At 31.9% G+C, this 121,896-nt stretch overlaps 13 protein-coding genes, 3 long non-coding RNA genes and 1 other non-coding gene across 28 annotated transcripts; 10 read left to right on the plus strand and 7 right to left on the minus strand.

Moving 5' to 3' along the window:
- Positions 1-7,990: 7,990 nt before the first annotated feature.
- On the minus strand, positions 7,991-9,322 carry LOC108850853 (aspartic proteinase CDR1-like). The gene has a single exon (XM_018624318.2). The coding sequence runs from the start codon at positions 9,287-9,289 to the stop codon at positions 7,991-7,993; it is 1,299 nt and encodes a 432-aa protein (XP_018479820.2). The 5' UTR covers positions 9,290-9,322.
- A 2,924-nt stretch (positions 9,323-12,246) lies between these two features.
- LOC108848858 (dof zinc finger protein DOF2.1) lies at positions 12,247-14,000 on the minus strand. Its single transcript, XM_018622312.2, is given in 3 exon segments — positions 12,247-12,800; positions 12,803-13,376; positions 13,834-14,000. Coding segments are annotated over 3 exon segments (858 nt in total). The 5' UTR covers positions 13,849-14,000; the 3' UTR covers positions 12,247-12,531.
- A 20,629-nt stretch (positions 14,001-34,629) lies between these two features.
- Positions 34,630-38,096, minus strand: LOC108854249 (probable LRR receptor-like serine/threonine-protein kinase At3g47570). The gene is made up of 2 exons (XM_018627775.2): positions 35,358-38,096; positions 34,630-35,187 (listed from the first exon to the last, which is right to left on the minus strand). The coding sequence occupies exons 1-2, from the start codon at positions 38,017-38,019 to the stop codon at positions 34,826-34,828; spliced, it is 3,024 nt and encodes a 1,007-aa protein (XP_018483277.2). The 5' UTR covers positions 38,020-38,096; the 3' UTR covers positions 34,630-34,825.
- Positions 38,097-42,722: 4,626 nt separating this feature from the next.
- On the plus strand, positions 42,723-48,585 carry LOC108855556 (V-type proton ATPase subunit a1). The gene is made up of 18 exons (XM_018629404.2): positions 42,723-43,002; positions 43,317-43,361; positions 43,994-44,116; positions 44,258-44,365; positions 44,590-44,703; positions 44,790-44,963; positions 45,071-45,208; positions 45,334-45,441; positions 45,561-45,668; positions 45,756-45,904; positions 46,120-46,273; positions 46,676-46,836; positions 46,928-47,134; positions 47,220-47,403; positions 47,492-47,575; positions 47,648-47,844; positions 47,930-47,989; positions 48,080-48,585. The coding sequence occupies exons 1-18, from the start codon at positions 42,859-42,861 to the stop codon at positions 48,282-48,284; spliced, it is 2,463 nt and encodes an 820-aa protein (XP_018484906.2). The 5' UTR covers positions 42,723-42,858; the 3' UTR covers positions 48,285-48,585.
- A 1,264-nt stretch (positions 48,586-49,849) lies between these two features.
- LOC108855773 (general negative regulator of transcription subunit 4) lies at positions 49,850-54,428 on the plus strand. 5 transcript variants are annotated; one of them, XM_057009084.1, is made up of 13 exons: positions 49,850-50,035; positions 50,308-50,412; positions 50,602-50,729; positions 50,808-50,976; positions 51,062-51,174; positions 51,315-51,398; positions 51,480-51,528; positions 51,615-51,706; positions 51,874-51,991; positions 52,116-52,195; positions 52,284-53,443; positions 53,562-53,678; positions 53,756-54,428. In XM_057009084.1, exons 2-13 carry the CDS (start codon positions 50,317-50,319, stop codon positions 54,211-54,213), a joined length of 2,664 nt encoding a protein of 887 aa, XP_056865064.1. In that variant the 5' UTR covers positions 49,850-50,035; positions 50,308-50,316; the 3' UTR covers positions 54,214-54,428. The 5 variants fall into 5 exon arrangements, with proteins under 5 accessions (XP_056865064.1, XP_056865062.1, XP_056865063.1 ...); XM_057009082.1 differs by having other exon boundaries at positions 49,864-50,213; XM_057009083.1 differs by having other exon boundaries at positions 49,864-50,184; positions 50,306-50,412.
- A 3,263-nt stretch (positions 54,429-57,691) lies between these two features.
- Positions 57,692-59,015, plus strand: LOC130510938 (uncharacterized). Its single transcript, XR_008944721.1, has 2 exons — positions 57,692-58,620; positions 58,710-59,015. It is a non-coding gene; the product is annotated as an uncharacterized LOC130510938 (long non-coding RNA).
- Positions 59,016-59,910: 895 nt separating this feature from the next.
- Positions 59,911-61,870, minus strand: LOC108851986 (uncharacterized). Of its 4 annotated transcripts, none has more exons than XR_008945001.1 (5): positions 61,454-61,870; positions 61,193-61,350; positions 60,575-60,863; positions 60,225-60,507; positions 59,911-60,134 (listed from the first exon to the last, which is right to left on the minus strand). It is a non-coding gene; the product is annotated as an uncharacterized LOC108851986 (long non-coding RNA). The 4 variants fall into 4 exon arrangements; XR_001949421.2 differs by having other exon boundaries at positions 60,575-60,667; positions 61,454-61,868; XR_008945000.1 differs by having other exon boundaries at positions 60,225-60,863.
- Positions 61,871-63,418: 1,548 nt separating this feature from the next.
- LOC108851615 (DNA repair protein RAD51 homolog 2) lies at positions 63,419-65,852 on the minus strand. 2 transcript variants are annotated; one of them, XM_018625071.2, is made up of 12 exons: positions 65,705-65,852; positions 65,514-65,627; positions 65,283-65,435; positions 65,094-65,197; positions 64,952-65,015; positions 64,811-64,866; positions 64,665-64,745; positions 64,517-64,582; positions 64,339-64,430; positions 64,151-64,270; positions 63,926-64,069; positions 63,419-63,841 (listed from the first exon to the last, which is right to left on the minus strand). In XM_018625071.2, exons 1-12 carry the CDS (start codon positions 65,786-65,788, stop codon positions 63,801-63,803), a joined length of 1,119 nt encoding a protein of 372 aa, XP_018480573.1. In that variant the 5' UTR covers positions 65,789-65,852; the 3' UTR covers positions 63,419-63,800. The 2 variants fall into 2 exon arrangements, with proteins under 2 accessions (XP_018480573.1, XP_018480572.1); XM_018625070.2 differs by having other exon boundaries at positions 64,665-64,748.
- A 4,039-nt stretch (positions 65,853-69,891) lies between these two features.
- On the plus strand, positions 69,892-70,906 carry LOC108851563 (uncharacterized). Of its 2 annotated transcripts, none has more exons than XM_018625010.2 (2): positions 69,892-69,914; positions 70,222-70,906. In XM_018625010.2, exon 2 carries the CDS (start codon positions 70,234-70,236, stop codon positions 70,462-70,464), a length of 231 nt encoding a protein of 76 aa, XP_018480512.1. In that variant the 5' UTR covers positions 69,892-69,914; positions 70,222-70,233; the 3' UTR covers positions 70,465-70,906. The 2 variants fall into 2 exon arrangements, with proteins under 2 accessions (XP_018480512.1, XP_018480511.1); XM_018625009.2 differs by having other exon boundaries at positions 69,899-70,043.
- A 4,660-nt stretch (positions 70,907-75,566) lies between these two features.
- LOC108851614 (psbP domain-containing protein 2, chloroplastic) lies at positions 75,567-76,644 on the plus strand. The gene is made up of 3 exons (XM_018625069.2): positions 75,567-75,918; positions 76,004-76,159; positions 76,236-76,644. Exons 1-3 carry the CDS (start codon positions 75,616-75,618, stop codon positions 76,488-76,490), a joined length of 714 nt encoding a protein of 237 aa, XP_018480571.1. The 5' UTR covers positions 75,567-75,615; the 3' UTR covers positions 76,491-76,644.
- Positions 76,645-79,958: 3,314 nt separating this feature from the next.
- On the minus strand, positions 79,959-80,063 carry LOC130512062 (U6 spliceosomal RNA). The gene has a single exon (XR_008945623.1). It is a non-coding gene; the product is annotated as a U6 spliceosomal RNA (small nuclear RNA).
- An 8,022-nt stretch (positions 80,064-88,085) lies between these two features.
- On the plus strand, positions 88,086-89,690 carry LOC108853017 (WUSCHEL-related homeobox 3). The gene is made up of 2 exons (XM_018626486.2): positions 88,086-88,541; positions 88,991-89,690. The coding sequence occupies exons 1-2, from the start codon at positions 88,146-88,148 to the stop codon at positions 89,276-89,278; spliced, it is 684 nt and encodes a 227-aa protein (XP_018481988.1). The 5' UTR covers positions 88,086-88,145; the 3' UTR covers positions 89,279-89,690.
- A 383-nt stretch (positions 89,691-90,073) lies between these two features.
- Positions 90,074-92,271, plus strand: LOC130510872 (uncharacterized). Of its 2 annotated transcripts, XR_008944659.1 has the most exons (6): positions 90,075-90,815; positions 90,983-91,115; positions 91,241-91,346; positions 91,423-91,568; positions 91,641-91,883; positions 91,976-92,271. It is a non-coding gene; the product is annotated as an uncharacterized LOC130510872 (long non-coding RNA). The 2 variants fall into 2 exon arrangements; XR_008944660.1 differs by lacking the exon at positions 91,976-92,271 and having other exon boundaries at positions 90,074-90,815; positions 91,260-91,346; positions 91,641-91,821.
- Positions 92,272-94,556: 2,285 nt separating this feature from the next.
- Positions 94,557-100,235, minus strand: LOC108855467 (kinesin-like protein KIN-5A). 2 transcript variants are annotated; one of them, XM_018629303.2, is made up of 21 exons: positions 100,114-100,235; positions 99,566-99,802; positions 99,341-99,470; positions 99,101-99,256; positions 98,541-99,017; positions 98,326-98,423; positions 98,073-98,229; positions 97,933-98,002; positions 97,780-97,856; positions 97,638-97,691; positions 97,477-97,557; positions 97,262-97,373; positions 97,061-97,147; positions 96,805-96,980; positions 96,572-96,733; positions 96,223-96,489; positions 95,850-96,139; positions 95,647-95,748; positions 95,454-95,563; positions 95,217-95,368; positions 94,557-94,949 (listed from the first exon to the last, which is right to left on the minus strand). In XM_018629303.2, the coding sequence occupies exons 2-21, from the start codon at positions 99,742-99,744 to the stop codon at positions 94,737-94,739; spliced, it is 3,150 nt and encodes a 1,049-aa protein (XP_018484805.1). In that variant the 5' UTR covers positions 99,745-99,802; positions 100,114-100,235; the 3' UTR covers positions 94,557-94,736. The 2 variants fall into 2 exon arrangements, with proteins under 2 accessions (XP_018484805.1, XP_018484806.1); XM_018629304.2 differs by lacking the exon at positions 100,114-100,235 and adding an exon at positions 99,878-99,896.
- A 2,556-nt stretch (positions 100,236-102,791) lies between these two features.
- LOC108853697 (agamous-like MADS-box protein AGL62) lies at positions 102,792-103,938 on the plus strand. Its single transcript, XM_018627114.2, has 2 exons — positions 102,792-103,094; positions 103,562-103,938. Exons 1-2 carry the CDS (start codon positions 102,792-102,794, stop codon positions 103,931-103,933), a joined length of 675 nt encoding a protein of 224 aa, XP_018482616.1. The 3' UTR covers positions 103,934-103,938.
- Positions 103,939-106,240: 2,302 nt separating this feature from the next.
- LOC108852891 (uncharacterized) lies at positions 106,241-107,619 on the plus strand. The gene is made up of 2 exons (XM_018626367.2): positions 106,241-106,687; positions 106,775-107,619. Exons 1-2 carry the CDS (start codon positions 106,449-106,451, stop codon positions 106,815-106,817), a joined length of 282 nt encoding a protein of 93 aa, XP_018481869.1. The 5' UTR covers positions 106,241-106,448; the 3' UTR covers positions 106,818-107,619.
- Positions 107,620-112,229: 4,610 nt separating this feature from the next.
- On the plus strand, positions 112,230-116,459 carry LOC108853052 (uncharacterized). The gene is made up of 12 exons (XM_018626515.2): positions 112,230-113,138; positions 113,360-113,873; positions 113,956-114,090; positions 114,169-114,314; positions 114,437-114,508; positions 114,618-114,677; positions 114,798-114,878; positions 115,005-115,103; positions 115,177-115,538; positions 115,605-115,689; positions 115,753-116,218; positions 116,305-116,459. Exons 1-12 carry the CDS (start codon positions 112,230-112,232, stop codon positions 116,457-116,459), a joined length of 3,084 nt encoding a protein of 1,027 aa, XP_018482017.2.
- The last annotated feature ends 5,437 nt before the right edge of the window (positions 116,460-121,896 follow it).

Raw genomic sequence — 121,896 nt, forward strand, 5'->3', positions numbered from 1 at the left:
ATGTTGAAAGTAAATGGAATAGAATTTTTTACTATATCATTTGTCACATTTTCTATTCTATATGCTCATGTAAAATTTAAATGCATCTTACTGATAATTTGAAATTTGGGTTTTTAATTTATAAAAGATTGTTGTTGATATTGGATTAGGGTTTATAATTCCATGTAGGGTGTAGTGGCTAGGATTTAGTTTATGAAGATTTAGGTTAACCGCAGATTAGAATTTATATTTTCGTGTAGGGTTTAGTGATAGTTAATAGGGTTTAGTTTATGTACGATTGGGGTTGACATTAGAGCAAACATTACCACCTTTCATAAAGGCATAACCATATCAACATATCTGTTAAGATGATATATAAAGTTCAACTACGTTTTCACATTTTCTATTCTATATGCCTTATGTAGAATTGTAATGTATCTTACTAATGTTATGGAAGATTAGGGTTAACATTGGACTAGTGTTTATAATTCCGTGTAGACTTTAATGTTTAGTTGATAGGGTTTAGTTTAAAGTTCACTTTTCAAATGTTGGGATAGGGTTTAGTGATTAGTTGATAGGAGCTACATTTGTATCTTTCAATTGGAACTATATTTATATTTATACTATTCTATCTAATATATATAGTATGGAATTATAATCTTGGTTTCTCCGTTTGTTCGCTGTTTTTTTACACTTACAATTGTTATCTACTCCTTTTCCTGCATTTTTTCTTCTTTTGATTTTGAATAAAATTTTATGAAGCACTTCCTAAATTATATCATTGTTATTATGGGACAGAAATTCACCACGTTGTTTACTTTATGTGTTGAAACCAGTAACCTTTTGTTTAGAGGAATATAACCGGATGAAAGGGAGCCAAAAAGACAGAGAATGAATTATGTCAAAATCATGTCTACTTCCCTAATTTATCACCAAAATATGGCTATTACGCCAATTAGCCCTAAAAAGAACTGTTTGTCATGAGCATATCAAAGATAAAACTATACATTTTGAACATAATATAAGTAGATACAGCTGTTATTAAGAGGAAAAAACCTGGATGGTGCTATGGAGTGCATCCAGAGAAGGACCATATTGACTAGCAATTAATAAACATACTGATAGACTTAGAGACGACCGGATTTCTTCTTTGATTCTTAATTCCCAATTCCCAAATTCTAACTGATGATGGTAGTCTAAATAAATTTGTTGATGTAACACATGAGCACACTAGAAGATCAAATAATTGATGGCTAAAACGTATTTATAATTTTATACTATTACATCAAGGATTGCTTAGCGTGAAACAATGAGTCTATATTAAAACATTTTAAAAGCTTTCAAAAAAAAAAGAGAGTCTATTAAATGTCATTCGTAAATGATCATGCGGCTAAAATAACTGTCCCTATAATTGAACTAACAACACATTGTAGATTTTTTCGCTCTCACACAATATGGCTTATTGTAAACAATTTTTGAAGCCTAAAGCTGATTTTGTGAACATTCATAACATTGTATACAAGTTAGTGGTTTTTAATTTGTTATAGCGCCAAGCGGCCAACTAATGTTTTTTCTACTTTGAAGATCAATAGTTGGATTTTTAGTGGCCTCAATGGTATTATCGTGTTTACAAATACTATCATCTTATGCTATTATGATGTCATTACCACTTTTAATAATAATGTTATCACCTTAAAAATATGTTTTTGGCACTAAATTTCTTATAATAAAATGTTAATATCATACCAAAAGGAGCAAGACTACGAACGCTTCAAAAGCAAGAGGTTACATATGGCCGAAGAAAAAAAGAATCAAGAAGGACCTTGTGAAACTATAGATAGGCACTAACTTTGTTACTACTATTAACTCATTGTTTTACTATAACTTACAATGTTACTAGTCCAATCCTACTCCATTCCTTATCTTATTTTATAGTAATATAAAATGAGTTTTCATTAGAAGATATAATTAATTGCTTTGAATTGTCGACTGAAAAAGGAATTTATTAAGAGACCACATGAAATAAAGCAGCAGCAATGTTAACATTCAGTTTCCCACACAAACGAACCTTTTTAACATTAAACTAGATTATGATCCGCGCTTTGGAATCGCGGAATATTTAACGATGAAAATTTTCACTAATAACTTAACAAATATTTTGGTAACTTTAAAGAGTGTATTTAAAATATTTTTGTATTTAAATCAGTGTTTCTAAATTCAACCCGATTGTGATTTTACCGGTTAATCCGGAGATCTGACAATTCAATTTAGGTTTTTAAAATATTCATATCAACAAAAATCACTAAAATCCGAGACTAACCGATTGAACTGATGGATGACCAATATATAATCTAATTTGATTTAAATTGTAATAGTTTCATAATTTGTAATCTTATAATCCAAATTTTAAAGTTCATTATTTTGCAATTTATGAAATTATGATGTTTCTACAAAATTTTAAAGAGAAAATGATAGATATAAAATATTAAGATTAATTATTGTATTGTTTGGAAACATTGATAGTAGTATAAAAATATATTGTTTGGAAACATTGATAGTAGTATAAAGAAATAAATATATTGTTTGGAAACATGGATAGTAGTATAAAGAAAGGAACATTAGTGATTTAATGTAAGTTTAACTATAAAGTATAAATGTGTATTTAATTTAAAATTTTACAAAATAAATGTTAGGTCCAATAAAATGTTTCTATTTTAATAAGATAGACGTGTCAATGGGAAACACACAAGTCAAAAAACCTCTTCTTTTGTTTTTTCTCCCAGTTATAGCCAGCAAAACTCATATATTAGTAATTGTTAGTTGATGGATTCAAGTACGTTGGGATTCAGTGAGCTTAAGTTCAATTATTTATTGTTTATTAATACGATATTGTCTACTTTAATTTTAAGAGGCAAGTCTGCATAGATTTATTTTTGGTTTTCTTCCCAAAAAGTCCCATACTAATATAATTAGAACTTCTCTTTATATATTAGATATTCTTTGTCTAATTATCCGATGTGAACTTAATTTGATATTTCACATTCCCTTCCTCAAACTAAGGATCATATTCATTTCGTATCCCACAACTGACTTCCAGAATTTTCTAATTTGATCTCTATCACACACACCTCTTATTCCTAACTCATAGGATATACCATTCATCACTCGAAAGATATTTAGGTATTCTTGCAGATTTCTCGTCAACCGCTCAGATACCAATTATTGGGATTTAGTGAATCCATTTCCAACTCTTATTGACTATTAGTATAATATTGTCCATTTTAAACTTAAGAGATAAGTCCGCATGGATTTACTTTTGGTTTCCTTCCCAAAAAACCTCATACTAATATAGTTGGACTTCTTTTTATATATTAGACATTCATTGTCTAATTATATGATGTGAGACTTAGTTTGATATTTCACAAAATTCATTTTTTTACAGTATTTGATTTAGTTTTTTTTTCAATAATATATACATATAGCCTAATTTTTTTGAAATAGCTAATAAATTAAAGACTAGCCCCCAAAGAGATTAATTAAAACAACCGAAAACATATATTTTAAATTTTAAAAAACATCCATAACAAGCTTTGTTTTACTTTCAGCCGCGCAATTTTACCTTCGCTAATATCTCTGGTGACAGGTGTTTTCACTACCACCGTGAGAGAGATCACATTCTATATAACGAATTTCTTTTTGTTATTATTTCTTTTGCTTAACATGTGGTGGGTGTTCAGTGCGTGGAGGGAGCGTTGAGAGCGGATACTTTTATTTTATGTTGTGGTTTGTCTATATATAAGGGTGGACTTACCACCGTAATTTCTAGTACTGAGAGTTGCTTTCTATTCTATGAATATCTAATTTTTTAATTTATTTTGTTTCAAAAAAATACTGATATCTGGTATTTCAGATATCCAAAAAAAATTACAAATATTAAAAAATATTAAAAAATATCTATGGATATCTTATCCACTTTTTAATGCAAATAAATTTAGAAAAACATATTTTAAAAATAATATAAAATTAAAATAAATATTAGTGAGACTATATGTTTCATTAATTGATAAATTAATTAAATGTTTATATAAAATAATAAAATTATAGATTTTATATTCATTTCTTAATTTAATACTTCTATAAGTAATTTTATTAATAAAATTATATGTTAAAATATATAAAATTATTCATTTACACTTCTATATTTTATTGTATTTATACATATATTTTTATAAAAGCAAGAACGGATTGAATATCTGACACTGAAATTTTTAGTATTTGTGATTTTATTTTTTAACGGATATTGATTTTTTAATATTTACTTCGAAGAGTTACGGATATCTAATTTTTTAGATCGAATCGAAATAAATAACTAATTGAATCAAAATTAACAGATAAAATGTCCAATCTTATGGTTAAATGTTTTGATATTCCTGTTAACACATGTCCATTAATATTTTTCTTTGATAACGATCCATTAAAATTTAATGTGTATACTATCATAATCTTATAGTCTATTAATATAATATTTTAGGACTAAATATAACGAACCAAAAATTTATGACATTTTAAATGCACAAATATCACTAATCTAAGTGACTAGAAGATGAGATTTAAAGTAAATTAACAAAATAAAATAAAAATCAACAAAAGTTAAAAAAAAAAATTAATCAACAAAAACTGGAATGAGAGACAAATGGGTTAAGAAGTTATGTGATCAAATACTAACATGCGATGCTAACACGATCAATCATTGCTAATTTATAGGCGTGTGTTTACTAATTTAAGCTAATCGACATCCATAATACCAATTATATCCTAGTCTTGCAGTTAACATAAACTTCTATTGGCCTATCACAAGTTGGAATGCCATTCCAGTTAGATATAATGGCCACTAAACACGTTAGACATCAACTTCTATGGACTAAACATGCAAAACACTTAATTAATCTATTCAAATATTTCATCAAACATCTTCCGGCCATAAATTGCATAACATCTATGTTTCTTTTTCAAGTTCATGTCCGACTTTTGAAGGTCTATTAGTATGATATTATTCATTTTGGGATATTGTTCATTTTGGGTTCAATAAACAAAGCTTTTGCGGATTTAATTTTAATTTTTTTCCTAAAAAATTTCGTATTAATTAGAGTTGGATATTTTTTTATATATTAACATTATCTGTCTAGACTTTCATTGTAAAGTTTATATTCACAACAATCTAGATCAAGAGATCATTTTTAATACTATTAGATGGCAAAAAAAACCTAGCAATAAACACACTAATTAAATAAAAGTTGAAAGAACATGTATTATCATGTGTGTTAATGGGAGCTACAAGAGGTGCATGAAACACACAAACAGTTGTAGAATAGTTAATGCCACGAGTTGTCATGAAGTGTTGACGTGGAATTGGGTTCTTATTAAGAGAAATAGTCATGTGGGCTTCAAGAATATAAGAGGAGCCATGTAGATCTTGTTTAAAATATAAGCCTAACTAATAAGAAGACCATAGTGGGCCTAATGAGCTTAGGATTTTAATCTCGAGGATCATAAATAGGATGAGACGGTGATAGAAAGATTTATGCGCCTAGAGTTCTTTAGTGAGATGCATATGGATGTAAGTGGTGTCGTCCCACTAGTCAAACAAAGTATTTGATGCTTTCACAAGTGTGTTAGTTTATTTGTAATTGACGTGTGAAAGTTGTTCTTTCAACTTAATTGTGCGAAGATGTTACCATCAAAGTTGTGGAACTGATAAGATGAAAATTCACAATGGAGAATCTCGTTGATGATTTCAGGATCCAAAATAACAACATACATAATTAAATGCATCTTTACTAATATAGCTTAGATCTACAATGAAATCTTTTTGCTCAGTTCAGGAGGAAGTTGAGAGAAGTTTCAGATTTTATGTTATCATTGATAAAAGGATCCAACTTATGGAATAAGATGCTTTACAAAATGAAGAAGTCATGAGGTGATTTTGAATATCTTTATGGAAGGTGAGAATTCTGGTGGATACACGGTCCAAAAATCTGAATCATCATGAGCAAGGAAGGTGAAGATTTGAGAAAACAGACCAATCAACAAGACGGAAAAGAATTTGAAAAAAAAAAAGAGTTTTCATAAAAAAAAGTTATAGTCTAACTGGTGTGAGATCTTGTCATCACTAAAAAAATACTACTGTGTGAAGATTTACCTCTATTGGTCGATGTGAAAGAGGAGAATGACGCTATGATGTGGGATGAATAGTGGAAAAGAATAATGAAGCAAAAGATAGAGACTCTTCATATAGAGTCAAATTTTATGTGGGAGTAATAAAGGGTGAATATTGGCCTAAACGAATGAGGATGAAACATTTGGACAAGTCTTTGGGTAAGCAGCCTCTAGAGTCAGGAATCAACAGTTGCTTCAGGATGTTCAAATGCAGCAAAAAATATACCAGAAATGCGTTTTGCCTCAGAGCAGTCTTTGTAAAAAGCAAAGAAGCTTCATGGTAGAAGGAAATATTAGTACTGATCGCTGGTGAAAGGGGTCTATGGTTGCCAGAAAGAATTCTCATATGATGTGTGACAGTGAGACAGTATTGCGATACATGCAATCAATGTAATTCAATCAGCAAGAGAGTTATGATTTAGTCTCACGAGTGAGGAAGATTTATCCTGAGATCAGAAAGTACTTATCTTAGTCTTCGAGCATGGTTGATTACATTCTTTGAATTCAAGATAGAGCTATGACTTCTGAAAATTTGTCTTAAGAAGAGGTTGCATTGCAGGGAAAGTCCATGAGGAAGCTTGTTGAGTCGTCTCTTACATTGTCTCTTGTTAGTCAATTTGGTGAAAAACGGAACCGGGTAAAGTTATTAGAAAAGGGTTCCAAAGGCTTGGAGTATGATGATGTCCTGATGTGTGTTGTAAATGTATATTTATAGGCTTCCACAGTTTTGGTTTGTATATTCATAAGATCTGTAAATTATATTATCTTGGCTGATGTAAAGCTGCAATTACAGAGTGATATTGTGATATTGTATGGTCTGATATCTGAAACGCATCAAGTTGTAGTATAGAACACAAAGGAAGGTTGATAGAAACAAGATATATTCTATACTCTTTCTGTGTGTAAAACGAGAAGCAATCACCACCAATAAGCAATCAGCCCATCCAACTACTCAACAATCCAAATGTAAAACGATTACTCTTATATAGTCAAGGCCCATTAGCAAACTCTTAACAAACTCCTAACTTCCTTGCCAAGTTATCAATCCTCTTTTTTCTCTTTTCGATAGTTCTTCCACCTCATCTCCTTGTTTCTTCTTTCTTCTCACATAAACCCTTGATAGCATATCAAAAGCATACTGAATTTATCAGAGAGAAAATCCCTGAATCTATGTTGGATCTCAGATTTAACGGTCTTGGTTGGATTTTATTGCTTGAAATATGCAGGAATTTAGTGTTCAAGATTAGTTTGGATCTCTGCACTACGGTTACTATTTTATCTGGTGAAAGCCTATGTGATGACTCACACTCTAGATGAGAAGTTGGTCGGGATCAATCTGTGATATGAGTTGTCTCAGAGTAGCTTCCGCTGAAAATATATGGAACACATGAAATTCTTGCAAGTGTTCACTAAAGAACTATTCATGGTTCAATGTTAGTTTACATACTCCACATGAGAAAGTGTTTTTTTTTTTTGCGGCTGGCTCGGATCATGTTCCTACTGGCTAAAGCGGTACCATTCTGTTGACGAAACAATCTTTTTCTGAGCTCTTTCATGTGGTTTTCACTGTATCCACAAGGATTGAGTTGAAGCTCTTTGATTGTTGGAAACGAGTCTTTAAATATAGAAGGGGAGAAAAAGTGATGAAGGAATTATTGGTCATGAAGAAGCGGTCAAATTATTATCCGTTTATGAGTGCAACTAAAAAATTCATTCGCATATTGATGATTAAAACAAATCCATTCTCTATCGTTTTATTAATGAAAGGGACATATAAATAATAAAAAACCATTCTCTATAGTCTCATTAACGAAAGGACAAATATAAAAAAAACAAACTTAACGTTAAACTGTAAAACCAATGCTGCAGAAATTGAGTCTCTTGGTATGTCTTGTGTAACTCCACAATCGGTGGGTTTAAAAGAAACCAGTCGTGAAGAATGATCATAACCAACCAAGAAGTTATTCTGCGCTCTATTACCAAAAACGGCTTCTTCAGCACCACACAGAATAACCAGACAAATGTCTTGTCCAAAAGACATATACGTATTGTTTTTATCCAAAACAAGATCTGCACCTCCACTGAAATGCATTGTGATCACTGGAAAGACATCCAAGGTGTTCGTTTTGTAGCAAAGCGAGTTGTCCCCGTAAGTTACTCTTTCCGCTGTAACAAACTTCTCCACTGCCTCCCTCACTAGGCTGCAGTAGCTCGTGGGCAAGTAGGTTACAGCTGCTCCAGAATCTATGACTGTGTTCCCGTCTACGGCGTGAAACGGTGTCCCCAGTGTTTCAATGCGAGTTTCCTCAACGCTGACAGCGTCTAGGTTTAGGTAATAGGTACCAGGTTCCTCCTTCTTCGTAAACATAGGTGTTGATACAGTCCCATTCCCCGACACAATAGCGTTACGTCCAAAGTTGATCTTACTAGTTCCCTCAGGGGAGAAGCAGTAAGAAATAGCACCTAGCATGTTTTTGCCCATCTGAGAGATGAGTGATAAAGGCCCCCAGTTTAGGCCAACAATGCCAGAACCGGTTGTTTTAAACCCTGAGCTGTTGTGCGAACATCCAATAACTGTTTTAGGCATTACATAGGATTGGCCGGAAGTGGATTTGAGGGTGACAGTCTCTGATGCGAAGCTTCCTTTGGAGTAGCTTTTGTCTCCGTATATCAACTCATAATCACAAGAGGGGTCATTAGGGGTATTGCATTGTTTCTGTTTGTAGGTCGAGGACTTGGAAGGGTCGAATATGGGATTGCGTTGTTTGTAGCAGTTAAGACAAGGCAAACATTGTGTCCATACGTGCTCGCTTCCCGTGTCTAAGACTGCTTCGATCTCGACAGGAGGTGTACCGATTTGGAGTTTCATAAGATACTCGTAGGTATCAAAGACGAGGTCGGAGTAAGGTGATGATCGGAGTTGATCATCAGTATTAGAGCGTTGAGAAGAAGATGAATTAGTGCGACGGTGGATTAGGTCCATGGTGAAGCCGCTGGGAGATGTTGATGATGAGGCTGTGGCAGTAATAAAGAGAAGAGCTGCAATGATTTGAAAAGAGAGTGTCATGCTCATCATTCTGGTTGCAAAAGACATGTTGATCGAGTAATATTTTTTTAGGTTTTGAGACACAATGCAACTTGCTGATTATTCATCATGCACATGTTTATACAGTATGGACTTCAGTCGTAATTGTTAATTCTCTTGATTTGTCATTTTCCCAATTTTTTTAGTTTTCTTTTTTGAATATTTTACATTTTGTTTCTAAGAGTTTACTTTGCTTTTCTGTCAGTGACAAAAGAAACTTTGCTTTTCTGGTTTTTCATTTTTACGTTCTATTAGTGGAATTATCACCTTTATAGTTTTACGTAATTGTTAACTGTCCTGACTTGACAACTTTTCCAATTTTGCTGATTTGATTCCATTTCCGAATATGTTACATTTCCGAGTATGAACTTTATTCGTAATTGTTATGTTCCAAATGTTGTTATTTCCACTTTTGAATATTTTACAATTTCGTTTCTAAGAGTTTACTATGGTTTTCTGGTTTTTCATTTTTTACATTCTGTTAATGGAATTATCACTAATTTTTCGTAATTGTTAACTGTCCTGACTGGACGACATTTGCAATTTTTCTGATTTGATTCCATTTCCGAATATGTTATAATTTTTCTTTTAAAGTTCACATTGATTTTTCTGGTTTTCCATTTTTTACATTAGGTATATTGGATATTATATCACTTTATTGTAGTGAAATGTTATTTAAGTAATTGTTCATAAACCCTTCTAAAAATTACAACGCTTTTAGGTAATTTAAAAAGGTAAGTTTACTAATAGATTTTTTTTTCTTTTTACTAATAGAATTTACAAGCAGAGAAAGAAAAAGGAATCAAGCTGCAAATAAATTATCTAAGAAGTCTCATGAAATGCATTCGTTATCACATAGTAACTAGGATAACATTAAAAAAAAAAATTAAAATGATTTTGTTTTAAGAATTTTAAAAATGATATGTTGGTCGATTTGTTATATAAATATATATAGAAGTTTAACTTGTTTATAATTTTTTTTACAAAAATAAAACCGCATTCCATTTATTTACTAACTAATCATGTAAATAGATTTATATTTGGTTATCTTAAGTTAACTTAATCAAATTTAGAATTAAAAAATGTTTTTAATACATATAACTAAATTATTAAATTTATAGATATAACTACATAATATCTTAGTATAATACGTTGGTATTATTTATAATGGGCCTAAATATGATGTAAATTAATTCAGCAGCCCAATTATATTAGTGTCAATTAAAAGGGAAAATATATGAAGCCCAAAAAGAGATGATGGACTTACAGATTCTACATTTTTTTTTAATTAGGGGATACTTCAATGACGTTGTGTATAATTAGGTTAGGCGATGAATTTATAGTCATATGTTTTATTACAATTTTGTAGGACTTTTTTAATACTATGCTCACTTTAAATGGTCTATAATAATGTCACGTCGGCTTATTCTAACCACAAATCATTGCCAATGAATACATACTAACTATAGGTTACAACTATTTAAAAGATCTCCAATTAATATATATGGGATATTACTCTACGTCTGCGCGGATGCTATGCTCCTAGTTTGTTAATCTATATGGGCTTCTAACCTAAAACCAATTGGTGATAAGAAAATTGATCCATATATTTTATATATTGTTAAGGATCATTTCTAATACCCGATGTGAGACTTTTGTCCCTAATACGCTCTCTCGAGATGATGGTTCTTTGAACGTCAATCTCGAAATATTTGAGTAAGGATTGATGGATCGACTTTGGATTAGATCGATAATGGATCGGATTAGACTGCATAGATCGAGCTCTGATACCATGTTAATCTAGATGGACTTCAAACCTAAAATCAATTGGTAATAAAAAGAGTAATTCATCTATCTATATATTGCTAAGGATCCTTTCTAATATTCGATGTGAGATCTTTATCCTTAATATAGTTAATATTAAACTGAAAATTATACTGATATTCTAAAGTGATATTCTTTTTGTGACAAAAAAACAAAAAAAATAACATAAGGAGTACTAAAGTTTAAAATGAAATACGGCTCCTGCCTCGTACCAATTTTATTCTTTTGTCGGGAGGCAACAACCTATAAATCCCAAATTTCACGACTTTTCCACCGTACAAAATCTAAACTCATGGATTTCTTACAATTGTTTTATTTTATTTTATTTTATTTGGACCCTACAGAGAATGTATATAATTCAAACTAAGAAAATATAGTTTACTGCATCCATGTAGACTTGTTGAATATAAGTGCCCTAGGGCGTCACGCTCAAATCTCTGTGTAGATTTGATTCTATACAAGAAATTCGTGAAAGGATTATAAAAACCCTCCAGTATGGCCTATCATCAACCAATTATATTCAAATCAGTTCCTAATAATAATTAACGTATACTCGTACAAATTTGCATAGAAAGTATAATTGGTTAGTGTCCAATTTTCTACCTGGAAACTAGGCGACGCAATCATGACAAGAATATCTTGAAACTCACCACTCAAATTTCAAAATCCAATGCTTTTTTCACTGACATCAACCAGTGGAATGTCGATGGACATGTTAACCTAACAAACTATCGAATTTTAGTACGACCTTTTGATCGTCTGTGCTATTAATAAAAATTCCTTAAACTGCATATATGCCAACGTAGGTGCATATCCAACACTTAATCATATTAGTATATGTGTATAACAAGAGTTGGTATTAACATGCAGTACAAGGAATTTTTAAGTGTATAAGTGTATTAGTATTAACATATTATTATTAGTATATAAGTGTATAACAAGAGTTGGTATTAATGATACTTATTAGAAATTGTGGTCGATTGTGAGCCATTACTAGCGAACCGTGACCCATCATCATAGAAAACAATTTATTTTTTGAAACTTGCTAACAAGCTATTATCATAATAAAATGAGAGTATAAGAAATAAAAAAATGTATCCCTCGTTAAATAATAAATAACTAACGAAATTATCAAAAGAAAATGGAGTAAAAGATAACAACTAATGAAAACAAGCCAAACCACCGTTAAATCACAAATTAAAACTTCTACCAAAGAAAAAAATTACAAACATGAAAGAAGAAACCATTTTCTTAAAAAGAACTCTTTGGTCTTTTGTCTCAAAGAAAAGTGGGAAACTAAAAAAGATAGAAACGCTCGAAATTGAAAAACCAAACATCCCCTATATAGTGACAGTGGAGTACAAACATGCGATGACATAAACTTCAATATATAGTAGTAATACTATCTCTTTATTAGATATCTTAATCTAGACCAAAGGAGTGTTAAATAAACCATTGTTCCAAGATGAAACCAACCCATTCCAGCTTTCCCTTCCCAGATCAATCTCCGGTACACCTCCAGCAGAATTCCCGGTCATTTGCCATGGAAACCCCAATAAAACCTTGCTTGGATTCTCTAAGATATTGTTGTTGTTGTTCACATTCTCTTGCTTTCTCTCGTTTCCCTCCAGAGAAATCCCCAAAGACGAAGTTGTCTTGCTTTCATTTTCATTTCCGGACATGAAACCATACCAAAACTACCACTGTTGAAATTACCGTTTCGCCCTCCAAAGTTCAACCCGTTTCCTAACACACCAGAGTGTGTGTTTGTCGAGTTTCCATAAATAGAAACATCACCTCCAAACCCAAAAGAAGGTGTAGCCTGAGAAGGGGATTGTTTATGAAGAGCTGCGAAAGCAAGGTTGAGATCAATGGAGTCATATCCAAAGGAAGATGGCATTCCCGTAATTAAAGGATTGTGAAGTGGATCGTTGTGAAAATTGATAGGCTTATTGATGTTCTTGGAGAAAGATGAAGATCGTTTGTTTCGACGGCAGCCACCACCCACGGGGACGTTACGGAGAGTACCACCTTTAGTCCAATATCTCCGACAAGATTTGCAGAAGTAACGAGGTTGAGAAAGACTATAGTTGTTGTAGTAACAAAACTTTGTGTTTGGAGATTCACATCTTGGACATTTTTGCGCTTCACCTCCTAGTTCTCCTTTTCCTTGCTTCTTCTTCATTTCCTCTTCCATTTTTTTAATGTTTTTGTAATTGGTTCCTTTTGTTGAGCTTGCCAATATAGTTTCCAATGTCTCATTTGACATTTCCTGCAAGTTCAAACAAATTTAATTAAATTTTGCTAAAGAATGAGTAACGATAGTTTTCTTTGTATAACCGATTATGTGATGACCTGCAGCCGGTTCTTATATCGTCAAACTTTTTTTATCAAACCGACAATCTGTTTAGAGCTTTTCTTCTATATCAATTGCTAATATATATATATATATATATATATATATATATATATATGTATATATATATTTTTTTTCAATGGGGTCAGAGATAAGTTTAGGGTAGTCATTAAATTAGCAAAGATATAGGTCTTGTCGAACTTTTATTTTCCGTCTTGGCGAATATTTTGAGTTGCTATGGGCAGGAGCTGAAAAAAAATTCTGTTGTTTTGAACTGTGTGATTTTTGGGGATTGAAGAACAAAGGCAGGTAAAAATTATATTCAAAAAGAGAGAAGTTTCATTAAAATTTAGATGATAGTACAATAAATTACCTGTTGAGGATCCATCCATGCAACAAAAGGTTGGAGAAACAATAAGTTAGTTTCCTAGTAATAATTAACAATTATGAACGTTATTTCTCAGATTCTAAAAGAGCAAGGGAACCGGAGAGGGAGAGAAAGAGAGTTTGCAGAAAAGTGGTGAGTAAGATATGAATAGACGAGAAGAGCACGGTTCTTGATATATAAAGCAAAACTGATAATGTGGGTCCGTTTTTTATATATATGGTTTTTTGAAAGGGAAAATTCCTTAAAAATACACAAACCGAATTTCTTTTGCTGAAAAAATACACAAACTTTTTTGGTTTCCCAAAAAATACACAAACTAATTTTGATTGTCCATAAAATACACGAACTTTTGAATTTTGAAGGTTTCACACCTCGATTTTAACGGTGTAAACAGTGACTAACAGAATAGTAAGACGCCGTTAACTCTGAATAAAAAATTCATGTATTTTATGGACAACCAAAATTAATTCGTGTATTTTTTGGGAAGCCTAAAAAGTTCGTGTATTTTTTCAGCAAAGGAATTTAGTATGTGTATTTTTAAGGAATTTTCAAATAGAATTTGGATATTTCATATCCTATTCAGATGCTAAATATCTGGACCCAATACAGATCCAAAATTTTATATTTGTAAACTTTCGGTTTGGTTTTGGACCGAATATTTTCGGATCAGTTTCGATCCAAGTTTTTGAATCGGGCTAAAATATCTAGACCTAATCTTGACATTTTAGCCGGATTCAAAAACTTGGATTGGAACTGACCCGAAAATATTCGGTCCAAAACCAAACCGAAAGTTTACAAATATTTGTTGGATCCAAAACTCTTCTACTTGAAAGAACTGAAACCAAAAAGAACTGATCCGAATAGACCTGGGCCTAATAAAATCGACACGAATAGATTCAATCCGACAAGATCTTTCTGCTAACAATTTTGTTATTATTTTTGCAATATTTTTTAGTTTTGTTTTTGTAACAGAAACATTTTAATTAATACGAAACTTTCAATGTAAAATTTAGAGTTGTTTGTGAATTTTTAGATATATATGATAGATTTCGACTAAATTGGACTCAACAAATATTTGTAAACTTTTGGTTTGGTTTTGGACAGAATATTTTTGGGTCAGTTCCGATTCAAGTTTTTGAATCCGGCTAAAATGTCTAGCCGGATTCAAAAACTTGAATCAGAACTGACCTGAAAATATTCGGTCCAAAATCAAACCGAAAGTTTACAAATATAAAATTTCGGACCTATATCATATGATAGAGAATGTGTTTTTTTCAGGTCTTTGGGTCGGGTTTGAGCCGTTTTTTTCCGGATCTGGATTTTTCAGATCGAAAATATCTGGTCCAAAACCAAACCGAAAGTTTACAAATATAAAATTTTGGATATGTATTGGGTCCATATATTTAGCCTCTGAATAGTATATGAAATATCCAAACTTCATTTGAAAATTCCTTAAAAATACACATACTAAATTTCTTTTGCTGAAAAAATACATGAACTTTTTAGGCTTCCCGAAAAATACACAAACTAATTTTGGTTGTTCATAAAATACATGAACTTTTTAATCAGAGTTAACGGCGTCTAACGGCATCTTACTATTCTGTTAGTCACTGTTTACACCGTTAAAATCGAGGTGTGAAACCTTCAAAATTCAAAAGTTCGTGTATTTTTTCAGCAAAAAAAATTCAGTCTGTGTATTTTTAAGGAATTTTCCCTTTTTCAAACTATAGAAACTAACTCATTTTCCAGAAAACATGCAAATTTAACACCCAAAAAGGTGTGTGGAAATATCTACGCTTTCATTTGTTTTATCTTATTATACCCAACCCTCTACTAATTACTAATTAGACGTGAAAATAGATAATACCGAATTGAATTTGTATTAACATATTAAATTTTCTAGAACTTTAAGAGCATTTTTAAAAGCTTTCACAAAAAATAATTTAAGGTTGAAGTTAACTAAAATGAACAAAGCTAATTTGAATATATTATACGCTAATTGGTTTAAGTTTACTAATCTTTATTTTTATATATTAGCATTAGAGGTTAAAGTTAAGATTTTAGAATTTGTGGTTTACATTTTAGAATTAATGATTTATGTTTTATTTAATAACAGGGAATCTTACATATTTTAATATTTTGAATAATTTTAAAAAGACAGGTATATATCCATCTTATTATCAATTTTTCTAGTTATAATATACTATCAATAATATATATTGCTACATAGAGTGTTAAATGATCTATAAACAAAAACGTCAAAAGCAATAGTGTCTACGTAAATATTAAACTAAATTCAGGTATATTTTTTGGGAGAATAAATTATTGATGAAAACCATCAAAAACTATACATAGCTAACTTCTTTTCTATGAAACTTTACCACACAAAAAAAATCCGTGAACAAGTACTTCTACAGAAACCTATTTTCTTCTTTTCTTGTAGCGATTAGTTATTTTAATTCTTGGTATTTTCACATTAAGCCGATAAATTTTGGCATGATTAGTCTTCAACACTTCCACACTGCTGATACTTTCATTGTTGATTTTTCTTTTCGTTTGGCACAAACTTAGAAGTCTAACATTGTAACTTTTTTTTGCATCAGTTTAATGGTCTCCTAAAAGTATCTTCAAAAACACTGTATTTTAGAGTGTGTAAAATTTTATATTTTTAATTTTGTGTGTTTTCCAAAAATAAAACGTCAAACTTAACTGCCAGACATCCCGTCTTGGGCTAATGAACGACCCTTAACTATGAAATGTAATTTTTTTGTAGATGTTCTAAGAAGATGGTTTGAAGTCACTAGATGTGCAAAATGAAAAGCCTTAGGGAACAGTTTTATAGGGAGCATTCATCCATACTAGTCTAGGAAAATAATCAGACTCATATTCTTTGAAACTGCCTCATTTGATTGATTAATAAATTTGAATTTTTTTTCAAAAACAATTATGGCTAAACACATATATTGTAGTTCTAAGGCCATCTCTGAACTCATTCTAAATATAGTAAAACTACAGTAAAGAACAAAACTAAAGATTTACTTTATTTTCTATTATATTTTAGAGTAAAATATAAAATAGGTTTAAAGATTCTCTATATGCCACACAAAGAAATAAATGTAAAAGAATATTTAAAGTTGAAATCCATAAAAAAAAAAAGAAGATGACAAGAGTGATAATAAAAGTATCTTAAAAAAAAAATCAAAACAATGATATGCATTTAAGCAAAAAAAAAAAAAACAATGATATGCATGAACGAAAACCCTGAGAGTACAATAATATTAGAGGCATCGATGAGAATTGAAAAAAAAATATAAGATACTACGAATATAGTAACAAAATCTATTCTATTAATTTTGTAGTATGACCAATTGATATATGTTTGGTCTAATAATTATTCATCCACATAACCTACTTTAATCCACATAACCTACTTTAATAAATAAACCAATTCTTTTATAACCAAATTCAATAATACAATCAGTTATATTTATTCCTACAGATCAGTTCACACGAGCAGTTACCTCTATAATCTCTATCTTCCAATACATTGAAAACACATAATTCCCAGATTTTAATGGCTGTTACAGAAACCTTTAATACTTTTCAAATATCAATGAATCTACAATTACATGTGTTTAAACCATATAAGAGATTCAAAGTTACTTACAAGAAAAGGATATATAAAAAGTAACACCCAGACAATCAATTCATACGTTCATGGTTAGCCACGGCTGTTTATCTAAATAAGAATCATCATTTTTTTTTCTGGTTTCTAAAGATTAAAATCTGGTATTATATGTCAAATATGCAAGATTTAGACAAAAGAATCAATGGCGGATTAGATAAGAAGAACAATGGCGGCTGTAAAACTGTTCTGCAAAACCTAATTCGAGTAGAGAAGAAGAAAAGAAAATTACGTTTATGCCATTAATGAAAGAAAAAAAAAACATGCTAGGCGTTGATCGATCACGGGATATAGGGACTGGTGCTCGTGGTGTTTCCACTAGGCTACGTAACACTTCTGAAAATTGTGTAACTAAATGATTTATATAGATATATTGATCAGAAAAAAAAATACTCAAAACTAATCCCTGATTTAATTTCAAAACTATCTCTTTTTTAAATAAAACCGTTTAATGTTAAGTGATTGCGTAGTCATATCTAGCGCAATCCCGAACTATTATTTCTTATATAGACGTTTAATGTTAAGTGATCAATGCTTAGTTAAATAGTATAAATTTAAAATAACTAACACTATCCAATTAATCGGATGGTATAAGCCTATATTACTCTATTTAAATTATAGACTACATGTTGGGTTAAGCGCTCGGATTCATTTCAGATTATTCGGATTTTTGTTTTTGAGATGAGAGATTTAAATCCTATTTGGATATTCATAAATAATAGTTTGAATTCGGTTAGGATAATTATGGATTTAGTTCAAATTAGAGTATTCACTTAAATCATGTTAAAATTAAAATCCATAACTAAAAATAATATACAAATATATAAATTTGAATAATGTAAAACTAAATACATAAAACTTCGGTTTTATTGGGATAATCGGCTGAAAACAAGTAGGTATATACTATTATATATAATTGTTTATTTTATAAAGGGTTTTACTAAAAGTAAATATTCATATAAATTCATTTAGTTTAACGGGTTTTAAATAGATTACTAGATTCTGAAAATGATATTTTTGTTTTTTCTTTATAAATTTAATTTATATATTTGCATTTGTTTTTAATCATATATCTAAAATGCATATGGTGCAAGTGTATAGGTAATATAATTATCAAAATTTTATATTAAATACAAAAAGATTACATAAAAATACATAAATCTAAAAATTAAATTTCTACAAAATATAAAACAATAAATATTAAAGAGCGGGTCAAAATCTAGTTAACAATTGTTAAAAATACTATAAATAATCCAAAAGATAAGGATAGATCCGCGATCTTTCTATAATTTTTGTTCTAGTGGACAAGATAGCTAGCTAAACATTCCTTCACTTTTCGATAAAACTAAGAGATCATCTATTGCTATTTTTACTTCTATAATAATATTTAGAAGTGAGATTACTTAAATCCACCTATATTTTTTTCTTTTATAATAGAGATTTCTATTTTTTCTCTATTTATAGAGAACAAAATAGTATTTCTCTATTTTCTACTTTATATTTAAAGATTGCTAGTTTAGAAAAGTACATTGGAGCATATCCAACTTCTATTATAAAGTTTTTCTATTTTAGAGATAAAATAACAAAATACATTAGAAATGGTCTAAGATATTTTCAACCGAAAACTCTTGGTCTAGTGGTAACAGAATTCTACATGGATTGTCCACTCTGGATTCGAATCGTTTTCCAACTTTCTGCCTAAGAGTGGACATTTTACCCGATATCCGAAGCCGCACCCGAACTCGATCCGAAAAATACGAACCGAAATCCAAACCGAAATAACAAAATACCCGAACGGGTATTGATTTAGAAGAGATTGGATATCCGAACCCGAACGGATAATACCCGAATCCGAATGGATATCCGAAGATAACCGAATATATATATATATATATACTTATCCTTATATTTCTAGTTTTCATCTCTCATTTTATTTAAAATATTTATATTGATGTCACATATACTTTAAAATTATATAATATACAATATATTGATGTCACACATACTTTAAAATTATATAATATACATATAATTACGGAGAAAAATGATTTGATATTCACTTAAAATGAATATACGGCTTTTTGTTTCAATTAACAAAAGTTACATCTAAATTCTAAAAATAATAGCCAAATGAATGTCTATTTATTTTTGAAATTTACCTCCAAATGTATTAGTAATTCAATCAATCTATTAAAAAATAAAAAGTCAGTTAATCGAAAACTGAATTTTTAAATACAAAAATCTTAAAAATAAAAAATTAATTTTTTTCTTCAAAATCTAAATATCCGAACCCGATCCGAAATAACCGAACCCGGACTAAAAATATCCGAACCCGACCCGAAGTTCAGAAATACCCAAACATGTATTATACTCGTATACCGAAATACTCGAAAATCCGAAATACCCGATCCGAACCCGAACGGGTATCCGAACACCTACCCTTATTTCTGCCTATAATCGTGAGTCTCATGGAAATTATTCTGGATTTATTCCACGGTCATCAAATAAAAAAATATTGAATATGTAAGAGTTTAGTTAAGATATACCTAGAATAGTCTATATGCTTATATATACTACAGTTTATCACTCAGATTCAAAGTCTATATCTACTCACTCCAAAATTAATCTACACGCTATGACAAAGGAATGTTGAATAATAAAAAATAAAAACAATAAGACTTATATTTTAGTCGATCGTACACATATATACGCATATTGTGTACATCTAAATCAAAGACGACCAAATCTGGCGTGGTTTTAATTATACATGTGGACCATCATGCAACACCATCAACCCACCCCAACCCCATTTCTGAATTAAAATTCCATTTCTTTAGGTATACGTGTATTTAGAAACTATACACACACACATATAGAGATAATTTAAGGAACAAGCTGGGTGTAAGAAAAAAACCCCCTAAGTTGCCGCTTTTAAAATAATAAAAAACATAAATGTTTTGATTTATATGTTAGTGTTAGGATTTAATTTTTAGGGTTCAATTTTAGAAATTTATTTTAGACTATTTTGTTAATTTATGTAGATCCTTTTTTGTAACACATAGATCATGAATTCATCCTCGTAGTATAACTAGGCTTTGAATTTTTAGGGCTCATCTTTTTCTTAAATCATTAAATTTTTAATATTAAGCTTAGAAGTTGCTTGTTAAAAAATGTTGCTTGTTAAGACACGATATAATCTGATTCTATCTATTCTAGTTTGTATAATCCACATCCGGGAAAAGTATTCGAACTTAAGAAAAAAAACAAAGAATGATGTTTAGTCGAAAACATTTAACATTTATGTCTATTGCTGCATAGGTCCTTTGTGTTAGATTTTATTTATTTCATCTTGCTATTAGTTTAGGGTATCTGTCAGTGGTCAAGTGGTATGTGTTTTTTCCTGTTGTTCGCAAGGTCGAAGGTTCGAAGATACTTCTTGCAGATTTGTAATGATTATTTTGAAGGACTTTTGGATCCAATACGCAAAACTCAGATCTGTTGTGCATGGCCACTGGTAGTTTAACATGGGATGATCACCAGCCTTTCTAAATGTTTTCGGCGGGTTCTCTGGCGGGTAATGTCCAGATTTCTGAGATGATCATTAGACGATAGTCGAATTCCTTTCAAGGCATTCGGATACCAAGATCATCAAGAAAAAAAATTGAATATTTTAGGGTGGGTTGTAAACTGTAATATTTAAATATTTTACTAAAAAAATAGTAGCAACAGAGATAAATGTTAAATGTTTTTCGACTGTGATCACCAGGCCTCCCCGGATGTTTTCGGCGGATTCTCTGACAGGCAATACTCAGATTTTCGAGACAATCATTACATGTTAGTCGGGTTCCTCTCGAGGTATCTGGATACTAGGATCATCAAAAAAAATTTGAAAATTTTGGAGTGGATTGTAAACTGTAATATTTAAATATTTTACTAAAAAAAAGCAGCAACAGACATAAATGTTAAATGTTTTTCGACTGTAATATTTAAATATTTTACTAAAAAAAGAATGATGTTCAGTAAAACACAAAGAATGATGTTGATTAAGATCGTAGTATCTACAAGAAAAAAGGAATCGGATGCGGCGCGGCTGTACAATTTATATGGTCCTCGTCGCGTAGCGCGTAGGGCCTATTAGTTAAATAATGAACACACTGCATCGAAAGAAAATGTTGATTGATCCATTCCTATTTTTTCATCTTATTTAGTGTATTTTCTCTACTACTTTTTGTTAGATTCAAAACAAAATTCTTAGATTATATTTTTCGTGTTCCAAAACAGATCATATTATACGGTATGCACAATCAGCGAGTTAATTTTTAGCACAATCAGTGAGAGTTATGCATTACATGGAGTGCTACTTATTACATGAGTCAATATTTTTTTTTCCTCCATTAGTAATTTCGTTAGTGGCTTACTTGCTGGTCTCGTTATATAATTCCTTTCTTCTATTAAACTACTCGAACGACCCTAAAATATTATAATTTCATATGCTTTTAGCAAACCCTTTTTTCAAAAAAAAAAAATTTCACATGCTTTTGATTTAAACGAGCTCATTTCACACTAAAAAGAGCTCTCATTTAATTTAACCTATGTTTCAATTTCTTAATATTGTTTATCTGCTCATGGTTGAATTATACTCTATTAAGAATAAGGTATATATTCCACATCGGAGATTTAAAAAGAGTTTAAGTAATATATAAAATCATAATCAAACTATTTATCACCAAATAATTTCTAAGTTGAAACCCATAATAAACTTGAATTTGACATGATATCAGAATGCCAATTCTAAATATCAAAAGCATCTAATTAGTAAAACCTCCAGACGGTAATAAAAGTTGTATTTAATCTTCCTGATCGAATATAATTATCGTACTATACCGTTTCTTTGAGTATAAATATCTTAAAATAGATTTGAGATTTCTGGTTAATAAAAATCATCACTTTGAAAAGAGATATAGGGATAAAATATCCCATTTTAAAATTTTAATAAAATCTTAAATAATATATAAAAAATTAGAAGTAATCCATTTATCACATATCTACTTTATTAAAATAGAGTCCTAAATTTATCTACCTTTAAAGTCATCATTTAAGTTTTGGATTATTTAAAATGTGTTAGTGCATTACATAATTTATAGACCATATCAACTTAGTTAAAATTAATTATATTGCACACTACAATTAAATTAAAACCGGATAACTTAAATTACACCAAAAAAATTTACTCTATTATAAGTAAACTAAACGAATAATGTTCTAATTAATTAGGTTCTATTAGAATTAAAGTAAACCAATTGTATATATACAATTATATTAGCAATACAATAATTCTCACTTGGATCTCTTTTACTATAGATTAACTTTGCTATATGGTTCTCTATAGCAACATGACAACTTCCTGGAAGGGGAGAAACGCCTAACCAAAACTTGGGAGCAGTTTAGTTTATATGTCCCAAGTTTTATGATCATTTCTATTTTTCTTTGTATTGTAACCTTTGTATTGATAAACAAATTTAAACATTTTTAAGAAAATATTTTATAATTTTCTTACAGAAAGGCATATAATCATAAAATTCGAATACTTCTATGATAGTATTTTGAGTCAGTTTCACTTTAAACTATTGCTATTTAAAAAAAAAATAGAGATTTTTTTATCTATTTTTAGGGGGAAAATAGCAATCTTTGTTTTTTCTTCTACATTTTGAAAATTGCTATTATAGGATAATACATTGGAATAAACTTGATCTCTATTTTAAAAAATATTTTAAGGATAAATACAGAAAAATACAATAGAAATGGTCTAATACAGTTGATATAAACAAAGGAATTAGCTGAAAAAATATTGACCAAGCCGTGTCACTGGGATGGAAACTTGAGTAGTTACTAGTTACTACGAAGCAGGTGTCTCAAGTACTGTGTAATATACTCGAAATTAAACACTGGGATGGAGAATGTTTTATAGTATTTTGTTCAAAGAAACATATGTTTAAAAAAATAATTGGATGACTAAACTGTCGAATCCAAATTAACGCGATAACTAATGGGATCAAGAGATTTACAGTTACAAAATGAATTGCTTATAGTATTATTAATACGTATTGAATAGTATGTGTTTTTCTTTATTTCTATCATTTTTGGTGCTAGTATTATTAGACCATTTCTATCATTAGATCAATTGTAAAATAAGTCTCATATGCATAATCCAGAAGACACGATAAAACTTAAATGAAAATCCATGAGATTCTATTTTAACTGAAATGAAAAGTTTTACATAAGTACCATAATTTTAAACTAAAAGCCTAAAGGTAATGTGAAAGTTGTTTGAATGTGTGAGAACATTCAAATTGTTTGCTTTTTCATATATATGACAATAGTTTTATAGTAAATGTGTGAATCTTCTCTGACAATATCTCGTATCAATTTATACATACTGGAATGATCACCACATCTACGAAAAAGGAACAAATGTTGGATTTTGTAAGTGTGGTTTGCTTGCTATTCAAATTTCCAAACTGGCCTGAGGTATACAAAGGCATCTATCTTGAATGTAATTTTCTTTCTTTTATATGCCATTTAGATATTTATGTTACTTCGTCTATAAAGTTTAGTGGTTCAATTTTTTTTTTTTTTTGAGCAAATCTTTAGTGGTTCAATTAATAGGAAGATTGTTATGGGTAAAAAAACATTTAGGATGGTAAAGAAAGCTGCTGATCACATTGGGATGCATTTTAGTAAGATTATAAAAAGTCAGTGAAATGGGCCAACCTTCGTTTCTTTGACTGGTCAAACTATTTGATTGTAATCAAAACAATTTGCTCTTTTTGTCAAAGAAAACAGTATAATGGTTTAAAAGAACAACTTGGGTGATATTTGGAAGAATGGGCCACTCAGTGTTCTCTGAAGTGGGGAAGCAGTTTGTGAAGAAAAGAATCTTCACCGTATATATATAACGAAAGTGACAATGATATGATGTTTGTGTATATGTGCAAATAATGCGGAGGAATCTCTATGCGTAGATAAGGAAAACAAAACAATGCCATCATTATGTTTTTCTTCTTTAATTGTTTTATTTGATAGTTGATCTGGACACTAGCTAGTTTGGTACGTGGATAGGTTTTGTATAGTAACACATGATCTAAACATTTCGTTTACCATTTTTATTAGCTAAAGTAGAAATATAATAATTATCTTATCTACCTTTTTGGTCATTGTTTATTAACAATAAGTAACACTTTGTCTTTGTGGAATCTGAATAGAAAACGATAAAATTGTAATTATTGTATCTAAATAAAAATATTATATGTACTGTAAATCCTTATCGTGTCATTTTTTTCATGTTTAATTGTCTTTTTCCAAAGTACAAAATCAAATATGTAGCTACAAAATGGTGGGCTAGTGATTTTGAGGAAGTTTAGATTTTTATACGGATTCATTTTGAAATTCTGTGTGGTCATCCGCACTAACGTTAAATCACAAGAATACATAAAATATCGTAAATTGGATTCGTCGGTTGACCTCGGTCGCCGGATTTCCACGGTTATAAAAAAATAAAATATGTAGTTGTATTTTGGAATATGTGAAATGTAATAAATGATGATCTTGCAGCTTAAAATAAGTTAATCTTTTTTCTGATTTCGTTCACTTTTTTTTGAGAAAAAAACAGAAAATTATGATTTTTATTCGTCTGTCATTAGTTTTTAATCTTAATTTAGATATGAATGTGCAAACTTGCTTCTCAACTGACATATCTTAAATCATAATTTACGGTTTCTAATGTAAAACTGCTATATATTTATGTTGTTTGGATTTCATTGCTAGTCTAGTTTTGGCTAAAATTGGTAAAACCTAAACGGTGACAAAACTATGATTAAGAGATATTTTTACTTTTAGGAGTCGTTCAGATTATATCATCAATCATTTATACTAAATAAGAGGTTAAATTATAAAATTTAATGGTGTATTCTCTTTTTAATATATTTAAAATCATATTGAGAATATTTAAGCAACTCATAGTAGAGTTTGGCGATGGAAAAAACATAAGGAGCATTGTTCAAAAAAAAACATAAGGAGCAATACAAAATATATCACATCACGTAAGGAAGAAGAAATGACAAAACTAGTAAAACTGGTGGGACCACGTAGGTGCATGCAAATTCCAAAGGGTCCACAGCGGGAGAGAAAGAGATTTGGACATCTGAATTCATTTGAATGGAACAGCCTTAGACCGATCAATCAGTCGGTGCGGTGTGATTTCTACTACGACAAAAATCGGTAGATCTAACATGTGGCATCATCTCATTACCTTCTACCGACACACGCATCTAATTTTCGGACTTGCGAGGAAAGTAACTAATGTTATTCCCAATTTGTGTGATTTTTTTTTCCATCTAGTATGATATTTTATTATAGGAACTTGGTTCAACCGGATCAAACCCAACCCGAGAACACAAGAACCTAAGGGTTCAATTACAACATTGGCCCGACATAAAAAGCACATAAAATAGATCTAAAGTCCATATCCGAAATCCACGCGGCAAAAAAAAGCCACATGTCCAAGACTAACCCAAGCTCGCCCACGTGTTGCCATCCATCGATTGCTCAAACACGTGTCAGCTAACAAGTCTTCGTGATCCGACGGTCGAGTTTTTCTCCGGAAAAGACAAAACGATCTGATTTCGCCGGAGTTCCGTCGACAAACCACCGCACCCATCGATGTCGCCAATTCATTTTCCCCCGAAAAGCGTCATCAAGCCTGTTTTGAGATCTCATCCGGGTCATGCTACCTCCACTTGCGACAATAAACCACACCTTTATTCTTGTTCCTTCTTCGCCGTAGCTCCATCGCCAGAAAACTTCACCGAACACCATGTCGAGATCTCCTCGGCCGAGTAAAAACGAGCCGGACACCGGAACACAGAGCAGCGAAACCAAGTTACCACGACATGATCTTCCTCGACCATCATCAAACCCCAAATCGTTCCCGAAAGTTGGCGAGGTTGGCTGAAGAACCCTATACCCCCCGAAGTCAAAAACCGGCGACCACCGCATGAAAAAGACGTCGCAGCCCCAGAATCAAGTATTGATGTCGGAAAAAGGCTCGATTATAGAGCCGCCGATAAAACAAAACTAAAAAAACTAGACAGGGGTGGTAACCGGCGGCGAAAGCCCACCAGCCACCAGAACGCGACCACGCTTGAACTGCTTTTAGTGAGAGGAGAGAGCTTTTCTAGAGAGAGAGAGCTTTTGCAAGTTTTTTGTCACGATTTTTTCCCAATTTGTGTGATTATAATGCATATTTCAAAACTCTTTTCCTTTAAAAACTAATTTTCCAAATTTTTTTATTAATGTAAATGTTGTACTGCGGACAGTTTAGAAGGATACATACATAAAAATCTATAAATAAGATATTGAAAAACTCTTTTCAAAAAAAAAAACTCTTATCTGAATATAAGTTTCATTATCATAAAATTATTATTATTATTATTATTATATATTTTTTATATAAAATGATAAAAAAATTTTTTTCAAATTTTCAAAATTTTTATCTCTAACTTTTTATTTATATTAATATTTTAATATGATTTTATTTTATGTATTTAACATATATAAAATATATCAATATCTAATTAAAATAGCTGGAACTAAAATTTCAAACTGAAATATAATATTATCTATTAATAATTTTCCATGTATTTTTATTTTTAAGGATTTATAAAATCCTAATTTAAACGATATGTTATTAAATCTGTAAAATAACTAATAAGTTTTATCTTTTAATAATTTTATTGGATTTCAAAGATTGCTTTTAGAAAAATAAAGGGGCAATTCTCTCAAGTATATCATTTTAAGTTTTTTTTCACAAGAGAACCCCTAAGGAAGAAACTTAACAAAATAGATTTAATCAAAGAGGCAATTATACTCTAGATAAATAAATATTTTTATAGTTTCGGATTATATATTTTCTCAAACTTTTTTTATATTATTTTTCAACTTTTTCTTTTGAAATTAATTTTTTTTTTGAAACTATTTACAAAAATATTTTCAAAATTTTTATATTTTTTTATATTTTAAACCATCCCAAAACCCGACCACTTTACTCTAAAATCTAAGATCTAATCCTGGAGATATAATCAGAAACCCTATCCCTAACTCCACCAATTCTTAGATCTATCTTATTAAAACAGAAACATTCTGTTGGACCTAACATTTATTTTGTAAGTTTATAAATTAAATACACATTTATACTTTATAGTTAACCTACATTAAATCACTAATGTTCCTTTCTTTATACTACTATCCATGTTTCCAAACAATATACTTATTTCTTTATAATACTATCAATGTTTCCAAACAATATATTTTTATACTACTATCAATGTTTCCAAACAATACAATAATTAATTTTAGTTATTTTATATCTATCATTTTCTCTTTAAAATTTTGTAGAAACGTTATAATTTCATAAATTGCAAATAATGAACTTTAAAATTTGGATTATAAGACTACAAATATGAAACTATTACAATATAAATCCAATTAGATTACATATCGGTCATCCATCAGTTCAATCGGTTAGTCTTGGGTTTTAGTGATTTTTTTAATATGAATATTTTAAAAACCTAAATTGAATTGTCAGATCTCCGGACTAACCGGTATAATCACAATCGGGTTGAATTTAAAAACACTGATTTAAATGCAAAAATATTTTTAAATATACACTCTTTAAAAATTACCAAAATATTTGTTAAGTTATTAGTGAAATTTTTCATCGTAAAATATTCCGCGCTTCCAAAGCGCGGGTCAAAATCTAGTACTAAACTTAAAATCCTAATCAATAAATCATAAATCTAAATATAAAATACAATATATATTTATAATATTTAAATAAAATTAAAATCTGAAATTCTTACAATACTAATAAAATAGAACATATAAAATGGTGTAGCATATATTTGTCCAAATAGAATAATATATTAAAAATAGATTAAGTTTATCTGTGAACATTTAAAGTTGTTTTCAATAATCGTATTCAATAGAATACTAAACAAGATGAAACATAATAATAAGTTATGCATGTGAACATACTCTTCCATTATACAAGATTGTGCAAATGATAATATAAACATAATGGAATAAATTAAATAGAATAATACATACTAATAAATTAATAGTCTAAGAAGGCAATTAAAATAGGATATAACTCAATTTTACAGCCGCTATATTAATATTCGATGGTGGTTATGAAAAATCAGTTGATAAATAGGAAATATGTAATGTAGGTTTGTGTTGGTTGTGTTGGCTATAATGATGGTGAACGTGGTGATGACTGTGGTCATGAAAGAATTGATGTTGATTAGAGAAGAGGTGATGGTTGAAGCGATAATAGAGAAACCTGTGGTGGTTATAGCAGTAGCAGCAGTTATCGGAGTGGCGGCGCTGGTTTTGAAGCAACAAGTGATTGTGATTTCTGAGAAACCGTGATCATAAATATAAAGAGACACTATGGTGGTGGCTATGGTGATGATACAATAGTGAAAAAGATGTGATATATGTGGATATAAAAGAAATAGTAATGGTTAAGAGAGGGATATACCAAAATTATGTAAAAGTAATATCATATATATCATAAAAATGTTAAAAGATTTTTTAAACTAGATACCTAATTATAGGTTTTTTTCTTTTTTCTAATTATAATTTGTTTAAACGCTACTAAATTTAATTTTCCTGTTTAATAAGTGAAATAACTTCTAAATCGGAGCAAAAAATATTCACTCATTCGAAAATAAAAAGCCGAATTGAGAGAAAAAAGTGAGAGCGGTATAACCTACACTGCTCAAAAGCCCTGGCATCAACGGCTTAAAAGAATTACTATATAAATCTTATTATTTTGTTTGTATTTGTGCCTAGTACCAACAATATACACAATTAACGTGTTTGGACAAAGGGGACCAAGAGAGTTGCAGCTTCCTATCGACTCTATGGTCTGCAATGCGGTTCGGAATGGAGCTTGGTTTTTGCCACATGCCAGGTCTGATGAGGCAGTAACACTCCATATTGTTCTCTCGACCATGGATGTTCCTTCTGATACGCGTGGGAGTGACAAATTCCTGTGGAGGAATGGTCCTTGCTCCTATCTACCTAAGTTCTCGTCTAAAGGGACTTGGAATTTCATTAGAGAGACGTCTCCTACAGTACCGTGGTCTAGTCTCGTCTGGTTTAAGGAGGAAGTACCTAGATGCACCTTTGTTACTTGGTTATCTGTTCAATCAAGGCTGCCAACTCGAGACAGACTAGTGTCTTGCGGAATGAATATACCGTCTTCATACGCTCTGTGCACTACTGGCATGGAAAATCACGAGCACCTGTTCTTCGCATGCGAGTTTGCTAAAGCGGTGTGGGCTCATTTCACTGGCTGGATGCTTCCCACAATACCAGATTCCTTCACTTCGCTGCTCTCTCTACTGGAACATCAGCGCTTTGTGTCTTATAAGGGTGTCCGTTCAGTCCTAAAACTCTTTCTGCAGGTGATTGTTTACAATTTGTGGCGTGAGAGGAACAGCCATATCTTCAGGCAAGTATCATCATCCGAAGCTGCGGTCATTGCTAGAGTTGATCGATCAGTGAGAGATCGTTTCCTCTCCCTACTTCCCCGTTCTGAAGACTCCTTTTTTTGTTGCAACTCTTTTTCTCGGTTATGTCTTCTTTACTTCTTTAAGTAGTTCTTTTTTTTTTGATAATCCAGGTATCCGGATCTCTCACTTAGTCCGACTATTCCACCGCGTCCAACCGGAACTGACGAAAAAGGTCCTGGAGACCAAACGAAAACCATGTTAAATCCGTTGTGGCCGGAACTCGAACTCGTGATGGCGGACATCTCAGCCGAGGTTCCTTTACCACCAGACCACGAGGTCCGGTTAATAGTTCTTATTTTGCTATGTAATAAGTGGTTTCCACATTAATGTAAACTCAGAAAACTTGTATAAATCTTAACATTTACACCAAAAAACTTGTGCTCTTTTTGGTTATTTAGAAACCAATCTCTTTGTGTGAATGTTTTTTTGGTAAATCGATATGATTGATAACATTTCATGGGTTCAACAAAGTTTTTTCCAACAACGTTGTGTTACATTCCGACCTGACCGTTTAAACTTTACTTCTTACATCCTAAATTTTATCGCATTGGTATATATGGAAAAAGACAACAATGAGAGATGAATAATGAATTACTCAATAAAAACCCATCAAAACATAATACATCTTTTTACTGATATAAAACAATCATCATAACAAATCTATATTATTAAAAGAGAAGTACACATATAAAATACCCTTTAATTTTCACTTTTAATTACAATGGTATGTCACTGACATTAAATAATACTTCCTATTTTAATGCTGTCTTTTCCACTTAGATTAATGTATTTTCCAAAATTATATTTAAATTAAATACACAATTAAATGACACTTCAATATTTTAATGTTTTGTCTTTTCCACTTAAATTAATGTGTTTTCCAAAATTGAATTTGAATTTAATACACTTTATTAACTTCTCCATTAAATCAATGTCAAATTCAAAAAAAAAAAATGTTTTTATTAGAAAAACAATTCTGGAAATTATAATATCAACTTTTCATTTAAAAAATCTGAACGAAAAAAGTATTAGCAAATTTAAACCGAAACTAGATAATATCCAAACTTGGTATCTAGAGAACCATAACCAAACCTTATCCGAACGAAATATTTTGGATATTCGAATGTATTTAAATCATATTTATATACTTTAATATGTTAGCTATTTTTCGAATTAATATCTAAGATATAAGCTATTTTAAGTTGTTTAAAATATTTGAAATATAAAAAATAATCAAAAGTTAACATTTAAAGTAGATAAACAATAATCAAAACATCAAAAATACTTAAAATATATATTTATTCTTCATCCAAATATTCAAGTTAAACCTATTTTTAATTTTTAATTTAGGTACTTTGGCTTTAGATTTAGAGAAATTTAAAGATATATAAATTTTGAAAATTTAAAAATAGTTTAAACGGGTTATCAAATCCGCAAAGATCTGAATCAAACCGGAACCAAAGGTTATAAATACTCGAATAGAGTTAGAATCTTTAAACTAAAAAAAACTCAAATCCGAATAAATTTTAACCGAATTCGAGTGGATACCCAAATATTCAACCCGACCTTAGTCAATATAAAACGATCAAATATTACAAATATATTATTTAGTATAAATAAATAAAAACTAAAACTAAAAATTAATACCCGTGCGGTCGCACGGATCAAGATCTAGTAATTTAGATAATAAAAGTCATATAATTTGGTTTAGTTGTAACATATCATTCTTACCCGCTAATTAAGACCTTCATATAGTCCATCTTCATGATGACTATGATACATCGTTAGGTTCAGACATCCTTGTGATAACATTACTTTTATGATAACTAAGAACCTCATGAGTGGAGGCACCTGGCTTGTCAGCCGTTCATTGCCGCATATAACCCGTCAGTCTATCACAGTCTAGCTTTCGAGGGAAAACCACGACCACGACCCATATTTCTTCCTCTTTTACATCATACATGCTCATATCATATAGTACATTTCGTACCATATCATTACATCATACTTATATCATCAAATTATTTCTTATATACATGTCATACATCTATCTTATTAAAACAGAAACATTGGACCTAACATTTATTTTGTAAGTTTTTAAATTAAATACACTTTTATACTTTATAATTAAACCTACATTAAATCACTAATATTCCTTTCTTTATACTACTATCAATGTTTCCAAACAATATACTTATTTCTTTATACTACTATCAATGTTTCCAAACAATATATTTTTATACTACTATCAATGTTTCCAAACAATATATTTTTATAAAATAACTAATATTTTTAGTAATTAATCTTAGTTATTAATTTTGTTATTTTATATCTATCATTTTCTCTTTAAAATTTTGTAGAAACGTCATAATTCATAAATTGCAAAATGATAAACTTTAAAATTTGGATTATAAGATTACAAATTATGAAACTATTACAATTTAAATCAAATCAGATTACATATCGGTCATTCATCAGTTCAATCGGTTAGTCTCGGATTTTTGTGATTTTTTTAATATGAATATTTTTAAAATCTAAATTGAATTGTCAGATCTTCGGAATAACCGGTATAGTCACAATCGGTTGGATTTAAAAACACTGATTTAAATGCAAAAATATTTTAAATACACTTTTTAAAAATTACCAAAATATTTGTTAAGTTATTAATGAAATTTTTCATCGTAAAATATTCCGCGCTTCCAAAGCGCGGGTCAAGATCTAGTATATGATATAACCAATTATCATTTCACACAACTTATTACTATCAGTCAATAAATCATATAATCATAGAATTCCTAACTAACAATAAATCTAAGCCTACATATCACAACTCATGTAGTATAATAGAAAATATGATAAAACAATATGGTTTTCTCCATTTCTTTCCTCGGACAGATTTGTCATTTCAGATTTAACTGCTCGCTTTTCCATGTTCCCGAACTCCATACCATCTCTTCTTCTACATGGACATATATCCACGAGTCAAGGATGTTACTGCTAAATCTAAGCTCAGTCCGAACTCATTTTCGAACCAAACAAGACAATTCATCAAACATATCACTCTGTTTATAGTGCATCAAACTGGTTCAGAAAGACATGAATAACTACTAATTCGACCGTCCACTTCACAATCTCCCGTTGATTGTGAAGTCGGATATTTCATGATTATCTCTACCAAGTATCAACTCGATAAAGATTCATTTACCTTGTCAAGCGGACTCTTAAAATGCTGCAATATACAACAGTTTCTGCAGATTTAAATTACTTTGGGCCAACTTTGAAGGTGATTTACTAATTGATCATATCTCTGATGCGTACTCGATGGATTCTATGAACTCTATGCAAGGAGATCTTTCCATATCTTACTTGTTTGTGATCCACTTCCTTTTATTCTGACCATAATCCTCTCCTAAAGTAGCTTACCTGTACACTATTTCATGGTTCAAGTTGCAGGTTTTTTGTCAAATTTACCAGAATCTTGTTGAACAAGCAAAAGACACATCAACTGATTATTACCTCTTCCGGTAGTACTGTTAGTCCGAACAGTTTCTCCAACACGTACTCTGTCGGAAACCACCTCCTTCCTAATCTTGTTTTCTCAAATCAGACCAGAACACCTCGTACAAAACCCCAACTCAAAACTAAGAAAAAAAACAGATGAAAACACTTAAAATTATTCTGGTATTAGAACTAGGGATGGGCATTTCGGTTTAATTTCGGGTTTGGTTTGGGTTCGGTTTGGTTTGGGTAATTTGGGTTTTATAAAACTCAAACCAATTAAAACCAAAGTAGCTTTGGTTTGGGTTCGGTTTGGGTTTAATTCGGTTCGGTTCAGTTCGGTTTGGTTTAGATTTAGTTCGGTTTACATTATTATAGTCTAGTTTGGTTCGGTATAGTTCGGATTGGTTATAAAATATGAAGGCATCAGTTTTATACTTTTATTAAAAATAATCAACTCATAAACGATAAAGTGAGAATATAAAAACTTATGCTACATAATTTTATATATAATAGTATTATTTAAATCATATTTGAATCGTATTTATGTATTTATGCTACATAATTTTACAATAGTAAAAATATATATGATATATATATATATATATATATATATATATATATATATATATATATATTATATATATATATATATATATATATATATATATATTGGATTATCGTTTGGTTCGGTTTGGTTCGGTTTAAACCCAAACCAAGCCAAACCGTTCGGGTTGAGTAAAATATGAACCAATTGGGTTACATAAAGAACACGGTTTGGTTTGGTTCAGTTTAACTTCAGTTTGGTTGGTTAGGTTCGATTCGGTTTGGATTTTTTGCCCACCCCTAATTAGAACAATAAGAAACTTGCAACCTATGTTGCAAATACAAACTGAAAAAAGAAACAGTATCTTAGATACAAGGTAAACCAAAAAGAAAACCAAACGAAATCATCACCGATTAACAAAATCACAACATTTATCTTTTGTCAGCAAATTATAAGCATTCGCTAACAATACTCGGTAATCATATAAGTACATAAAGCGAAAAACCACACATTAAAAAAAAAACCACATATTGTGAAACGATGTTTTAGAGGTCTGAGAATGAGCTTTTAAGTAGGTTTCAAAGTTTGTAGAAGAAAACCATAAACACTTCAACGTCTTACTGTTCTTCTGGTTTTAAAAAACCTCTCTCTCACTGAGATTAACTCCTTTCTAGCTTCACTCACAGCCAATCGGTTTGTAGGAGATTCTTCAGAACACCGTAGTCCCACCTCCAGAACCAGCGTCAAACACTCAGCAATAGGGAAACCGACTCGGAGACCATTATTAAGAATGGACTCGTCTGTTATATCCAACACTCCTTCTGGCAATGCAGATTTGATGTAGCTGTGTAGGCTAAAGTTTCCCTCCAAAAAATGACTGGTTGGTCGTTTCCCGGTGATCATTTCCAAAAGTAAAATCCCAAAGCTATACACATCACCATGTATTGACGGCTGTCCTCCCACTCCATACTCTGCACCATAATTCATGTAAGCAGTAGTCTAACAAATACTCAATTTGTTTTACTTAGCATGTAAAGTTAATAAAATTTGCATTGAAATTTTAAAACATATTTATTTTGAAACATGAAAAAGAAACAACAATTTTTTTTCTTAAAACATAAGAGATGTGTGATAGTTTCACCTGGTGCGGCATAGCCGATTGTTCCTCTAACACCAGCGGAACTTAGTTGGTTGAAGAATGACTCCTGATCAAAGTTGAGAAGACGAGCGAGACCGAAGTCGCTAACATGTGCAGTCATATCATCATCTAAGAGAACATTGCTTGGCTTAATATCGCAATGAGCGATAGCTTCAAAGCAATGAAGATGAAGATACTCCAAAACAAAAGCTACATCTACGGCAATGTTGAGCCTCTCAAGAAGTGTCAAGGCTCTTGAGGGCCTATGAGTCTCTTCCACTTCCTCCTGGTGCAGCCACATATCAAGGTTTCCATTAGGCATGAACTCATAGATTAGTGCTTTGAATTCGTTTCCTTGAAAGTCAGTACTCGAACAGGCCGTCAGTAGGTTCACAAGGTTACGATGCCTTATACCCTTGAGGGATTCACATTCTGCAATAAAGCTCTTCATTGCTCCACGTCTCTGCATGTTTAAAACTTTCACAGCAACAACCTTGTTCTCCGCAGGGAAGGAGGCTTTAAACACGGTACCAAAACTTCCTGACCCAATCATATTGCCTGAAGAGAAGCCATCAGTCGCATTCTGGATCTCTCCATAACTCATCCTCTCATGGAAGACCTCCAGTGTGGAAGTAGCTGAGTTATTGGTTTGCTGGTTCTTCTTTCTTTTTCTGAACAAACATAGACAAACTGAAGCAACGAACAACAGCAAGAGAAACGATATGCCAATGCTTACTCCAATCTTTACATTTCTTGAACCATATGAATGCTTTGAACTGGAGGAATGGTTTGATCCCCTTGAGCATGGCTTGAGTTTCAACTCCTTGATGCCTCCACAGAGATTTTTGTTTCCAAATATAGAAACTATAGAAGCATTCTGAAATTTTCCTTCTGTTGGAACGCTCCCCTCGAAATTGTTAAAAGATAGATTGAGATATCCCAACGAAGAGAAATTTGCAAGATATGCAGGTATACTTCCAAAGAGACTATTACTGGAGAAATCAACTGCTTTAAGACCAACTAACCCCCGTATATCCGGAATAACTCCATCAAAACTATTTCCTTGCAGGAAAAGTGTTTCCAGCGAGAGACAGTTTCCCAAAGTTTGTGGAAGTTGTCCCGATAATTTATTATTTGCAGCCCATAGATCAACAAGATTTTCAAGTCGTCCAACATCTTCTGGTAGAGAGCCGGTCAAAGAATTACCTGACACATCTAGTATAACAAGGGATTGAATTCGCATAATATCCTCAGGTATAGTCCCACGCAACTTATTAGACATAATCAATAAGTGTAGTAGTGAAGTACAGTTACCGAGACTCCGTGTAATGGTTCCTTCAAAGCTATTGTTGGCCACGTATAGTTTTTCTAATCGAGTGAGGTTTCCAATAGAAGATGGTATATCTCCAGATATACTATTATAACCGAGATCTAATGCCTGTAATCGTAAAAGTTTACTAATAGAGGTCGTGAGTAAACCTGTTAACATATTTCCTCCTAAAGAAAGCCCTTGTAGGCTTATGAGATTCCCAATTCCGTGAGGAATGCTTCCAGAGATGACATTTTCTTGAAGGTCTAAAAATCGGAGGTGTGTGGAGAGATTTGCAAGGGAGCTGGGCAAGTGGCCACCAAGCGTACTTTTACTAGCGGATAAAGTTACTAGCTGGGTGCAGTTAGTTAAAGCATCAAGAAACTGAAGATCTCCAACCCAAAAATTATTAGAAAAAAACACATATCGCAATTGCCGTAATTTTCCAATGCTCGAAGGAATACTTCCTGTCATGTTGTTGTCATTGATTAACAAATTTTGAAGAGACGATATATTGGCAAGTGTTGCTGGAATGGCTCCTTTGAAATAATTATATCCCATATATAACTTCACTAGGTTTGGTAGCAGTTTACCAAAATCAGTTCTCAAGAACCCCGAGAAATAATTATTAGGTATGATTAAATACTCCAGTGATGAGAAATTGTATATTGCGTGAGGAAACCCACCAGAGAACTCGTTCCCTGCTAAACTGAAAACGACCATTCGATTCAGTCTAGCTATATCACCCGGGATTTCTCCTTCTACACGGTTATCATATAATTGAAACTCCGTGAGTGATGTCAAGTTTCCAAGAGATGGAGGGAGCTTCCCTGTCAAGTTGTTTTCACCAAGATTCAACATGACAAGCTTCTTCAATGACCCTAGCTCCGAATGAACACCTCCTCCAAGATGATTTGAATTTAAATAAAGACGCAACAATCTAGAGCAGTTAAATATACCGATTGGAATCATTCCTCCTAGACCATTAGAGCTCATATCCAAGTAACGAAGTCTAAACAAGTTCCCCACCTCGTGAGGGATGGTTCCGCTAAAAGAGTTATTACTGAGATCGAGTGATATGAGAAAGGAAAGATTACCAATAGATGGTGATATCACCCCGCCCAATTGCGACCCTCCGAGGCCCAAACGAGTAACTCTCTTGTGTTTGACGCCGCATGTAACTCCTTTCCAGTTGCAGAGAGGGAATGAGCTATTCCATGAGAACAAGACAACTTGCGTGTCTTCTGAAACTTGAGATTTGAAGTCCAGCAATGCTCTACTATCAGTTTCATCAGTAAAACGATATGCTTCAAGTAACATGATAGCACTGAAAGAGTATAAAAGAAACAATCTCATGTTTTTTTTTTTGGGTTAAAAGCTTTTCGTGTTTTGCAGACAAGTGAGAAGAGGCAAATGCAAAAAATCTCTTTGTCTTATTCTTGTTGAGAATGGTGAGCCAACTTGGGATATACACCATCGGCTCACAACCACATATACAAATGTATACGAAACTTCCACAGTGGTTTTATTATTAGAAATTGACCAAGTTTCGTGTTCAAAGGTTTTATTCCAGTGGTTTTATTAGTAGAAATTGAGCAAGTTTCGTGTTCGAAGGTTTTATTTGCGACGACTTGCAACATCATGTCCGTCTCGAACAAACCGATTGATTGAAGAGGAAAAATTCAAACCCTGCGCAAAGATCAGGCCTGGCTTAAAACTTATATGGGCCCTGTGCTGTAAGAAAATTATTGTAAAAAATATTGTTTAAAAGACAGTGTGATATTCAAGTAGGAAAATATTAAATAGCTTAAGATATAATTTTATTTTACAAATTGACAATAAAAAACACATGCTCGTTTATGGTGCTTCCTTCCTTCTTCATTATTGTTCTTTGTCTATTTTTGGATAAAAACATTTTCTAAGAAACTAGGACCCTAAAACTTAATGAAATTGAGGACAAAAAATTTAGGACCATGGGCTTCTGTCCTTTTGGTAAACCCATAGAGCCGGTGCTGGCAAAGATCACTGATCAAGATAAGTGGACGAAAAAGCTGATCAAGATCTGCCTACCAACACTGCAGCAGGGAAACTGATACAATGAGCAACTTGATACTATACGGAAGACATGCAATGCAACATTATTGAGTCAGTAATTATACGTTTGAACAACAGGTCGCAACGACTCTGCAAATTCTTCGTCCACCAATACTTTAAACTTCGGAAGGAATTTTAACAGAGGACAGTAAGAAAAGCTACAAATGGGAGCATTGCTTAACAATGCAAATGGCTAAGAATACCTAAATAATAAGCTTGACATTGGCTCTTAGACTATGTGCAATGGACCAGTTGAGACATTTTTTGAACTGTTGAATTGGTACAATTGTGCACAAAAAAAATTGGTACAATGGTAGTGTTGAAAAAGGAAAAGAGTATATGTGGATTAATCCAAATTGAATCTATTCAACTAGTTGAAAACATGAAAGTGTCAGACCTGATAAACAAAAGAGGAATGAAGGTTGACAATAGGTGTCAGACGTGTGGTATGGAAGGAGAATCTATCTTGCACGTTCTATTTCAATGTGATCCGGCAAGACAGGCTTGGCTCTATCGGGCACACCTAGACCGCTGATCAGCTTTGAGGAAGGAAGTTTAGCGAGCAACTTAAATTATCTCCTTAACTTGAAGATCAAGGAGCAGGGTGAGGGTAAGCCTCAGCGATCATGGCCATGGTTGATATGGAATATTTGGAAATCTAGGAACGAGCTGATTTTCAAAGGTTCGACATGGACACCTGAAGAGATTGTTGACAAAGCTGCTAAAGAAGCTGATGAATGGTTCCTTGCGCAAGAGGTGGAGGAAGAAACCCAAAAGGTAAGTGAACAGGAGATGAGAGTAGTTAAAAGAAAATGGAAACCTCCTCCATCAGATTGGGTGATGTGTAATGTAGGGTTTGAATGGGTGAAACAATCGAAGATGATGGGAGTTGCTTGGGTCCTAAGAAATGACAGAGGGGTGGTGCTTATGCGCAGTCGTCGTGCTTTTTCAAATATCATGAGTTTGGGTGAGGCTAGATTGGTAGCGATTCTCTGTGCGATTGAAGGGATGTCTAGCTTGCACTTCAACCGAGTGATATTTGCAGGAGATTTCAAGGATCTCTTCTTGGCGATGAAAAAACCCACCCTATGCCCTGCTTTGCGTTATCAGGTAGCAGAACTTGAGTTTCATCTGAAAGGGATAAAGGAGTATCAGATGCTAAACGTGGTGAAGGAGGAGAACAGAGGAGCGACGATCATTGCGCAAAGCGTTACGCAAGAAGGAAGAGTGCAGTCTTATGTGGCTAGTGGTCACCCTTCTTGGCTTTTCAAATTTTTTGTCAATGAAAGTCGGTTCCTCTAACGGATCCTACCTCATGTGGGAGTTGGGTGTTCTTTTGTCTTGGGTTTTGATCAGTTGATCGTTTGTTATAGCTCAGGGAGGTTGGTGCTATTTGGTGTGTTTCCAAATAACAGTTGTTGGAGATGGATTTAGCATCCCTCCACAAGGCCCATCGAACAACAGTCTTCGGCCCATCAACACCAAGACCTCTTTTTGCGATTGGTTCGGTCAAATAGATCGATCGACCTAGTTGGGTGATCGATCGACAAGCAGGATATGTTTGGGCTCAATACGCCATCGTTCGGCTTTGAAGCCCATCAAACCCGAGTTCAGGCCCGAAAGTTCTAGGGCGAACACCTCCTAGGACGAACGAAGGGCAAAGGAACGAGAGCTATAAAAGGAGGACGAAGGGGAAAGAGAAAAGGATTCGAAATACACTTTAGAGCACTGACGGCAAGATTAGGGTTTACCAACCAATCGATCTACCTTGTGTTCTTGCCGGCGCTTTCAGCAAAGCTCCGGCCTTTTCTTTCTTCCGTTTCACCTCCTTGTAGTCCGTTCAAACTCATTCACTAAGTAATAAAACGTCTTCGTAAGACCCACAAAACCGAATCCTCTTTACTTTCAGTCGATCGACAAACTCGGATTCAACAACAGTGTCTGTTTTGTGGACTCTGTTTCTTCAAGTTTTATTTAAAGAAGTTAAAAAAAAACATGAAAGTAGGCTCCACATGAAAAATATGAACTAATTAAATCCAATCTGTGTTTTTCATGCTTCCAAAATGAGAGTGAAGACTTGAAAATTCTATTTTCTAAAAATAAATATAATCCAAAAATTCTAATTGGTTGATAAGTTTTGTAATGTTTTTTCACCCTGTTTGTTTCAAATGAAATATTTTGTATGTAATTTTTTTTTTGAAACAGTTGTTTACATTATTATTCTATCATTTTTATGTTCTAAAAATAGAGACTTGGTTCATTCAATTTGGATATATAATTTTTTTAAATTAAATATTAAATGATTATGTGGAAACAAAAATGTGATGTGGATTTTAAAAAGGAAAAAAGGCTATTGAATAAACATAACCATTGTGGATAGTCTTATTAATCATCGTTTAATAGCAGAAAATATAATTAAACTGTAGAAAAGATTAATTAAGTTGAATGTTTAAAAAAAATTGGGAACACTATAATACATATAAATTAATCAAAATATTTTATATGGTGTTCACTTTGTTATAAAAATATAAATAATTAACTAATTATTACAAAATGTGAAAATAACTAAAATTTATTAATAGTTAGTTCTTATTATAAATATTTAGCTTATCTTTCAACACATTTTAATAATAGATTAACATGTTATAATATTATAAAACAAATTATAATATAAATTTATTTACAACATAACTAGTTATCATTAAAAAAATTATTGCTATTTATTTAAAAATTTAAAATGGTATTAACATATAATTTAATAATATGAAAGTACTGATTTTGTAATTTTTTCGCGATAATCTATTAAAACTCACTTTTTCAATTAACAAAATTCTCTTTACATTTTTGTCAGCAAAATTACAAACCTCGTTTTTATGTTTTTTTCAGTCTGCATTTTTTATTGATTTGAAAAATACTTGCGCAATCATATTTAAAACGTCATTCTTTTATTTTGCAAGGTTACAAATCAGAGTCTTTATATACACTATAATTCATTTTAGAGCAAATCCAATGGAGCTCGCAACTAAAAAAATCTCAAATACATATATCTTCATTATTTCTTTTTAAAAAATTACAAAATTTATCAACCAATTAGAATTTTGGATTGCGTTTTCTACAACTAAATTTAAAAAAAATTACAAAATATGTAGATTTCACTATTTTTTTTTAATTTTTAGGGCAATTCTCTCAAATAGTCTTTTTAAGTTACAAAATTACACATATATCTTCGGATTGCGTTTTCTACAACTAAATTTTTAAAAAATTACAATATATGTAGATTTTACTATTTTTTTTAATTTTTAGGGTAATTCTCTCAAATATTTCTTTTTAAGTTTTTGTCACAAAATAGCCATCAAAAAATAAAATGACAAAAATAACCACATTTTTTTGAAATTTTTAATTTTTTGAAATTTGAAACCCCACCTCTTAACTCTTAGATTAATTAATCCAAATGTTATAAATGCATATTTACCATTTTGGTCATTTTCGTTTTTAGGAGGCTATTTTGTGAAAATAAACTAAAAAGACTATATAAGGAAATTTCTCTAATTTTTATCTTATATAGCAATGGTAAAAAAAGAATTTACAAAATAATTTTGTATCTAATTTTTAAGATTATTTGTATTAATCAAAACAAATAAGATATTCGTAAATATCCGCAAATATCTATTTAGTTTCTAGATATTCGTTTTTCTGAATATCCGTATTTTTCTGAAGCAAAGCAAATCGAAAAGTAGATATCTGTAACATAAAAAAAATTAAATGACAAATACTTTAAAAAATCTGGATATTCTATCTGTGCCCGTGCCTAATTGAAATGATATTCAAGCATTTGGTGAAAAATTTGTGCTGAATTAACTGTTTTCAACCGTGAAAAAATTATTATTTACAACATTTGTTTATCTGATTATTTAATTGTTTTCAACCAATAAAGAAAATTAGTTTCCACCAAACTTTTTCATTTTTGGTTTAATTGGAAGATAGACAAATCCTCGTATTATTCTCATGGCAGTTGCCGACGGGAACAAAAACTGAACTCCGCGCTCACAGAGGAGATCTTCGACGGAAAACAAAATCTCAGATCTGATCGAAGAAGAAAAGATGGACGATTTCTTAGACAAGTTGCCGCAGATGGATCTGATGCGCTCGGAGAAGATGACGCTCGTCCAGCTTATCATCCCCGTCGAGTCCGCCCACCGTTGCGTCACTTATCTCGGCGAACTCGGCCTCTTGCAGTTCCGCGACGTGAGTGTGTTTCAGATCTCTTTTTTTTTTTTAACAAATCGATCGGAATCTGTTGTTTGCTTTCGTCTGTTTAGATTAAACCAGTGGGAACATTTGAGAGATGCGCAATGTAGGGAGGGGGAGTGATTATTGTTCTTTGATCCGTTCTCCACTGATTAGATTAGTGGACATGCTCAGTGATGATCTTTGATCTGTGGGACTGGGTTGATAATTGAATTTAAGCATTAACGAATCTCCGTTAGTGTTATGAGTGAGATGTATAGTGAATTTCGAAGAAGCTGATAGTACTCTCTTATCTTTCGTTTCATTAACAGCTAAATGCGGATAAAAGTCCCTTTCAGCGCACATTTGCTACTCAGGTATAATCAACTCAACCTTCTCTATATGCAGATGCTTTGTTTGTATATTAGAAACTTTGTAGAAATATATGATCATTCTTGTTTGAGGATTTTTCTTGTGAAAAATAATGTATCTCGTTCAAGTGTCAATCAACATAATTAAAGGTGGTTGTTAACTTTGTTTTAAAGAATCTGCAAAATGTTTCTTCTTTTTTTTTGAAGAAGAGTAATCTTAGATTCTATTTTTGTTTTGTATGATATTAATTCCACGCAGGTAGATATTGTGTAGCAATCCATGATTGTTGCCAGTGAGAAATTGAACATATTGCTCAGCCTTGAAATTTTTGGTTCGTTAGTCATATGTTTTCTCTGCCATATAGTCCTACTGTTACAGTTTAGTTTATATTTTTTTTTTGTATTCAAGCTAATTAGCTCCCTAATGGAGTTGGATGTCGCTTAGAGACTGGGAGTGAGTGTATATAAGTGGGCATTACTTGATTGTTGCACTGAACTATGTTTTATGTAATACAACTCTGAGACGAAGATACTAAACTTGTGAATCACATTTATTTTCGATATCAAAGCGGTATATGGTGAAAATTCCATAGGCACAGATTCTCTGTTTATGCAAATTCTTCGGGGGATTTTAACAGGTAAAACGATGTGGTGAGATGTCAAGGAAGCTACGTTTCTTTAAAGATCAAATCGACAAAGCTGGTCTAAGATGTTTACCCCGCCATGAAGTAGAACCGGACATTGAGCTTGGAGATTTAGAGGTAAGGAATGAATTTTCTACTGCTCTTTCTGCTGAGAAGTATTTGGTATCTATTGTAAAGCCTCTTTTAATGGGGGAGGAGGCGTGGTTTCTTTTATGACACTTCGTAGTTTTTTCTTTCTAAAATTGATTTCTTCGGCAGAGACAACTTGCTGATCACGAGCATGAGGTACTGGAAATGAACTCAAACAGTGAAAAGCTTCGGCTGACATATAATGAACTTCTTGAATTCAAGATAGTTCTTCAAAAGGTAGGTGTATTCGCCTTTATATCTAGTAATTGGAAAACCTTTCGCTCTTCTTGTTTTCTCCCTTCAAACCACTTGAAAATTTCTTGATCAGTTGACATGGTTATATTGTGCTGTAGCTGTTGCTCATTTTTAAAATTTGTGTTTCGTAAGATATGCGCTCATCTTCCTCTGTTTATGTTTTATGCTTTTAGTTTCTTATGTATTGCTACTTTACTTCTTTTTAGGCAAGTGGTTTCCTTGTCTCAAGTAATGCTCATGCAATTGGAGATGAAACAGAACTGCATGAAAGCACCTACTCAAATAATGGTTTTATTGAGAGTTGCTCTTTACTAGAGCAGGTGATTTCATGCCAAAGTTTCCCTTTAACTGCTGTTATCCGGAAATTCAGTTATCTTTTCTAAAATTTCAGTTATTTTCTTCTCAGGAAATGAGGCATGAACCCTTGAATCAATCAGGACTGAGATTTATTAGTGGAATCATTAACAAAGACAAACTTCTTAAGTTTGAAAGAATGTTGTTTCGTGCAACAAGAGGCAATATGCTTTTCAACCAAACACCCTCTGATGAGGAAATCATGGATCCTTCAACATCAGAAATGGTGATACTGATCTCTTATTTTCTCACACAGCATATTATCTTTATCTCCATAGTACTGATATCCTAAATCAGTGAGATGCTTATAACTAACTGCTTTTGTGCTCATAGGTGGAGAAAATTGTATTTGTGGTTTTCTTTTCTGGGGAGCAAGCAAGGACAAAAATATTGAAAATATGTGAAGCATTTGGTGCAAATTGCTATCCTGTCCCGGAGGATATAACAAAGCAGAGGCAGCTTACGAGAGAGGTGAGTTGGATATTCCAAAAGTTTTTCTTTTATGTGTATTCAGGGAGAGCTATTCCAAGATATTTGCATGCTAGTAACTGTTAGTTACTGCATCACACTATAATATCGATATATCTGGTGTATAGGTCTTGTCGCGACTCTCTGATCTGGAGGCCACGCTAGATGCTGGAACTCGCCATCGGAATAATGCTCTTAATGCTGTTGGTTACAGCTTGATAAAATGGATGACAACGGTAAAAAATAGCATCTGCAGTTAATTTTTTTATAAATATCTTTCTGGTTAGGTATAGGGGAGATTGTATGGTCTATATAGTATGGAACAGACATGATTTTAGCTGCCTTTTGCTGCTAGGTTCGGAGAGAAAAAGCGGTTTATGATACTCTGAACATGCTAAATTTTGATGTAACCAAAAAATGCCTTGTTGGCGAAGGTTGGTGCCCCACATTTGCGAAGACCCAGGTATGCTACAATGTTTTGTTTCCTTTTACATAAACCAGTATTGTATACTTGCAAGTTTTCAATTTATGATCAACAACGTGGGTGCAGATTCATGAGGTCCTTCAGCGAGCCACTTTTGACAGCAATTCACAAGCGGGCGTTATATTTCATGAAATGCAAGCGGTAGAATCACCTCCCACCTATTTCAGAACGAACAAACTTACTAATGCGTTCCAGGAGATAATTGATGCTTACGGGTTAGTTCCACTATTGAGAATTACCTGGCACTATCGTAATGTTCCATGAGCATGAAAAACCCTCATCATTTAGATGCAAGTGTTTGGACTCGTGCTTCCCACATCACACAAACATGTGTTTAGAAGAATAACTGGCTGCTTTCTAAAAATAGCTGAACTTTGTTTGTTCTGTATCTCATGAAGATTGAACCTTTGACCTCATGCTTACTTGGCAGTGTTGCGAGATATCAAGAGGCAAACCCGGCAGTTTATTCAGTTGTCACATATCCCTTTTTGTTCGCTGTTATGTTTGGCGATTGGGGTCATGGTCTATGCTTGCTGCTAGGAGCGTTGTATCTTCTTGCTCGTGAAAGGAAGCTGAGTACGCAGGTATGGTTGGCACCCAATTTTTGATGTACTAGTTGAATGAGAACTAATGATACTGACTTTGAGCATGAGATGACATACATAACATACAATTTTGTTTTGTTTTTGTTAGTGTCTGATAGAGATTGTGTACCTTTGATTTTGATGAACTGCAGAAATAGTTATGTTGCAATTTCCCGCTCTCAGCTTCTGATGTAACTTTCATGTGCTCTGATAGCTCTTTGTTTTACAAATGAGAGAGATGTTGATTTTCAACTATTTTGAAATCGTAGAGAAGCTATGAATAATTACACTTAGTTTATTAAAGTTTACTTGAGAAAAAATAACTTTTGTGGTGGGAGTATCATTGGCCTTAAGTGAAATTTTTACCTATGTGGTATGATTTTTCACTGTCTATATTTACAGAAACTCGGAAGCTTTATGGAGATGCTCTTTGGAGGCCGCTATGTAATCTTACTGATGGCACTTTTCTCAATATATTGTGGGCTTATCTACAATGAGTTCTTCTCTGTTCCTTTCCACATATTTGGTGGTTCAGCTTACAAATGCAGAGATACTACTTGTAGGTATGTATTATGTTTCAATCTTTCTCTCTTTAGTGTTTTTTATTATTATTATTCTACTTGTTGCTGATAAGGTTATTATTTTTATGTCTAGTGATGCTTACACGGTTGGTTTAGTCAAGTACCGTGATCCGTACCCTTTTGGCGTAGATCCCAGTTGGCGTGGAAGTCGTACAGAACTCCCTTACCTAAACTCGCTTAAGATGAAGATGTCTATTCTGCTGGGAATTGCTCAGATGAATCTTGGACTAATATTAAGTTTCTTCAATGCTCGCTTCTTCGGCTCTTCATTAGATATAAGGTTCGTTCTTCTCTTTATTTTTTTATCTTCCCAAGTTTTTGGACTATTTCAGGGGTGACTTATGTCTTTTGTGATGTATCATCAGGTATCAGTTTATACCCCAGATGATATTTCTGAACAGCCTATTCGGTTACCTTTCACTACTCATCATCATCAAGTGGTGCACTGGATCGCAAGCGGACTTGTATCATGTCATGATCTACATGTTTCTAAGTCCAACCGAAGAACTTGGTGAAAATGAGTTGTTCTGGGGCCAACGTCCACTTCAGGCACGGTTTCCTCCTTTTTTTATAATCCAAAAGCTACATAAGTTTTTACCCCATTCCTACTCATCTTGATTGACACTGTTTTCTGCAGATTCTGTTATTGCTTATGGCATTCATTGCTGTTCCATGGATGCTTTTCCCAAAACCTTTTGCACTCAGGAAAATTCACATGGAGGTATATCACTACATCTTATATTTTTTATTTGTTGGTTTCTGGCTTATCTAGGGATGATTTTGTTTTCTATAGAGGTTTCAAGGTCGCACGTACGGCGTTCTTGGTACTTCTGAGGTGGATCTGGATGTAGAACCAGACTCAGCTAGAGGGCATCAGGAAGAAGAGTTTAACTTCAGCGAGATATTTGTACATCAGTTGATTCACTCCATCGAGTTTGTTCTAGGTTCAGTATCTAACACAGCATCTTACCTTCGTCTCTGGGCTCTTAGGTAAATCTTTCTGCTTCTTCTTACATATGACCATCTAATCGCATACTCCTGTTTGTTTCTAATATAGTCTTTGGGACTTTTACAGTTTGGCTCATTCGGAATTGTCGACGGTCTTCTATGAGAAAGTTCTTCTTCTTGCCTGGGGGTGAGTAGCACCCATAGCTTAGTTACATGTTTAAAAACTTAAATTTCTCAGTTTTACATCTCTTTAATTGTTACGTTCTTGCGTTAGCAGGTACGAGAACATTTTGATCCGGTTGATCGGAGTAGTGGTGTTTGCGTTTGCAACAGCGTTTATACTTCTGATGATGGAAACACTAAGTGCGTTTCTTCATGCGCTGCGTCTTCACTGGGTGGAATTCATGGGGAAGTTCTTCCATGGAGATGGTTACAAGTTCAAGCCTTTCTCTTTTGCTTTGATCTCAGATGACGATGAATAAATTCAACTCTAAACTCCTCCCCCCAGCCATTTGCACATCCCACTTTCCCCTCATTCCCAAAAAAAAAGGATTATACGGTAACATCCAGTTGCTTCGTTTTTTACATAAAAAAATATATTTAACAGAATCTTCGGATATTGGTATTTAGTAGTTAATGTCTTTGTTTTCCCCCTGAAAACAGAGAACAAATTAGATCATTTTGAGTTTTTTAATATATACATATCCCTGTAATGGAATTTTGGAGTCGAGAGAAATGAAAAGTTTATGTTTGGTAAATAAAAACATACAATAAATTTTATCATATGATAATGCTAATGGTAATGGTAATGGTAATGGTAATGACCATGACAAAGTAGTATGTATTTCTCTCAGCTAACATAATCATGTTTGATAAGTAGACTTGAATATGGGATTCAGATGATAACGGACGAGTTTTTTTCTTTTAACACTGAATTTGTCACTATGGAATTAGGGTGAAAACCCCAACGAGGACAAGGCCTCAAACGTACACGTAATAAGTAATGAAAACGACGAGAACCCCCAACAATGGTGGTGGCAGCAAAGCAAAAAAACAGAAGGAAACAACAAAACCACCAGTAACGGACGAGTTTACGACAGAGATCTAGTCAAAAATGTAGTTAATGTCTTTGTTCATCTACTATCTTGTATGAGTGACACTCTTTGTGAAACGGAGAGAGTAATAGATTAGTTTGCTTTTAATCGCCGAGCATTATAAAAGTGATACATTATTCAGAAATAATTTGGACCGAACAACAACATTTGGACTTTTTGATATGGTGGATCGAGTTACATTTAATATCCTTACTATTATGTATTTTTATGCTTTTTACTAATAAACATGAGTTTCTATACAATAAGTATTTAAATAAATTTAAACATAATTTATATAAAAATTTAAAATTAATAAATTATATTACCAATCAATTTTTTTTGCAATTTCCCAAGTAAATTTTACTTTTAAAGTACATATCAAAATATAATTGAAAATGAACATTCAACACATTAATTTTACGTATTTTTTTTTACCACAAATGTATTTTGAATTTCTACTGCCGATTTTAACATTTGTTTTACTGAAAAGAGTTACCAAACAAAAAATTATTAGCCGACAAAAAAAACAAAAAGTTATTATTTCAAATGCTTAGAATTTCAATTTGGTTTAACTAAGTTGATAGTCAGCATGAAATAACCAACCAAAAATGAAATAGTTCCAGCGAAAATCAGTTAACTTTGATTTTTTTTAATATATTCAAACAAACCAAAGTAAACAAAAAAAAATCCGACTTAAATCAAAGTATCTTTAAAATTAATTATATGCATATTTAATCAAAAATATCATATACCAAAAAATGAAGAAAAAAACACTTAACACGGACTGAGATATATTTTTTCTTAATTCATATTAAATTTTGACAAACCAACTAAATCGGATTACTCAAAAAGACAAAAACAACTGCTAACATGAAGAAAAAAATTAAATAGCCGTAAATTTTTTTTTTTTTTTAAAACATGAAGATAATAAATAAGGTAGCATTCATCTTTATATTATCTGCTTCTTCTCGCCTCGCAATTCAATATTTTTCCTTTTGGTACCTTTTGAAAAAACACCAGCCATTGGCGAAAAGGTTTTAGCCACTAAAACCAAAACCAACATTCTATCATCCCTCAAAATCTTCTTCATTCCTCTTCTTCGATTCTCCGCAAATCTCTTCTCATTTCCCAAACCGTCAGTAATCCTCTCTCTCTCTCTCTCTCCTGCGAATTCGAAAAGTGTGTTGTGTGTCTCAAACCCTAACGTGGCAATTAGGGTTTTGTTTCTGGATTTTTTATCCGTTTTCGCCGTAGAAACGTATAGATTTCTACTCCATTTGAGTGCTCAAGCTTTTGCATTGCGAAGATTCTTTCAGAGTTTGTTTCATTTTGGATAAAATTGTCATTTAAACTTTGTTATTTGGAAGAGATTATGGAGTACTGACTGTTGTAATCTAATGATTTTTTTTAGGGTAAAAGGATGAATAGTGACAAAGGAGAAAAGACTTGTCCTCTATGTGCCGAGGAGATGGACTTGACTGACCAGCATTTCAACCCTTGCCAATGTGGTTACCAGGTTCCTTACAACCAACCACTTCCTCTCTTTCTTTCTCTCTCTTGTCACTCTGTTCGAGCACTATAGAGTCACTTAAAGAATCTGAGTTTTATGTTAGTTCTGTTGTAGTCTTGAGAATCTAGGTTTAAGACTTTCTTTATCTTATTTAATGCCTGATTATGTTCAAATCCAATGTGCTTGGGGGTGCAGATATGTGTTTGGTGTTGGCATCATATTATAGAGATGGCCGAGAAAGATAAGACACATGGACTCTGCCCTGCTTGTCGAACCCCTTATGATAAGGACAAGATTGTTGCAATGAATGCTAGCTGTGAAAGGTACATCCTCCTTAACAAATATTCTTCTTCCTTTTAAAACGTTTGAAGACTGATCCTTTTTTTTTTTTGATTCACCAGGTTGGTTGCTGAACTTAACAATGACCGGAAAAAATCACTCAAGGCTGCCGCCGCCAAGCCTAAAGCTGCTTCAGAGGGAAGGAAAGATCTAAATCTAACTGGTGTGAGAGTCATTCAGAGAAACTTGGTTTATGTTATGAGCTTGCCTTTCGATCTTGCAGATGAAGACGTAACTTATCTCCTTTGGCATTCTATATTTTTTTCTGGAAAGAAATCACTCTCATTAATCTGAGGTTTGTTATTGTTATGTAAAGCAGCGTTTTCAGAGGAGAGAATACTTTGGTCAATATGGGAAAGTCGTTAAGGTAGCAATGTCTCGAACGCAAGCAGGGGATATCCAACTCTTTCCAAACGATTCCTGCAGTGTGTATGTATCCTTGTTTCCTTACCACATTTCTTTATTAGTTGTGGATGATATAAAGTTGAGCAGAGCCGTCTTTCTTTCTTTCTGAGGTTGATTAGGCATGCTTACTTCTAACATTTCCTTTCTTCTGTCTCCGAAACCAGATACATTACTTACTCCAAAGAAGAGGAAGCAATTCGATGTATCCGATCAGTACATCAATTTGTTTTGGATGGTAGAATTCTGAAGTATGTGACGTGTTTCCTTTTTTTCTTCTTCTTTTAAGATTAGTTATGGTTCAGTTTCTAATGATTTATTGGTGTCATTAGGGCATGTTTTGGGACCATGAAGTACTGTCATGCGTGGTTAAGAAACATGGTAAGCAGATACTCTCTTGTTTATCTCTAAAAACTTGCATACAATCTAATTGTGTAGTAAATGTCTTTTTTTTGTTGTTGTTGCAGCCTTGTAACAATGCAGAATGTCTTTACTTGCATGAGATCGGTGCCCCAGAGGATAGTTTCACAAAAGATGAAACCGTATCAGTGCACATGAGGTAAACTAACGTCAATTGTTCTGAAACTGTTTTGCTGATGGTGAAGTATCTTTTAGTTAACCTTACTAGACTCAGATGTTAACTTGTTCACAATCTGTTTTTTTTTCCTAACATTTCACCCTTTATTGAGGCTGACAGGGATTTGATTCTTTTTGTTATTTGAAAAGGAAAATTATTCACGAAATTACTGGTGCGGTGGCTAATTTTCCGCGGCGTTCAGGATATATGTTACCTCCACCAGTGGATGATTTTGTTGATAGACATATTCCAAAATGTGTGCCGAATGTAAGTTGCCAGCTCTTCTTGGAATCTCTTGATATTTATTTTTCCTGTTGTCAGTGTCAAGCATATTCATGATGCGTTTATGTATGATAAATTCTGCTTTTGGCATTTTTTTTTTCCTTTGCAGAATTCACAGAGTGTGGCTAAAACTTCTCGCCCAAATAGTAGCAACGGCCGATCTGTTACTCTTCCTGCTGGAGCCTTGTGGTAAATTGAATACTTTTGTATAGATTTTTTTTTTCCTTTTGTTAATTGTGTGCCTGCTTTTGTCTGTAACTTGTGACTGGTTTTTCAGGGGAATGCATGCTTCAAGCCAATCTTCGGTACCAAATACACCACGCTCTGGCGAACCCTTAAGAGATAAAGCAGTCACAGTCTCATCTGGGGAGCTATTGAATAGTCAGAGTGATTTTCCAGAGTTTTCCTTGGTTAATAGGCCCCAGACCAGTAATAATAAGACACTAGTTTCTGCAAATATGGATACTACTAGAGCTGTTAGTGTGCCGTCAACTTGCACAGATTTTCTAGAGCCTACTTCTCAGTCTTGTGGAGATAAAAAGATTAGTAGAGGTATACAGAGTGTTTGCAGCAACTCTGTGGCAGTTGATGCAGATAGTGTTGTGGATGGCTATGGAAGGCTAAGTAGGTCTGACAGTTCAGATGTTGATCAAGCTTCCTTAAAGTCGTCTCGTACAGAAGTGTCCCGAGACTCTCTACAGCATTTAGCCAATGAAATTAGAGAAGTGCGCCAATTAAAGAAGACTGGTCTAACTAACACAAATGAAGTTGTCTTCCCAAGAGAAGAAGTTAATGCAGGCACTGCTTTGATGTCTCCTTTGGTAACAGATATATCATCTTTCATTAGAGAAAGACTCAAGGATCCTGAAGTTTTTAGCTGTCAGCCCAATAAATCTGGTTTCCTACGCACTATGCAGCCTTCTTCATCCCAGTACAAGGCTGATCATGATGAAACCAAGAGTCTGTTTGGGTCCTCCTCGGCTGAAAGCAGAGGAATTAATATAGCTTCCATCTCACATGGAGAGCAACAATCAAATGGAAACTCTAGGAGTGAAATAGATGACAGGATTGCAAATATATTGTCGTTAGATCTTGATGAATACTTGACATCATCAACTCATAACTTGTCGAAGCAACTAGGGGCAGGAGACTCAGAGGCCAGGTCTCGTAAGGCAGCCAGTTCCTGCGAATTTAAGAACAATCAGTCCCGATTTTCTTTTGCAAGGCAAGATGAGTCAAAGGATCAAGCTTTTGGATCTTATAACGTCTTTAACCAGATACCACATAGCAGTAGTGACTTGTACAAAAATTCTTCAGAACAACAGAGTTCTGATTTGGATATGCTTGGGATGTATAATGGTATTTCATCCAGTTATCTCAAAGGAATGGATCATGTCACGCAAAACTCCACTTTGCACTCGTCTTATAAACCTCCTCGTGAGTGTGATTTGTCATTCTTTTACTTCCAGCTTAGCTTGTAGGTGTTTATAGTATATGCTTGCATATTATTGATCATTCGTCTGAAACTTAATCTCCTTTGTGTTATGTCTTGTAGCTGTTCCAAGATGTCCGATTACAGCGCCACCTGGATTTTCAGTTGCTAGTCGACCTCCTCCTCCTCCAGGCTTCGCGTCAAATGGGAGAGAACATCAGACATTTAATGGCTTTTCAGGTAGTTTATATATAAATGTTGTAGTTCCCCTCTTATTGGTCTGATATGTTGCTCTTTTTATAAAATTGATTCTGTAGGAAACCATCGTTATTCTGATTCACCAGTGTACATAAACCCATATCATCAGTCACTTCCAGTTGAAAACAATGGTGGTGTCAGAGATGTTCAGTTTATGGATCCTGCGATTATGGCTGTAGGTCAGGGCTTTGAGAATCCAAGCCTAGATTACCGATCAAACTTTCAAGGAAACACAAACATGTTTGCAAAGTTTCAACAACAACAGGCAGCAGTGCAGAGCCCTTTGTCTTCGCATCAGAACTGTAGACTCACTGACTCTTTCGGAATGGCATCAAGGTTTATAGATCAATCTCAAGGGAGTAGTAGTAACATACTATCTAGGAACATGGGCTTGCCTAATGGCCAGTGGGATGGGTTGAGCAACGAGATCCAAAGTCTAAACAGGCTCCAGAATGAGAGATTTAGTGGGTCAACAAATCGTATGATGAATGGTTACAATGGGAGTTTCAGGATTTAAACACAACATGTCAGAATCAGGCAGTGGTCCATCACTGGTCTGGTCTAGGAACTGCACTTAGATCGCCTCAACCTTTAGTCTTAGTTTCTGGTTACTTAGTAACTGAGCCAAAAGAGAGGTGGTTGTAAAAAACTTTAGGATTTCTTTTGTTGGTTTATATGCATTTCATCACAACATTTATTTGGTTTTGAAATATGTCAAATATGATTCAGTTACGAGGGTACATAAGATTTTGGCTTTAGTTGAATTTTAAAAAAAAATAGTTAAATGAAATTTCGTACTAATACACAACTTTAATTATATTTGAGCATAACACAATTTTTTTACTATTTTTAATTTAATACACAGCTTTTCTCATAGTGGTCGAAAAAATACACTAACTTTTTTTTTGCCTTTTAGATATTAACTACAGTCCACATGGCCATTTTAATTTGGCTCCTTAACACCATTACAGATAAAATAATAGTTAATTATGTCGTTTGCTAAACCATATTTAAGAAATTAATTCTTGTATTAAAATGTTAGTTTCCTAACCATGGTTTAGCACAAATCGACAAGATTAACTATTAATGGTGTTAACGAGTCAAATTAAAATAGTTATATGTGATTTAATTGATATTTTAAAATAACAAAAGAAATTATTTAGTTTACTTTCTGGTCACTAAAAATTGTGTATTAAGTTGGAAATAGTAATTAATGTTATTAATATAGAATTTTCCAAAAAAGATTTATTACCACCAAGAACTTGATTACTGAACCTGAGCTTTAGAAAAATGAATTACTAATTTATTAGCACTTGTTTGCTTCTGCGTGTACTAGTAATTATTGATAACTAAATGGAGATGTGTTGTGCCTCACATGTTTAGAGTATTCCTCTATTACACCAACTAGGAATCCTAATATGAATGGAGATACTAAGAGATGCTTCTTTGATTTGTTATAACATTAAACTGTTGATTATTTCTAGTTTTCAAAATAGTTTTGATTTTTATTTTTTCTAAAAAACCATTTTTATTAGATCAATATTTAGATTTTAGTTTTAGTTTATGCAAAAACTATTTTATTTGCTAGTCATAGTTTTCAACAAATATTTTAAAAAAAAAATTAGGAAAATTAGTTTTTCAAAATTTTAATCAATTTATAAAGAAAAACCAAAGTCGTTATTGTTTTATAAGTTTTTAATTTTTAGATTCAAATTTTTGGATTTTGAATTCTAACTTTCAAATTTTGAAATATTTTTTAGTCCATAAAAGAATCAAAACCAACAAAGAGAATGCAGAGAAACATATAATAGGCACATATGTGTTGATTACTGATTTGAATGTTCGTCTAAGTAGACATAATGACTCTTTAAAGACGCTGAACTAAAGATTTACAGAGGTGAGGGATGAAGAGGTAGAGTGGCAATCAGATAAATGAAATTATTAATAGGCGTACGTAGAAATAATATATATATATATATATATATATATAATTTTTAGAATCATGTATTATTAGTTTATTGATTTTCACATTTTCAGTAAAATCTAATGTGTCAGTTTGTTAATTTTATAAAATTATATAAAATGCTTATTAAAAATTGATTTTAGTGATTTTATAAATCTATTAAATTTATTGTTACTATATATTATATTCTTAACCATTTAACACATAAAACAAGATTTTGACAATAATACATAAATTTTTTAGATTAATTAAAATTTAAAATTATTATAGTTATTTCTTTTCATACACTTTCAAAATGCACAAATTCTCTCAAATTCTTTCTAAATTCAACAAATTTCTGAACTCAACAAACTATATAATATAATTCCAATAACACCTGGAAAGTTAGTAACAGTAGTTTGCTTTGTGCTGTGGCAAAACATATGAAAATTAATTATTAATTACTAATAGAGATGGTTTGTTTCAGTTATGTGTAGAGTATCCTATTACACCAACTAAAAATATTTAAATTGTAGAAAACAATATAACGTTTGAAGAGACAGTTCTATGATATGAATATAAAAGTAACTTTTACATGTGTTTAAGGGACTGGATGAAGCGACTTCGAAATTTTGAAAGTACATATGGTCCATTGCACTTTTTTGGATTAGCATTTTATGATTCGTATTTATTTTGCTATAATCCAAGTATTAAGTATTTGGATACTGACAATATAAAAAAAAAAATTATATTATAAAATAATCATTTCTTTATTTTAAAATACTGTAAATTTTGTTACAAAAAGAAATACTGTAAATTTTGCATAGATAAAAATAAAGTGTTTAATTATATAATATGATTCTTTATATATATTTTTTTATATATATGCATACTGACTGTAACGGAAAAGGGGTTCTTTTTTTCTAATACTGATTTGATTAAAAATTGTTTGATCAAGCTAGTTGGTGATGGCAGTACCATTATAAAGAGTGGCTTTAGCCAGGGCATCAATCATCTGGTTTTGGACTCTAGGAATGAAGTCGAAAACTAAAAACAGGAAAGATAAGACTAGTGTCTCGATGTCCACATAGATTCCATAGATATCTACCGATAACGGTTTTACAATTTTTTATTATTATTTGTGGTTTACTCTGTTTTTAACAAATAACTAGATTTTGACCCGCCCTTTAGAGGGCGGGATAAAGGGCGGGATAATCGTTTTGTTCTAAATTTATGCTTTTATTCAATTTTTCATAAGTGTGTTTAGGCATGAATATCTGGATTGAGATCGATTGTCGTTAATAAATTTGGTTTGGTCCAACATATATATATATCAACTACGATAACGTATAATCTTACCGACAGATTGCGTGGCAAGCAACCGTTAAGAGGGCGGGTATGTTTCCTTTGGACGGACGGGATTTGTTTCCTGTAAAGTTTAAACATCAAACATTGTATAATTTGGTTTTGAAGTATAATCTATACTATTATAACGATGCGTAATACTAATTCGAGTTACACGTTTTAGATTGTAACTCATGTTTTGATAATATACCGAGTTAAATAGTTGAGATTTTAATTTATGTTTTGAGAAAGTGACAATGGCGGATATGTTTCTTTGGCAAATTTATGTTTGTATATATTATGTGTTTCAACATAAAATGTATATCAAGTGTTTTAATGATTTATGTTAGAAGTTGTTTTTTAGGTTTATATTGGTTTTCATATATACAAAATGTTAGTATTGTGAATGGTTGAAAAAAAAATCATTTGATTAGAGAATAAGTTATTTTAAAGTTTTATATTTGTATTTCAAAAAACTTATTCTCTTTGGTTATTTATGATAAGTTTGTATTTTTACTTATGTTTAGATCTAAAACTTAATTATAAGATGTTAAAAAAATTGAAAACTTTGCTTTGGTAAATTTTTATTATGTAAAAAATTTAATAATAATATCTTCTTTAATTTACATATATATATATATTCATATGAGATAATTAAATAATATTATAGATGAAAAAAGAGGTTGATGAATATGAGATATTTAAATAATAATATAAATAAACTAAATTTTTTAATAAACATAGTCAATATTTAAATTATACTTGAAAATAAAAACCTTAGTTTACAATGGGGTTTGATGAATTGTTTTTTTAATATTGGGTTTAAGCAAAATGAGTCTTAAGCCCATGAGTTATATTAAAAAAATCCCATAAGTTATATTCTATGTAACACAAACCAAAGTCGATTCCGATCGTTGTTCATAAAAAAAAAGTCTTCTACGATCTATGCCGATTCAGCGACCAAAACCGGAGGACACCGCGGATTCGTTGCTCTCCAATATGAACATGTTCTCTTTTCTATCTTTGTTCTTTTACGAATTCATATGTCAACTGCGTATTCATTTGTCTTTGGCTTTAACTGGTGACCATTAAAATAGGAATATGAATGAGTAGGAAAAAAATTGCAGGAACAAAATAAAAGAAATGAAAAGAAAAATTTATTACTTTTGTTTTTGTTACACATAACAAAAATTCTTCATAAATGGTGTAATTTTTAAGGAATAGATAGGAATTGGTCATTACCATTATTCATAAATGATGTAATTTTTAAGGAACGCATAGGAATTGGTCATTCTTTTTGATTCCTTATATCACCGGTTAGAGCTTTTTTGTTTAATATTTTAGTAGAAATTAAATCTGTTTGTTAAATATTCTTGTTTCCTAATTATTATTTCAGGTTAGATATTTGAGACAAAACATCACGATTTACCAAACAGAGACCGATTTAAAACAAAAATACATGGACGCGGCAAAGAAGAATTGATAAAGAAAGGGCCATGGAAAGCCGAAGAAGACGAAGTGTTCATCAAAGATACGGTCCGCGTGAGTGGAGCTCAATTCAATCCAAAGGTCTTCTTCAACGCACCGGGAAATCATGCCGTCTCCGTTGGTTCAACATACTCCGCCCAATCTCAAAAAGTATACAACTTAATCCAATCCATGGTTTTTTTTATTATTCTTCTTCAGTCTTTGTTTTGTTTGCCTAAACTTTATATGTCTTTTAATAGGTGGTTATTCTTGGCGGATGAAGAGAGAATGGTGATCGAATTGCAGGAGGAGTTTGATAATCAGTTATAGCAATCCAAAACGTCAAACAAATGAATTCCTTAAGAGGAAGACAGGTATTTTGAAAATTTTAAATAAAGAAAAAAATATATTTCTGTTTGTTACCTTGGATTTTTCATTTTTCAGTTTGTGTGTGTGTGCGTTTTAGTTTCAGAGATTTGCTTTGGTCGAGTTTGATCTTGTTGATAATTAACATTTGAGTTCGGCTCCCACTTTTGGCTAATTTTAAATAGTTCAGTTAAAATTCATTTTGGATAAAATAACGGATAAATAGGATAAATTTAATTTTTTGAATAAAATATATTCAAGTGATTCAGTTCTATCAAGAAATTAGGATACTTTTAAATATTACAGATAAAAAATAATAGAGTAACCTAGTTTTTGGGCAGTTCGATTTATAAATAATATTTTTAGACTATTTGATAACTTTAAAACTAAATATAATTAATATTTTTAGATATATAAAATGTGTTTGAGATATTCGGATACCCATTTGATTCTTGGTTTGATTTTAGTTTTTCTATTTTAGAGATGTAAGAACCATTCAGATATTTTGTTAAATTGATTCGGTTCTGTTTCTGTTAGACTTTGATTCTCGATTTATATCCTGAAGCTTAATTATATATATATATATATATATATATATATATATATATATATATATATATATATATATATATATGTATTTTATATTTGATAAATAATTGATTTAGACTTATTTTTAATTATGGAGTGTATAAACAAAATATTAAGACTGATATCATTTTTTAAATAATAAATATACTTATTTATCTATATATTTATTTATTTTGAATTTTGTTAGTTTAATATTTTAATAAATAAATAAATATTTAAAATTCAAAATAAAAAATTTAAAATAGTTTAAAAGGAATTTTCAAATTTCACAATAATTATCTATTTATTTTAAATAATATAAGGTTGTAACCAATTTTAGACACCAGTTGGATCCAATTTTGTGATTCTACCTTAATAATATTGATTTTTACACCCATTTCAAAATATGGATTTAATTATTTTTGTCAGAAATTTTAATTAAAAATTAAAATATATACATGCTTTATATATTATTTTTTTCAGTGTGGGTACGTTCTCTTGGCCACATATAAAAATACAAAGGTATATAAACATTGACTTATTTTTTATATTAAATTCTGTTTTCCCTTTTATTTCTAAGCTGGAAATACATAAGCAGAGAAAGAGAATTATGTACAAACACTAATATCTCATCCGCCATCAGTTTGTTATTTGAATTCTGGATACCTCGCTTCACGGCAATCTTTGCAATCAAACTTTTCTCCCAGGGCTTAAGTATAGCGTTGCCAATTCTTAGTGATTCCTGTTCCTACCTGTAAAGTGCATATTTCAAGTCAAAAATTTTGGCACACGAAACAGAACCCTCCGAGAAAAATGTAAGTAGGAATTAGAAAGCATCTTACCAAGAGCAAAATGGCAAGGGAGAGTTTTATAGGAAGAAGCCTGAAATGTGTTTTTTAACCGGGAATCGTATGAGGTAGTAAGTCAGCGCTCACCGGAATCACACCAGTACCCCACCACTCGTGAAAACGTGAGCCTAAGCTGTTTAATAGACTGTTAAACTCAGATTCTTCTTCTGTCATACTCTCCTTGCGAATCGGGTTCTTGACAATCGGATCTTTGATTTCCGGAGGTGCGTTTAGACTACTTGGCATTTTGTTGCTTTAATGCCAGCTGAAGATACATCTGGAACAAAAAAAAAGAGTTTCTTCAGGTCTGGCAATTTGATTAGAGATCGCAGAAGGAGTCACACCCATGATAAACCACCATCACGCTTCCTGCTCTCCATATCACCCTTCCACCAGTTCGACGCTGCTCAGGAATCAGTTTGACGCTGCTCATTAAGCTGATCAAAAAGCATCAGTACATATAATAAAGTCCAAGTTTCAAAGCAAGAACACTTATACTTATTAGCTGGAAATACATAAGCAGAGAAAAAGAATTATGGAGAATAAAAGGTGTGACAGGACCCTCCACAGAAGTCTTTTCTCCAGGGTCAAATAAACAGACAACAGGGTTAATGTTTGGCTTCCTTAAAATATCTGAGACAAATAAGGTACTCATTACTAATGATTCATCAGCATATCAATTTGGGAAGACAAAGAAACTATTTTCTGTAAAGACATTGCAGAAACATAAAAAGCTTAAACTTTGAGCTCTTTAAAGATGGGTGAAGATAACCGTTCACTGAGAATAAAACAGAGTAATTGAAACGAAATCGGAATAAGTACGATACGAACCCAATACGCAAGAAGAAACCCAGACAGTGGAAGCAAGAACAAAACCATACAATGAAAGAAATTGGGATCTTAGCAAAATCAAGTGTTGGGGTTTCCAAAATAAAACTCAATTCGGGCAAAGAAGTATATACCTAGTCATTGGCTTCTTATTGACATCAATCTTCTCCTTCATCTCGATTGATTCGCCTCCTCTCCTAGCCCGAAAATCAGCAGCGACCATGACAACTCAGAAGAAAAAAGCGGGTGTGGTTGTTCCTTCCGCAGGCTTCACAATCTGTACAGCTTCTTACTAAACTCATCAAAATGAAACCCAGAAAAAAAAACTAAAATCAACAACACATATTGCTTATCGGATGAACACAAAAGAATCGCATCAAAGAAATAAAACTCACATATGATGTTCGGGAGATCAGTGGAGGATAGAATAGAAAAATCATCAAGCATATTTTTGCCAATCGTAGGAATGGAAGTTTCAAAGCATTTGTATCAAGCTTCATCTGTATAATCTTCGAAAAACCACGGTTGAAAGTGGTACAAAATCAAACTAAATAGATGTCGTTTAGTATTATTAGGGATTTCAGGTAATATGTCGTTCAGTATTATTAGGGATTTAGGGTATATTCGATTACTTTGAATGTATTACGAAAATAAAAAGAATTACATAGCTATCACATATGTGTTTCTGTTTGAATAAAAAAAATTACAAAAATACTGATTTTAATTAAAAACATAGCTTAAAAATAATACAGTGGCAAAAAATGGTAAATATTGTTGAAACAGGAGGGCACCTAAAAAAAGGGCCTTCTGTTTTAATAGTATTGACTAGATTTTGACCCGCCCTAAAAAGGGCGGGTATATTTTTTGTTGAAAAATTATTTTTATAATAAAAATTATGATTTTTGATAAATTATATATTTTGATTTTTTTATGAAATTTATCCTAAATTTACTTATATGACTTATTTTGTTATTTTCAATATGACTATATTTTAGAAGACTCTAAATAATTCTAACCCGTAATATGATTTTATTTATTTAAACCGAAGTTAAACTTATTTTACACTGATTTTTTTAATTTAAATAAAATATTTTATATCTTCAACACTCTTGTATTGAAAAAATTCATTTGTGTGTTTCAAAACATTTTCTACAATTTTATTAAATTTAATTTATGTGATTTAATTTTTATTTTAAATGAAACTATTTTTAATGAGTTGAGATAATTCAGACATGTATTATGATTTTGTTGATTTAATCATTTGTTATTTCAACTTGATTTTATTTTAAAGTTTCATTTAATAAATGATTTCAAATAATTAATAATGTGAAAGATTTTTTTGGAAAAATATGGTGCAAACATTTAGAATTTTTTTTTTCAAAAAAAACTAAAAACTGAATTACAAATAATGACTTTTCATTGGTTACAAATAATGTAGGAAAAATGTACATGTAATTTTTGTAATTACTTAGAAATTTCAGGGGCAGATTCATAAAGAATCATCTGCTTTAATAGTATAAATAAAACAAAACAACTAATTTAAGTTTTATTTGATTGTTATATAAGTTTGTTAAGATATTGGAATAAATAAATATTTATACTGTCTATATATATTTTGATATTTTAGTCAGCAATGTCTTTTTAATATACTAATATAATAATTGAATAAGTTTTTATATATTCTTTTAGGTATGAGAATATATTGATATTTTTTGGCATAGTTACATGTTTAAGTTACACATTTTCAAAATAACGTAGTTTGAGGTTAATATATTTTGAAGTCAAAACATTCTTCACAAATTCAAAAATATATTATTCAAAAATTTGAAAATATATTATATAATATAGCTTTTTTTTGTAAACTGTAATATAGTTTTTTGTTCAAAAAAAAAACTGTAATATAGTTTTTGTTATAAAACTTCTAACATTCTGCAAGAAGACACTTTCCTGATCGTCATCTCCAAAATTTCGTTGGAGCAATATTTTTCTTATTATGGTGGTCAAAAATATATTTGAAAATGATATACTTTTCATGTCTCGTATCTTCCGTTGTTGTGATTACAAAAAAAAAATCTTCCGTTGTTGTGCATTTCGAATATTCCTTAAATTAGATTGAGTTTTGTGGCATAATAAATTAAATAAAATTTAGTGTTGGAAGTTTTAAAAGGCAAATAAATGATGAATCCTCACGTATATAGTAGTTCGTTTGAAACAAATAATGATGTTTAGCCATAAACATAGGAGTGAAAAAAGATTCTATAGAATCAAAGATTTCTGAAAAAATAGAAAACATTTAATTAAAATCATAGTTTAAACATATTACAATGGCATGATCTTGTAAATATAGTTGAAATAGAAGGTCACCTCAAAAAAAGGTCTTCTGTTTTAATAGTATAGATGGATATACATATTTGTTGACAAAAAAATGGATATACATATTTGGGATTCGTTTCCACTCTCCTCTTGAATATAGTCAAGTGCTTAACTTCAGAGTTGAAAATCCGGTGCACTCCCTATATCATACCATCTCACACACATCTTGTAAAATAGATAGTTACTAGAAAGAAAAAAAATACAGGACAACCCTTCACCAAATAATAAATAGACTGTAATATTGTGGAAGCAGTGGTTAAACTGTCTAAAACATTAGCTTTTCCTAAGAAAGTTTAATTAAACTAATGACCTATTATATTGGTTTTTGTATCAGCACGCCTTTGATTCGCCCTCTGCTTTTTTTTTCCATTACGAGCAGTCCCCGTTAAAGTTAATCATCTCGCTGTGCCCTGCATTGTCCTCATCTATAGTATTAGGCCTTTTATATTGTTACATATTAACACTCTGGTACATAGCCGGGATCAATTAAATACCTCGAGCATGAATGTTGTTGATTCCTGGGCCTTTCAGTTCAGTACCCTCATCGCTGAGCAAGGAGATACCAGCTGATGTTATATGGAAAGGGAATGCTAGAGGAGGTGACATAGGAGATTTGGCCACCTTGATGATTCTCTGACCTTCAAAAACGTGAAAAACCAAACCATATGAATGAACACTATTCCTTAGTTACTGTGACCTTACAGATGCGTAAGGTTTACCTGATTTGGATTCAAGAACCAACCGGATAGTTACAGCATGAGCCCAGTTGATCCCCAAAGCAGCAACAAGGTGAGAATCATACGTCCTTGTGTGTTCTTGAGATCCATCTTTCAGTTTAGCTGTTACATTGATGAAGTCAACAAAACAGTAAAAAAGATACTTAAGTTTCTGTTTACTGTTTTTTTACCTTGGAAAGAGTACTGACTGGTTTCATCTCGGTTTTGAGATCTAACTTGATTAGTTACCACTATAGGAATCCGTGCAAACTCAGCAAGCGATCTGTAAGGGAATCTCAATGTCAATGTTAAAAGATGAAGTGCTCATATGAATGCTACACACTCAAAGCTTAGACTACAAAGTCATACTTTAAGAAAGAAATATGCCAACCCAACTGATGCTGCTGATGTCTCTGATCTCCAGGTTTGTTTTCTCTGAAAAACAATCATTTATTTAGTCAAAAGAATATATACTTTGCTAGTACTAAGGTCAGGTGAACGCAGAAACTAGACTAACCCTGAAAGAAGAGCTGTCATACTATCAATCACTAGCAGCTTCACTTGGTTTTGAAGAATCGATTCCTTGAGTTCTTGTATACTGCTGATTAGAAAAGAGCAGCATGATAAATAGTTCCTAGCAGATAAAGTGAAAGTCTAACACACCTTTCAGTAAAGTCGGATAAAGAAGCTGGCCGCAAAACTAGGATTCTTCCTGCCATCTGCACTGCCAAATAGTTAAAGTAAGCAAATCTGGAAACATGAGATGACTTTACCAAAATAAAAAAAAAGGGAATACCACACAACCTCTTGTGCCATTCCTTTAAGGTGAAACACTTCAGGAAAGCTCTTCAATCCCATCTCTATCACCCTGACGAATCCACACACACTCTTGAGCACACAAAAAAAAATGTAAGAAAAGAAAAGAAAAAGAAGGAGTTTAGTTTACCTTCTGGAACTAAACTTGGACTCAACGTCTATGTATACCACACGACCATCTAAACCTCCATAAGCTTTAGGAAACGAAGCTGACAGAGCAAGCTTCATGCAAAACTGCACCAATACAAAGAGAGAGAACCTTTACCAGTCTCTGAGAAGACAACAACAGAACAACGTCAAAAGCAGTGAAGAGAGTTACCTGTGATTTACCAATACCAGGAGGGCCTACCAGCTCAGTAAGCACACCAAAAGGAATCCCACCACACAAGGCTGAGTCCAACCCCTTCAAATGGGTCGGAAGATGACCCGACAGATACTCGTTTTCCACCTTTTGCTCCATCAAAGATCGAGCCTTTTACAAGGGACGATGAGTGCTTTTAGTTCATTCATGTGTAGTAAACAAAGGAGTTAAAAAAGAGCTGCAGCTTACGGATAGACAGGGAGGAGAAGCAGCTTGGCTGATGAGTCTAACAGCTGATTGTATCTCATTCACTCCAACGTCTAGAAGCTCCATCAACTCAAACTCCGTCATTGACAATGCATCCTATCCTTAGAAGATAGCAAATTGAATACAAAGCTCTCTATAAGTTTAATATTAAAGTATCGGAAGGAAAGTAAAACCTTGGCGGTGATGATGTTTCGGGCGGCGAATATGTTAGAGATTCTCTTGTGAAGATCCATTTCTCCGATGAGCTTGTTCGCCATTCTTCTATCTCCTCTCTCCGTCTCTCCGGCGTCGGGATAGTTTCGTCTGGGAGGAGAATAGAGAAGCCTCTTTACCAGCTACTTTTGGGCCTCAAAATAAAATTTCTGGCCCATTTACCAATATGTAAAATATTTGGTGTTTGAACTGTGGCGTAATCACCGAGATTATATTAAGTGAAATAATTCACACTTATGTTCTATAGGTTCTGTAATTTCAAAATAAGTCACTCAATCACCTTTACCATAATCATTAGTCGATCTTATTTTTTAAGCTATAAACATTGATCCAAGAAATTAAAGTCCGTAAAAAAAGAAAAATTTTAAAATCTAAAACAAGTTAAAAAAAGGGCATAATCGAAATGGAAGGCTTGAACTCAAATGCATTCAAAAGGAATGATACAGTCCTTATCTACAACCGTCGAATCCAACAAATTATTCACTAGCTATCAATGTTTTGAAACTGGAATAAATGCAATTAATTAGTATCATATCATGCTGACTAAAAATGAAAACCAATTCGTTACTACTTTCAACAAAGTCGATTGAGACCTTAAAGCAACAAAAAGATATTGCATGAAAATGGGGAATCAAGTATAATAGTAGAAAATGACCATGAAACACACATAAATTATTGTATCATAAGAAAAAAAAAGAAATTATGTATCATAATTCCTGCAATCCAGTTAATCATATTATTAACTGCAGTCAACTTTTTCATGTTTTTATTAGATATTGACATATTCCCTTCGTTTCATATTAAGTGTCGTTGTACAGAAATTTTGTGTTGCAAAATTATAAATGTCGTTTAGCATTTCAATGCATAATTTATTAATTCTATTATTTTTTTTATTTTTTTATTGGTTGAAATATGAGTAGATATAGAAATAATGATGTTTTTATTTGAAAATATGCAAAATTAAATAATTTTTTAATCCGTATATAAAAGTTTAAAACGACACTTAATAGTTAATATAAAACATAGGGAGTATTAGCTAGTGTGTAACAAGGTCGTGCATGCAGATGATCTGACCCTATTAATATGGTGTACAGTATATTGAGACCTAAAGCAAGGAAGCATAAACAAATGGGCCGGACATTAAAAAAAAAAGCTCAAACAACGTTCACCAAAAACCAGTCAAGAAAAATGGGAATCAAGTATAATAGTAGAAATTACCAAAAATCTCAGCAATTATGTATCAAAATTCTTGCAATCCAGTAATCGCTCTTAATTGTAGTACATAAAAAATATACATTAATTCAAGATTATGGTAAATCATTAAGCTCAAAATATAAAAATCTAGACATGGTAAATGCAAGGGCGGCCCAGTGTTTCATGTTTTGATTAGATATTTGACATATTAGTGCCCAATGTGGAAGTGACAAAGAAAATGCCCAATGTGGTCGTGTATGTGGTTGGTTAGAGCCTTTATTTTTATGGTATTTATCGAAGTTAAATGTAGTGTTATCATTGATGATGACAAAAGAACCTTATAGGAAGTACATATCATTGTTTTATTATTTCAGTTAATTTGCCATTAACACTTTTTGACTAATAACCGAATGACATCATTATACAAACATATTAGTAATAATTTAGATGCACTTTTTCTTTTAGATATGCCACTTGAAAGAGATCGTGTGCTTTGTAGTGGACCAAAAGAACTAAATAAGGGCGGTGGATGAAGTTGGGATATTTGTTTGACCAATCTTTATAGATTTCCTGAGTCTTTGAATCTGAGTTTCCTGGAATATATGTTACCTTTATGGTGTTGCTGAAAATCGAAACAATGATGTATGAAAATGCAATTGTTTGTTGACTTGACTTTAAAAGAAAATCTATAATTTATAACTTAGAATTTGTGTATTTTAGTAACCTTTTTTGTAGTTTAGCAACTTGGAATTAAACGCTGGATAGGGTTATCAAAACATGATGATTTCTTTTTTAACATGGAGATGTAAGAGTTCCATATGCATTGTTAATCTATCTACCTAAGTTCTGTCATTCTCAATTTGGGTGAGAACAGACTCTTTGCATTATCTATTTATTTATGAAAAACACCATTAATATCTGATGAACTAACTTTCCATAAAGCTTCCTAGTCGGGGCAGCCTTGAGTCTCTTAACTTATTCTTGTTATATTTCTCTGGATGAACACTTTGGTTTAACCCTAAAATGACGTAGTTCGAGAGGGATTGTAATTATTATGTGTCGAACTTTTTTTTTTGGTAATCTTATGTGATGAACTTGTTAGAACATTATTGTTAGTGGTTTTTCAAATGTCTGTTAACATAAAAATATATTAATATTTTATATTAAACATAAATATGTTAGTATTTTGATGGTTGGTATAGACTAAAGTTTTTCAGTATATAAATATGTAAGTATTTTGATGGTTGGTATAAACTAAAGTATTTCAGTTGAATTTTATAAGACATTCACCAATAATATTCTTGTATAGTTTAATGTTTATATTCAAATATTAATACAACTTTGTGCTGAAAATCTACTAAATGGGGCTTATTTAGTTGTTTTAATGAAATATGGTTAGAAAAAAAGATAGTTACCCCTGCAAAATAAACAAAGAAAACTATCTAAAATTACAAAATTCAATGTAAAAAAACACAGTGTCGTCACACTTAAACGAGCACCATTTGATGCTCCACACATGTATTGTGCCTCTCAACAATTGCAATTTAATATGTGAAACGTGTAGAAATTAGTTAGTCCTACATAATTTTAATGTTTGGTTAGATAGTATAAATAAGAGAAAACGAAAGAAATCTTTCCCTCTAACAAAGTCAACGTCATAACTTGCTCAACACTTTCCTTCTTTTATCTTATCTAGAAGCTGACTGGATTAAATTGAGTTGACATATACAATTTTCAGAGACTTTTCCTAATAACCTGAACTTTTTCTAATTTGAAAGCTAATCTATGTATTTTAAACCTCAATAAATAATAAACCTATAATATTCTTATAAACTTCAGATTATAATGGAGATTCAGTAATACTTATAACAACGGTGAAAAATGTCAAGATGGTGTTACGTAAACAACAGAAACTTCCAGTTTTAACCAACTACTGCTTATCGTTAGCATGGTGAGGTTTGTTTTCTATCTATTCATATTTTAAGTGATATGTTATTCTCTTTACTTTCAGTAATCATACAACTCGTGCATTTGCATTGCTGCTGTAGAGGGAATGTTTTTTAGGATGGCTTGACGGTCTTGTGAGAATGTTCCATATTTTTTTGAGACATCACAGAGCTTTCTTCACAGTCTAGTTGGAATCCACCGCTCCTACGAAGATTATATCCAAAAATAACATCCCATATTTTATTTGTTTTCAATTTTCACTTTCTCAAAAAGTATTTTGGTAGATGATTTATTTTCAGTTCTCACTTAATACTACAATCTTTTAGACAAGAAGAACTAGAACAAGAATGTTGATGTCAAAGCATTCATTCGGGCTCAAATTACCACGCATTAACGTTATTGCTCATTAAGATTAAGTGTAAGTTTGTTCTACCGCCAATATAGACTCATTCAATGCTTATTTAGCAACGTTTGATGTATACATGAATTAATTTTCTAGAAAGCCAGCTTTCAAAATACAAAATCTTTTGTATTATCCTCTACAGCTTTCCTCTACGATTTATGCTAACTAAGGATGAATCCAATCACAATTTCAGTAAATAACAAATATATACTACAAATAAGATATTTTATTTCATCTCCCCTGTTATGTTCATCTATAAACGTTTTAGAAAGATGTTCATCTATAAATATATATGGTTCCACACGTTTATACTACAAGACCATTTCTCACCTAGACTTGGACGCAACATAGTATTTAATCAAACATTATTTAGTCACGAAAACGCTTCTAACGTATTACACAAACCATGACAAAAGTTCTAGTGCAATGTATTGGCAAACAAATTAAAATATATAATAAGAGACCCTGGAAACCATTGACCCACCATGCATTATGATCAATAACCACCAAACCGTAACACTTTTTGAATAAATTACATACAAAAGACAAATTCATAATCACTTTCTTAATTATACAACATAAATCAGATTTGGAGATAAGCATTGTCACTCTTTCTTCGCCTATAAGTTCAACTCTTCTCCCTCTTCATATCTTTCTACTTTAATTTTCTTCTTCTTTCTTCAGCAAAACTTTTTTTTTTCCTGGTTGAAGTTTTTGTTGTATTGCTTTAGCAAGAAGCAAGTCTGGCCTTATCTGTACCTTTCTCTCTGCCATTAAAGAACCCTCCATTTTTTTCCTTTTTTTCTTCCTTAGATTTACATTTTCTTTGATTTTCTGTTTTGAGATTTTCTTGAATTCACTATTCATAGTAATATTCCAGTTTTTTTTTGTAGATTTGATTCTTACATACGTTCACGTTTTTTTTGTTTACAGAGAAACTCGTCCATGGAATTTCCGGCAAGCAAATCATCCACCGTGAAGAAGGTAGAGTTTCCGCCTCGCCGCGGTAGGGTGAAGAGAGAGATCTTTGGCGTTTTGGCCAGTTCCATCGTTTCCGCTGCCGTGAGGGCCGGTGGAGTGTTCGGCAAGAACGTCGGAGGTGGTGGTGTCTCTTCTTCCTCCACCGCCACTCCTCCGAGCGGATACACCTCCGACCAGAACAGCGAAACAACTTAAAAAGCAAGAAAACATATAAAGATATAATCACGAAGGTGCCACTGGTTTATTTCACCACCATGGCATGACATGACACTACTATGCGGTTCTGTTCGTTTTTTTTAAAACAGAACGCTGCTTTCTCCAGTTCCGGTTTGGTTTTATTTGTTTCGTGGTTTGTTCTAATTTTGTGTGGTCGTCCGGTTTAACTTCGGTTTTTTGGTGGGTTAAACTGGGTATACGTTTATAGGTGTGGTTAATGTGCTTTTGTTAAACAAAATTATCTCCCTAATCTGTTGTTTCTACGTGTTTTTTTTAAGTGGAGTAATGATGTCCTCTGGGAGATATTTTGTTTTGTTTGTTTGTTTTTGGTTTGTTTTGGTTTGATCACCTTGTATTAGTTTGCTTTTTTAATCTCTATTTGTATTCTCGATGCAATGTATAATTAAGTGTGTTTGTATTACTTTGCTTTTAAAACTTAAAATAAAAGAGTATAAAACATGATGTCCAGAAGAAATAGATCCATAACTAGTAAAATTTACTTCAAAAGTTAGATTGATTTTATGTTTAATAGATCTGTCTTTTTGTTTAATAGATCTGTCTTTTTGTTTCTGTTAGATTGATTTTTTTGTTTAATTTTGTTGGTGGGTGGTGGTGATGGGACCTAGTTTAATAAGTTAGGCTAAAAGTGCGATTGCCAAGCCAGCCACCTTCACTTTTTCTCTATTCTATTATGTATCTTTCGTTTTCTCAACATGAACATGGTTATGAAATTAAAAAGAACACAAGGCAGGTTTTAATACAAAATAACCTGTTAAGGAGTATCTAAATCATAATTCTTTATTCTTTTCAAATGACTCGAATTAGTCTCAGTATGTGTTTTTTTTACTCCCTAACATTGCCGTCAGTATGTGTTGCTATTTAATTATTTACTAGATCATGATCCACGCGACCGCACAGATTTTATTTTTTTTATTTTTAACATATAACATATATTCTATAATAGTTGATACAATTTGGAATTTGTCTTTTTCACATAATGTGGTTTTATATAATTTTGAGTTTGTCTAAAACATATTGTTTAAGAACAATGTTAAAACTGTTTTTCCTATTAATAATTTTTTATTGGTGTATTAGAGATATAAAGTGAAATCTCTATAAATTAATAATGTTGGGACTATACCAAAACTATAATTTTTTATTAGTTTATAGAGATTATTAATTTATCGAGATACTAGTTGAACCAAAAACTCAATTTGAGACTATGAAATTATACTAATTTATAGATTATTAATTTAAGGATGTTATACTGTAACTGTATAGTGAAAACACTAATATAATATCAACCAATACGATTTGGTTTTGACATTGTGCTTTTTGGGATTTTTTTCTAAAAGTTTTGTGAATGTCCAATGATGAATACGAAGACAAGTACTTGTACACACATTTTAGTGGGAAAAAATGAATATTTTCTAATCTATTAAATCAGATATAATAAATACAAAATCTCTTGACATCGAGATTTTATGTATAGTAGAATAAACTTGGAGAAGAGGGTTTTTCATATTCATGATTTTTTAAATCTGACAATTTGATTGTGAATATTTGATTGTAACCAAGATTTTAGGCATAGTAGACTCAACTTGGTGAAGAGGTTTTCCAATAATCGTTTTTCTTAAGTATAAATTGATGTTTTTGTTATTTAAGTAAGAATATACGTTAGTATATTCTATTTAGTGTATATTCAAAGCAAACCTCGATTATTTGAACATCTAAGAAAATGTGTTCTGATATCTTTATTATTGAGTTTCAAAAGTTCTGTATCAAGCTATTTAAAATTTTAAGATTCATCAGTATTTGATTCCAAATAATTGTTTTTAATTAAAAGGGGTTTTGTGTTTAAGATAATTATAGTTTAATGATGGGAGGAAACGTGTTCTTAAGTTATTTGGTTAATTGAATCAATTGTTTAGGAAATATCCAGACCAAAAAAGTCAAAATTGTATAATGACTGGCTAAGGATTCGTGTAAAAAAAAGGATTCATGTAATATTTGTATCTTTTTGTCAACCTACTCAGTTTAAGTTTGTATAAGTTGATGGAAAAAAAAGGATTAGCGTAATATTTGTATTTTTTTGTCAACCTACTCGTGTAATATTTATATTTTTAATAACATGTGTAATATTTATTTTTGTTTCTATCTATTTATATTTTTATTTTTAAGAACTTAGACTCGTGTTATATTTATATTGGAGACATTTATTGTATTCATTTGACTATAATAAAGGAGAGGGATTATTATATTTTACTATGATATAATATAAATATGATAATGTGAGTATACTCTAACGAAAAGAACATATATTTTGTTTAATAGATGCATAGACATAGATCTTATAGTGGAGTTAAATGATAGATAGTTGATATTAAACTCTTTAAGAAAATATTTAAATGAAAGGTTAGACTAAGAATAATAATGTGATGTCCAATTTAAAAATCCACCTAGAAGAAGTTATAATGTTTCTGTTTTAATAAGATAGATGTTATTAAAACATAAACATTGTATTTGACATAACTTTTATTTCGTAACGTTTTAAGTTTCTTTTTTTGCTAACTGCAAGTTTTTAAATTAAATATCCATTTCTACATTATAGTTAAATTTACACTAAATTATTAATATTCATTTTTTATTTTACTATTTATATTCATGTTTAATATACTCATTTTTTATACTATTGTCTATGTTTTCAAACAGCATTATACTTAGTTATTTTCTATCTACTACTTTTTATCAAAATTTTGTAAAAACATCATAATTTCATAAATTGCAAAACAATGAATTTTAAAATTTAAATTAAAAGGAGACAAATTATGAAACCATAACAATTTAAATCAAATTAGATTATATATTGGTCATTTTATCAGTTCAATCGGTTAGTTTCAGGTTTTAGTAATTTTTTAAAATATAGATATATATTTTTAACCTTAATCGAATTATTGGATCACCCAATTAACTGTTATAATAACGGGTTCATGTCGAATTAAAAAGCACTGTTTTAAATACAAAACTAGATCATGATCCGCACACCCGCGCAGATTTATCTTTTGCTTCAAAAAAATGATATACATGTTTTATATTATTTTAAATTACATAATTTTGAGTTGTGTAGTACTTAGTCTGTGTGATGTATTTAATTTTATTGGAATTATATGTATTTAAAAATTTCCATGGGTAGAATATAAATATAAACTCGCTGACACTTCAAAACGGACAAATCCAAAACATAATATCTTGTTTTTAGTATAAACGAAATAAAGCATACAGACTTGAAAATTGTAAAATGATCAAATAGAAATAAAATATACAGACTTATAAGATGTAAAATGATCTGCCATTTTTGAAAACTTTATTGATATTTGAAAATAAATGGACTGTATTTTGATGTAAACTACACTTGGCCTAATTGGTTTGCTATATAAAATTTGGGTTAAAGTAATAATGAGCCAGTTTTTTTTTTGTCAACAATAATGAGCTAGTTCAAAATAAAAATTTGGGCTTACATATTTACATATAAGCTTACAATCTAAATATAAATTATGTATTTTCCTTTTATCTTGAATCCTAAATCCAGAGATTTAAATAAAGTAAATATCTTAACTATTAATTTTATCATTTATTTTCGGAATATAATATATACGAACTTTCCTATCAAGTAAAGATTTTTATTTAAAATTCTTGGGGAAAAATGTTTACCACTCATCCACGTTTAAAAATAAGATAGATACCAACTTCATAACCGAGAAAAATGATTACTATTTCCAAATGGTTGGACCGTAATGTTTTTTTTTTTTGAAAAAAGATAATGTTCAACATGATGTATAGAAACTTTTAAAATAATATCTTTTATTTTATGGTTTAATCATAAGAGAGACTATAAATAAGAAAGATTTTAAACCATGTTGAAAACTGCTTGAATTTTGAACTATGTAAGTTAATAATTAATGGTTAATAAGATAGATATAACGTAATTAAACTATAGTAAAAAGTAATTAAATTATAGTATAAAAAACACCGTAAAACGTTTTTATGCTGTCACACAGATTTATAATATAATATGTTAGTCGATGTATTATTAAAAATCTATCTTATAGTATTTTAGTAATCTATATTATACTATAATATGTTAATATAATATGTTAGTGGATTTATGTAACTTATAATATTAAGTAATATAAAGAAACATGTGTAGTGGCTGTATAATAATAAGGTGATGGTTGTTATAAATAATGGTTGCCAGATCGGATTATAAAAAGAGACGTCTAATAAAATGGGTTAATATAGCATTAATAGCATTAATTTGATGAGGTCCAACTTAAAAATCCACCTATAAAAAGTTGTAATATTTCTATTTTAATAAGATAGATATTTTAAATACATAATTTTTTTTTAAATTAACAAAATATTTGTTAAGTTATTAGTAAATTTTCATTATAAAATATTTTGCATGTATCAAAATCTAGTTAGCATACTAAAGTGATAAAGCAATCATAATTTGAAACGTCGACAAAAGTCATATGATAAATATGTAGAAAAACATACTGAATGCCCAAACAAAAAACAACTATCATCTATCTAAGTGATTGTGTTGTAAAAACATATTTTTTGTAAACTAAAATCAACATAATTTATAATAAAAACATTTTGCGGTATGTAGAATAATTAAATACTCATATCAAATAAATTCAGTTGTTGAAACGTCATGAAAATCACTAGAAAAATTAGTTGTTGAATAAACCCACTTCATATGAAAAAAGAAAACTAAAATTTGGAGGATGAGAACAAATGTGAGAATATATGTGGAATATTCCAAGTTCCTGATGATATCAGAAGAGATCTATGAACATCATCTTAAGAAAAAGGTGCTATTAAAATAGATGATTTATATTTGACAAAAAAAATATATGATATATTTGTGTTTCGAATTAATAAACCAAGCCTCTTAAAAAAAAGAAAATTAATAAACCAAGCTGAACCGAATTCGGAAAATAATATATGAAAACCGAACCGAAATTAAACTTCTTTCTAGGAAAATAATCTTTTAAAATATTTTTCCTCGAAAAGAAAATATCGACTTTTACGGCAAACATGTGATAAGGGGGAAGGAAAGCAAAAATGTGGTCGTCATCAAGCTTCTTAGCTTCTCCTCCGAAACTTTCTCTGTTATCTTCTTCTTCTTCTTCCTCCCCTGCACATCCAAAGATCCAAACTCTCCTCTGCTTTTCTCAAAATCCTTCGTCCACTGCTAGGATCAATGTCACCAAGAGACACTTAAACATCTCGATTCTAACGCTCTTGTTCAATGGTGGGTTCTTGCTGGATAAAGCAAAGTCTATCTCAGAATCAGGAGATCTTCTTCAAAGATACACTGATCCAAAGGATGGCTTCACTCTTCTCGTACCCTCTTCTTGGATTAAGGTAATTCGAATTACTTATTCCTAAAATGCTGATAAGTGATGATGACACACTTGTGGCTCATGAAATAATTGGAAAATAATTAAAGGTAGAGAAAGCAGGAGCCAATGTTTTGTTTGAAGAAACTGACAAACGAAGCAACAATATAGGAGTTGTGGTGAGTCCTGTCCGTATAAAGAGTCTTCAAGACTTTGGTTCTCCGCAGTTTGTGGCTGAGAAACTCATCAACGCAGAAAAGCGAAAGGTAATTAAAATAAATAAAAGAGATTTTCAATATATGTTTTTTTTTTGTGACTTGCTTTGTTTGGTGTTGTAATCAGGAAAGCACAAAGGAAGCAGAAGTTGTGTCAGTAAGAGAAAGATCAGGACTAGGACAAGTGTATGAGTTTGAATACGTAATTGATAGCACGAGAGGAGGTATCAAAAGGGTTTTCTCGGCTGCTTTTGTGAGCTCTAAGAAGCTTTATCTATTGAACGTTGTTCATTCAGACAATCCAGAGAATCCATTGGATTCTAGTACGAGGTTGTTGTTGGAACAAGTTCTTCACTCCTTTGATGCTTTACCTCTCACATAACCATCTTTCTTGTAAAGCCTATTTGCTGTTTGTGGGCTTATTTTTGGATTGATGGGCTTATGTTTCAATCTATTAAACCAAATAAGCTTTGAAATTTCTTTGCGGTGGTTAAAACATTTTTCTCCACTTATATCGATTTATTCGTCTTATTTTAGATTATCAAGAGTATTTTAATCTTCTCTGATCTAAAACCACTTGTAATATTAATTTCATCTCGAGTGTCATTCATTCTTTGAGTATTTAAAATTAGCATTAGATATTTTTCCAATTTGAAGGAGGAGTAATATGTATGGACTTGTATTTATGTATGTATTTGTTTGAGACCCAGAACACACACATCTCATTAAAAAAAATCCAACCGTTTATTAATTGTGCTGAAAAATTAAATGGCACATGTGGAAAGTGGGTATGGGAATGATAAACTGGTTAATTTTGGGACAGATTTATCATATATTAGGGTTTATTTTTCTGTTAATCAACAGTAACTAAGGAGAGGAGACTAGTTTTGTACAGCGACGATGATGATGATGATATAGATGATAATAATTATGGTAATAATCACACTAAATAATTCCACCATGTAGACATACAGAGGTAGACTCTTCAATTTCGCTATTGAAAATAATAAATTCCCTAGATTTTTTTTTGCTTTTGACCGCTAAAACACACATAAATGCATATAATGTTGAGAGGTTATAGTATACGCTATTACAATCACACGTATACATCAAAAGACTGTTTGTGGGTTATTACGGTGTCCGTGTCACTAGCTTAAGATCTATGGAGAATCGTAAACGAGATGTTGTAATGTTGTAATGTTCAATTGATGCAATGAACTTCTCTTAATTATTTTCCGTATGTCCCTGCAAAATGAGTGGCCAATAGATAGAGCCCAATGTGTACGAGTGTTCTTCAGAAGGTGACCTAAAACCGGTATGGTTACAACATCAGTAGGAGCATCAAAGCATTTCTATCTTTGGATCTCTTAGAGGTTCTAAGTTGACAATTCAATTAAATTTGAATACAGAAAGAAAGAAACTAAATTACTCAAAAATGACACATGTTTATGGTATCAATTGAAGATCATTGCATTAGTTGAACATTACAACATCTCGTCTAGCGCATAGAATGGTATCGAGTGTCACAAGTTTCCTCTTCAGTTAAAAACGGGTTTGCACAAAGATATTTCAGAATATTGAATTTATGTATATACTATCACATCTTCAATTAGTTGACCCGAGTTTTTTTTTTGTAAACATCGGTTATCGTGTATGAGGTATTATGAGGTTATAATGTTATGAAACACTTCAAACTGTTTTATAATTTTATTACTTCAAACCAAAAATTTCAAGTGCAATACTTAGTTATCCTCTGCGTTAAATAAAACATTTTTTGGTCCTAAAACGCTATAGATACATTGAAAATTGATATGGAGTCCTTCCTTGAGTACATTAAATCTCCACAAGGCATTAAACAATAAACATTAATCACATCGACCATTCACGCTCAAAGATAAATCATTCATTTATGAATTATAGAGAACAGACAATACTATTCAAGAAAATACTCCACAAGTTTGGTAATTAATTAATTGTAAATTTGTAACAAAAATTTTACCAAAACGAAAATTGCAACGAGGTTCCAAAAACAAACAAAAATTGCAACAAAGAATGTGTGAAGAAGAGTGATTAGTGTATTGGTATGGAGATTTGAGATTTGAGTTTTTAAAAGGAAGTGCATTGACTCCACAAGATTGGTAATTAACTGTCTTCGTGCATGGGAAGAAAAGAAAGAAGAACAGAAAAGTCAGCAATTCAGACAATAGAAAAGAAAGGTACGGACAGTCTGCCATAATGTGATCAGTCACTCGTCAAATCATCTCGTTTATTTGTTTGTTTCTTAATTTCGCTTTGTTTGTTTTTTTCATCTTTTTCTGTAACTATATGATTGTTTAATATAATTGTTTTCAACGTCGATTCATATAAGAAGCTGCATCTGAAATTCAACTCACTTTGTTGTCCTTCCATTTATTCCACAACTAAAAAATATCAACTTCTTGTAAAAATGAAAATATCAATAATATTAAATTTTGAAATTTTGAAAATAATCTTTTATTTACATAGGATTTAACAATTTGTGCTATTGGTATTTTGTGTGTACCTTATAATTTTAATAAAAGTAAATTCATGCATTTTGGTTACCAAAGACAAATATATTTAAATGTTTCTTAAATAAAATAAAATATTTATTTGGGAGACAGCTAACCCTCATCTAGGTCTAAGATTTATTATCCGAGATCTTTTCCGGATTCACTCCAAAATTAAGATATCTAGGGCATCCGGATCCGAATCCGGATAGTAAAATTAAGGATCCGTCAAAACCGAATCTGGATCCGAATATCATAATTTTTAAGTCTGGATATCCGGATCCGTATTTATAGAATATATTAAAACTTTTTAATTTTATTAATAATTATATTTAATATATTAATATTTATTTATAAAATAGTTTTATAATGCTGTATTTTAATTTTAAATATTATATTCATATTTATATTTGTATATCTTGTATAAAATTCAATTTATGTATTATTTTAGAATTTTTATATTTTTAAAAAATTTATTTTTATTTAGTTAATTATTTTTACGAATCTAGATCCGGATATATGCGGGTAGTATGATATATAGACGAATATCCAGATTCCAGATATCCAAAAGCCTCGAATCCGGATCCAAATACTAGATCCACAGATCCGACGAATCTGAATTTGGATCTGAATACCCCAAATTTTTCGGATATCCGGATCCGTCCGACCCCTACCTTTATCAATGATTTAATTTAGTTTAATATAAGCATATAACTTCAATAGAAATTGATTAATTGGTTCATTTAATGGTTTTGACCCCTTTGTTTGTTTGTGAATTCTCTAATAGTTTCATACATATATAAATTTGACCCCATTGAAATTTATTTCTACCTCTGTCGCTGGATATCCTTATACATTTCTTTTAAGATTCGATATTAATATCTTTCATTTTATATACAAAACCTATATAATTTTCCTAAAATATAAATCTATAATTTCTTTTTATTTTAACAAAATTTCATAATTTTCTTTAAATATTCTTTTAGAATACTTTTTAAATGTGGTTAGTATTTAGATGTTTAGTATAAATTCAGTTTTGATTAGTTTAATTAAATAAAAAAAACTTTATAGTATATATACAGTTTAGGAATAATAAATATATTACACCAAATAATAAATATAATAAAATAACTTAATATAATAATTATTTTATAAATCAGAAAATTAATTTAAGCACTTATGCATGGGAAATAAAACAAATTCATGAAATTTAGAATATACTTCAATTAACATAATATTAAATAATAAAATAATAATTAAAATTAATTTATAAAATAAAAATAAAAAGATAAAATATTTAAAGTTTTTTTTTTTTGAAACCTAAAAATTTGGACCATTTCTCGATTTGTGCATGTCATCCTTACGCAGGGGCCATGCTAATCTTCTCTATATCATATGATTATATTTTGGGTCGAATTATAGTTGATACTTTTACAATTGAAGTTTTTTTAAAGTTATTTCATCAAATATGAAATATATTTATCATATATATGCAACGTGTTGAACAAACATCACTCAATTATATAATTAAACATTAAAATGAAATTTAACTAATACTAAATATAATATCTCATTTCAACTTTAGATCACTATAAATAAAACTTAAAATAAGAAAAATTAAATTAATGTATATCCTAATCTCAGTTTTTATTTAATTATATTATATTATTTAATTTTATTTAATTATATAATATTAAAATAAATTTATTAATAAACATATGTTATTCCATAAAATATAAATATTTTAAATCAGATAAATACATCTTAAACTTAAATTAATTATTTATTGAAAATAAAATAGTATAAGTTCTTATTAAATTAAGATTCTAGCACATATTGATTGTAGCATTATAAATCTGTTGATTTTTTTCGAAATTTTATGTATAGATAATATTTCTAATCAAACTTTTAGATAATTGTTATAATAGCTTTCAAGATATTTATTGTAAATGAAAATACTTATATATATATATATATATATATTTAAAATTACAATAAATTATAAAATATTCTAAAATAAAAATTAATTAATTCCTTTATTAATAAATTACCACTCTAAGTTAATATTAATTCAGTTTATTTGTAAAAAATATTAAATGTTATATGCTATCTTATATATATATATATATATTTAATTGTCATGAACATATCAATTTATGTTTGTGTCAAAGGTGTAGTTGCCTTTTCATGAATATATCAACTTTGTTAATACAATATTTTGAAGCATTTTCAAAAAGATATACAATATTAAGATTTATTATATCAATATTTATAAGATTTAATACATCTCGAATCTTTCTTTTTTTGACACAAATACATCTCGAATCTTGACATTCTTTTTAACATTACAGTTCATATGGTCCATCTTTGCAATTAGTTCATCTATTGGTACGTCGCTGTTGTAGGTTTACGAATCTTAATTAGTTTAAATGTTAGTATATATATTCGTACGTGTACGTGAATGACATTAAACCTTGCATTGTACAATGAAGTGTTTTCATAGAACTTTAGTTTGAAAAATAGATAGGTGGGGACAAAAGAGAGGAAATGTCAAACAGCAAAAGAGCTGTTTGGTATTTTACCAACAGTTCATGATTTAATAAGAATGTTGACAGAACACTACACATTTATGTGTATGAATACAAATTATAAAATTTATTTCTGAAATGAAAAACTGAAAAAGTGACTGTTAAAAAGAAATGCAAAAGAAATGCAGAGGCAAATTGCAATTTGTCTGCATGCATGCATTTATAGTCTTGTCTCTTTGTTTTTTTTTTTGGTCGAAAGTCTTGTCTCTTTGTTTTTCTTTCTGAACATTGTTTTTTTTTTTTGCAGAGAAGGAAAAGAGAAAAATATCAAAAAAGTATAGCGTACATATTTAGCATCTAAATATCAGTTTAACTTAATTGTACTATCATATCGTTTAATTAGGTTTGTACCACATGGTCAAATAACATGCAATGATCAGATCAAAACCTTGTGGTTGTTCTGAATGTTTGAAAAAACTTGTTAATCTAAATTCGAATATATATATTAAAAAATTAACTGACATTTGTGTTCGTCATGAAATTTAATTTTGTTGAGTAATCGATCGAATTTAGATACATAGTATTATGTTTTCATTAGCAAAGCCTACCAATAAAATGGAATTTAGTTATATGAGATATAGATCATAAAAACATCACAGTTTTCTACCAAAAACATCCATTTTTAATCTAAGTTCTTAGTATTAGCTACAGAGGTTTTTAGTTGATGTTTTATTTCTAGATGAATCATTAACTGATCATTCTTTCACATTTGGTGGTACCGGTTTTCTCCTGTCTTCTTTGGTGCAAGTCGGTGGTGTAACATTTCTCAACGAATTCTCCCGTTCTAGATAAGAGTTCTAACCAAACGCATGGAGGGTTTCCATAATTCTAAGGTGGTGTTATGCTAATATGACGGGTGTTGATGCAATCGGTGGTGTTCATGTGCTGACATCGGCGGCATTAGTTCTGCAATTTCTATTGAATTTGGGTTGTTTTCACAGGTTTGTGTGTGGTAACAGTGCCGGACTAACCTTTTATATTGCCCCAATCCAAATATAAAATTATGCCTTTGTGCATAATTTTTTTTTGTCAACACCCTGTGCATAATTTTTTTTGTCAATATTTTGTACATAATTTATCAAGACCACAAAACAGTATAAAAATAACTTAAATTTTTATTTAAAAAAATCAAATTCCATAGTCTACTAAAAATATTGATATTAAGAACATTTAATGTTGAAATACAGATCTTCTTGCCTTTTCCCTGCAAAAATCATCCATTAGACTTCTATAGTCAAGTCTTTCAACCATAGTTGTCTCAATTGATAACATAGCCAATCCATTTAACATTTTTTGTGACATGGTAGACCGCAAATAATTCTTTATCAGCTTCAACTTCGAAAAACTTCTTTCAGCTGTGGCGACCGACACCGGAATGATTAACAATATGCGATAAGCAATTTCTGTGTGTTTGATAACAATCCTCCATTCTTTTCAAAAAGTCAAGCACTTCAATAGGCTTTCGAACTACTTCGGGTATTGATTCTCGAAGAATTTTTAGTTCCATAAACAAATCATCACCAGCTATGTCTGAATGAGTACCATTGCGTAAAGAAGCTTCCAGATTCAGACATGATGCTCTCAATGTATCCTCACTTGCATCTCTTAGCTTTTTTAAATCAAACAAAAATCCAAAAGTTTTTTCATACATTTCGAATTGTTCAAATCTGGACTCAAGGGAAACTAGAGCTTGATCCATGAGTGTGTTGAAATAATCAATCATGAAACTATCCTCTGAGTTTTTTCATACCTTTCGAACTGTTTTATTTCTGACTTTTAATTAGGGTTTTAACTATTGTATAAAATAGACATTTACTTATAAATTGAATTTTTAACAAATTCATAAATATTGTTGAAAAGTCCAAAAAATCTTATTTTAACTAAAATGTCTAATAAGTAATATTTTAACAAAAGAACCTATAAAATTTATTTATTTATCAATACTAATAATTTTTTTTGAAAAATATGCCCCATTAATTTGGATATAAAGTCTAACAAATCTTATTCTAAATAAAAATGCCTAATAAATAATATTTTAACAAAAGAACCTACAAAATTTATATATTTATCAATATACTAATAATTTTTTTTTTTTGAAAAATATGCCCCATTAATTTGGATGCCCCAATCTTTGGCTTGGGTGGCTTCCCTTCTGGGCCGGCCCTGGTGGTAAAGACCAATCACATCGAATCACGCTTTAGGCATGCCAAATTTTACCGAGTTTATACTTACGAATTTACAATGGTTCTAAAGTGCCAGTTAAAGAAAAGGATCGGACAATGCTTCTTTGCTTATGCCACCCTAGTATAGTTATTAACTTTAGTTGCTATTTGATCTATTTTTCCGTTGGCTATTGTGTTTGAGGAGATCTTATTGAATTAGGAGTTTGGAATGATTTCGTTTTTTTTTTCAAAATTGAGTTATTGGATTTAGCATTTCTAAAAGATCATGTCAAATGAATCGTTATTAAATTAGGGATTTGTACAAAAAAAAATTCCAGCTAATTATAAATTAAAAATTCCATCAATAAATCAATCAAATAAAATTAAAATTGAAAGGATTTGGAAAATAATTTATAACTGAGATCAGTTACTACCAATTCTTACGATGATATTTGATAGTTTATTTTTTAAAAAAACTCTTCAATGTCATTTTACTTTCAATATTAAAATATATCCAAATTATTTCATTTGGAAATCAAAAGTTAAAACTTTTCAATATCATCTTTCCAATTCTATATAAAAATTGACAAAAAAATTCTCAAATATCTTAAATTTTTTCAAGTCAACATGATAGGAATTAATTATTCAAATAATATAACCAGTTAATTATTATGCTAAATATATTTCTATTTCCAGAAGAAGTAGAGTTACATCTATTTTTCCATTTTCATTCAAAAGTTCTTCATACGTTGTCTTGTAACTGAATCATCAACCTTAAAAATCTTCAGATAGAATGATTTCTAGATTTTGAAGTTTTATTAGTTTTTATGCTTCCAAGGTAAGTTCTCATAAAACAAACTAGCGGTTGATGAACCCTTACCCTATTAGAAGACAAGTGAATAAAAATAATAATACATCTAATGAAGAGATTATGATAATACATCCATTGATTTTGAAATATTACTAAGTCAGATTACTTAAATATTGAAGATATTTATATTATATTAGAAAATAAGATATAAACCAACTAAAATTATCAGATTTTTAATCATTTTATTTATTAGTCATTACTAAATCACTCAGAATATTTTTAAATTTAAAGAAAAATTCAGTAACAGTTTCTTTAGTCCCACAAAATTTAATGAAAATTTCTCAGAATCCTTACAAATTTCATCAAATCTAAAAACCACCAAAATCATTTAAACTCCTACACCAATAAGCCCTAGTTTTTCTGTTGTAGTTTTTTTTTTGTAACTGTTGTAGTTTTTTCTTGTTTTCCGCAACAATTATCTTTTGTAATTTTCTTTCAGAAAACAAATATCCTTTACCAAACAAATATCTTTTAGGCCCAAAAATGAAAATCTTAGAATAAAAAGTGTTGACAATGAGCATCGAGAGAGAGATAGGTAGACAAGGCTTTAGAGCCTGCAGACAACTAGTAGGTGCGAGTGCTAATGCATGCAATCTTTTTGCATGCAGACGTTATAAAGTGAAAATGCTCAGGTTCTGGAGATTCTAAACAGGCAATTATATAGTTATATATGATATTTGAAGTACGTTTGTATGTTATAGTTTATAAGAAGTTGTAAAATTAACACATGTCAACGCATACATAGTATAGATGTGGAGTCAGTAACAAATAATTATGTATACTCATCATGCTTCTAAATAACAATTAGTTTCGTTAGGTTATAAATTATAATGTGTGCGTAGATCATGAGAGAACAATTTAATACCATATATGGCTGGCTACTGGCTACATAGAACGCGTATGCTTCATTTCACATGGTTGTACAGATTTACTTACCTGTCTGTCCATGTAAAGATTGGAGAAAGTTTACCCATTTTTTTCTTTTAATATGATGAGTCAACGTCATTCTGTTGAGAGAAGTAAATCATAATAAAGTAATTATGACAAAATCATTTAAGTTTCTCCTCGTTCTCCTTCCGTCCGTCCTCTCTCTTACAAACATACGTATATATTCATTCACAGATATACACATATTTATCGATTCTAGGTCTTGATATGATTGATCACATTCTGTGGATCTTTATCGTTTATTATCTTTTATGGTAGTTTTTAAACTATATATACTTTTAAAAGAAAAGTTTTATAACCTATGAAAATGTATTTTATTATTTGTTAGTGAGAACTATCATCTTTTTAGAGCATCTTCAAAAAACTCTATATTTTAGAGTTTTCAAAATTCTATTTTTGAAGTTTCAAAAGATTATTCTCTAAAAATAATAATTCAAATTTAATTTTAAAATTATTTTAAAATTACTTTATGATCTTTATATTTGTCATGATTAATGTAGATCTATAAAAAATTATAAGTAACAAGAATACATATATGTATATATAGATTCAGAATTTGAGTTTTTCTATACTAAATTAATTAATAAAATCTTACACTATAATGTAGAATTATATTTGAAATTCATAATTAAATATTAAAATACAAAAAAATATCACATTATTTCCTAAAAAAATTTACGTAATGTTCCATCTTCAGTTAAACAAAAAAATTTGGACAATATTTTAGAGATTTTTGGAGGTTTCGGAAAAAAATTATCCGACTATTAATGTTGTTATAATATTTTAATGTGTGTAATAATGTTGTAATAATATTTTAATGTGTGTCGTTGAAGTATGGGTTGCAACATGAGAATGCAGGATTGCTACAAAGATGGTTCCAGCTCTATGGCGGGTAGAAGAGATTTTTAAAATTTTAGCTTCGATTCTTTTTACTGTATATCCTGTTAGTCTAAGCCTTATTCTTTTATAAATGACAATAGTCCTCTTGATTGATCAATAAATTTGAAATTTCATCAAAAAAAAAATAATTTGTTTTCATGTACCTTCTAAAAAGTTTTTTATTAAGTTTCTTTTGTAATATTCTTATTGTCTAATTTTAGTTTTAAAATAATATAAATTTATTTTAAATATTTTTATGTTTAATTTTATGTGTAAAACTTGAATTTATAAAAACAAATCTAAAATAGTTATGAGATATAAAAAATTAAAGATTAAAATGATAAACAAAAAAAACTTAATAATCATAAATGTGATGTGTAATTAATTGTAAAAATAAAAATGCAAATAAAAATAAAATTTCAAATTCGAATAATATTTTTTTAGAAAACAAAAAACTCTATATTTGAAATTACAAAATTTCTTTTGGAAATGTTTTTACAGTTCTAACCTTTATATACGAAACAAATAACAAATACAACCGATTAGTTCATGTATTTTCACGTTCCACAGAGACGGATCGGTCAATGTCTTGATTATTTATCTGAGGGAATTGTATTTTTAACGTATCGAATGATCCATCTCGAAATCCATACACCTCATTGTCCCTCTTTGATTTTTGCTCTTGTTCTTTGCTGCCTCTGTCTTCTTATATTCCTATTCCATCCGTTCTATTTTAAGCAGTGTTTTAAAAATTTAACCTTTATTATATTTTAATTGATAATTTCAAGCTTTTATATAAAATAAATGTAACTTAATATTTAATACCATTTATATTCTGCAGTTTAATTTTTATTAGCTGAATTAGAAATAGTTATTGTTGCTTTTAGACGAATAAATAAACTGAATAATTGGTTTGGTCTAATTCTTTTAATTATTTATTTATATATATAAATATAAGAACCATTCATGCATTAAGAATTTAGATTAGTTTGATTCATTTTTTAGTAAAAGTAGGAATCATAAAAATTGATGAGTTTATCTATGTTACAGTTAAGTTAATAACAAGTAATTTTGATAAAAATAGTTCAAACGATTCAAATAAAAATATCGAATAATTTTATTTATTTCAAATAAAAAATGTCTGAGTAATTCATTTTTTTTTGGAAATATTCAGTATAAACATAACTATTGTTATTTAAAAATTATAATTTAAATATTAATTAATTTAAACTTCAATATAGATACTATTTTAAGTGTATAAATCCAATTAGAATATTTACATACTCATTCGGTTCTAGTTTCATATCATTTTGAATATTTCAAATACGGAAACATAGAAGATGTTCGCTATTAATGATTATATGGTATTGTTCGATATCTTTTAATTCGGTTTATTTTTTCGGTTCAGAGTAATATGCCTAGACCTATTTATAATAGAGTGAAAATATTGTTTTATGGAAAGTTATCTGATGGTCATTCTTTATTTGAAACCAATGATGTTCAATTATTTGCAAAACATTTCGAAACAGAATTGTTCACAGTCATGTGCCATTCGGTTATAGATGACAGATCTCGCCGGTATTAATATACTATTGTATTATTATCTTTTTTTTTGTAAATGTATTATTATTTCTTGACATCATTAATATATTACTGTATATTGAAAGCAAAAGCTCCCGACAGAAAAGAAAATTGAAAGTAAAAATTATAGTTATTCAAAAAGAAATATCCCCATATGCATATAAGTACTATATTCAAAATCACAAAGTACGTTATATAATTTGGAGCATATGGAATGGGACAGTGTCAATGCAAAATGCATCATAACATAAGAAACAATGTAGTACAATGTTCTTTATTATGTTTATTTTTTGTCTAACCCTTTGCTCTCTTCCGTCCCTTTCCAATGCACTTTAAAATTAAATGAAGTTTTCCCATTTTCTTGCTAAACATATAATCTCATTTCGGGTATAAATAACCTTGTCCATACGCAAACTACCAATAGTTGGAGAGGTATCAAAACAATTGGAGAACGTACACAAAATAATTGTTAAACAAAGAATGAGTCCAGTGGCTGCAACGAGGTGGTGCCCAACGCCGGAGCAACTGATGATCTTGGAAGAGATGTACCGGAGCGGCATACGGACTCCTAATGCGGTGCAGATACAGCAAATCACAGCCCACTTAGCTTTTTATGGACGTATCGAAGGCAAAAACGTCTTTTACTGGTTTCAGAACCATAAGGCGAGAGATAGACAAAAGCTGAGGAAGAAACTTGCTAAGCAACTTCACCAACAACAACATCATCTCCAACTCCAGCTCCAACAAATCCAGCCTAAATCAATGTCGATGATGCCTCAACCACTTAGTAACATCATTGATCACCATAATCATTACCAACATCATCATAATCATCATCGTTCTTATGATCACATGTCTTTCGGTTGCTGCTCTCAGGTATGTAATATTCTTAATTGTCTTGCTCATCAGGTATGTAATATTCTTAATTGTCTACTCTTTTCTTGGTAGACGTTTTGTTACGCAATTTAATTGGATGCAAGTGTTTCTGAACAAAATCAGTCTTGTATATACAGAAATAAACAACAACCAATCTGAGCATAAACTCTGGTTCATTAACTTATTAATATATACATTAATTCCTTTATAAAGTGTGATAGTTCTAAACCGATAAATAAGCTCAAAGCTTAAGAATATCATATATTTTTGCTACTTAAATAGTTTACATAGAAAGTGAATATCATATAATTTTGCTACTTAAATAGTTTACATAGAAAGCGGAAAATGAGAATGTAACAAGGTATTTTGTTTGCCCTAGTTTCTTAAATATGTCGAGTTTTTTGCAACATATGATGCTAAGTTTTAGAATGGTATCATGGAAAATATAGGGCATTGGAGTAGAAGCTCAAAGCAAAGTGCTAAGTGAACATTACTGCAACAAAAGTGGACATGAGGATATGTTGATGCAAAGACCAATCACGGGTCAAAACACTTCGTACGGTCGAGATTGGATGATGATGATGGACATGGGCCCACGACCATCATATCCCTCATCATCAGTACCCGTTCCATATTGCAACATGATGATGATGAACAGTCCAAAGATACCACTAAAAACCCTTGAACTCTTCCCAATCTCATCCATCAACTCCAAACAAGACAGTTCCAAACTTTAAAGAAAAGACAACAACAAAAGAGAATCTGCAGGTGTGTCATTCATGTATGATGCGTCAAAGACTAATACGAAGACACGTGTATTTGGGGGTAAATTAATAGCCACTGGATAAGATTACATGATATTTCTCCCTTTTCTTTCTTATGTCTCTATCTCAGCAGTAGAGTTAATGGGAAGTTTTAATAATTTATAGAAAGATGTTTTTTACAAGTTGCTTGATGGAGTTGGGACTTGGGAGTTATTATGAGTTGTAAAATTGGGTATCTTGGTTTCTGTAGTTGCATGCATGTGTAGGCTTGTCTTTAGGACTAGACAATGAGAAAGTTCTCCTTTGTCTAATATGTAACTTCACTCTTTATTTTGATGTGGTCACCTTTCGCTTTGATGTGTACCAGGATTCTTCCCTTTTTGTTTTTATTTTACTTCCCTATGATAATAATAACTGAATAGTGATTATAAACTTTCTTGATTTTGATAAATTAAGGGTATTTCCAACTCAATGTTTTATTTTAAGGGTAATAAAATCTCAAAATGAAGATCTGAGAGGGCTGATTGTTCCAACCATAAATCCTCAAAAAATCTTTAAAAGTTTATTCATTTGCATTATAGTCCTTGACATTAAAAAATTACTAATAATCATAAAAATTTACAGATACATATAAACATACATTTAACATATTTTACAGCACATAATATTATAATATTATATAATAAAAATGATATAAATTACATATATAGTAAAACAACACACATACACACAAATTTTAGAAATCTTTATATATAAAGAAGAGTTTAATCTCTCCTGAACGCGCCACGTCAGATTCCAGCGTGGAAATAGGAGGCATCTCGCGCAGACACATCAGATACGCACCGTATCACTTAAGTTTTGTTCTGTCGGAACAGGCTTCACTTGGGCTTCGTCACGCTTATCTAATCTTCTTCGACTTGAGGCCCATCGACACAATCTTCGGGAATCCTAAACAGATGCGTTCCCTTCCTGATCTTCGTTCGTTCTTCTTCATACAGATCTAGAAATCCGTCGGTTACCGATTCATTCCTATTAATTCCTTCATCAATCCATCGTACACGATCTATCTTCAATGCCATCTTTTCTCTTCGAAGGCGGTGGTGGTTTGACTATAAAAAGGTTAGCATCCCTACACTCTTAATCATCCTATCACTCTATTGAACAAATCAATCTACTTATTTACTGAGAAATGGCTTGCTCTCGAGATCATCTATCCATCTCGATACGTTTTGAGATCGAAGAGATGGGTAAAGTGGCTGTTGGTGCGACGGTTGTCTGCGCAGCGGCGGTTTGCGCGGCGGCGGTGTATATAGTGAGGCGGCAGATGGAAAGCTCGGGGGAAATGGGAGCGTGTGATAGAGATCCTGAGGGTGATGGAGGAGGATTGCGGGAGGTGGGAATCTGAGACAAGTGGCTGACGCAATGACTGTTGAGATGCACGCGGGCGTCGCTTCTGAAGGTGGAAGCAAGATTAAATGCTCATCAGCTATGTTGATAATCTTCCTTCTGGGTAATCTTTTTTTTTTATAAATCTTTATTTAATAAAGATAAATTGGCGAATTTTAGTGGATTTTTATCTGAATTTTAATTATTATTATGTTGCTGTATCTATATTTGACGGTCTTTGTGGACTAAGTTAATAATAAAGCTTCTGCTGGTATGTCAATGGTGAGTTAGACGATGGTGCCAGCTTTTCTCCAAGGTTTTGCCGTTTTTTTTTCGGGTTCAACCTTAAACCAACTCAAACGTCAGAAATATTAAACGTGGTGGCGACCTCATTGGAGTAAATATGCTTCTTCTGGAATCTAAGGTGATTCCGTTTTTAAAATTCATGTTCATCATATATTTGAACACATCTCCCGTGTTTAGATTCATGTTTAGAATTATGATTTTGATATTATTTATTTCCTCTTTGTGATATGGTTTTGAATCCAGTTTTAAATTGTCTTTGGAGGCTAAGATTGTGGATCCGGATACGGGTCGTGACTTGGGGGTTGATCGAACTGGCGAACTCTGGTTCCAGAGTCCTACCGTGATAAAGGTGTATGCTTCTTCTTGAAAAAGTGTTTCTTTAGCGTTTGGTGCTGGTATGAAACTGTGTTGAGTTGCTTTTAAAGGTTATTCCAAGAACGAGGAAGCTACTGCTTTTACTATTGATTCAAAAGGATGGCTGAAGACTGGAGTTTTGTGTTACACTGACAGTGAACGTTTTGTCTTTATTGTTGATAGATTAAAGGAGCTAATCTAATGCAATGCTTATCAGGTACAAACAAAATATACATAATGAACTTTTGTGTGGTCTTCTTAATGTTTTAAAACTTATAAATTTGGTTAGGTTGCTCCAGGTGAACTAGAAGCAGTGTTGCTAGCTCATCCAGAGATTGCTGATGCATCAGTAATGCCGTGAGGACTTATCGAAAGTGAGCTCATGAGCTTGGGGATGTAGCTCTTACTTTTCTATTATTGTTTTTGTAGTATCCCTGACAATAAAGCTGGGCAATATCCAATGGCATAAATCGTCAGAACATCTGGAAGCAACTTATCCGAAAGTGAGCTCATGAGCTTAGTCTCAAAGCAGGTTTTTCAATCATGCAGACCATGTTTTGTAACTAATCCAGCCGTGGTTCCTTATATAAAGATTTTGTTTGGATTACTTTTTGTCCATACAAGAGGATACGTAAAGTCACGTTTTTGTCTTCAATCCCCAAAAGTCCATCATGCAAGATTGTAAGAAGAGAACTTATAAAGCTCACAACCTCAAAGTTCTAGCAGGAAGTCATGTTCACCAGCCTTATCTCACACTTCACCATTAGTTATCCGTCCAGGAATCAAATAAGTCATATCATTCACTACCTATATTTTCTAGGTAAGGATCAGAATCCATATTTGAAAGCTTGATTTTTGGTGTTTGTTATACATAAAAACGAATAAAAAAAATAACTTTACAACATGTTTATTGGGTTAGATTTAAGAGGTCACTATTTAACATAAAATATATGAAAATATAAAAACCACGATTACATGTTACCACAACAATTACGAAAATCAATGTCAAATGTAACTATTACAAACAAACTAAACAATGTGTGTCCATACTTTAAGCAAGAGAATTCAAGTTTTACTTAAAGAAATAGTAATTAGAACTTTTTAAAAATATAACCAATCAATTTAGCAAAAATACTATACATGAATTTAATCTTTAGGTGGAACTTAAAGTCAATAATCGTAGATTTTAAAATTTTCCTTCTTTTTGAAAACTCAACAACGATAAAACTTAATTCTTACAACTGACATATAATATTTCAAATATCAACATAAATCTAATGATGACGGATAATAGATATAAAACAAAAATGGGAATGTAAAATTGTAAAACACAATTGTCAAACTCAAAGACTATATCTTAACCACCATAGTATCTCACCCCCAACAATCATGTATGATAAAATATTTTTCAACATATTAATTTATACCTAAATTTACTCTTCAGGTGGAACTTAAAGTCAATAATCGTAGATTTCAAAATTTCCTTCCTTTCGAAAACTCAACAATGATAAACTTAATTCACACAACTGACATATAATATTTCAAAAATCAACATAATTCTAATGATGACGGATAATAGATATAAAACAAAAATGAGAATGTAAAATTGTAAAACACAATTGTCAAACTCAAAGACCATCATAACTTAGCCACCATAGTATCTCACCCCCAACAATCATGTATGATAAAATATCTTTCAACATATTAATTTATATACCGATAAATTAACCAAATCTTCAAACCCACAAAACAAATATTTTGTATCCTTAATTACTAAGTGTCTCGAATTACTATTATTTGTTTTCCTGATACTATTTATGTAATATATTATGATTTTTTTGTAGTGTATCATACACACTTTTTGCAAATTCAAATTCAAATCTAAAACACAAACTACAAAATCATACAAAAATAATAATTTATATCACAAGTAGAGTATATCCCGTCCGTAGGGCGGGCCGACCCTAGTTACATATAAAATACCACTTGTAAAATATTTAAGTGTTTAAGTAATTTAATTTGTGTTAAATTTGTTTAATGTATTTTTATTTTGTATGAACTTTATTAATTTAATATATTTTTCTAATGTGTGAACCTTTTTTTTTGGTGTCATGTAATATTATCTTATTTCAATTCATTTTGGTGTACTTAAGTTATTTCAAATTAAGTTTAATATATGTATTTATTAAAATAAATAATTATATGGATCAAAATAAAAATAAAAGATAATTTTTGAGGTTCTGGATAATAAAACTTCAGATTTAAAATTTTACTATTCAGAACCTCAAATTTTAAAAACTTAAAGTTAGGTTAGAACGACAAAAACCTCAAATTTGAGGTTAGGCTGGAAATGCCCTAATTGACGCTAAGTTTCACATTATGTTAATATGTTTTTGTATATTATATCTAGGATTGATTATGCCAGTCATGTACTGAATAAAAAGCAATTTACTGATTAGATGTATAAAAGCAACTCTAACGATTAAAGTATTTCAAAAATATCTCATAAATCTATACCAATAATTTTAAGATAATTAATCTATATAGCTAAAACAAACAAAACTAAACAATTATATATAAAATCACATGTAGCATTAGAGTCTATAACAAGATTTTAAGCAAGTTCATATTTTTTCTAGAACCTTCCTTCAAAATGCTCTATATGGCTAGCTGTTTATGAGTGGGTCTTGTAGTTTTTTAGGTTATCATATTGACATGAAAATTACAAGATGATGATATTTAAGCTAAACAAACCTACAAGTTTTTTTTGAAGAAAATAGTGGGATAGTTTATGCTCTTACTCAGAAAAAGACTCCTGAAACCATATGAATCATGTTTTTTGAAGTTTTTTCCTCTCATCTCTATCTTTCGTTATATTTTTGTGTCTATCAACTCACTGTTGATTATTTTTCCAATTGTAACCCACTTACATTTAATTTTAATGAAAGCATTAGTTGTTAAAAAAACAACAACAGTAAAAGACTCATGAAACCATATGAATTATGTTGTTAGTACATATGAAATTGAGCTAAGAAAAAGTGTATTCTTTCCTAGCTTGTTCATATGGTTTAAAGATTGCAAAGAAGCTAATATATTTCGAGCGTTGGACAGTATATATGCTTAGAGCTTTTTGGTTTTGCAAAGTGTTCATGGAAAGGTTCAATATATCATTACTTGTTATTTTGAATCATAGATGAAATCAAACTTAGGAACTTATCTGTTATTATAATAATAAAAACGGTTGAACAAAAGAAAAGCCGTAAAATATAACTAAAGTTTGGATTCAAAAAAAGAAACAAATGGAGATATTTGTTTGTCGCTATACAAACTCTTTCTCGTGTTCCTATTAATAATCTCACGGTAGTCGACAGATCCTTTGCTTCTCTCAGTTGATGGCCGTTAACGGAGGTCGACCACCGTTACTAACGTGTTTCGCTTCTCCGTTAGAGTGCTGCTGCATTTGTTTGGGCGACTTGGAAGAATCATGAAAAGCCTTCAACAATTCCTCAAACGACGGCGTTTTAAGTTCCTCAATCGAGTCAACCGTTGGAATGTTGTACTGTCTCTTCCTCGGCGTTGAGCTTGTTGCTTCATCCACCTAAGTAAACATAAAACATAATCTAAATAATCCTTTTCCAGGTACAAACATATACATATTTACATGATTAAAATTTTAAATAATCCTGTTCCAAATTTAATTATGCATTATTTATATATGATTAAACTAAAAGGTGCTTACCTAAGTAAAATATGTAAATGTAATTTGAATAATCATTTTCCAAATTTCATTATGCATTATTTATATATGTATGACTTAAACTAAGGTCTAAGTAAATATGTAAATGTAATTTTCCAAATTACGTACCTTGTATTCGTGACCAAGACATTTCCCTGTGTTGTCTTTGATTTGGACAACATTGTTGTCATGGTGAGTTCTTAATTCTTTCAAGCTTCCATAAGTAGGAGCTATGGTGGAGTTAATATCAGCCGAAGCATCTTTATCAAGCTGTAACGAGTCTGCAAACCCCAAAAAAATAGATTTAATCAAATGATAGAATCAAAAACTATAATAAAAAGTACGAGGCAAAATCGAATCACTTACTGTCAATGGATGAGAGGATATCTCTGTTTGCAGAATCCGCGTCGCTTAGAGTGTTCGAGACGGCAGAAGATAACTGAGTTCGTAGCTTCTCATTGTTTTCTATTGCTCCTCTGGTTTTAATTATATATATGGAGAAAGATTAGTTTGAATATTTGGAAGGATGTAACTAACAACATTGGAAACGTGATATTACCGGATGAGAGAATCTGTGTTTGCAACATTCTTCTTTTCTAGATCGACTAATGATTCTTGAGCAGTCTTCCACTGTTGAGATCCAGTTCTTGAATCTTCCAGGCTGTGGGGAAAAACAGATCATGGCTCAAAGGATTGATAAAGTATATGATGAATCTTTTTGGGGCGAATTAATTGAATAAAAAGTGTAGTTTTATTATTTACCATTTTAGAAGCGTTTTGTGCATATCTTCCTTTGCAATCTCAACTGCAGAGATGTTATCGAGATGATGAGACTCTACTTGGACCATGTGAGCGTTCCATTGGACTTTGACGGAGGAAGCTGATTCTTGCATCGCAGACATTTCTTGCTGCAGCGCACCGGTTTGTGAAGATGACCCTTCGCGGATATCTTGCACAGCTATCTGAACCAACTCTTTCTTCCTTGCGTGTGAGCTTGCTAGTAACTCTGCGACTTTCTCAAGCATTTGTTTCTCCTCATTTGCAATTGATTCCTGAATGATCAAATGGAAGAATCATAATCGTTATAAAAGTGGTTGTGTTTCAAAAAAGATAAGGAGAATAGCAAAAAACCAACCTCGAATTTCTTTGTGAATGCTGATAGTTTCTGCTCGTTGACATTTTGAGCGTCGTCTGCTAGCTTTGTTAGCTTAGCGGCATGCGTGTCTAGAGTCTTGAAGAAGTCTAACATCACCTCGGAGACTGACTTAGCAGACTCCATTGATCGGGAATGCAAATCGCGCTGTTGCTGTGTGAATGCAGAGAGCTTCTCCTCTTGATTGTGAAGGCTACTTTGGAGCCCTTCGAGTAGGGACTGAGCCTCTGATGTAAACCCTTTGAACATCTGATTTTCGACAAAAGTTCATAGGGTCAAAAAATCAATATCAAAGAAGAATGAATACATGATTGGGGGAATCTCTTCTTACATCTTCCAGTGCACAAGAATGTTTTGTCACTTCCGAGTTCAAGTCATTCAAAGTCGTTTGGCTGTCTTTATCAAGATTCCCTGCTATATCATCTAAAGACTTGATGCCTGAGTTGTACCTTTCCTTTAACTGTGCTAAACTTCCCCGTAAAGTTTCAGTTGCCTGCAAAGAAGACCATGTGTTAACATTATTCAAGATAGATATAACAGAGAGAGTCGGCATATTATTTTTACCTCTGTCTTTGCAGATACGAAAGATGCCATAACTTTCTCCATGTCTTGCAATTGTTTTTCCTGCTGAGTCACTGAACCAGCCACACTGCTGTTTAAGACTTCAAGTTGCGTTAGCAGTTGTGACTGAAACTCCTGGATGAGCGATCTATTGCTGTCTTCAATCTTGTCCTTTCTCTCTGGAATCATCCATCAACAGCTTAGTTAGTTTTCAGACTATGATGGCAATAGTTGGAGAGAGGAAAGAAGAGCTACAAACCAATTTTGGCGAACAAGTTAGAAACATCAGATGCTGCATTTTCCAACTCTGCCTGAAGCTCGACGGCACGATCGACAAGTGTTTTCTCTGAGAAAATGTGAAAAAGGTTTAACCTATGTTTCATCTGAACAAACATATAATGAATTGAAGAAAATAAATTCATCTCGTAACCACACATTAGACAGATGAAAACCAATTTACCTGATTTAAGGAGATTGGATATCAAGTACTCTTTTTCCTTGATTGTTGCAACTGCCTGTCTATGTTTTTCTTCGAGATCTAACAATGCTTGTTCCGTTTCCCGGAGCTTTTTCTAAATTTACAGAAGAAATAAGAACAAGAAGTTAATCCTTGCGGGCCACTGGACAGGGAAATGTGCTTGGCAACAAGCCAGAGCAAGAACTTGTGATAGATACCTCAGTCTTATCAAGCTTCTCCCTCAGACCAGCAGTTACAAGCTGTTCCGCATTGTACAGCTCTTGAAGCTCAATTATTTGCTACATTTAACAATCACAATAGTAAGCAATCTTTAACTAGATTGAAAAGATCCAACTACAATATAAACTGGACTGCTTACTTTGTCTTTAGCTTCACCCTCTACTTCCATTTGCTCTATCTTTTCAGCCATAGCCTGCAGCAGCCGATAAAGAATGAAAGTCTGAATCTATCTTCTAAAATTTTTAAATGACAGAGGCACTTATTGCATAAAAGAACTATACCTTTTTCTCGGCTTCTTCTTGAGTGTACCTCTCCTTTGGAATATAGATTCCATTTTTCTCCCTTGCGGCATAGACCTCTGAACAGCCAAGAACAGATTCATCAGTATTTGACAATTGAAGGAGGATTCTAAAGATGTTGTTAGCAATAGATACCTTGCTTCAAACGTTCAATCTCTCCATACAAATCTTTCATAATAGCTGATTTCATCATCTTCTGGTTAACCTGAATGCAGAAGGAGCAGTATTACATAACTAAACTGGCAGAAACAAAAGATTGGCATGTGTTTACGGACCTCAGGTTTATTTTTGATGTGTTTCGCGCGGTGTGCATAATCAAGGGTGCTGAGTGTTTCTTCCAGGCAGTGAACAGAGGGTGACACTGTAGCAATCACACATGTTTTTGTTTTTCCTCCCAAAGAGTCTCTCAATAATCTTGTCAACTTGCTTTCTCTGAAATTTGATGCATATAATTAAATGATTAGAGACCACCTATCGAGCATTTCTTGAATGTTATAGAGAGATATCAGTGAAGGCAACAAATCTTACCTATATGGAATATGACCAGAGTGTTCAACCAACGCATTTATGACACGTCCGAGTGTGAGCAAACTTTTGTTGATCTCTCCAGCTTCCCTGGCTCTGCCCTGCAATGTAGAGACTCATATTAATTAGTAAAATCATCCATGCATCCTTTGCAACCTTGATATCTAATTCACAGTATCAGTATATGCAAGAGGAGGAATTATGTATGGGTTATATACCTCTCGAGCACCAGATCGTGAAATATTCTCTGAACCAGCAAGATCAACTAGATTTAGCTTTCCACTTTTGACAATCTCTTCCCCCTCTGGAGTACATTCCTTAATGTGGATTGTAACCGAAAATATTGAATGAGATCTACTACTCTGTTTGTTGAGAAGAGTCTCCGCGGTGCGTCTCTTGGCTGACCCTTTCTCCAAGACTTTGTAAATCTCATCAGCAGTAGAAACTATTTCTTCTTCCAACCCTCGCACAAAAACGCCACCTTTTCCATCTTCCATGAGGGCCAGCGGCTTCTTTGATTTATCATCCGCGAATTTCGTTTCCTCCGGAGCTAAAAGGTCCGTAAGTTCTTCATTGTAGAGCTCAAGAAACGAAACTTTCAAACTGTATTCAGCAGCGCTCTGTGCTTCCAGAATATCAAATATCTGTTTAACCGCTCTAGGGATAACACCTGCATCACTCGGGATTTCACCGTTCTAGCAGCAAGAAAATCAAAACGAAGAAACATGAGTGAAAAAACGCTAGATTCAAATCATGTTTCTTGAGAAATGGTGGTTACCTTTTTTCTTGCTCCTCCTTCCATTGTGTATGTCTTCCCAGTCCCTGTCTGCCCGTATGCAAAGATGGTGCAGTTATACCCATCAAGCACCTCAAAAACAATGGGAGAAACAGCTTGATGATACAAGTCCTTTTGTTGGGACGTTGGGCCGAAAACCTAACAGATTCCAAAACCAAATAAACTGTAAGCAACACAAACTTCTCATCGTTGCAAGCCTTTCAAGATTGATTAAACACACACCTTGTCAAACAGAAACGTTTTATCAATCTGCTTCCCAGCGATATTCTGAGCTACCGCCACTTCCTTTTTCCGGTCATTGCAGGTAAGCACGGCAGGCGTTTGTAACCTCGTCTCCTCCGAGTTAAATGGTCTGAACAAAATCATCACCAAATCCAATTAATTTAAGCACACGGTGCTATTAATTTAAATGAGGATAGTTTTTTAAAAAAAAACAATGTAACGTACCTGCAACGAACAATGACCTGTATATTCACACCCTTTTCTTTCTCACTCTTGTTAAACGAATTCGAGTTTAGGTCAGCTGATCTGAGATCTCGATTCGACTTATCAGTGGACCGTGGAGTCTGACATGGAGATTTCACCGAACCTCCTCCTCCTCCTCTTTTCGCATTGTTTGCATCCATTGATCCTCCTCCTTCTTCTTCTTCTTCTTATAGCTCTTAAGCAACAACAAAAGTATCACTGCATCAATGTAAACAAATGTTAAGTACAGAAACAGCTTCTAGCTGCCATGGTAAAGTCAAAGGATCCATTGACCTCACGGATCGATCAATGTTATCAATGAGTCAACAAACCACGCCCTAAACGGAATCAAGAGAACTCAAATCGATCAAAAACTCCTATCCCTAGAAAACATAGAACAAACGAGAAACGAATCGGCATTATCAATTATTAATCGAAGTTTCTATTAACGAATCATGCCGTTCAATCGTGGAAACGAGAATGGGAGATTCAAAATGCGTCTCTAGAATCGCCAGAGAAAAGGGATATACCGATGAAACAGAGGAACGATTTGGAGATTTTTTTTTCCTTGGAAGCAATCTGGGAGAGTCACGGATCGTTTTCGAAAATATTGTGGCGATGGTGAGGGAGAGAAGGATATAGAGAGAGAGAGGCGCTTGAAAAAAAAGGTTAAATTAAAGAGAAATTGTTTTCAAAAAAAAAACAAAGACGTTACGGCAGGCGCTCTGTCGTTTGACTTGTTAGACGCTGATGGAGCTGACGGCGTTAAGTTTTTAGCCGTTATGTTGTTAGAATCCGTGATCCAACCGTTGTGCAAAAAGGACAACACGGAAAAATATAAAGAAAAGACCCAAATTTGAAAACTTTCGAATTTTTTGTTTTTTGATTTTATTTAATTCTGATCCTAATTATTCTTAGAATAAGTGGTTTCCCCATACTGTTTACTTTGTTAATTAAAACATTGCATTTGTGTTTTTTTGTTCCTTATTTCAAACATCAGCAACGGTAATAAAATGCTCATTTTTATCATGACATTCTAAAGATTTCTTCTTTTTTTTTTAAATTTAGATACCATTTCCAAATAAAGCCCAACAGAAGGGAAGGTTTACACCATTTTACAGAAAAATCGGAGATACCATGACATTCTAAAGATTTGATTTATTCAATAAGTTGGTGATCATTACATAGATCTATAGACTTAACTCTTCAAAAGAAATACATGCAGTTAAATAAGTTGCAAAATAAAATTTATCTCATTATTGACTCCTAATAAGTGGTTTGCCCATAATGTTTACTTTGTTAATTAACACATTGCCATTTGTGTTTTTTTTCCTTATTTTCCTAACCTACGATTTTACCAAACTTCAACAACCGCAAGAATACTATTACATTGGTAAAATGTTCTTTTTTGTTATGACATCGTAACGATTTGTCTTTTTTCAGTAACTAATTCATTAAGAGTTAGCTAGTGATGGTTATACAAGTTAAGCTGTAGCCTGTACGTAGACTCATACTTTTAAATAAGTTCAAAAATCTTTATATCTGTTACAATACTAGAATTGTAGGATAAGGCTACTAGCAGAGTACAGACTACAGAGAGCCACTCCAAGTGCAGATATGTTCGATCAAATGTTTAAGTAAAGTTGTAACAAAGTTCTCAGTCTGTGATCCGTGTTCATATGTATGAATGATACACGTCCTACATGAAAGTCAATTATGTCATAACACAACCTCCCACCCCCAAAAGTATGTTTTACATCAAAATGGCATGTTTCACAAAAAAAAAATACACGCTTCAAAAAATAATTATTACAAAAATCGTAATCAGTTCGAGAAATTGTATGCCAATTGAAATAAAAGTTGGCTTCACGTCGAGGGAATAACTCGCGTGACTTGAGTTAACTAGGTACCCAGGATAAGACTTTGTCAATAGCTTTTGAAGAACCCAAGTCCTAGATGATTCGTGGAACATGGAAAAAAATAAATAGATTCACTAGGAAATATAACACTTTTCCCCGTAACTCGCTGAAAATCGCAAATTTATATTCTTTAGCAAGTTTGCTATATCTTTTGTTTGTTTTTCATTAGCCCACAAATATCTTGGGCCGGTCCTCACTTACATGTAAATGGCATATCTAATCCATATGTAATCAAAATCCAATAGATGACGAATATTGGAGCCATTCGAATATAGGCACAATGAATATATGGTTCCATCACTTGTTTGAAGCATTGTATAGAGTTAACAGCAGTTTGGGGGAATAGGCATTCCCCAACTAATCAACCTATCTTGCTAGATATAATAACCGAGTATATGATAGAATGCTTTGGAACTCTTCATGTGAACCACTGACTAGCTGGTCTTGCAAAGTATCGTTTGTCCATTGTCCATATATTTTAAGAAGAAGAATATATGGACCAAATCAAGAACTTTCTTTCTCTCATGTGTGCCAATACAACGTGTACGGTCACCATGGTACTAACTCGGCGAGCAGGGCCAGCTTACTAGGGGAGATGGACAGACGGTGATATGGCCTATAGTCTAACCCTTATTCCAATAATTAAGTATATTCTATTTTATACCAAAAATACTTTTAATGAATCATTGTCAAAAACTATCAAGAATCATGTGATGTAAAAACACTACGTATATGTATAAAGAATGTATATGGTACGATTAGTAATTATGTGTATGTAAATTTTACAAAATAGTTATAGTTCATGAATCTCTAAAATATATAGAAATTGCAATGAATGGTGATTTAAAGTACTTTTTATAAAATAAGGATTTTAAGCAATAATAACCTTCAATGCGAATAGTAATAATTGTAAGCAATGATATTTAAATTTTCTTATAGCATAATACTAATTGTAAGATTCATAATATAGTAAATATTGTGGTCTGTATTTTCTTGAAAATGAATAGATACATTTGACAAATCATTGTGCTTTGTTGCTTTGTAAACATATAAAATGATTCCCAAATATGATGATTTCATCCCTAATATGTACTGTATAGGGATAACTATTATAAGCTTGAACTGGTAATATACAAATTTTAGATATGTTAGAATCTTTAAAGATAATTTACTTAAAAATGACTTTACATAGTATTTACATGAAGGGTAACACCTCCCTATAAATATAAGATATATTCTAGTTTAGAATATCAATCTTGTATCTTATATGTTAAAAAGAAACTTTGAAAATGGCGAGAACTAGAAAAGGTCGTCAAAAGATACAAATCTTACGAAAAATGGAGAAAGATAGCAACCTTCAAGTTACGTTTTCAAAAAGAAGACAAGGTCTTTTTAAAAAAGCTAGCGATCTTTGCACCTTATGTGGTGTAAAAATTGGAATACTTGTGTTTTCACCTGGTCGAAAAGTATTTTCTTTTGGAAATCCAGATGTTAGATATGTATTTAACCGTTTCAAAAACCACAATCCTTTTCAGCTTACTGAATTTGGTCCAAACGCAAATATCCGAGATCTTAACAGTATACTCACTCAGGTAAAATCATTTTTTTTGTTGTTTCCTAAGAATGTAAACAAGTTATTTAAGTTTATATACCCCAAACCATAATTAATAAAAAAACCCGATCTTTATAATATAGTATATATATCTGTGTGTGTGTGTGATTTACACTATGGGCTTGAACCATGGAGAACTGATTGTTCAGAGGTGTTCATAAAAAAAAAAGAGAATTGATTGTTATTAAGTAAATGTGCAAAATTTTCTAACTCGTTATATAGGATATAATGGAAAATTTATTTAATTTTGAAAAGAGTTGTATTGCCGTTTTTATAGTTTGATCGTGTTGTTTCAGAAAATATAATCATAATTTATGTAAGCCGCCGTTTGTTTCCTTGACCAAAGTATCTTTAATTTTGGAGTACTTTTTCAAAAAAAAAGTATCTTTAATTTTTAATTACATGTAGAAATATTGGTTGCTTACACACGATATGTAAGAATTGCAGGAGCTGATAAAATTTGAAAAGGAGAAAGCAAGGAGGGAAATTTTGGATAAGATTAGAATTCAGAGAGAAGAAACAGATAAATGGTGGGAGAGGCCTCCGAATGAACTTGACTTGAGTCAAAACACTTGCCTAATAAGTGCTTTGGAAAATCTGCGGATGGATTTGGGAACTCAACGCTCCCAACAAGCAATGGTTCCTCAGAATTACAATGGTGGAAGTAATAACAACATTGATGTGAATGCGTTCAATTACAATCCCAACATGACGATTCCTAATCAAGGACCAACGTTTGGAAATAACAACATGAAGCCTGAGGTGTTTGATCCGATATACAATATGAATTGGCCTGAATATAAGCACGGTCCCTACTAGGACCAAGGTCGGAAGGACGAAGGAAGAGGCAAGAAGAAACTTCATGATATCAATCAACATAATCCCAATCATGATTTTCATCGCATTCATCATGGTTAACATTAGCTTTTTGTTTGTGCTGTTTGTTTTCAATAATTATCTATCAATAAGAGATTTGTTTCAGTTTGTTTCAATTTCTTTTGCATTTTTTGTTTTGTCAACATTTTCTTTTGCTGTTTTTGTTGTTTCTTTATGTGCATTTTTGGATGAATAAATGATTTTATATAATTTTCATCTCCAAATTTTATTGATAGTTTGTTTGTATTTTATACCAAATGACTATATATAATATAATGTAAATTACCTCCTTCATTAAGAGTTGAAAACTTTAATAAGTTAAAAAATGATTTCATAGGAGATACAATTTTGACTTTGATACAGATTGTTCGGAGTTGATCAAAAATCTTGTATCTCCACCTATATATAAAACGTGTTCCTGCTGCGTGACCCCTTCTCTTACCAGGAATTTCTGTATGATTCCTGGTTTTTTTTATAAATTTTCTTTAGTTCAGGTATTTTAAAGTTTAGGATGATATATTTAGCTTATTTAGTCGAAACTAGAGTTAAGGATATTGTTCGGAGTTGATTGTTTGGATAGCCGATCATGGAGTTTAATTTTAATCTAACTGTGCAGTAGTCAAAAAAATGGTTAAGAATGATCAACGTTCTATTTTTTTTATTTGTTACAAAAAAAAAGTATTTGGGGTTTTCAGAGATAAAATTTTATATCATATCAAAAAGTAAATAAAAGTTTCTATAATGTCTCCCCTTTTATACTAAAGAGAAAAATAGAAATTGTGACATATTAGAGAAATGATATTTTATGGATTTTTGTTTTGTTTTTGGAATGATAACCGAATATATAATTTTATAATCAATAAATCATAAGTTTATAAAACTAATATATATTATTTTGTGAGAACTTTCTGAATAACTAAAAACTAATCAAAATATAGAATATAGAACATCAAATTATAGAATGAGGTAAATAATTGTTGGAATCAGTTCTACTATATCTAATTACATCGAATATAATGAAAAAAACTACAGATTGATCTGCGCATCCACGAATGTTTTGTTTAAGATGGATATATAGATATAGCAATACACAACAATTTAATAGTTTCACTTGTACTATAGTTTAATGTTGAGACTAGGGGTAGCGTTCGAATATCTATTCGGATTTGGTTGGAGTCTATTTAGGTTTTGGTTTTTGAGGTTAAAGATTTTAGTTCCATTCGGGTATTTTTAAATTTTGGTTTGGATTCGGTTTATATTCAGATAACTCATTTAAATTAATTTTAAATTTTGAAATGCATTATATACTTTAAATTTTTCAAAATCTATAAAACATATTACTTATAAATATGAATAATATATGTCAAAATACCCAAACATATATATAAAATTGGTTTGGTTTGATATTTGGATAGAAAATCAATAGATATTTTAAGTAAATATTTATATATTTTTATATATATATTTAAGTATTTTGGACAATTTAAATTATCTTATATATTTTGGATGTTTTAATATATATTAAATATAAAAATAATTAATATATATAGATATATAAAACTATTTTAGATATATTTGGGTACCTAAAATACTTTGATTCAGATTGGGTTCGGTTTCAGTTCTCTAAATACTAAAATTTTAAACATGTTCGGATATTTAATTGATTTCAGTTCGGGTTCAATACTAATTTTTCGGATTGAATTCGGTTCGGTCCTTCGGATTCGAGATTTTTGCTCGATCTTAGTTGTGACCATATATTGTGTTAACTGTTCGTATTATATACTTCCTCTATTTCAAAAAGATGCATATTTTAGAGAAAAATTTGTTTCATAAAAATACATTTTTTTATATTTTCAATGCAATTTTTGTCGACTAATAATAAAAATTGTGAAATTCAAAAACATTAATTGCATTTTGTAAAGTCTTATTGGTTAAAAATATAGAAAATATAAAATTACAGAAAACTATACATTTATTATAATATTTTAATATATTTTATTAAAAAGTGAAAAAAGTTCTAAAACATGTATTATTTGAAACGGATGGAGTATTTATCTTATTGGATGTGTGTTTGATTAGTTACGCAGGTATACAAAAAAAATATTTTGGATCTATGTATAAATATACCGTTAGTTATTTAAATACAACAGAGAACATGATATTTTGGATCTATGTATAAATATACCTTTGTCCAAAAAAAAAATATATATATATATATATATATATATATACCTGGCTAAATTAGAGAGAGATTATAACACTTGGTGGTAAAATCTTCTTTGTAGATATAAGCATGTAGGAATAAGTTAGCTGGGGCTGCAAACAGTTAGTTCATGACCGTTAGGTTTAACACCTAAGTTTCAATTTTCCCCGGGGTAGAGATTAAAAACAGAGAAATAGAGAGAAAACAAGAGAAAGATAAAAAGATCAATGGAAAAATGAAGGAATAAGAGAGAACATGGTCTCATCATCCAATTCTTCTTCTTCGTCTTCTCTTCCTGTGAGCTACGGAGTTGACTACGAAAGATACGACTTGTCCTCTTCTGTTTCTTCTCTATCTCGACCGTTTTCTTCGGAAGGATCAAGCAACAAGAGTTGTGTTCTTGAAAACAATCTTTCCTCTGTTTTCTCGTTGGACCATGACGACAGTCTCCCCACCATATCTAGAGATAGATCATGTTCTTCTCTCCATCACGTGTAAAAGCTTCACTCTCTCCCTTCACTTCTCATGTTGATATAACTGACTTGGTTCTTAAAGATTTATATTTCATGGTTTCTTCGCAGCTTCGAGTGGATTATGCAGAGGTGTTGTGGCTGTTTCTGTTAGTCTTTCTGTGCCTCTCTTAGTACCTCAGGCTTAATATGATACCACCATTGTAGGACTTAGTTCTACTCTTTTCAATCTCTTTTTAGGTCATATTGCAATTTGAATCAAATGAAAGCCGTATATTAAAGACAACCCACTAAAACACGGTTTACAGGCAATATAATTGAATTGCAGTTTTATTTTGTGAGTTAAAACTGTTGCAGTATGGAAGGTCCAACCCGGATTCACATGACTTAGGAAAGTTAGCTGTAACCAATTCTTAACCCAATCTTTAATCTTGGAATCTTTTTTTTTTTTTCTTTTGGAACAAAGTTTAGTTTGAGTAAGGTATTGGCAAAGTATTGATATTTACTTTGAAAATGATGGACCACTATTCAGCGATGTGAGAACAACCAAAACCATCCCAATCTGATTTACATCATTGGGATTAATGGATTTTTGCTTTGAATTTTACCAAATCAATATGTTTTTGCAGACATTTTTTGTAGTTGATCTTAACTCTTAAGTCACGAGGTGCGCTTTACTTTTCCCCATCCCAATCTGATTTACATCATAGTTATACTTGGATTAATGGATTTTTTGCTTTGAATTTTATCAAATCAATATGTTTTTGCATGTAAAGAGACATTTTCTGTAGTTGATCTTAAGTCACGAGGTCCGCTCTACTTTTTCACAGTTCATTATACTTTAATATCACTCATTTAGCCATGTTCAAGAAGATAATACACTAACAATTTTGAGTCAAACCCCCGCCGCTTTGCCTCTTCCTTTTGTATTTAGATTTTGTAATTTCCACGTCTATAGCCATGGCCATCGATCGACCTATAGGCAGTGCCGGCTCTGACCCATGGCAACATGGGCAAATGCCATGGGTCCATAGGTCCAAAAAAAAAAAATTATAGGTCTAAAAAGAAATAGTGTAATTTTATTAATTAAAAGATCTATTTTAATGAAAAAGACTATTTTTGTTTAACTAAAAAACTCAGGATTAACTAAACATAATTTAATACAATAGAAACAAAAATTTATATTGTACAATTCTCAATTTTCCATATAACAAAGCCTAATTTATACAAAAAATAAAAAACAATATTTTTTAATACCACAATTTTTGTTTACTTTAATTTACAGAAATACAATAATTAAAAGTTAAAAAAAATTATAAAAAGGTATTTATTTTATATTTTGCCTAAGGTCGTTAAATTTTTTAAGACGGCACTGCCTATAGGTCACCACTTCTGGTAAAAGGATCAGACGCCATCCCACCACCTCTTCTCACCAGCGTTCCTCACCTCCCCAAAACCTGCAAACCTCTCCGGTCGAGAAAAATCCTTGTGGCGCTCCCTCGTTAGGAACTCTGCAAGGGAGTTTATAAAATAGCACTTGTTTTCTCTTGTATTTTTATGGACTAATTATAGACTATAGATATTTCAAATTCATAGTTAAACATAGAAAAAATAAACTAAAAAGTGAATTTTAAAAATTGTTGTGAAAATGGAGTGAAATGATTTGTCCCGATTAACGCCTTAGCATTAACTTAGGGCCAATATGATATACAAAAGAACATGATATCCGCGTCTGAAATTCTAAAAGATATTAAATAATATATAAAAAATTCAGGTCAATCTAATTATCACGAATTAGTTTTAAATCTGAAACTCATAATAAATAAATTCAAATCTAACCTGATATCAAAATCTCATAGTTCTAAGATTTTTGGTTGATAAGAATCATCAGTTCAATAAAAGATATATATGAGATAAAGTTTTCCACATCAAAAATTCTAAAAATCCATTAAATAATATATAAAAATTTAGAATCAATAGAATTATCATCAATTGATTTTAAATTAAAAACTCATAATAAATCTAATGAACATGAATCTAACAGGCCCAAAAAGGACTAATGTGGCTTACTTTGTCATGAACGGAGAATAATGTTACTCTCCTCTGTGTTCGTTTGGGGATTGTGATTATAACATAGAAATATAGGAATAATACTTAAGTTTATCCGTGGGGTAAACTTATAAATTCACATCACCCTTAGCAGCCAATCAAATCACCACATAGATTAATAAATAAAAGTTATTAAATATATTTTTAAAAACCAAAAACCATTTTTTAAATTTAGAAAATGTCAATTTTAAAGACGTTAATACTGCAAATTAAACTCTAAATTCAAACCGTCACCCTAAACATAAATTGTATACCCTAAACCCTAAACTTTATACCCTAAAATAAAAATCTATACCCTAAACCCATACATTAAACCCAAACCCTATCCCCTAAAATAAAACCTATACCGTAAAACAAATCTCTAAACCCTAAATCTAAATCATATACCCTAAACTCTATATTCTAAACCCAAACCCTATACCCTGAACCCAAAACTTTAGAGTATAGAATTTGGGTTCAGGATATAGGGTTTGGGTTTATAGTCTAGAGTTTAGGTATAGGGTTTGGGTTTAGGGTTTAGAGATTTGTTTTAGGGTATAGGGTTCGATTTTAGGGAAGGTATAGGGTTTGGGTTTAGTGTCTCGGGTTTAGTGTCTGGGGTTTAGGGTTTAGGGTTTTATTTTAGGGTATAGAGTCTGGAGTTTAGGGTATATGGTTTGGGTTTAGGGTAACAGTTTGGATTTAGAGTTTAGTCTGCGGTATTAACGTCTTTAAAATCGATTTTATTTTATTTTAAAAAGGTTTTTTGGCTTTTAAAAATATATTTAATCATTTTTATTCATTAATCTACGTGGCAATTTGATTGGCTGTTAAGGATGATGTAAATTTTGAAAGTCCACCTAAGGGGTGAACCTAAGTATTGTTCGAAACATAGAATGTACCAATAATGGCTTTATTTAAAGCATTAAATGTGAATCGAACCTAAATGAGTGGTTCTATAACTACATGCAATACTTATTTTTTTTTTGATCGAATACATGCAATACTTATAGAACCACTATATATATTGAAAACATTAGTTGTACATAGTGTTGAATTGTAATCAACAATCCATATATATAGAGAGAGAGAGAGAGAGAGTTTGTAAGCATTATTAAGGAACAATACGATTCGCATTCTATGATGTTGATAAGAATTGGAAACAATTTGAAAGCCTCTAAAACAAGGGCTTACGAAAGAAACATTTATCACCGCTTTGACCCTCACTCGTTTGGGATCGTCTGTAAAACTCATTTTTACTGCCATTTTCATCCTAAATTAGGAACATGTCCTCAACATTAGTAGGTAAACACTACACCCTCATTGTATCCATAAAAGCATGAATGTTTCCTCCAAGAGTTTTTTTTCTTATTATTATTAAGTAGAACTTAGCTAAAAGAAATGATGTATATGAATTCTGGAAAACCATATGATTCAAAATGTTTTGTAACTAGAAAAAGAAAGGTGGATGATTCAGTGATAAATTAGGTTTCACTACGAAATCAGGCAGTAAAACACGACTACTTCTGTTGGATTTATTCAACCAAAGGAAATATAATGGGAAATTTGGACACATAACTATAGTAGGATTTAAATTCAGACTTTAACCATATTGAGCGGGATGCTACGATATTATACATATTATAGCAAGTGATGACAAAAATACCCTTACCTGCGCGTGGAAACCGCTCTTTATTCTGGAGAAACCGAAAAGTCCCACTTTTATAGTTACTGTTGAACTCGAAAGAGAGAAGGTTACGGCGGCGAAAGGGTGAAGAAAATCTAGGGATCTTCTTCTGAAATCGGACGACGGCATAAACAGATAAAGGGGGTTATCGGAGAAACGGCGGAGTTGCACCCGATATCGACGGTTTCTGTGGTTCGACGGCGACGACAGTGAGCGAAGAAAAGAGTCGGTGACAGGTAAAAAGCTTGATTCTGTACAATTGATATCAAATGCAAAGGGTGACGGATGGTTGATTCTATAAACGGGTGGTTTATCAGATTAATTGGTGACGCAATTCGACGGTTGCATAGAGGAGTCCGCCGGCGAGGGGAATCAACGAGTAAGAAAGGTATGTACTCGATTTGGTTGCAAATCTTCAATAAGAAACTTTCGCCCTATCACTAAACTATACTACTGATGACTGTCGTATAGTATACCTTTGCTTGGTGTGGAGTTTCAGTGTTCTTACAACTATACTACGAGTGTACATGGCCTAGTTTTGTATCTTGTTGGATGAGGGAGATGAGTAAGTAATTATAGTTTGATAGGAACATAAACTGATTTTTGGTAATTGTAAACCACATATTCTTGTAGTATAGTATACCTTTGATTTGTGTGGATTTTATTGTTCCTACAACTATACTACGAGTGTACATAGTCTAGTTTTCTATCTTGTTTGATGCGGGAGATGAGTAAATAGTAGATTGCATAATTTGGTAGGATGCAGGGGAAACGCAACTATTTAGTGAAATGATATAGTTTGATAGGACCGTAAACCAATTTTTTCGTAATTCTAAACTACATATGCCTGTAGTATAGTATACCTTAGATTTTTGTGGAGTTTTAGTGTTCCTACAACAGGGAAGCGCTTTTGTTTAGGCTTTATATCTATATACTATATGACCATATGATAGTAGTATTCGGTTCTCATTTGTTGCAGTTTCATTGTTAAGTGGTTTTATGTTCTTTTCCATCAGACTACGCTCGTTTTATGTAGAGAGCAACATAGGATAGTAGTTGTTGCCGAAAGTATTTAATATACAATACCTTTGATGCAAGTAGTTTAGTTTACTTCTATTTTATTTGCTTAAAATACATCTTTCCTATCTGTTAAACTATAGTTTAGTATACTATTGATGCAAGTAGTTTAGTATACTTCTGTTTTATTTGCTCTATAACCCGACTGCATAATTTGGTAGGATGCAGGGGAAACGCAACTATTTAGTGAAATGATATAGTTTAATAGGACCATAACCCAATTTTTTCGTAATTCTATACTACATATGCCTGTAGTATAGTATATTATGCCAGTGTTCCTACAAAAGGGAAGCGCTTTTGTTTAGGCTTTATATCTATATACTATATGACCATATGATAGTAGTATTCGGTTCTCATTTGTTGCAGTTTCATTGTTAAGTGGTTTTATGTTCTTTTCCATCAGACTAGGCTCGTTTTATGTAGAGAGCAACATAGGATAGTAGTTGTTGCCGAAAGTGTTTAATACACAATACTATTGATGCAAGTAGTTTAGTTTACTTCTATTTTATTTGCTTAAAATACATCTTTCCTATCTGTTAAACTATAGTTTATTATACTATTGATGCAAGTAGTTTAGTATACTTCTGTTTTATTTGCTCTAAAAACCTCTGTCCCGTCTGTTAACTATAATTACTCGTAGTATAGTATAATAATGGTTTGTTGTTTTGTTGAGCTTTCGAATAATGAATACTGCATTGTCTATTAATGTGCAGGATGGAAGAGCTAGGGTTGCCAGAGCAGTTGTATCAGACAGGGTACGAGCCAACTGGGCGTAAACGGATTAATAATTACTTCAATTTGAGGTGGATTGAGGTTATCAAAGAATCACTAACCGTTGCGCAGCAGGAGATGTTAGCAGAATCCCAATTCCGGCAAATAATGCAGATGGGGTCCCATACATTTTCAGTTATGTTTGCCCACCAGTTGTTGGCGCGCCAGTTGGTTACCCGGAAGAAGTACGAACTATGGTGGCGTTTTGCGGGGAAACCAATAAGGTATGGTATTGGAGACTTTGCTTTAGTAACGGGTCTTAACTGCGGGATCCCTCCATCAACTGGTGATGGTTGTCAGGCTGCAGTAAGAGGGAAAAAAAAGGGAAAATCAAAGGGCAAGCAAGTCGTTCCCGAGGGAGGGGTGTGGATGTCGTTGTTTGGGAAGGAGGATAAGATTACTCCGGAGTGGATTGTCCAGCGGTTGGCACAGAAAGACAAATGCAAAGATGAAGAAACGAAACTACGTTTGTCACTTCTGTTGCTAGTGGAAGGGATTTTGTGTCCAACCAGTGGGTGTACGCAGATAAGACCTGAAGTTGTGGAGATGCTTGCGGATTTACAGAAGTTCCTCGACTATCCATGGGGCCGGGAGTCGTTTGTTTTAACGGTCTCAAGTGCGAAGCCAAGATCGGCTTCACAATATGCGCAAGACACAGTGGCAATTCAAGGATTTGCACATGCTATTGTCCTTGTTACCATATGTTGTTGTCCCCAGATTATAGTTGATTCAAGGGTAGCTGAAGATTTGTTGGACGACTCCCTACCAGTCGAGGACATAGTTGATGGTGTGTGTGCGCGGAGTGTCAGGATAAATGTTGTGACGGTCCAAACTATGGAGACTATTGGCATGGTATGTTCCTTATTTACATATTTCTTGCCTCGTATTATAGTTTGCTTCTGATTGATTGGATTTGAATTCTTACCTCTGCTACTACACTATGATATAGATGGAAGTAGTTTAGTATGTTGCCTATAGGTTTTGATTGCAAACGTTTTTGCCTACGTGCGTTATACTATAACTGCATGTAGTATAGTATGATTTTGATATATTGTGTTGTGTGTTATGACCAGGCTAATGTGAGGTCACTCCTATGCGAAGGTTCTGACATTCCCCCATTTCCTGATGAAGTCGACGATTTCGAAGTGGGGAACCTTCTTGCATTGATTCGGGAGGACTTCCCTTTCGAGCTTAATACATGGCGGGGTGGTGTAAAGGCTACAGATGCGCGTCAGAGTAGAGGAGTTGGTGGCCCATCAGGCATCGAGGGCGAGGATGGAGTTGCGGATGAACGGAACGATCCAACCCAAAACTTAAACAACCCCCAGAGAGACGGTCGTGATGTCGATCGTATAGCACGTGCTGCAGCGGATGCGGTTGTGGCACAAGCGATGCCAATGTTTGAGGGTTACGCGGTTAATATCAAAAGTCACGTGCTGCGAGAAATATCGATGTTTAAGGAAACCATCGGCGGGGAAATGAAACTTGTCAACCGTGAGCTAGTTGAATTTCGTAAGCTTCTGATTCCACAATCAGCGGGAGGAACAACAATGTATCAGGAAACTCGTAGAGCATCACCTAGAAGCAGTAAGTGGCCGCAAGGTTGATTTGGTTTTTGCATTGTTGGATACATATGTTGCACTGGTTAACAACTTATATAATGTTGTAGGGGACGGCGATGGTGAAACGAGTAACCCGCCTAATGTCAGTGACGATTTGCGAGAGGATGCGACTGCAGGATGTGGAAACCAAGGCATTGTCAACGATGATGGAACACCCACAGAAACAGAAGCTGGCCAACAAGGTATGAAACCTGGAAACTGTCGTTGTACTTAATGTATATGAGGCTTACCGGCTTATACTGTAATAGATGTGATCGCAGGTAACGGTGGCGATGGCGCGTCGGGTAAGGAGAAGGCAACTGATGTACTTTCCGATTGTCTGCATCCGGATGATGCAGTCAACATGGTTTTGGATTCCTTAAGAGTTGAAGAGGACGTTGAAGCAGATGGCATTTCACGTGAAGAGGTAACTAACTATCCGATGTCATACTATAAAACATATAGTATGGAAAAAACGGTTCTCACCTGACTGGTTTGTTGTTCATATGAGGGACTCACTTAAATATCCACCCCTCCTATTATTTGTAGGTCTCCCCAGTTAGAAGTGCGGAAACGGAAGTTGCCCCCTCCGCAGACATTTCAACAGATCCGTTGCCAGAAGTAAGTTTATTTTGTACCACACACATATTTAATATGTTCATATACTATTCTATGTAGAAAAATAGAAATATAAATGGCATTGCAACTGATTCATATACTTATTTATAAGGAGGTTACCCTTACTAAAGTGGCCCCATCCCCAGACATTCCAACAGAAGCGGTGCAGCAAGTAAGTTTATTTGGTGTCATACCACTTTTCAAATATGTTAATATATTATGCTATGTTGTCAAACAGAATAGTATCGTATTCATTTTGGCTCAGCAACTTATTCATAGATATATTTATCAGGATGTTACCCCTATTGAACCTGTTACGGACGTATGTGACCAGGAAGCTAATCCCACGGAGGTCGATATTGCTTCTCTTAATGTAAGTGACATCATGCATAATTTCGTGTGAAAGTTTGTGTTCAGTGATGTCTATTCTACATACCAATCTAGTATAGTTTCGTAACCTTATGTTCAAAACTTACCTATAACGCCGCCTTGGTAGCAGAAACAACATCGTGAGTCAGCTTGTGTGGATGCGACAGGAGAAACACATCAGACGCCAACGGCCGCTTGTTTGGGATCCTCATCTTCGCAACTTGATCAGGTGTGTTATGCTTAACAAAACTTACATTGAAGATATATCGTAAGCTGTTTTGTAAACAAAAGTATATGTACAGGGGAACATTGGTGCAGACGTAGTGGGTGAACAACCTCAGCAACCAGAGGTAACCAACCATGAGAAGCGTGTTAGTAAACGCCCAAGAATTGCTACAGTCAGATATACTCCGGCAGAGGACGCGGCAAAGAAAGTAAAGGGGAACCAAAAAAAGAAGAAAAAGGCGGCCCCCCGTGGGAAAGGGCGTAAAACGAAGGAGGAAAACGTTGTTGAAACGGGGAATGTTCCAGTTGCAGATAACAACCCACCTCCGTTTCTAACTACCGCAGGCCCTATTGGACCTCTTATTGGTGGCTTTTCCCCTGTTCCCGGACAAAATGGATTCCGACTAGCAGCGTTTACAACCCACATTCTTTTGCAAAGGTATATCAAAAGCCCTATAATTAAGTTGCTTTTTATTTTTGATTATAATAAAAATGTTCGAAACAGGGATTACACATTGGGGAACGGTCTTGTTGTTCCCAATACTGTCTTTCGAGATTTCTTTCAATCTTCGAGTCCGCAGACAGTTCAGGTAACACGAGATATTTTATTTTTTCACTGACTATACTACCCTAATGTGTATTCTAAACTGCAGGCAGCTGACATGGTAGTTAGTTTTATTCGGAAAAGGGTTCGTGATGCGGGAGTAACCACCTATGATTTTCTGCCTGCCTCTTTCCTGATTTCGCTTCGTCTTGAGTATGGTCAGTTCAGTCTTGTGAACGATATTGGAAAGTTCAGCTTCTCGAGTTGTTTCGGCAAAGACGGCATGCCTGCAATGCGGTGGGAAAGTAGTGTTAACGTTCTATACTGTCCTTTTCAGTTGGACGGCCGCCATTGGGTTGGGGTCGTTATCGATATAGAACAGTGGTCGGTCACCATTTTAGACTGCAATAGTGTGGTTGTCCCAGTTGAGAGAATGGAAGAAAATCTCCAACCCCTTATCCAGCTCTTCCCCTATCTGTTACCGCTATATGGTTGTGCCCCTAAGATGGAAGGGGGAATTGTTGCACCGCTTTCTGTTATGCGCGTAGAACCCCCGATGTTGGCAGAACCCACAGGTAATTTTCCATACTATGTTAATATTTGGAATAGTCTATATGTTACACATATGTAATGTCATACTCGTTGTTTTAATGAATTTCAGGTTTATCATGTGTTGCTAGTCTTCTACTTCTCGAACTACATGCAACAGGTTCCATGCATCAGGCTGCCAGTTTGAATGTTGATGTACTCTCGGTGGCGGCGAAGTCTTACGCAGTTGCTGCATTGGAAGCATTTTACCCCAACGTCATTCCGTGATAGGAATTTCTGTGTTGTTGTATTTTTCTGGCATCAGGATGTTGTTTTTCTTATGCAATTCTCAGAACAAACTTTCTTACTCTTCTCGGCCACACTTCTGTTTCAAAAATGTTTCGGGTTTGAATCTTTAAAATCTAACTTATCTCATTTGACTTGTTTGGAAATATTATTCTGTTTGCCTGCTTTACTTTCAGAGAAATTTTTAGTTTATATCTACTGAAAGCCCTCATGATTATTCATACTTACTATTTGATCAGTTACATTGTTTAGCTAATTTCATATATACAAACTTTGTGTGTGTTTTGAATTTTCTATACCATAACATGTATAACATAGTTTGGGTTTAGGATTAGTATTTAAGTTTAGTGTTTATATGTATGTTTGGAATCATCTATGCTATACTATTATTTCGGCTTAGTATAGTATACTGATATTTGGGTTTCTCAAACAAGAAGACATAAGATTTGTGTTTGTGTTGAGGATTTTATATTTGGGTTGGGTTTAGGATAGGGTTTGGGTTAAGAAATATGATTTTGGTTTAGGGTATATAGTTTGGGTTTAGGATTAGTATTTGGTTAACTGTTTATTTGTATGTTTGGAATGATATATACTATACTATAAAGGCGGTGTCGGATAGTGTACTGATATTTGTGTTTCTCAAACACGAAGACATAAGATTTGTGTTTGGGTTGAGGATTTTATATTTGGGTTGTGTTATTGATAGGGTTTTGGTTTAGAAATATGGTTTGGGTTTAGGGTTTATGGTTTGGGTTTAGGGTATATAGTTTGGGGTTAGTGTTTATATGTATGTTTGGAATCATCTGCACCATACTATACTACCATATGGTATAGTATGTTTCTATTTGTGTTTTTCAAACAAGAAGACATATGATTTGTGTTTGGGTTGAGGATTTTATATTTGAGTTGGGTTAAGGATTAAGGTTTGGGTTTACAAATATGGTTTGGGTTTAGGGTACATGGTTTGGGTTTAGGGTATATAGTTTGGGTTTAGGGATTAGTTTTTGGGTTTATCAACTATTCTATACTATAATATATGTTGCTATAGTCTAGTGGTATTAGTATTTTTCAAACAAGAAGACATATGATTTGTGTTTGGGTTCAGGATTTTATATTTGAGTTGGGTTAAGGATTAAGGTTTGGGTTTATAAATATGGTTTGGGTTAGGGTATATGGTTTGGATTTAGGGTATATAGTTTGGGTTTAGGGATTAGTATTTGGGTTTAGTGTTTATATGTATGTTTGGAATCATCTATTTTAAACTATATTTTCAGGTTCCTATAGTATAGTGACATTTGTGTTTCTCAAAAAGAAGACATATGATTTGTGTTTGGGTTGATGATTTTATATTTGGGTTGGGTTTGGGATTAGGGTTTGGGTTTAGCAATATGGTTTGGGTTTAGGGTATATAGTTTTGGGTTTAGGGATTATTATTTGGGTTTAGTGATTATATGTATGTTTCGAATCATCTAATCTATAATATACCATCGGTTCCTATAGTACAGTGATATTTGTGTTTCTCAAACAAGAAGACATATGATTTGTGTTTGGGTTGAGGATATTATATTTGGGTTTAGGGTTTAGGATTAGGGTTTGGGTTTATCAATATGGTTTCTGTTTAGGGTCTATGGTTTGGGTTTACGGATTAGTATTTGAGTTTAGTGTTTATATGTATGTTTGGGATCATCAATTTTATACTATAATTCATTTCTTATAGTATCGTATTATTGGTGACTCTCAAACAAGAAGACATATGATTTGTGTTTATATGTATGTTTGGAATCATCTATACTATACTATATTTGCGGTTTAGTATAGTGTACTAATATTTGTGTTTCTCAAACAAGAAGACATAAGATTTGTGTTTGGGTTGAGGATTTTATATTTGGGTTGGGTTAGGGATAGGGTTTCGGTTTAGAAATATGGTTTGGGTTTAGTGTTTATGGTTTTGGTTTATGGTATATAGTTTGGAATCATCTCCTCCATACTATAATACATGTTCTTGTAGTATAGTGGTATTTGTGTTATTCAAAGAAGAAGACATATGATTTGTGGTTGGGTTAAGGATTTTATATTTGAGTTGGGTTAAGGATTAAGGTTTGGGTTTATAAATATGGTTTGGGTTTAGGGTTTATGGCTTGGGTTTAGGGTATATAATTTGGGTTTAGAGATTAGCATTTGGGTTTACTTTATATGTATGTTTGGAATCATCTATTCCATACTGTACTATTTGTTGTTATAGTATAGTGGTATTTGTGTTTTTCAAACAAGAAGGCATATGATTTGTGTTTGGGTTGAGGATTTTATATTTGAGTTGGGTTAAAGATTAAGGTTTGGGTTTAGGGTATATGGTTTGGATTTATGGTATATAGTTTTGGTTTAGTGATTAGTATTTGAGTTTATCATCTATTCCATACTATACTATTTGTTGCTATAGTATAATGGTATTTGTTTTTTTCAAACAACAAGACATGTGATTTGTGTTTGGGTTCAGGATTTTATATTTGAGTTGGGTTAAGGATTAAGGTTTGGGTTTATAAATATGGTTGGGTTTAGGGTATATGGTTTGGGTTTAGGGTATATAGTTTGGGTTTAGGGTTTAGTATTTGGGTTTAGTGTTTATATGTATGTTTGGAATCATCTATTCTAAACTATATTTGGGTTTATCATCTATTCCATACTATACTATTTATTTCTATAGTATAATGGTATTTGTGTTTTTCAAACAAGAAGACATGTGATTTGTGTTTGGGTTCAGGATTTTATATTTGAGTTGGGTTAAGGATTAAGGTTTGGGTTTATAAATATGGTTTGGGTTTAGGGTATATGGTTTGGGTTTAGGGTTTAGTATTTGGGTTTAGTGTTTATATGTATGTTTGGAATCATCTATTCTAAACTATATTTGCAGGTTCCTATAGTATAGTGACATATGATTTGTGTTTGGGTTGATGATTTTATATTAGGGTTGGGTTAGGGATTAGGGTTTGGGTTTAGCAATATGGTTTGGGTTTAGGGTATATCGTTTGGGTTTAGGGATTAGTATTTGGGTTTAGTGATTATACCTATGTTTGGAATCATCTAATCTATACTATAGTACCGGTTCCTATAGTATAGTGATATTTGTGTTTCTCAAACAAGAAGACATAAGATTTGTGTTTGGGTTGAGGATTTTATATTTGGGTTGTGTTATTGATAGGGTTTTGGTTTAGAAATATGGTTTGGGTTTAGGGTTTATGGTTTGGGTTTAGGGTATATAGTTTGGGGTTAGTGTTTATATGTATGTTTGGAATCATCTACACCATACTATACTACCATATGGTATAGTATGTGTCTATTTGTGTTTTTCAAACAAGAAGACATATGATTTGTGTTTGGGTTGAGGATTTTATATTTGAGTTGGGTTAAGGATTAAGGTTTGGGTTTATAAATATGGTTTGGGTTTAGGGTATATGGTTTGGGTTTAGGGTATATAGTTTGGGTTTAGGGTTTAGTATTTGGGTTTAGTGTTTATATGTATGTTTGGAATCATCTATTCTAAACTATATTTGGGTTATCATCTATTCCATACTATACTATTTATTTCTATAGAATAATGGTATTTGTGTTTTTCAAACAATAAGACATGTGATTTGTGTTTGGGTTCAGGATTTTATATTTGAGTTGGGTTAAGCATTAAGGTTTGGGTTTATAAATAGGGTTTGGGTTTAGGGTATATGGTTTGGGTTTAGGGTTTAGTATTTGGGTTTAGTGTTTATATGTATGTTTGGAATCATCTATTCTAAACTATATTTTCAGGTTCCTATAGTATAGTGACTTTTGTGTTTCTCAAACAAGAAGACATATGATTTGTGTTTGGGTTGATGATTTTATATTAGGGTTGGGTTAGGGATTAGGGTTTGGGTTTAGCAATATGGTTTGGGTTTAGGGTATATCGTTTGGGTTTAGGGATTAGTATTTGGGTTTAGTGATTATACCTATGTTTGGAATCATCTAATCTATACTATAGTACCGGTTCCTATAGTATAGTGATATTTGTGTTTCTCAAACAAGAAGACATAAGATTTGTGTTTGGGTTGAGGATTTATATTTGGGTTGTGTTATTGATAGGGTTTTGGTTTAGAAATATGGTTTGGGTTTAGGGTTTATGGTTTGGGTTTAGGGTATATAGTTTGGGGTTAGTGTTTATATGTATGTTTGGAATCATCTACACCATACTATACTACCATATGGTATAGTATGTTTCTATTTGTGTTTTTCAAACAAGAAGACATATGATTTGTGTTTGGGTTGAGGATTTTATATTTGAGTTGGGTTAAGGATTAAGGTTTGGGTTTACAAATATGGTTTGGGTTTAGGGTACATGGTTTGGGTTTAGGGTATATAGTTTGGGTATAGGGATTAGTTTTTGGGTTTATCATCTATTCCATACTATAATATATGTTGCTATAGTCTAGTGGTATTTGTATTTTCAAACAAGAAGACATATGATTTGTGTTTGGGTTAATGATTTTATATTTGAGTTGGGTTAAGGATTAAGGTTTGGGTTTATAAATATGGTTTGGGTTTAGGGCATATGGTTTGGATTTAGGGTATATAGTTTGGGTTTAGGGATTAGTATTTGGGTTTAGTGTTTATATGTATGTTTGGAATCATCTATTTTAAACTATATTTTCAGGTTCCTATAGTATAGTGACATTTGTGTTTCTCAAAAAGAAGACATATGATTTGTGTTTGGGTTGATGATTTTATATTTGGGTTGGGTTAGGGATTAGGGTTTGGGTTTAGCAATATGGTTTGGGTTTAGGGTATATAGTTTTGGGTTTAGGGATTAGTATTTGGGTATAGTGATTATATGTATGTTTCGAATCATCTAATCTATAATATACCATCGGTTTCTATAGTACAGTGATATTTGTGTTTCTCAAACAAGAAGACATATGATTTGTGTTTGGGTTGAGGATATTATATTTGGGTTTAGGGTTTAGGATTAGGGTTTGGGTTTATCAATATGGTTTCTGTTTAGGGTATATGGTTTGGGTTTACGGATTAGTATTTGGGTTTAGTGTTTATATGTATGTTTGGAATCATCAATTCTATACTATAATTCATTTCTTATAGTATCGTATTATTGGTGACTCTCAAACAAGAAGACATATGATTTGTGTTTATATGTATGTTTGGAATCATCTATACTATACTATAATTGCGGTTTAGTATAGTGTACTAATATTTGTGTTTCTCAAACAAGAAGACATAAGATTTGTGTTTGGGTTGAGGATTTTATATTTGGGTTGGGTTAGGGATAGGGTTTCGGTTTAGAAATATGGTTTGGGTTTAGTGTTTAAGGTTTTGGTTTATGGTATATAGTTTGGAATCATCTCCGCCATACTATAATACATGTTCTTGTAGTATAGTGGTA

This window comes from Raphanus sativus, chromosome 4, assembly GCF_000801105.2.
Source record: "Raphanus sativus cultivar WK10039 chromosome 4, ASM80110v3, whole genome shotgun sequence".
Taxonomy (NCBI): domain Eukaryota; kingdom Viridiplantae; phylum Streptophyta; class Magnoliopsida; order Brassicales; family Brassicaceae; genus Raphanus; species Raphanus sativus.

What these genes read in the sequence shown, in the direction of transcription:
- LOC108850853 (XM_018624318.2), bottom strand. Translation starts at nt 9,289, where the DNA reads ATGTCTTTTGCAACCAGAATGATGAGCATGACACTCTCTTTTCAAATC.
- LOC108853052 (XM_018626515.2), top strand. Translation starts at nt 112,230, where the DNA reads ATGGAAGAGCTAGGGTTGCCAGAGCAGTTGTATCAGACAGGGTACGAG. An exon ending in CTATGGAGACTATTGGCATG is followed by an intron (nt 113,139 to 113,359) that starts GTATGTTCCTTA and finishes TGTTATGACCAG; the next exon opens with GCTAATGTGAGGTCACTCCT. An exon ending in TCGATATTGCTTCTCTTAAT is followed by an intron (nt 114,879 to 115,004) that starts GTAAGTGACATC and finishes CCTTGGTAGCAG; the next exon opens with AAACAACATCGTGAGTCAGC.
- LOC108855467 (XM_018629303.2), bottom strand. Translation starts at nt 99,744, where the DNA reads ATGGATGCAAACAATGCGAAAAGAGGAGGAGGAGGAGGTTCGGTGAAA. An exon ending in GATTGAACGTTTGAAGCAAG is followed by an intron (nt 97,857 to 97,932) that starts GTATCTATTGCT and finishes TTGGCTGTTCAG; the next exon opens with AGGTCTATGCCGCAAGGGAG. An exon ending in ATCCAATCTCCTTAAATCAG is followed by an intron (nt 97,148 to 97,261) that starts GTAAATTGGTTT and finishes ACATTTTCTCAG; the next exon opens with AGAAAACACTTGTCGATCGT.
- LOC108851615 (XM_018625070.2), bottom strand. Translation starts at nt 65,788, where the DNA reads ATGGCGAACAAGCTCATCGGAGAAATGGATCTTCACAAGAGAATCTCT. An exon ending in GAAACATCATCACCGCCAAG is followed by an intron (nt 65,628 to 65,704) that starts GTTTTACTTTCC and finishes TTCTAAGGATAG; the next exon opens with GATGCATTGTCAATGACGGA. An exon ending in TGGCATATTTCTTTCTTAAA is followed by an intron (nt 64,431 to 64,516) that starts GTATGACTTTGT and finishes ATTCCCTTACAG; the next exon opens with ATCGCTTGCTGAGTTTGCAC.
- LOC108852891 (XM_018626367.2), top strand. Translation starts at nt 106,449, where the DNA reads ATGGTCTCATCATCCAATTCTTCTTCTTCGTCTTCTCTTCCTGTGAGC. An exon ending in TGTTCTTCTCTCCATCACGT is followed by an intron (nt 106,688 to 106,774) that starts GTAAAAGCTTCA and finishes GTTTCTTCGCAG; the next exon opens with CTTCGAGTGGATTATGCAGA.
- LOC108854249 (XM_018627775.2), bottom strand. Translation starts at nt 38,019, where the DNA reads ATGAGATTGTTTCTTTTATACTCTTTCAGTGCTATCATGTTACTTGAA. An exon ending in AATCGGCTATGCCGCACCAG is followed by an intron (nt 35,188 to 35,357) that starts GTGAAACTATCA and finishes ATTATGGTGCAG; the next exon opens with AGTATGGAGTGGGAGGACAG.
- LOC108855556 (XM_018629404.2), top strand. Translation starts at nt 42,859, where the DNA reads ATGGACGATTTCTTAGACAAGTTGCCGCAGATGGATCTGATGCGCTCG. An exon ending in TGATAAAATGGATGACAACG is followed by an intron (nt 45,442 to 45,560) that starts GTAAAAAATAGC and finishes TTTTGCTGCTAG; the next exon opens with GTTCGGAGAGAAAAAGCGGT. An exon ending in GGCTCTTCATTAGATATAAG is followed by an intron (nt 47,135 to 47,219) that starts GTTCGTTCTTCT and finishes ATGTATCATCAG; the next exon opens with GTATCAGTTTATACCCCAGA.
- LOC108851563 (XM_018625010.2), top strand. Translation starts at nt 70,234, where the DNA reads ATGGAATTTCCGGCAAGCAAATCATCCACCGTGAAGAAGGTAGAGTTT.
- LOC108853697 (XM_018627114.2), top strand. Translation starts at nt 102,792, where the DNA reads ATGGCGAGAACTAGAAAAGGTCGTCAAAAGATACAAATCTTACGAAAA. An exon ending in TTAACAGTATACTCACTCAG is followed by an intron (nt 103,095 to 103,561) that starts GTAAAATCATTT and finishes TAAGAATTGCAG; the next exon opens with GAGCTGATAAAATTTGAAAA.
- LOC108851614 (XM_018625069.2), top strand. Translation starts at nt 75,616, where the DNA reads ATGTGGTCGTCATCAAGCTTCTTAGCTTCTCCTCCGAAACTTTCTCTG. An exon ending in TACCCTCTTCTTGGATTAAG is followed by an intron (nt 75,919 to 76,003) that starts GTAATTCGAATT and finishes AAATAATTAAAG; the next exon opens with GTAGAGAAAGCAGGAGCCAA. An exon ending in TCAACGCAGAAAAGCGAAAG is followed by an intron (nt 76,160 to 76,235) that starts GTAATTAAAATA and finishes TGTTGTAATCAG; the next exon opens with GAAAGCACAAAGGAAGCAGA.
- LOC108855773 (XM_057009084.1), top strand. Translation starts at nt 50,317, where the DNA reads ATGAATAGTGACAAAGGAGAAAAGACTTGTCCTCTATGTGCCGAGGAG. An exon ending in TCGATCTTGCAGATGAAGAC is followed by an intron (nt 50,977 to 51,061) that starts GTAACTTATCTC and finishes TGTTATGTAAAG; the next exon opens with CAGCGTTTTCAGAGGAGAGA. An exon ending in GACATTTAATGGCTTTTCAG is followed by an intron (nt 53,679 to 53,755) that starts GTAGTTTATATA and finishes TTGATTCTGTAG; the next exon opens with GAAACCATCGTTATTCTGAT.
- LOC108853017 (XM_018626486.2), top strand. Translation starts at nt 88,146, where the DNA reads ATGAGTCCAGTGGCTGCAACGAGGTGGTGCCCAACGCCGGAGCAACTG. An exon ending in CTTTCGGTTGCTGCTCTCAG is followed by an intron (nt 88,542 to 88,990) that starts GTATGTAATATT and finishes TGGAAAATATAG; the next exon opens with GGCATTGGAGTAGAAGCTCA.